This window comes from Megalops cyprinoides, chromosome 1 (assembly GCF_013368585.1).
Source record: "Megalops cyprinoides isolate fMegCyp1 chromosome 1, fMegCyp1.pri, whole genome shotgun sequence".
NCBI classification, from domain to species: Eukaryota; Metazoa; Chordata; class Actinopteri; order Elopiformes; family Megalopidae; genus Megalops; species Megalops cyprinoides.
In genome coordinates, this window is record NC_050583.1 from 23900719 (window position 1) to 24044897 (window position 144179).

Consider the following 144179-nt stretch of genomic DNA (forward strand, 5'->3'; position numbering starts at 1 on the left):
TTATAGTTATAGTGGAATGGTTGTGGGGGATAGCTGCGTCTACAGAACAGACCAACACATTGATAGAATCTTATTCAAGTAGGCCTAAGAACACCAGAATACCAAAAGTTATAAGGGTAACGAAGCCGTTGGTTAGCTACCGAAACTGCAGAGTTTTGAACCTTTATAACAGCCCTAAGAGTTCTCTTGACAACGTACTTCTTACAACTCTCAAGTCCCCTCTGATTCTCGATTGGTGTTTACCGGTAATTTGCTTCCGCGCAGGGCGGGCCAGCGAACGGGCAAGCAATGGGCGGACTCTTGTCATGACAACCTCCAAATGCCTACAGCCATCTCGTATGTAACAACGGGGGAGATAAATCTGTAACGTAACACGGCAGGCACAAAGAGGAGGAGTGGAAGCGGAGTAGAACTCTGCTTTTTGGGAGAAATTGTTAATTCGCGGAGTCTGTATATGTACGTACTGTATGTGTGCGTGTGTTCTTTGTACGTGCAAGGGCGAAAGAAGAACGAGATAACTCGTACGACCAGGGAGAAGTGAAGCATCGAGGCGAAGCGCAATGGAGCACTTTTGCGGACCAAATCGCTCTCGTTTCTGGGTGAGACTGATGATAACAATCTTTCACTGGTGTATGCTCCAGACTTTCACCACAACGATTTGAATCGGGAACAGTGATGTGGGAAACACTGTAAAATCATCAACCATCTTACTTTTAGGCTGTTTTAAAACTGCACGATGTTTATACCGGGGGTGTTTAATTAGCTATGTCTTATGTGCACGTAGACTAAGGATTATTATCTGTGTGTGTGTGTGTGTGTGTGTGTGTGTGTGTGTGTGTGTGTGTTAGCACAGCTTCGAGCTAGGTGTCTACATGAAAGAAATAATTCGAAATATCACATGTAGCCTTTGTGGGGATAAAGGGATTCTAAAATGTAAAAATGCAGAAGTTAGCGGTTATTCGAATGGCATGGGTATTTGTAGGCTACCATAACATTTAAAGTCGTTACGTCGACTCCGCTATACATTGCTCGGTTTTATTGTTGTAAAAGCACTTATCCTTCCACGTGTTGCTTTTATGTGTGGCTGTAGTGGAATAGACTGTGCGTAGGCCCATTTATAATTGTCTTGATATGAACGATGAAAAGCAGTAATAGCGAGGTTTGATCGCGAAAGTCGTGTAGAGAGACAGAAGGTGTCTTATAAGGTGATGGCACCTTGTTTTTTGGCGTAAGGATTTGGCTAGAAGTAGTTCCCCGTTGTGATTAATTCACTCCATTTGAAGTAGTTACAGTAATGCATCATACGGATAGACTAACATTTTTCCTAGTGTTCTATTGTCTGGTGTTATGACGCCAGGATACAAGCAATGTACAAGTGGCAGAATGCTTTACAGTTTCACCAACGTAGCTAAAGTCCATCAACTAAATCTTTTTTTAAAACGTCATAGCGAACTCTGTTAAGACTTTAAGCATCTTTCCCAGGTTCCCTGACATTTTTTTGCAGTTCAACACGATGGAAAGCATAGGTTAATGTCCGAGGAGCCTGTCGTATAGCTTTCTACTATTCAGCAGCATCTAGCTGCCCTAGTAAGACACTGCACCTGATACGTGCCTCGGTATGCTTACGCGAAGGTCTCTGTTGTTGACGAGGTTATTCGAGGTAACCATGGCACTCGGTGAGTGTTGCCCTTTTTCCCTTAAGAAGCCAGACGGTTAGATTTAAACCCTTTATTAAACTGCTTTGGGGGAAAATAAAACCTGAGACTTCTGGATGTGACATTCTCTCTCTCTCGTTCTCTTTATCCCATTGTGCCAATATCACCTGCGACACCAGCCATTAATATTATACATGAAATTGTGTAACAATTTTAAAAACCATTAAACAAACGTGTTAGAATTTCAGAAGCCAGCGTAATGTTTTAGATTTACAAATTTAATGCCTTTTGACTGTCACCTCCAATAATACATTACAGAATGTAATGCTGTATGTTAGAGCCTAATTATGATAATATATTTTTTCTTTATGCAATAAGCTACATTTCAGAAGCTTGTTTAATTGAAAGGCACTCCTGTTGTGACCACAGTGCATGTCTCTGAGTACCAAGTACCAAGTGTAGATCAGTCTCTAATGATTTTATGGTTTTTGTCTCTATACAGAACTAGTACTTACAACAATGCCTTAAGTGTTAATTGGGTCAGAGGGCACAGTTTATTCAAAAACAGTCATAGTGCGGTTAAGTGGGGAACATCTGTGAATTCAGTGATATACAGTGTAATAGAATTGAAATGAAATGCAGCACTGAGAGCCAAAAATCTCAATAGCTTCACAAAGAATGAGTGGATGCATGGACAGTCAGTACTTCATGCCAGCACACTTGCTTTTGTGTGTTGGGAGTTGTGTAGTTTATGGTCACATGATTTCTGTACAGCTTTCAGCTGGGCATGTGTTGTTTTTAAAGACTTCCCTCATCTTGCCTATATGGACAGTGTCAGAAGTAGGCATTTGAAACCCTTGCAGATTGGCAAGAGTTAGAATGTTATGATGTTATAGATGTATGAAGTGGTCTTCTTAACCCTATCTCTGTACAGGCCTCATTCCTGCCAGGGTCTGGCATGGAGGAATAAGGTGCCCCTTTTCACATGTACTCTGGCAGGTCTTTCAAGTGTGTCTCTTTAGATAATGTGCATGGTCATTACACGCTGCATGCGCTACATTTAATATGGAATAAATTGCACTGGTTTAATTTATTGAAATATTATGACAAAAATAGAGAATCTGAATATGAGTTTTTTGGGACGAAGCCTAGTTGGGAACACGCTGTTCTCAGTACTGTAATGAAAGGAGCGATTTCATCCCTCATACTGACCATACTTTAGAGCTGTGGTGTCCTTAACAACAAAGCATCCACATATTTTAAATTTCCATGGTGATAGAAAATGTGTCCATGGGCTGATGATGACAGCAGTCCAGTTGGAAGTGAAAGGGTTCATTTGATCATGTCTCCGCTAAGGCAGAGTTAAGCAGTGTGTGAGGTTATTTTATTAACCTCACTCATTTAGATCCCGACAGAAGTGTGGGTCAACCAAGGTGACTTCAAAATCTGTCCTAATCCCTGGTCTCAAGTCAGGAGTGCTGAGGATGTAAAAGTCGCTGTATTAGTGGCTCCGCATTGTGTTGCCTCAGTAATGGCTGCCTGAGTCTGGTGTCACTGGTGCTCTGTCAGTGCAGAATGGTAAAGCAAGTATTTTTTTTTCTCTTCGGCTCTGCAGTCTTTTCCCTGTCCTTAAATTACCCATGTTTTCTGATGGTGGAATTCAGCAAGGTATTTGCAGTGATCGTTGATTTTAAAAAGGAAGGCAAAACTGCTCCTGGAAATATAAAAAGCGTAGGTGGGCTTAAAGCAGTGAAGTGAGGTTTAATGTTTAATAATTCTGTGGTATGGAAATGATCCCTTGATTACTTTCCAGGGGATGATGCAGGTAAATTCAGGACATTTAATTGTGGATTGAAATTGCCTTGTTTTTCCACAGATTGTGCTTTTAATTCTCTTTTATAAAGGGCTTGCTTAGTAATATGTAGGCAAAAATGAAAGTGTATATTGTTATTGTTATGATTGCATTTTTTGTTAAATCATTTCTGATGTAAAGACATCATTGGTAGTTTTTGTTTCATGGTGAGACAAGCTGTTGCAGTCACAGCAGAATGGGTTTGTGCCCCTACAGTACTGTCCACATCTAAATGAAACTGGGATCACATAATAGCAAAAAAGTGACACGCTTTGTAAATCATCACAACCCATATGAACGCACAAATGAAAATATTAAAATCACAAATGTACTGAAGTATTCTCAGAAGAACATGCTCATTGCACAGTATTTATGTTCACTTCATATGATTTCAGCTCGTTATGCCACTTTCACCACAGCCACAGAGGTTGTCTGGCCTTAAGCGCAGTTGATGGTTTAATTAAAATTACACAGGTTCATTGTCCTTAGGTGGAGTTTTGTTTCAGATGTGCACCACAAGCACAGCACAGCACACACAGTCAGTCATCACTGAGTACCCTTTGGCAACACCAACTGTGGTCTCATGGAGAATTTAGTCAATCTTGCTGTAAATGAGTCTTATGCTTAATGTGCAGGTAGCAAGTTTATACAGTGTGTGTTACATTTATTCATTTTGTTATTCAGCATTGTGAGTACGATGGTTTCTGTGATTACTGTAAAATGTGTTAGAAATAAAGATGCCCAGAAAAACGCTTGCTTAAATATCTTTCATAAACTGCCGGACTAAACACAACACAGCTGAATCTGGGCCATGGTCACCTTCCACGACTCATTGCAGTTGCATCAGGTCTGTGCAGTTGTTTGCAGCTGCTTGTATGTTTCTCAATTGATGTAATTTCCCTTCCAACATCTCATTTTCATGTCGGCCAGTTTATTTCTTTTTACATTACTGGCAGTTAGCTGATGCTCTTATCCAGAATAACTTACATGGGTTACTTTTTTTTTATTACATGTTATCCATTTATACAGCTGGATATTTATTTAGGCAGCCCAAGGGTACAACAGCAGTGCCCCAGTGGGGAATTGAACCAGCAGCCTTTTGGTTATGAGTCCTGCTCCTTACCACTATGCTACACTGTTGCCCTTTCTTTCTTTTTTTTTTAAATTTTGTAGACTCATATACACCAATTTAACCCATTAAAATGACCACTAAAATTCTCTGAGTTGCCCCATAGGGAATGAGTCTAAGCAAATAACATGCTGCATCACTGAAGACAAGTACAAACAGCAGAAAGCTTTAGGCATTGCAAGTCCATACTTTTCACTAGCAGATTTTCATTTTTTCTGTTTTGGAAGCCAGTTGTTTAAACACAATGTAATCGTTTATGTTTTATTTCATGTCAGGCCATAATTCTGGAAGTGAAACGATTAGTGTCTAACCAGTGGTGTGAAATGGTAAAAATCTGAAGTTGTGTCTTTTGCTAAAACATTCTGAATTTGCGCAATGCAATTTGAATAGTTTGTACAGTTTCCTGTCATCTGTTATGAGTTGTGTAAGTTATTGTAAGTTTTAGACAGAATGCCTGGAAAGTGTCATGTTAAATGTAAAATAAGGCTATGATGTGGTATCATTTACCATATATAAAGGTATGCGTGTATGTATTGGTATATGCATATACGCCTGCCAGTTTTGATTAAAAAAAACAATCATATGCTCAAATTTTATATTTAAAGGGAAATAGCTTCAAAACTGTATTATTGTAATCACCTTTGTGTGACATCAGTTAGAATAAATTGGTCAAAAGGTGCTGTGTTGTCCCGGGTTTTCAGTTTAGGACGTGGTAGTGAAAGGATGAGAAACCTCCGTGACCGGAATGGGATCGGGTCAGCCGAATAACCTGCTTTCTCACTGCTAGGGATGAGTGTGTTCCGTCTCTCCAATGGGATCAGATGGAATTAGTTGTTGCCAGTGCCCTAATTTGTAATGAGTGCAAGGTGGCCTTAGGTACTTTATCTGAAAAGGATTAGAACTGTAATGCAACATGAAATGGACATTGAAACAACCAGCACTATAGCAGTTACTGGTGTTTACAAGTAGAGCATCTGTCAAGTGTATCTGAATAGATTATTTTGTTGTTTTTTTGAGGTTTTAACCATGTGTACTCCGTAAACAGATGTTATTGAGGGGGTAGAGAATGGAGAATGCATTGTTCATTACATACTCTGCACGATAAAGTTATACAACCTGTTATTAAAGTGCATGTTTCTCATAACTTGACAACTGTTTTTATAAAGGGAAGGTAGCTGAACACAATGAAAACAGTCAGTATTGAAAACAATATTGTCTCCTGGCATTCTCTCAATTTGTTTCCATAAGACATACAGAGGAAGCAAAAAATGTTTCATATGCTGGAACTGGGGAGTATAATATTGATAATGTTTGCTGTTAAATTATTCCAAACACAAATACCTTGGATGTTGATGCAAGACATCAAAATTGTGTGCAGATGTTATTCCTGGGAGACTTTCAAATATATCACAGTGGGTCTGTAGTCTTTAAGGTTCAGACCTGCGCCAGCCCACGTCTGTATGAAGGATTTACCTTTATTTATCTGTTTTGCTCTGTAAAAAAGATATTGCCATACTTTCAGTGTATTTAATCGAAAAGGATGATTACATAATATAAACACACTGTTTGGGACACGTTTCTGCCATTAGTTTTTGAAATTAAAGACAAGGTTAAAGACAAACTGTTTTGTTGTATTGTAGCCCTGTGTGCCAAAAAGCCCTTCATCATCTAAATGTATTGGTGTCCCAAACAAACAATACTTCTATCTGGGGCAACAGTTTCTGTGCCTTAGTTTCTGTGAAATGGTTTTCATGATGTTTAGATAAACTTGTTCTTGAAAATGTAAGGTATCACATAAAGAAAGTAGAATCTGCAAGGTTTTGCATGCATGTAATGCTCTTGAAAATGATATGGAGCCACCAGATGTAAAGTCCCCAGCGCTCTGTTGTCATTTGGCTTTTCCAGATACAATACATAAATTGTGCAGGTACATAAAGGCATTGTATTTGATAAGAGGAACCTAACCACATCCGAAGTAGTGTTGTTTGACCTTAGTGTAGATGCCTTGCTCATTTTGAATGAGGCCATTTGTCTTGGATGCAGACACAGTGGTTGGAAGTTGGACTCACATACTATTAGTTTCTTCTCCCAGTACAAAATTTTCAAATATGGATTTCTGTAAGTAAAAGTGTTTTTTTTTTTTTCATAAATCACCTGAAGACCTAGGATTCATAACATCTCACAAAACACAATGATGCATAGAACTATATCTGGAGAAGCAAACTATTTATGCAATCCTTGTCACTAATGTCTGACCCTGAAATCTGAGTATTACTGTGGCTTCATACTTCCTTTTACAATAGGCAAGATCAATGGCCATCTTCCGATGCAGTCGTCAGACTGCATTCTGGTTCCACCTCAATCACCACCCTCTAACACCTGCTACCTGTATTACTTGTGGTTTATTTAATGGTGTTGTGCTCACACTCACTGGTTTGGGAATGTTGTTAGCCTGTTCTGACTCATTCAACTTGAACGGATACATTTCTGTTCTTTTGTGCTGTAAGTCATGTAACGTAATGCACGAATCACACAGTTTGATTCCTTAATACAGCATTGTCTAAACTCCCTAGTGCGTCAGACAAAAGGCAAATCAGTCTTGCACAGAGAAATTATCAAACATCTTTTGTTAATATAGCTTAATTTTTAACCCACAGAACTAGACAAGGTTGTTGTCAATTAAACAACTTTCCTCATGCTTTTTGACCATGCAGTAAATACACAGAGAAGGGGAAGAGAGGCATGAAAGTTTTCAGCTGAACCACATAAAAAGAAGGTTAATGTAAGCAGTGACTTCTTATTTCAGTTTGGCCAGTGCTGCTGAAGAGAGTAGACATCTTACTGTTTTGTTTAGCAGAGGCTAAAGGCAATCAGAGAAGTCAAGGACTTTTCTTCCGGTTGTGACAAAGTTTTGTCAGTCTTATGATAACAGGGGTGGCAGTGTAGCATAGTGGTAAGTGCTGGTTCAGTTCCCTGCTTGGGCACTGTTCTTGTACCCTTGGGCAAGGTACTTAACCCAGAATTGCCTCAGTGGGTAACATGTAAAAAAAAGTAACTGATGTAAGTCGCTTTGGATAAGAGCATCTGCTAAATGCCAATAATGTAAAGTCATGTAATGTAACTGTTGTCTGTGGCAAATGCAGTGTTACATGCAGCAGGCCTGTGTGGGGTGCAGTTGCTCTGTATGGTGTTTGGTCTGCATTTTGGTGTGTAGAGAATAACAATGTAAATAACATTGTGTTGCATTACATCATTGTTCAGTCCCTCTTGTCCAGAGTGAATTGAGAGGTGTGAATACAAGATGCATCTTATGAAGTGGCTTGAAAAGTTGTACCAAGGACACTAGCAATATGTCACATATGTCAAAACCAAACACAGGACTGAGATCACAAGTGCATAACTGCTTCAGCGTGTAAGTGCAACATAATACACACAACAGAAGTATTGTACCATTCCAACACAGCGCTAACAGATGAAGTTAACCCCGAAGTAAAACATATAAAGTTATACAGAATGGGAATGAAAAATCAGGCTTGGTTAGTAGAATCTGAGGTTCAGCCTGAAGCAAGAGAAGGGTACAGCCAAGCATCCCAAGCTGAGTGCGGTGGCCTGGCCAGTGTGTAGGGTCTGACAGTTGATTGAAAATAAGGGGAGCCATTCCCCACACAGCTTAGTAGGCTGTCACCAGAATTTCTGAAACAATTATGAACCATCATGTGTACCCAGTGGAGGGAAATCAGAATGGATGAGACTCAGGCAGAATTTATAGTCACCATGGACCAACCAAGCAGTAGTAGCATGAATGAGCTACAGGGAATTGATTGCACATGCAGTAAGGGCAGCAAGGAGGGAGTTGCAGTAGTCTAGGCAGTAGAGACCCAGGGCCAGGAGTTGGGTCATATAGGAAGATCTGCAGATCCTTCTGATTGCCGCTGTGTGTGTCAGATCACTGTCAAGTGTCACAGCGAGTGTCTTGACAGTGCATAGTGAGTTCAAACTTGACAGTCATGGAAAAGAGAAAGCATGGATGAAATATAGAGAAGCTTGGTCTTGGCACCGCTGAGTTTCTGGCAGTGATTAGCCATCCCCAACGAGACATCAGCTATGCAAGCTGAGATGCATGACAAAACCTGGATAACAGATGGAGAAAATGACAAACAGTTGTGTGTCATGAGCACAACAGTGATATTATAGGTGTTGATCTGGCACCTCTCCAGGACACCTTAGCATGTAAATAATTATTTGTTTCACAGATAAGTGATAGTTTATTCCGTTGTGTTGCGTAAAAACATTACAAGTTGAGTTTACCACTTCACAAATAATTTATCTGAAAAATGATTCAGCCTATTTGGTCTTTGCAAATACAGAAATTTACCAAGTGCAAGACATTGAAAATAAGTATTGCAGCATTGTAAGCTACCCCTAAGAAAGGAAATAAGGAAGGCAACAGTTCCTGTTGACTTGGACCACTTCACAATACAAAGAACAAAGTAATAGACTCAGCTGTAACCTCTGCACCCTTTGAGGTTGTCTGGTCTCCATCTTGGCTTTCCCCTTTGTCTGACAAGTGCAGGCCTGTACAAGGAATCCCCTTCCCCTAAAGAACTAGCTAGTGCTGTGACCAGTCCTACCCATCAGATCAGTGAAGATAGCTAATTTGATGCAGTGAGTACTGTCTCATGGGAGGGAGATGAATTCACTGGCTGGCATATATGATTCCACAGACCTACTCTAAAAGACTGCCACTTGGTAAGCCACTAGTTACCAAGTGGTTGTGTTCTGTGTGTGCTGAAAGTTGCCCCTCCCCCCTTTCTGTCCCCCTCCTGTTCCCCTGGTTTATATCTAAATAGAAAACATCTGACCCCCTTATGGGAAACCTTGGTAAGTACTGTAACTGTTAGTGTTAATTTGGATTTTAGCTTGTGAAGCCTATAATGAAGCATTGCATTTTTTCTTACATGAGCATTAAAGTGTTACAAAGCCATTAATAAGTAAATGAATACCCTTTTACTCTTAAGCATCCTCTTCAGCAACCCTTATATGGGGCATTTTTGTTTGTGCTGGACTACTTAATATGGGACACACAGCAGTAACTCAGCTGCCAGACATTTCCAATGTTTAAAAGGTTCGATGGTTTGGGGCTCTTTGCAGTGCAATGTAAAGATAGGCTCATGTAAAGTTTTCTGCAGTTTGCTCTTGTCTGCAGTTTGTGTCATTAACATGGCCAAGTAGTATATATGCCATTATAAAGGTTTATGTCTTGCAACCCAACTGAAACATAGCGAAGGAGTCAGAATTAATGTCAGCTGCATAAACTAATCTTCATTTTTGCACATTCACATTTAAAAAAATTGTAGACAGCTGTCACATAATCACCCTGAAGCACAAAGCAACTTTCACTTCAGTTTAGGGAGCCTGCAGACGCTACCATTAAGTGGTATGTTAAGACCAAAAAACAGGAGGAGTAGCAGTCAGATAAAACTGATTACTGTGGACAAGGGTTATTTGATGAAGAAGATTTGAAAGGAACTGTGGGCACAGTGAAAGAAACTGAGGAACAGGAAGGGTTTGAATGAGGCTCAGAGGAAGATTAAGGAACAGCTTCCATGGTAGAGGAAGGACCTGAGGCTTTGAAAGAGATAACTGGAGGAAAAGCTGATAATGTTAACTTCACAGAGAGCTGAGATGATTGTGACCCAGGGAATGAGCAGAGCAGCCAAGGAGAAGTTTATCGTGGGGAAAAGGTCACATCCACAGCCAACGGAAGTGGTGGAACAAGGCCATTGCATATTGTGTGAAGGGGAGGAATACAGTGGCACATCAGATGTATTAGTCACATGCAGAGTGTGTGTGAATGCGCAAACTGTGCGTAACAGTGACACTGCATCATTTGTTCATTCTCCCTTTTATGAGGCTTTGGCTTTCCTGGTGCTTCACAAGAATGACCAACCACTGATAAAGGGATACGGCTCTATGAGTAATTGTTGTGCAGTACTTCTGTGCTGTGAGTCATAGTATGTTGCATTTCACTGTTTGACTAGTAGTGTAATTTGTTAGTTTAACTAATATCCTTGGTGGTCTGACTCATCACGAGTTGGTATTTTTACAGTTGCAGTCTTGATGCTGGCCGTATTTTATGCTTGTGTCTTAAGATTTATATTGCTCATTTTGAAACCTGAGCCTGATCGTGTTGTCATTTAGGCCATATTTGTTGTGCAAAATTCTCTCACACAAGCAGCTTCTATAATTGAAAAGTTTAAAGACAACTGAAACAAGTAATAAATTAAGACCCGGCATGAGTCCTGAGTCAGTGTTTCCACTGTGATGTTATTGTAACATGTCCTACTGTTTCCGCTGACCCATGCCATGGTTCCAACAGGATACATCATTCAAGTGCATACGAGTATTGACTTGATTTTGCAAAAGAGACACCGCAGAGATCATACTGCTGTGTTTTATTGATTGCGTGTCAAGGACTAGCACACATTTTCCACCACACGTTTCATAACTGTTTATTTGGAAATATTGTAGAACTCCACCTGTAACACAAGTTTATCTCGCAAATAACATCTGAATCACAGCCTCAAAGACTGTCTTACTTCCTGTTGTGTTGACAAAAAAGGAAATACAAAGTGCACACAATTACAGAGGAAGTGCTGCTATGTATCTTGGCTGTGTGTCGTGTATGTAGAACTCTGCTGGAGGCATGGAGTTAAGAAGGGGAACTAACTTGGCTCTCCTTGTTTCGAGAGGCTGCTATTCTGCATCAGAGTGGCAGTGAGACATGTTTTTTCCTTGGTAAATGTTTCTTCTCTTAATGTTATCACAAGACTAATAATTGTGTTTCTTCTCTGCACAGAATATGATATCTTGCAGCTTATTAAGAGGATGTCTGCATATGGTGTAATTTACACTTCCTGTTGTCATCTGTCCTGTGTTTTGATTACTCAAAAGAGGCTGTAAGCAGTCAGGCAGACCAGAGGTGATCTTCTGTGGAATTTTTAAATGGCATCCTGCCATTCATAGCATGCAGGGAAGAAAAAAACATTAAGTGACCACTCCTATGAGGTTTCATATTCTAAATTTCACTTGAACCAATGTGCAAATCAGACGTTTGACTTGTGAATGAGGCATGTGTAACTCTGAGCCTCATTTGTGTATGGGCAAGAATTAATTCTGTAAAATCACCAATATGAACAAGAGCCTGGGGGAAAATACTGTCAACACTGTTCTAAAATGAAATATTATTCTGAATATTGTTATTCTGTTGTGTTTTTTTTCTGGCAGGACGATTTGTGAAATTATGTCAGAAATCCATTAAACTGAAACTTGAACTAAGCTAAATGGAAAGTGAAAACAAAGTGGTTTGGTTGAAGGGCTTTGCTTTTGGGATCATTCTGTCCCTAAGGCTGTGATGCCTCTGTACATGTATTTTTTCTTACATCATAGCCCATTCACCACAAGGTAATAATGATATCAGAACTGTATTCTCATGTGATACATGTCTGCCACCCTCAACCAGGTGTACCTGTGGACAAAAGCACTCCTTCAATTCAAATAACAATAAACAGAACCACTATAGACAATGAGTAAATATGTACCTATTGCAAAACCACGATGATAAAATATCAAAGCTGTAATATAGGTTATATTTAGTGTTAATGTATTTTTGGTTGGGGATGATATTCTTGGGACAAACAAAAAGTGTGATGGAAAAATAGAATGAACAAGAATAACCAATTGACCAATTGTGGTTAAACTTAGTGAGCCTGTCAGGTCTGCTCTTATGATTAACATATCACTTTTGGTGAGCATGTTTCAGCTTTTTTATTTGGATTTTTTCTCACAAAAATCAGCTTCAAATAAATTCTGTGTTTAAACTTGGCAATGTCTTAATATTTGATTGCAAAATGTACAGGCAACCATCAAGTAAATACTAAATTGCAATATTGTTATGATATTCTGTCTGCCTGCTTTAGCCAGACTGAACATGGAAGGACTGTCATACTCTCTCTTTGTCACTTTTAGGTAAGCAAAAATTGAGAAAAATTGGGTATTTTAGTGTGGCTGCTATGTCTTATACAACTTGCCACTGCATATTCAAACATATATATTTGTAACTAATGCGTCTGCCTTGCTAGAGGCCCAAACATTTTGAATGTAGGTATGGCACTTCAGAACTCTAGGAAACTATATATGACATGCACTCTATGTGTCAATTGCTTATATCAAATACAAATGCCTACAGGAAGCTGTAAACTTGAAGTTCCTGGTTCACATTGTTTAGAAGATGTATTGCAAAAGACGTTTCAAAAGGAAGTTGTCTTCCCTTCGGACTTTTTGATTGCAGGACCTTTGACGTCAACCTGTAGATTTATAACAGTATTCACAATATACATATGTCTTACTTTTCCATGCAGATCTACACTTTAGCACACTTGGTGAAAATACTTGCAAACTGTACAGCCCTGTGCAGCCCTGTACCACTCTGAGCTAGATGGGAAGGAACAGTCCGAGGGAGATAGGTTTGTTTGATGGGCATGTTGCAATATTTATTGCTGGACATAAAATAAATGTTCCTCTGCAGCTTTATCTTGGGTGAGTTTTAGGGTGGGTCATTACTACAGCCACCTACTAGGACAGTATTGGTTGAATATGTTTTATTGGTACTTGAATGTTAGTGAGGTGTTGAGTGTTAGATTATCTTCAGGTGGGTGGGATTCTAATTGATCCACATCAGTCTGTGTGGTTGCCAGAAATGTTACAAGCTTGAGTGAAAGAGTGAAGGGTGGAGGAGCAGTTTGCTTCAGTGTGTTGAGGCTTGGCAGCTGTTACTCTGAGGGCTCCCACCAGCCTGCCTCACAGAGAGAACAGGAGTAGACAAGGTGGGCCGTGCTGTCTCAGTGAACCACCATGCTACTGCTATTATACTTATAAAACAAAGACATCCACAGATGAAACTCAGGCCTGACTGTGGGCGTATGAGCCCCATGTGCTGTAGCTTGAACTTTCTTTTCCTGTTCATTTATCACCTGCCCCACTGTGTCCACCTGGATAAAGTTATTCCTGCTCTCCGGTAATGAGCCCGTATTGTGACTCAGCAGCTCACTAGGCTGGTGGTGGAGAGTTTGAGCATGCTCAGAGCCAGAGCCAGAGCCAGAAGTTCCATAGGGTTTTTGAGGGAGGTGTTGTCAACCTATTAAATAAAAAAATAGAAGATGTACCTTCTCCTTGACCACATTTAATGTATTGCAGTGTGGTCCCTCTTGACATCAATACGAAGATAGCTCTGTTTATTTTTGCAACTTGTCATGTGTTTTTTTCCTTTTTTTCCTTTTTTCTAAAACCTGTACTCTCAAGAAAGGAAGGATAATCGTTGTAACATAATCTGTTAGATATGAGGCAGTGCATGAAAAGCACTGAGCGGTTTTCACTCTCTCCCCTCCCCCCTTCTCTCCTTACCGCATACCGCATGTGAAAAATGCGAAAAAAGAGCAGGATTTACGATTGTCTGAAGGGCCCGACTTCCTCATCCATCAACTATGATACATTAAAAGTTGCTGCTGAAGCTTTTTTCCCTTGAAAAAACACGGTTTAAACTTAAGGAATGAGGTGTGCTCATTGGACGAGTCAGCAGTAAAAAAGCAAAAAGCAGAAATGAAAGTTCCTGTGATATCTGTGTGGTAGAGCTACAAGTGAGGGCAGGCCTCCAGGAGAGTGCAAGCGAGGACAGATAGAGGCACATGGTATGTCTGCATAAGGCTGTGCTATTTGATGCTGTACATTGGGTACAGCTCTCCAGTATGATGAGATATGAATACCAATGATTGCCAATGAATGTCAATGATTTATTAGCTGCGCTCTCTGTCTCTGTCTCGGTTTTTCATGACACACTGTTGGCTAGAAATGCTCATGAACTGTGTCATTCTCTGTTGTATCTCTCAGTCTACAAACCCCTTTGGAAATACTGAGTTTTAAGTTGTGTTTCCTTTGTTTTAATTAGAGAATATCCTTTGAAATTGAGTAAATTTTAGTTGTCTTTTCATGGAGATTTGTGTGGATGATGTAATGAAAATTCCATTTTTTTCAGAGGTAAATAAACATTGCCATTCAGACCTAATGATGGGTATTACATTTTGCATCCCTGATATTTGATTGTATGTACTCATGTTAGAACCCTAAATTAAGTTAGCTGAAAAACGTCTGTGATGTATGTGTATGTTATTGAAAGACAATAGTTTTAAAAAAGTAATGTGATACCAGCCCCTCTCGCACGGTCCAATGACTGTGATTCCGACTCCATTTCCCACACCATTTCTTTCAAAAACTTACAGGCTACTGGATGTGTTCCAGTTTTTGTAATTCTGAATGGAAGAGGTATATAGGGTTTCATTCTGTAACTGACATAGCCCAGTATTAATGTACTTTCTTTTGAATCGCACTGATGTTGTAGTACAGGATAACTGCTGATCTTTTCCTCTCCTTTGCTCTGAAGTTCTCTTAACGTCAGTGCTCTGCAATCGACCAGATCATTCCTTAAATCTTACTTAGTCAGAGAAACCCCTCTCCTCAGAAAGAACACATCTCCTCCACACTGAGCTCCTGCATTAACACACTCAGCAGCACCCTACAGAGCCATTTGTGCTGCGAAGCCCAATGTCTCTGGTCCTCATTACTACAGAAAATCAGGAAACTGCCAATGCAGAGAGGACAAGCTGAGTTAATTACCTCAATCTCCTCCTTCCCCTATAGCAATACAACAGAATCCAGCGCACCTGGCTTATTCTTGACCATAAACTAAGTCAGCGCCTAAAAATCCTCAGGCCTCTGTCTTTATTTGGTCTTCTCCCCTTCTCACTTCCTCCTGCCAGTGACCGAGCTCCATCAGAAACGGAGACATTCCCAACTTCACCTAACCTTGCCTTCTATATTAGCATTACTCATCATTCTGAGCCCTGACCCAAAAAACTCTTCCAAAGGGGCAGGCATGTTTACCACTGCATGTCCAGGTGGACTCAATTTACGGTGTGGATCACTGACAAAGTCTTCTGTCCCCAGCTGAAAGGTCTGGCTTCCTGCACCGTAATTGTTTGTGGCTCAGGAAAGCCGCAGCCCTGCATTAACCTGGGATGGCTCGTTTTTGTTTGAATTTCACATTTCTTTAAAAGGACACAGCGGTTTAGACCGAATACCAGCCTTAGACGCTTTTCCAACAGAACAGCTTCCTTTGCAAAACTGTTATCAAGTTGTGAAGGTCAAGCAAGGTTATCGAAGGCTCTTAATAAAGTAAAGAAGTAGCACCTGTCAGGAATATATGGAGGAAAGGAGAATTTGAGTAGTTCGGTATGTACTATGTATAAAGGTTGCATTCCTCTGCAATGACTCACGTGTGTGGGTGGAAGTAAGGAGAGAAGTTTCATATTAAAAATGTACCATGACTGTTGGGAATTGAAGTGCAAGACTGAACTAAAACTAGAAATGTCATTTTTGTTCACAGCTGTTGTTTATAGTTGTTGGGCGCCGTTTAATTTTAAAAAGTGGAGGCATAATGGGGACGAGAAAGCACATACAATTTGCAGTTATTCCTGCAAATTCCTCAGTTATTAGTGCAGTTATACAAATGATTATGTTGAAAATTTTTGTAATTGATTCTCAGCGTGAAGCTTTTATTATTTTTTTATTTTTATTTGACAGATATCCTTGAACTGGGTATGTTACAGACCAGCAAAATACAGTGCAGAATACAAATGGAAAGTAAGACAGAACAGTATATCCACCACACAACAGAAAAAAAGCAAAATGGAACTATTTTCCCAGTTAAGCCAACATCATAATCACGATGGTAGCTTTCATCATTCTTTACATAATTAGTGGGTCAACATAAAAAGCGTTAAGATACTAGTGCCACGGTTTTGTTTGCTGAAGCCAGCCAATATTTGTTCCTGCCATTTTTCTGGCTGTCACTTCAAGGCTTTTCAAACAATACATCTGCAGAATCATACTGATCGCTGCTGTTTGAAATCCCCCTGAGTAAATATTCATAAAATGTTTTCTAGGGAGGGCTGTCAAAGGACACACAGGCATGTTTTCACACCTAGACACTTTCATTGTCAATGCTCCAAAAAGAATAAACATTGGCTTCTCTGCCCCACTCTGTTGCCTGGACCTTGCTGAAAAAGATGGAGTTATCAGTCACGCTCACACTTCCTTCTCTCCTGATAAGCAGAGGTGTGGCTGTGTCGCAGTAAGAGAACGAGGAGGAGTTGTCACGTTTTCTCAGAATGGAATACAACCAGTTTTAATATTCTGCTGGAAGGTGATGAAACACTGAGCGACTGGAGTAAGAATTAGAGAACATTTTAAATTAGAATCAAGAGACCTCAACAGACCTCAGTGTTTTTCAAGGTGCATACGAATTATGCTTTTTTCTTGGTATGCCAAAAACCTTTTTGGATGATGGTTTATCTACCATCTTTTTCCCTATTGATAATGGCCTGGTCTTCAACTGAAAAGTAAATACTGTCATTTGATTGGAGCTGCCTAGTGAATTGTGGGAGTGGCATGATTTTGAAAGTAATCAAGTTATATTCCAAAATGTCAGTATTTGTTGCAAAATTACTCAGCACATGCTTCTGCAATACATGCTTACTTGCCTTTTCCATTCATAGCAGCAGTGTATATTGTTTCTTGATACTGTGGAAAACTAGTGATGTGACCCTGGATTGCCCTGGACACTAGGTTGATAGGTGTCATATCAAACTAATTAAGAGTGAGTGAGAAGGTCTCAATCTGCTTTACAGTATTAGTTCATGGCAAGTACATGTACTTTGCATGTGTTAAATATGTACCCAGCAGTAGTTAATCAACTATGTGTTCATAGTCTGATTCTTCAGAAGAATCCCATCTGCCTGGCTTCTCGTTCCTCTTTATATTTTACCTTTTATTCATTGATCTAAAATGATGTGTAATATTCACAGGATAGCATTAAAGAGCTGGGATTTGGATTGGTGCTTTTAAAAAGGGATTTTTGTTTGACAGTGTAGCGTTTTGACTACGGTGTGTCTCTGAAGCTTGGTGGAAGCAGGGGTCATATTTTAGTCAGACTGTACACTTTTAAGGTTAACTCATCACAATATTTACATGCCGTGCAGACATAAGTTTCACTAATGTAGTCACTTGGCAAGACTCAGCCAAATACTGCATATTTTAGTGAAGATTGTTGCAAACATCTGTTGAGTAAATAGCAGTAACAACTTTACAGTCTTTTGCCCCAGACCTATAATCAACATAAGTGCTGGTGTGGAAGCAACAGGCTAATGTGATTGCATTGACCATGTTTGGGTAGTCTGTTGCATATTATTTAGTGCAAAGTGATGACAAAAAGCAAAACAAAGGAAGGTTTGCCACCATATATACAGAGTGGGTGTGGAGGAAGGAAAAGAGAGGGGTGAGTCATGGGTAGCTCTGTTTATTTTATGATATATGATTTGATGATATTTTATGATATGGTCACATTTATAAGACCTTGTAAGAGGGCAGGCAAATTAGGAGATCAGAAAATAGGATAGAAAACCACAAATAATGTTACTTCAAGAACTTAGCTGTAGCATGGCAGGAACCAAAACAAACTATCTTTGCCAACCCTGCCCACTCCGTCCAACAGTTCTGCTTCATCCACTGGTACCTTCAGAGACATACTCTGGGGACTCTAATGTTGTTTGATTTCTTTCTGTTTTCATTTGTTTTATACAATCAACCGTGCCCACTGCATAGTTGGTCTATGGAACTACTCCCATGTGCTTCTGGGATTGTAGCATGCAGAGTTTTCACCAACAAAAATGCCTCAGATGGTAACAAAAAAGGTTGATCCAGGTTCATCCCCTTAGTATTGCTATACTTCACGTATTGGCCTGGTCTCCATGAAAAACCCAGGTGATAAAAGAGTGAAGAGTTCCCTGAGTCATGTGTGCTAAATACTTGGACTTCATATTAAGAACATATTTTAACAAATAGGGTACTGCATTTAACAATGTTTTCTAATCCTGTGTCAGTGTCTGGTTGCAAGTAGACCAGAATGGTATTAAAAAAAAAATTAAAAATCTCCTCAAAGGCTTTCAGATGTAGGAAGGGTTCCAGTTCACATTTAATAGCCCTAAATACCTGTACCTTTACACTTTCCGTATGTAAGTACTGCTGTGTACCTATGTAGTAACTACTGTGTACATACATATTTTAGTCTCTATAGTATGGTTATGTAAGTCACAAAGAGGCTTAACAGTATGTAGCACTGTGTAAAATGTGTATGTACACAGTTGTTACACTGTACCTAAGTAAGCTTAAATACAGCAGTATTAGGACCACTTTTTGTAAAGCTCGAGGACAGACATATGCAAAATTATCTGCACCCCACACTGTACATTTCCTCTAGGGCCCAACTGATAATCAGACTAGTCAGATAAACTGCTTATCAAAATTGATATTCATGTGGTTAGTAATTGCTGATGCTGTTTTCCTGTTGCATGCTGTTTTCTGTATTAAATACTCTACGATAAGGAAGAGTTTGCTGATGCAAATCTTAGTTTAGTTAAATTTTTAAGTTACAGATGTTATTTAGTTTGTGTGCCTTACTTTTGCCAGTATGCACTCTTCAAACATACCCTCATCTGTCAGTTCATGACATTTGTTCTTTTAACCGAAATAGATTTATTACTCATTTGAGAACTGTAGTTTTGTTTTTACTTTTTCAGTCAAATTATTAAATGTCAGTGTGGCAACTATCAGTTTCTGCTGTCTAAAAAATTGCTGATATTATCGCTTCTGAAATATGCTTTTCAGTCAAATTTCAATTTTCAGTGCTAACTCTGAATAACATTTCACTTAGCCGACTCTTTTCCAGAATGACTTATATATCTTGCAATTTTTACATGTTGTCCATTTGGACAGCTGGACATCTACTGAGGCCATTTGGGTTAAACACCTTACCCAAGGGTGCAACAGCAGGTCTCCACCTGGAAATTGAACCTTTGCCAAGCTTTGGGTTATGAACCTGCTTCTTATCATGACACTGCACTGCTGCAGCACTGCTAGCTCTTGTTTTCAGTGTTGTGATTCTGAATGTTTTCTTTGCGTGTGGCAGAAATTCAGTGTTTTGCTATCATTTCCTTGAAACTTTGATCTTATGTAACAGCTCAACAAAAGTCATTGTTGATATATTTTTCCATTCACCTTTTTTTTTTCTTGGCAAGTCTCAAGAAAACCTACTCAAACCTGTGATTCATGAGGCCCATTAGCTTTTGCTGATTGCAAATCACTGAGAAAACAAGGCCATGTTGAAATCAGTATTTAAGTGTTGTGAGAATCATGGTCATGTTAAGAGCCATTTATAACAGTTAAATTGCTCTTTTGTGGTTATATAGACTAAGCACTTTAGACAGAACCATACATTCATTGATATTCTACTAGGATTATAGGACTATAATCTGCAACTCTTTGTAACTTTAATAAAGTTTGTGCTGGAAAGCAAAAATTGTATGTGAGTAATTCAAGATTCTCTTGATTATTGGGCCTCAGGTGGCTCAGTCTGCAAAGTGGTTATCTTAAGTGTAGGCTGAGCCCCATGGCTTGGATTCGAAGCCAGCTGTGTCATCTGCCAATAGTAATGCTCACAGAGGCCCACCGGAGTATATGTGGGTAGGTCGACCAGTGTTCCCTTGTCACACAGCTGCTCAGCACCCTGGGAGTCGTTGGATGCTTACAGGTTTTCTCGGATGACACTCGTGGAGTAGCTCCTATCCTCCAATGGTCACCCATCTCACTGTGGTGCACTGTGGGACTTACAGTGTGAAAATAACTTGACAGCCTGTGAGTGTATCAGGGGATTACATTTGTCTTATTCCAGGTGCTCTTGCACAAATGTAGAGGTTGTTGTGGTGAGACAGTTGGTGATTCCAAAAAGAGTTGCATAAAGGGGAAAAACCAAAAAAAATATTTTCTTGATTACTATCATGTGTTGTGTTTGCCTCATGCCTTTCCTGGCCATTTGGATCACTTCAGAGCCACAGAATAACACAGGGCCTCATTTCGCTGCATACACACAAATTCACACAAATTTAATCTGTAACTTTGCATAAGTTCATTTCTATGCAGAGTATGCAATTTACCAAAAAAGTGGGGGTTTTTTTTGAGAATGTTCCTAAGTTTTTCCAAATTTCAGACTGCATAGAAACATGTTCTTGTTGCTGAAAGGAGATAATGTAGCATAAAAGTGTCAGAAAAGTGTATAAAAGGTCTAATCCTTTTGATAGGTTTCTGGATCTTAGCTCACTGATGTTATAGTGTAAATGTTTTAAGGATGGGAGAATAAGCAGGGAAAAGTCCTTAAAATGAAATTACATGTTAACTTGGCAATAATAATTCTGACACATGAATATAGCAAAAAATCCAAAATGCAGCTCATTTATGTGTCACTGCTGAGCTGCAATGAAGTGCTTCAATTATCAACATTAAAGGAAAATTGTACTAAAAATGAAAAAGTAATCTGTGTGCACCCTATTAAAAACACTCTTCTATGCATACGGCCAGTTGGACCAATGTAGTTATGAGTGAAGTGAAAATTGTGCTCTCAGAAGAGCTGCCTGATGTGCCATTTCTCTGAGGGATTTTTCAAAGAACATTTTGATTTCTTTGCTGTGAGAGCGTGGAACGGCTAATAAGCCACTGCTGATTACCAGGAGCAATTTATTTAAATGCGTGCTATTACTAAATCAGCTCCTTAGGTAGCACCATACATTCACTGAAATTCTAGGAAGGCCGGAATCTGCAGCTCTGGAATTTGTGCTCTGAAGGAGGCAGCCATCCAAAGGCGTGAGATTATAAAGTACCTGTGAAAGCTTATAGGTATAATTTCACTTCAGTAAATAACATATCTTTCTGTTATTATTTTACAATATAAATGTACGCTACTATTGAAGTGTGTGGTTCGTATTTCAGGACATGACATTCATTTTGACCAAGGCTGTGCAAGTCCACAAAGCTAAGTTATCATGTAGCATGTAGCTGCTACATTCACAGAATTGGTAAGCAGCATTTTTACAATTTTTTGACACACCAAACAAAATTATACTCTCTCAGCATCAGGTATTAGAATATTACAGGGTTATGCAAAATTAATCGCATGTCCACATACAAGGGAGTGCTGGGATTTGTCAAGAATATAACCTGCATGTGTTTATCCTTTGCATCCATGATTGGTATGTCAGGTATAGGAACCTTCTACATTTTGTACATAAGAAGAAATTTTGTGGTAGTTCCATGCCTGTGTTGATAAATAGGCCCCCTAGTATTTAGAACAGACTGATTAGCAGTGGGAGTGTGCTAAGAGCTCTGGTAATGAGCTCCAATTAAATTTTCAGTCAGGGCTGTGGGCGGCCAAAGCACAGTGACAGCCTTCTCTAGCACTGGGAACTAAATGGTTTAGAGCAGCACATTAACACTTCTGTCATTTCACTGCTCTCCCTAATTGACCAGAGCAGTGGAGGGGAAAAGGCTGCAGCTGTGTGTTAAAGCGATACACAGGCCTGCCGAGCTCCATCCAGTTGCCAGACGTCACCCTGGCAGCGGTCGGCTGTTCATATTAACGCCATCCAAGCTCTGTTTCGTTTACCTACAGAAAAGGGTTCCCTGACCTGTGTGAGTATAATCCAAGGTGAAATAAATACAGAACATGGAGAGGGGTGGTTATAGGACAGTTTTATCAGATTTCTCCATAAAGCCTAGTATATGCCAATAATTACATTTTTGAAAATTGTAATGACTGTACTGTGAGTGGAACTCATTATACAGCACCCTGAATGCTTAATTATACCCTTACCAAAATGAAAAAAAGATTCAGTAGAAAGAATGGCTCTGCATTTTTGGCTCAGATTCATTGAGAAGAGGCTTATTTTTAATACTAACATCTCTGAATTTTTTTGATGTGTTATATTCCAAAGAATGGCTTGTTCAGAAATGCAGAGATCAAAATCATTAATACCCATAAGTATGTACACACAAAATCTTGCAAAATAATGCTGCTTCACTACTCCACTCCCTGGACATTCTTATGGAGCTTTGGGAACTCTGAAGCTTCCAACACCTATGTTAACACTGGGCATGAAAGGAAGTTAGTCACAGAAGCAATCCAGTAGTAGAACTTATCTTTGTGACTAAAGGTGGAGAGCTGTTTAGTAACTGGTGCCACACTGAAAATGTACACAAAGCAGTACAGTTATCAAAACATTAACTACTTTAAATGAATACAGCAGTACAATCTAACACTCCTAACCCGATATCTTTAAAAAAAAACATGATTTAAATGTTACAATTAGGTTTGATTTGCCTCAGTCAAGTCTAGTAACATTGGATGAATCGGTTGGTAATAGCAGAATTCCATGGAAGAAACCACTTCAGAGGTTACATCAACAAAAGAACATGCACAGATCAAACATGACTGACTGACATCACAATGATACTTTTGCCACCATGTTTTGAGGTTTCTTCCTTCCCAATGTGTACTAAAGATCTGAAAAGTATTCAGGTACTGAATTTGAACATGTGTATATATGTATACACATATACTGTATATGTACTGTGTTTTGTTAATGTGCATGTGTGTTTGCTTCTGCACTTGTGTACCCACCTACATATACTTTTTCACATGCCATGTGACACCTCAGTGTATTTCAGTCATTAAGTGCAGAAATTTGAAAAACAGTCACACATTGTTCTGACAAGTAGTGTGTTGTGTGGAGCCCAGAATCATGATATTGTATTACACCCAAGTGCAATGAACCGTGAAGGCTGTAATAATGAGGGTAGAGGCCTAGTCATTCCATTTTACACTTGAAATGACTATTTTTCTGAGAGCAGGAAAAGGGAGTAAAATTTCTTTAAAAACCATAAACCTAAAATAATCCCTGAAAGACCTTGGAGGAGGGTGCCTTCCCCTGGGATGATTTGTGTTAGCTCCTCAGCCTGTCTAGTTTTAAGGACAGCATCTGTAAGTCTTGTCTAAAAGGTGCTCCTTTGCTCTTATCTTGAACATTACTGGGATTACTGAAGCCTTACATATGCACCCCCAACCATGTTCCAAAACAGTAATACAATCATTCATACATACACTATATGGACAAAAGTATATGGCACACCTATTTTTCAGGGTTTGGGCTAGGCCCCTTATCTTCAGTGAAGGGCAATCTTAATGCTTCAGCATACCAAGACATTTTGGACAATGCTATGCTTCCAACTTTGTGGCAACAGTTTGGGGAAGGCCCTTTTCTATTCCAACATGACTGTGCCCCAGTGCACAAAGCAAGGACTATAAAGACATGGTTTGATGAGTTCGGTGTGGAAGAATGTGACTGGCCCACACAGAACCCTGACCTCAACCCCATTGAGCACCTTTGGGATGAACTGGAACGGAGATTGCGAGCCAGGGCTTCTCATCCAATATCAGTGCCTGACCTCATAAATGCTCTACAGAATGAATGGACACAAATTCCCACAGAAACACTCCAAAATCTTGTGGAAAGCCTTCCAAGAAGAGTGGAAGCTGTTATAGCTGCAAAAGGGGGACCAACTCCATATTAAAGTATATGTATTTGAATACAATGTCATTACAATGTAATGGTCAGGCGTCCAAATACTTTTGTCCATATAGTGTATTTACCACAAAGGCCTGGCTGAACAGGCGCACTTATACTTGAAAGAGGCAGCAGTGTCTGAATGACATATGTGCATAGGAAGTGAATTCTGCAGCTCGGGGGTAACAGAGCGAAACGCTCTATCTCCCATGTTGTAAAGCCTTGTTTGATGGATTGAAAAAATGCCAAACAAAGTTGCTGAGTCAGTGTACACACCTGCAGGAGGTCTCAGAGGCAAGCGGGTGCAAATCCAAGTAGTGCTTTACAGGCCGTTTGTAAGCTTTTGTAATTGATTCTGTATTTAATAGGGAGCCAGTGAAGACTTTGTAGAGTATGGTGTGGTTTGTTCCCATGAGAAAGTACTGGTGAGAACTCTGACATTTTAACTTTTTTATGTACTGGAGCTCATTAAGTTTTCTGAGAGGTTATCATTAATCATCAGTGGCTTAATTCCATGTAAACGTGTTTCTAGTGGAAAAGCGACATGAGGAAACAGTAGATGACGACAAAATATATTCATTGGGCTACTGCTATTTTTCAGTAAGTTCAAACAAAGCTTATCTTTAATGCAGTAATTTGCCATCAGCGCCTCATTGCTCAACATTTGAATGTTGAAAAGAACACGTTTAGAAGTGATAATAGCCCTTGGGGTTCCTGAGTGATTGCCAGCACTTCCTTAGATGTAATCAAGTAGCTCAGTGAACCAAAGTCAGTGCCACGTCCATTGATGATGATTCAGGTGTAACAGACAGTATACACACCATCAAGTGCACAGTATCTGTCCACCATCAAGGGCTTAAGATGCCCCATTAAATTTAAATCCATGGTGAGTGCATCTGGTTTACCATAATAAACCAAGCCACAGACCATAGGCACCATAGGCAGTAAAACACATGTTGTGTTATTTCAGTGCAAAAGTTAAGTTCAAAAGGAAGAGTGCCTGAAATCCACTGTCACTCCAGAAGAAGAGCTGCATATGCAGTTGTAATGCTTTTTTGTGATATATAGAATGTGTTCAAGAGTTCATTTTTCAGGGTGTTTGTGATGCAAAACATTGGTTGAAGTACTTCATCAAGAGGAGAAGGGAAGACAAAACAGTGTTTTGTTTTCTTTGATCACGCACTGATTTACAGCAAATGGCCTGTGCTACAGGCTTGTGAATAATATGATGCTGGCTTTTGATGGTTTGATTGTCATTCTGTGCTTTTTGAGAGCTCAAGCACTTGTCATTAATTGAACAATGGAAATGTGTTTTGAATAACAGTAACTGACATTATGGTACCTTATTTATTTGCTTGGTAGACATCGCTGTCAAGCACAATTTACAGAGCATGTGTTTGACATATTATCTACAGCTGGCCAATAAAGGACAGACACCTCCTCCTGCTGTAGTTTAGTGTGAGTTCCTGAATTTAATGTGATCTCCTGCACTATGTAATGATGGAGAGATTTCTGGAGGATTGTTCAGGGGTAAATAGATTGCTTTTTAACTGAATGTGTTGCCGTACTTCAAAGCCCAGACACTCTGCTGCAATAAGCATACCAACTCAGATTATATATGCGATCCTTATATTGGGTTATGCAATCTATCTGGATTTTAAAAGATTATATATTCAAGATTTTCCTTAATTTAAATATGGATAAAAGAATCAGCTGTCATTGGAAAAAAATATAACATATTTATGATGTTTATTTATGATCAATGAAAGTTCTTATCTAGTCAAGAAATTGAATGTGAAAATGAAAATTGTATTTTGGCTGATGGATCTATTGGTAATTGTTCTTGGTCCTCAAAACATACTAGTTTGAGAACACTTTCTCAACACAGTTCCTCTGTATTTCTCTTTAACTCTCCAGGAACATAATTATGTAATGGCTGTGTTGAAGGTTGGATCTGTTTCCTTTGAAGGTCCTCCGAGGAGATGTTGACTAAGGGAGATGTTGACCATGTTCTCTTGTCTCTCTGCAGGACCCTGATCTGATAGGGCACCCAGAGTCCCCTGACCTCACAGAATGCTTTCAGATGTCTGTGCTGTCCTGGATCCCCTGCATCTACCTATGGCTTGTCTTTCCTGTCTACTTCCTCTATCTGAAGAGAAACGACAAAGGATACATCATGATGTCACTGTTGAACAGAGTTAAAACGGTATGTTAAGCACAGCATGACTGAACATGTGTGGTTTTACAGTCTTTCTGCTTTGAGTATAGGTTAAAAGGTGGTAGGCACCATTTTAGGCACAGCTTTGCATCAGCAGGGCCATTTCAGTTGCCATCTTTTGTTAATTCCTTATTTACTCATTTTATGTGACTCTCTTATACAGAGCTATACCTGTTTTTTAGCCAGAGCAAGAATGATATGAGATACTATTGGTGCTTCACTGCTACCCCTTAACAGGTTACTAATTCAACCAAAATTATGATTGATTGTAACTCACTGTCTCTCTTTTCTGTGTGCGTTCCTTGTCTGTGTTTACCTTTATGTGCAGGTTTTTGGTCTGCTCTTATGGATTGTGTGTTGGACAGATCTCTTTGCCTCATTCCATGAGATACAGCAGGGTAACAACCTGCCACCCATATTCTTTGTCACTCCTCTTGTGGTGGGCATGACGGCGGTAGGTATCTGAGCGATTCTACCATTTTGAAGCAGAAAGCATGCGATGACGGAGGAGGAATGTTGTTATTATGCTGCCGTATCTCTAGGCACAAGTGCCCTCACGGTACAAAAAGATATGTTTGCGTGAATGCTGACTATTAAAGGTCCAGCGTCAGAAAAAAGAAAGATCGGCCCACATTTCACTTTGCTTCCTTTGATCTCGCCTCCATAGCTCATTCTGCCATAAGGCTTTGAACTTCTCCAGTGTCACCACCACTGACTAGATATTTGATAAGAAAATTTATATTGTGTTTGTATCAAATATTTATCTGTCTGAACTGTCAACATGATGTGTACCAGCAGCAAGGTGTTTTCTTGGAAGTGGCTTTAGCAGTGTTTTTAATATTGTTAGCTTTATCTCATGATAGTTCAGCTTGGTTACTCGGTGGAATCGTTGTCATGGTAACATTTCCACCGCGATCCAGAAATATACCTTTGTCAACTCTTACCATGACATGCTTCCTTGACACATGCTACCATTGTTAAGAAATAGGTTATGTTGGGGTGGAACAAAAAACTGATGACATTGCTCAATTTTGCTAATGTATTTCACATCAATGATAATGTTATCAGTGCTAATCAAAGGGTTATTAAACTAGGATCTTGAATAAGCATTCTTGCTCACAAGGAAAGTGCCCTTGGTAAGTGTGAGTTTAGTGTCATGGTTGCTGAAATTAATTAAAGTAAAGGGCTATTTATCTTAGCTTCCTGCTGTCATGCCCCCTATACAGTTATAACAAAAAAAATCAATGTGAATGCATTAGTGTTTAATTGTTGAAATTGAGCATGGGAGTAGAAGAAGAGCAGTTCTCATGAGTACTCTGGCATAAGGCCGGCTGTCTCAGTAATCTCATTGAGATTTGTATTAATGAAATCGAATATTTATGTTGAGATGCTAAAGACAAATTGCTTTTATTACAACTTTTTTTGGATAAACAAACAGGGATTTTTATTGGGGGGTTGCATTGTAATTGGATTGTGTGTTCTCTTGATCTCCTGAACTTCAAAGATAGTCCTTGTAAAGTATTATTCATTCTTGTCAAAGGAATCCATTTGTCAAACATGTTAGTATTTTAAGCTTGATATAGCCAGCTACAGGAGTTTTTCAAATAACCTGGTCTTTTACCTGGCCAACTGAACACTTCTTAGCTAATTAAACCCCCATGCCATTTATCATTCCTGTGTACAGTTTGTGTTGTCTGTAATCTCTCTGGCATTTGGTGCTCTGGGTTGACATACAGTATTGTATTTAATGCACCAATAGCCTTGAGATTTTTTGTTTGTGTCCAGTTAATGCCTGCTATGTATGTATCCAGCATTGCATGGAGTAGTGCAGGACTCCAGTGTGAAAATATCAGCTTTCACAGGCTAAATAACCTAAGCATTGAAACAATGATATGATTATGAGACAGTATGATTTTGCATTGTAGAGTATTGTGTGATGTGGCTGAGCTTAAGTTATGGGTGAGTGTCATCCCATCCTGAAATTTCTTGTTGGTCCTGTAGAGTATGGGCACAATCTCCTGTAAGTACAGGTGCTGGAAGGTACTTGTCCACACAAACTATTACTGATTTCTCAAGATTTAATATTTTTAATTGGAATTCTGTATCATAAGGATTAAAAAAATAATTGTCTGTAGTTTTTCCTTTGTTTTAGTTTTTAATGTAATCATTTCTTTAAAATTTGTGTGTGCAGTTTGCTGTTTTTGTTGTGATGCTGACTGACACTTGTCTCTCTCTCTCCCTCTGTCAGCTGCTGGCCACCTTTCTGATCCAATATGAGCGTCTGCGAGGGGTCCAGTCCTCTGGGGTTCTCTTTATACACTGGTTTATCTCTGTACTGTGTGCCATTGTGCCTTTCCGCTCGAAAATCATCCTGGCCACACAGGTGAACATTCAAAAGTGGCTCTCTGTCAGCTTTGTGCTCCATCTCACAATGTCTCCCATCTTCGTCCTTCTTGTGGCATCAATTCCCTTTCCCTGTCAAGACTTACTCCATCTCTCTGTCTCTTTCTGTCTCTCTGTCTCTCTCCCTCTCTTCTCTCTCTCTCTCTCTCTCTCTCTCTCTCTCTCTCTCCGTGTTTATCTATTTCCCTCTTTCTCCCCTCTGCCTCCCTCCCTCTTTTCCTCAGTAAAGAGCTTAGGTTGGGTAGAGTTCAGGCGAGGACACGGGTGTTTTGAAAGGGAATAGTAGTGCTGTTGTTCCTTAGACCTGCTCACAGCAAGCTTATCTAACTGAGAGGGTTTTATGGCTGCACGCTGACAAACCCGGTCAAGATATACTAGAGTGTGAGGTCCTGTGCCTGCTATTTTTAATCTAATTAATTGGGTAAATTGTAGCTATAAATACTTAAAAATGTATCAAAATTAACAAGAGACATGAGATGGAGTAGTAATAAAAAACAATGCTCTTTGTACTCCGAAATATCCTTAGTATTACTATAGTAATACCAATAATGGTATTGTAATGCATTTATTATGAGGCAAACCTGTCTACAAAAAGCCACTATTGATCAAATGGCTTGTTGCTGCAATGTGGTATAGTGCTTTCTAATTTACGCTAGTTGACTACAGGAGAATAATTGAGGAGAAACACTTGAAAGATGATGCGGTTCTGTTCTGTGCTTCATAACAGTGTGTTTGCTCCCCTTGTCCTTTCCTTCACAGGAGGGGATCGCAGACAAGCTGCGATTCACCACCTTCTACCTGTATTTTGCGCTGATTCTGGCGGAGCTAATCCTGTGCTGCTTCAATGAGCGCCCTCCACTCTTTTCCACTGTCGTCATTGACCCTGTGAGTGTGAACTCCACCCCGAAATACGCTTCTTTCCTTGAATGTGATTTGGAAAACATTTGTAGCATCACCACAATGGTGCGCCAATGGGGAATCAAACCAGCAACCTTGCGGTCACAAGTCATGCTCCTTAACCACTATGCTATACTGCTGCCCCAAACCACAAGCGATCTCATTCAGAACTATGCTGTGTTCATAAAACAGTCTGTAGTAAATAGCTATTTTTTACCAAAAAATAAGCATATTAAAAGGTGTATGTTATGTTTAAATTTTGAATTAATCCATTCCCAAACTCTCTTTAAGTTTATGCGGCATAAAAAGAGGTTTAATCTGATACTCCATGTGAAGATGATGCATTATATGTAGATAAAATGTCTTCAAGGAAGCCTGAGCAGACAAAATGGCAAATGTAGCTACTTGAACTGAACATATCTGAATAATTGTTTAAGACAGAAAAGCTTTAAATGTTGTCAGTGACCTGAATTTATTCTTCTAATGCTTTATTATTTTAAGATGAGTTTTTAAACGCTAATTTAAAAAAGTGATTCTATGTTTTTGATAACTGTATGCACTTGATTGTTATATCAGTATTCATTATACAGAATTTTACTGTGTTAATAAACTGTTGCTTAAGAATTAGCCCATTAAAATGATCCAGTCCTCACAATAATAAACTTATAATAAATTTGAGTAGCTTTTTCAAGGATTATACAGTGTAGCTTAGTGTTTGTACCTCCATAATGTGTATTTTCCTGTTAATCCTGTTTTCTGTTGAAAAATTATACAGTAGTGAGTCTTTGAACATTTGAAATTTGAGTGTTTGAACAACAAAAAGGCAAGCAAATATTAATAATAATCAAAGATTATTTCTTCATTTATATCTTCCTGCTTTTGTTGTCACTTCTTTGATTCTCTACTATTTATTTGTCAGAACCCATGTCCAGAGTCCACTGCTGGCTTCCTGTCAACCATGACCTTCTGGTGGTTCACAAGGTAAGTTTCTTATCAAGTTGCATTGAGATTAAAGTGTATATTAAGTGTTGGTGAATGTATTCATAACCTTGGACATCTCGGTTGTTGGTCTATAAAGGGCATTCAAAGGTGCTTTTACACAAAAAGGTACTCCTGGAATCCATTCTGCCTCTAATGCTGGTACAGTTATGAGACTGTTACTGTATATCATGGAATGTAGCTTAAAAGACAAACCCAAAGCTAGTAACATGTGGCTCTGAACTGTAAACTCAAAAATAATCTTCAGCTTATTCTCGGGGGACAGGGGTTCTCATTCATGATCAGACTCACTGGGTCTCTGGAAGAATGTGGAGTCTTTTGTTTAAAAAACTTTGTCGTGAGGTTAACAATAAATCATGAAAAAATGTGATTGTTTACTTTACCCTGAAAGAATTATTGTGAAGTAGAAAAAACGTTTATGTTTACATTTTACTTTCTTTGTTTCCCCTGTGTAGTATGGCTATCAAGGGCTACAAAAAACCTTTGGAACACAAAGACCTGTGGTCCCTGAACGAACAGGATAGCTCCGAAGTTGTTGTGCCAAAGCTGCTCATGAAATGGGAAGAGGAAAAAGCTAAAGTTCAAAGGTATGAATCGAGGTTCAATGTCAAGGATTTTAAGAACTTGTTCTCTCTGTGTCACTCTCTCTCTCTCTCTCTCTCTCTCCCCATCCGTTTTCATTTATATAAAAAATGCCGTAAAAGTAAACAAGTCTTTTGTATTTCATTTTAATTGATACACTTTAATCTTAAAGTTCACAAATAATGAATCTTAAACCAGAAAACATAAGGGTTGTATTTATTCACACCTTTAAGTAGTCTTTACATTTACATTTTATTCATTTGGCAGACGCTTTTATCCAAAGCGACTTACATAGGTTACAGTTCTTTACAATGTTATCCATTTATACAGCCAGATATTTACTGAGGCAACTGTGGGTTAAGTACCTTGCCCAAGGGTACAGCAGCAGTGTCCCAGCGGGGATCGAACCAGCAACCTTTCGGTTACGATTCCTGCTCCTTAACCACTATGCTACACTGCCGCCCCGTCTTTAAAATATAACCTTTAAATAAAACATGACAAACCTGTCCACGTTCACATTCAGTGTATCATATGTTTAGTCTTCTAGAACTGCCTTTAAGAGGCATCCAAAGGCTTCCTGCTTCTCGATGGTAGAAATGGTTAAAGGAGTGAACACAAGAGTTTCAACAGTAACATGCATTATCATGGCTAAGGTCAGAGAGCTGTCTCTGAACACTGCAGGTCATTGACATCCACAAGTTGAAGATGGCTGTAAAGAAACTCACAAAAAGTCAAATCTGCCACCCTCCACTCTTTAAAGTTGCATGCCTGAATGTTGCATTTATGGCTGGGCTGCAAGTAAGAAGCCTCTCTTGAAGGCAAGCCACAAGAAGTAGCATTAATTTGCCAAACTATGTAGGAAATGAAAATCAAGCTTTTTGACATCAGCTTAATGTTTGGAACAAAGGCACAACTAGAGCTGAGAAAAACCACATGTCCACTGGGAAGTATGGTCAGAGATGTATTGTTATTTTGCATGCGTTGGTCCTGGAGCCCTAAGATAGAGGGAGTTACGAAATCCAACTTATACCAGGGCATTGTGGCTAAAAGCCTGGTTCCTTCTGCCAAGAAGTTCAAATGGGGTTGAAAATGAGCATTCCAATATGACAATGATCCAAAGTACAAATGAACAAAGTAGTGGTTAAATGAACACAAATTGAATGTTCTCAACTCATCATCCCTATCTCCAGACCTCAGTCCAATTGAAAATTTCTGGGTTTAACTCAAGAATGTGATTCACAAACAAATCTCTCCTCTGCTGAAGGGCCGGGACCTCATAGAATTCTGCACATAGTATCTTGTAAGTTTATCCATGACAGAGGAGGATGTACAAAGCAGTAACTACAGGGGTGTGAATAGGTGTGATCCTCATGTTATGTGGAAAAAATATGTATATTTTGGGAACAAAATGTGCAGTGATGTTAAGATTAAAATATTTGCTGCTCATTTTATGTTTTTGAGTTTTCTGAGTAGAAAACATCCAATATGAACACTTTTTGTTTTCTATAGCATGTTTTTTTATTCCTATTTATTGAGGGGGCAGTTTTGTGTTTGTTTCTACTTGCATGAGTATCTGTGCACAAAATTATCTGGAAATGAAGAGTGGAAATATATACATTAATGATGATAATAACCTTGGACATCTGACAACCAGAAAAGATGTATGCACCAAGCTAGATGTTTTTTTGCTGTGGATGTGGTGATGATTAAAACTGCAGATGTGACTGAGGTTGTCACAATGGGGTGACATGATGTTGTGGCAACTTTGCATTTCCATTGCTTGGCAATGTTAAATCACAGTAATGGCACAATGTGTCACCAAAATCTGTATTTTCTTTGGAAAGAATTATTGAACATGATTTTGCCCACATAAATCCAGTATGCGATTGATAAATTTGATTTCCTCCCTATTTCATTTCATTTTAATGTAAGTAATGTTAATCTTATCTAATCATTGATTAAATGCCACCTTGGGCACTTTGCAAGCATGCATGGACACAGAGGTAAAACAGAAGTAAACATTTAGGCATAATTTGTTTTACCTGATGTTAAAAAAATAGTTTTCAAATTGGAAAGTGAAACAAAATGAACCATTGCATGTGTCAGTTTGCATATGTTTGCAGAGGAGCTGTAATCCATGCTTCAGCAAGTCCACCAAGTGTGAAAATGACATTATCAACACAGCTTTTACCACTATATTAGATAAGGTTTCAAGCAGGAAATTCCTATTGCGGCTTTAAATGGGAAAATGTAGCACAGGCCAAGCTACTTACTTGAAACTCTCACATGTTTTTACATGAAAAAATCTCATGCCAATTAGTTTTCTTAGCGGTTTCAGTAGCCTACATAGTAAGGACGAGCCCACAAGTACATTATAGATATTATGTTATTATTGTGGACTCCTTATGTGGCTTTTTGCCTGTTTTGGACTCTGCCTCACTTGTAAGTCACTTTAGATAAAAGCGTCTGCCAAATTAAAAAATGTAAAATATAAATGTAAGTAGATGGATCTGATTTAGCCTCTGAATTTTTTTGTGAAACAAAAAAATCAGGTCATACCAGAATAAGATTGGTTGCTGCTTTCACCATTCTTTCTTTCCTCCAAACAGGACATTAGCGATGTACTGTAGGAAGTCGTTGTTTTAGCAGCACAGGGTCTGTGTGGAAGTTACAGAGAGCGAAGGGTGTGGGCTTTGGGCCTCCTGCCTCAGTGGTGTCTGTACAGTCTGTGCTCAGTGTGATTCCTGGCAGTTAACTCACTTCAGTGAACCTGTGGGGGACTGTTCCACAAACACAGCACCTCACAATGACCTCTCTCTCAGCCCACCTTTGTGTAAACATGCTCTCTTCTATACATTCACTGTTCTACACACTTGGCATAACTGTGAGGGTGTTCCAAGCACTTTGTCCCACATCATTGTTTGCATTCTTCTCTGCCTCTCTTTGTGTTTCACCTCTTAACTGCCATGCCCTGTCAGAGCTACCTTCGACAGCGATGTCTTGTGAGATAATAGAAACCCTGTACGAATACGAATAATAAGGCAACCTAAACCGGTAAAGCGAGTGCCTGGTGTCAAAGCCTGTGTGAAGGGATTAAGCACCTCAGAGGAGCTTGGTGTGTTCAATGTCAGTCATTTCCATTTACCGCTGATCATTTTTTGATTCACCCAAATTCACAAGACATTGCGTGCAGGTTTTTTGGCATGTGTATGTTTGAAGTAGGAGTATAAAGTATAAGTTTGACTTTGAATTGTGCCTAACGAGATAAATAAATTGAATTGTGTTGTATACATATGTACTGTACAATAGTTGAACCTGATTTGCTTGTTTTTGCTTTTTGGAGTAGTGACCGTGACAAGGACACACACGCTAAGTACTCCAAATCCCCATCAGCTGCTGAGGCCAACCATGTAGGAGGAGATGTAGAGGAGGCGGAGGTGCTGCTTTCAGGACAGCAGGAATCCAGGCAGCCCTCATTCCTCCGTTCCCTACTCAAGGCCTTTGGGCCCTACTTCCTAATAGGCTCTGCCTTCAAGCTGCTGCAGGATCTTATCACCTTTGTCAATCCTCAGCTCCTCAGGTGAGAGCCAGGAGGGTGGTGGAATTATTCCCTAAAAGGGCCTTTAATAATACGTGTATGTGCGGAATCACCTGTCTTGCGTATATATAATATACCGTATATAGCTCATTCAGCTATATGGCAATAAAATGCAAAGTAGCTCAGAGTTAGCACAGGAGTCTGAGAGATCTATATCCCACAAATGCCCCCTGTAATGTATATATAGTGAGATGCAAAGATAACATTTATAGAGCAAAATGTTAATGTAGACCTTCAATAATGCTCTGTTTGGCTATTTTACATGGACTGCAGTAAAGGAAAGGGGACATGATATAGTTTTGCATTTTGTTTGGTCCACATCTCAGATGTTTCTCTGAAAAAGGCATATTTGTATGCAATGCAAAGCATAAATGTAAAATCACAAAGCTGTGAACAGTGCCTGTGTGTGTGCAAGCCTGAAAAAGGGTATAGTCATTTGAATGATGGATGTACTTCAGGGTAGATGTAACAACTGTGTGGCTTTTAGGATTTCCATATGATATGAGAGAACACCGTTTGTTTTCTTACAAACTGTATGCTGTGACCCAAATCTATTTGGTTTTATTAGCTGTCTAATGGACTTCCACAGAATCAGTGAGTGACTGAAACTCTACTGTCATTGATTTTTTTTTTGCAGAATGCTGATTTCCTTCATAAAGCAGAAGGACGTCCCGAATCGGTGGGGCTTTTCTCTGGCTTTCCTGATGTTTGCCTGTGCCTTGCTGCAGACCCTTATCCTGCATCAGCACTTCCAGTACTGTTTTGTCACAGGAATGAGGCTCCGCAGTGCCATCACCGGTGCCATCTACAGGAAGGTAGGCCGAGGGCATGGGATAAGTGGAGCTAAAGGCCCAGTCCACTCTCACGGAAGCCTGGTCAAGCATCAAACAATTGTCAGACATACCAACACAACACATGACAAACAGGATAAAAAAAAATCCATCAGCATAGGAATCCTGCAAAGCCTGCGTAGAGAATGGGCACACAGATGCACGCATAACTGTAGGATATGTTTTACTTTTGTTCTCATGTACCATGTGAGAATCATATGAGAAAAGAAGAATCATCTTAGAGTAATTTATGTCAATAAAATTCTTTATATGGAGGCGTTACTACAAGAACAACATTATATCAGGACACGGTAACCTTGAGAAAGAACTGCAGATATTCCATTGTACCACTGCAGTCATTGCTAGAGGTGGACTTGTATTTAACATGGGTGACTTTGCCCCGCCCCAGTCTCTGGTCATCACGAATGCAGCAAAGCGTTCCTCCACTGTGGGTGAGATCGTCAACCTGATGTCAGTGGATGCGCAGCGCTTCATGGATCTCACCACCTTCCTCAACATGCTGTGGTCGGCCCCGCTGCAGATCATTCTAGCACTTTACTTCCTGTGGCAGGTGAGCTGGTTCTCTCTCTGTCTGCTGTTGCGTACAGCACCTGTTCCTGTGGAACTGCAGACACACAGGCAGCGTCTGTTATTGGATCACTTTCAGTTATTGAAAATTACTATTACTACAATCACTAAAATGCTTAGAGGAGAGCATTACATATAATTACAGCGAAGCAGAAAAGTAGATGATTAATATCAAGGCAGGAGCAAATAATGGCTTTGAGAAACCTCTCTCTATGGAGGTGACCACACATGCTTCTTTGAAAATGCAGCATTTTGATAAGAATGCACTGTACTCTCTACTGTCCATGTAAAACAAAGCACACACATCACACTGCTGCTTAGTTTATGTAAAAGTAGCATAGACTGTGGATGTGAGCTGAAATAATTTAATTATTTTAAAAAATGACCCAGCTGACTACTCTCCCCTAAAGTGCTTTATTCAGCAACTGCAGATATATTAGAAATGTGATACTTAAAACAACCATTTATTTCCGCTTTAGCCCTTGTAACCACTGATGCAACTGTAGTACAAAACTGCAGCAATTTCAAAGCCAAGAGCCAGCAAACAAGTCCCTTGCATGTATAAATGTGCTGCAGAAGATATACTATGGCTGTGCTCGGATTCAGGTTTCCATATTGTGTTTTCATGCTGTTTCTTTGATGATTGGGAATGCCACCACTGCCATAGGGTTGATGTTGATGTTGATGCTCTTGTATGGTGTAGAATTTGGGCCCTTCAGTCCTGGCTGGGGTAGCTGTGATGATCCTGCTGATCCCACTCAATGCAGTCATCGCCATGAAGACTAGGACATACCAGGTCTTTAATTTATTTCTTTTTATTTCTCTTCCCTTGTTTGAGCTTATATCTTACTGCAACAGTATGTCGCAAATGAGCATTTCTGTCTTTAACTATGCATTTCAGTTTATCTAATGACTTATAATTGATTTACTTGAGGGTACAATAAAGCAATTTAGATAAAGCTATCAGCTGTGGAGGCTGCAGGTTAGCCACCTAAGAAATGTCTTCATGAGATAGAAACACAGAATTGTTGTCATGTTCTTGCCATTGGTGTTGACCGTCTGAAAGAATAAATCATGAAAATGACAAAGTACTAGTAGTATTAAGCTTTATCAGTGAATAATACCTTGCTAACATACTGCTACAAGCTGTTGCCAAGGTGAAGAGAAGCCTTGAGAAAATGAATTATTGCGGATGTTCATGCTTCAGGTGGAGCAGATGCGGTATAAAGATGCTCGTATCAAGCTGATGAATGAGATCCTTAATGGCATCAAGGTGCTGAAGCTGTACGCGTGGGAGAACTCTTTCAAGGAGAAAGTCCTGCAGATTCGCCAGAATGAGCTGAACATTCTGCGCAAGACAGCATACCTTGGTGCTGTGTCCACTGTGGCCTGGACCAGCGCTCCCTTCATGGTACTGTCCAGCTGTTCCCAGTTCTGCCTGTCCTCTGTCCATCCTCTGTGAAGACAGATTATGTGCATAAAGGCTCTTTATGTATAAAATCTATCAAGGTCAAAAACAAGGCCTTTTCTATAGAGGCCTGTGTGGTTAGTCAGTCAAGTCATGTGGGTCACCATAACCATGCACAATCTGCCATCTAAAGCTTCTTATCACTGCACTCACAGCGGCTTGTGCAAGGGATGTGCTGAGTCAGTGGGGATGTTATGATATTATCAACATCCTATACAAAATCCTGTCAAAATAATCTCACTGGGTCTCAAGAAAAAAATTGCAAGGACATAATATTTCAATTAGAGTAACTGAAGGGGAAGCAGATGATCTCAACATTTAGGATGCAATACAACCATGAAGTGAAATAAGATGCAGTTCAGTAATTACCTATGTTATATTGTCTGCATATGCAGGTATGTCAAGGTAATTTAATGGGCTTGGTCAATGTTCAAAATCCTGCATTAAACCTGCTGTAGGATTCAGTGTCATTTTTCTGCTCGATGGCGTTTTTGTTTGTTCAATTTCCATGAGGCTGATTTGCATAATCCTACCAATTATCGAAGAGCTCTGGATGTCTGTATCTCTGTATCTTTGCATACATCTCATTATTCATCCCTCTCCACGAACGCGTTTACATAAGACCAACACATTTGCCTTATATTTTATCCTCTTTTATCTAATGGAATGATCACTGCAGCAGAAATCTGCAGCATTTAATGTGACAGAAGAGAGAAGCTTATGTTCCTGTAAGCAGCAGCCACGGCATTCTGTTTATATGCAGGGAGTAAGGAGGCAGCCCTCAAAGTTTTCTATTCTTAAGAATGTGTTTCTCCTTGTAAGAACAAAGACTGAACATTTTTGTAAGGTGAATATCTTTCATATTAGAAAATAAAGTTTCCTTTACAGTGAATAATTGTTGTCTCTGTGGTTGTTTATCTAAGGTTTAATATTACTGTAGTACTGCTGAAATGCAAAGGTTTCTCGGTCATTAGACTTATCGTCACCACTAACCTCGGTTAAATTCATGTATCTAAACTGACTTCCTCTGCTTTATGGTTGCTGTTTTAGGTTGCCTTGACGACGTTTGCTGTTTATGTGACAGTGGATGAAAATAACGTTTTAGATGCTGAGAAGGCCTTTGTGTCCTTGTCGTTGTTCAATATTCTGAGATTCCCCCTCAACATGCTGCCCCAGGTCATCAGCAGTGTTGTGCAGGTAAAAATTCTTTCCAATTCTGTCCATGCTATTTCAGTGCTTTCCTTCAGTTCTTAGACAGCTGAACTTAACTGAAGGGATATATATATATATATATATATATATATATATATATACTTAATTGACTAGATGGTAAACATACAATAAGTACTTATGTGTACAGGATAACTGTGTCCAGTTGAAACATACTTGTATTTCTGTTTTTTGTTCTGTAACATAAAGGCTTTTGTCCTAATGGAATGACTGGAATGTACAGGTTATATTGGATGTACATTTTATGATTTTGTACTTGTGATTCTTTCATATCTTGTGTAGGCCAGTGTATCTCTGAAGCGCATTCAGGATTTCCTGAGTCATGATGAGCTGGACCCTGATTCCGTTGATAGAAAAAACACAGCCTCAGGTAAACAAGTCACTTAAGCACTTCACATTCTTCTAAGAGGTAACCTTTTCAATTGCATTCAGCTCCCAGACAGCCAGAGTTGGTATGGATTGTCTGTGTCTGCCGAGTCACCATGCAGTTCAAGTTCAAGTGTATCATTTAGAAGACCTGCACATTTTTGTTGCTCTGTTCCAACAATCCAGGCTATCCTATCTAAGCAAATTGTTTATATTATTTTCATTAGTTCAGGTTCATTTGATTCTACTGGCCTGTAACTGCCTCTGTGTGTTTTTTGATTTGCTTCAGTATTCCGTTTAGTTTCTGTTATGCATAGATAGATAATTAGATGTAACATTAGATAATTAGATGCAACTTCCGCACGTGTCATGTATCAGCTATTCACATATGCACTGTATTGGTCCAAATATGACAGTTTTCCAATAGGTTATGGCTCTCTAGTGGTGCACTGTTGATAATGTGTAAAATATCCATTGATTCTGTGCACGTATAGTGTTGCACTATACGTGGAGTGGCACAATGACTTTAATGCTCAGCTCAAAAAAAGTGTCACATCAGCTAAATGCCCACTCTGCCCTTTGGTGTTGCTTAGGCCAGTGGCACCACACTTAACATTAGCAGTTTTGACTTGTCTGCAAATATGGGGCATGTTACTAGGTTTAAATGTATGTTTTTAGGAAAAATGTCATATTTGGGCCCATACGGTAATATGTGGAATGTAGCGCAATCTGCAAACTTTAGCAAGGTAGTCAGTATTATGTGTGTTGCTGTTTCACATCATTGTGTGTAAGCACAAGGAGACAGTACCATAGCTTGCTAATCCTACACAGAATCTCTGTATGTTTGTGTCATAATACCAGTGTCTTCATATTTTCTGATACAGGAAACACATAATTAGACGAAACCACATAACATAAAAACTAGTGGCTCTATGCTATCTCCCATCCTAACTTGCTGTCCAAATAATTACGAAAATTGACCTCAGCATTTCTGTCTGCACGACACTGCAGTTTCACGGATAATAAATGCTAAAATTGTCTCTGAATAATCTCAAAATATAAACCCTCAATGTGTATCTGCATCTGAGTACAGACTGCTTTTCATGTTCTTTTTATGTGTAAGAGTTTTTTTTTTGCAATGTTGATATCTGATGTATGCTCACCTCAGTCTTAAACACAGGATTTCAAATGAATATTACCTTTTAGATCTTTCCTGTGGAGAGTGCCATTAGGTTTTATGTGTCATTTCCTGACATTTGTGTGTAAGAACTTAATAAATGATGGAAAAATGAAGACAATGGTGAAAATGTATAGCTTGATATGAAAATTAAGGTGAACGCTTATAATAGCGTGGGTCTATTTTGGCATAGGAGAGGATGGAAGTGCTTATTTACAGCAGAAAAAACTGGAGCCACTAATGACAGTATCTACTTTCAGATTATGCAGTGACTGTTGTAAATGGGAAATTCACATGGGCTAAGAAAGAACCAGCAGCAATTCACAAGTAAGTACCGTGGCAGTGTGGTGTGGTGGCTAAGGAGTTGGGCTGGTAACCCAAAGGTCCCTGGGCCATTTCTAGAGACCACTGTTGCAGCCCTGAGCAAGGTGCTTAGCCTGAATTGTTTTGTATGCACTTTTATAACTTGTTCTGGGTAAGAGCATCTGGTAAATAGCTAAATGTAAGTGTACATGGTTAGGGAAGAACAAAGACATTTTACTGAACAATTATGGAAATAATGCACTGACTGTGGTAGGTACATCTTATCCATTACTGTACTGTACATGCAGTATGCCTCCAGTGCCTGCAGCAGTTATATTATGCTCATTGTCACACATCTCTCTTTGCATATCATTTCTTTACTGAAGAAATTACATCAGTGTATGAATCTCTTTCTTGCCAGCATCAATCTGATGGTGCCCAAGGGTTCCCTTTTGGCTGTGGTGGGACACGTGGGCTGTGGGAAGTCTTCTCTGGTGTCAGCTCTGCTGGGGGAGATGGAGAAGCTGGAAGGGGAGATTTCTATACGGGTTTGTTACCTTTGAATGAAGCAGTTTGGTAGTATTATTCAGCTGTCAGGCTATGGCTGAGCAATTACTCTTCATGGATGTAATGCCTTCAGCAGAACACATAAAACAAGTAGCAAGTATGTAAATTGAACTGGATCAAACACTTGATGTAGGTTACATAACCTTGAAAGTATTTCAAATGAGCTGATGGCTGAATGAATTGATTTATGGTGAAGTTGTCCATTAAGCTTCACGTAGCCTTGGATGCCTTGGGTGTTATTTGAATTTAAATGGACACTTTTAATTCAGTATTTATTTTATTCTCATTGCTAGGGTTCAGTGGCCTATGTGCCCCAGCAGGCTTGGATACAGAATGCCACACTGAGAGATAATATCCTGTTTGGCAATGCTTATGATGAGCAGAAGTATCGCTGTGTCCTGGAGGCTTGTGCCCTCACTCCTGACCTAGAGGTCCTTCCTGGGGGTGATCAGACTGAGATTGGGGAGAAGGTAAGGACCATTGCTGGGACTGGAATCTTGTGAGGGTTGGACCAGCAAAACTATTGCCTTAATTTCGGAGTGTTTTTTGTATGTATGTTTTGTATTTTTTAACTATTCATAGATTTTATCTGATTTTATCTGATTTATTAAGATTTTATCTTAATTCATGGCAATTACATATACAGCAATGCCAATTAATTTACAGACTGATAAAGAAAAGTATGAAACATTAAATATTAAACAACAGATAAACTGAGAAAGAATTTATGTTTGAAAAATGCCAAAGAGTATCAGCAACATACAATAAATTAAATGGTATATGGCAAATAAATGTTTCCAAAAACATCTGTAAGATTGGGTTACGCACATCACTTTTTGAATGACCTTTTTTTGGAATTGCCAAATGCATATTAGGCTTGTCTCTAGCTGTTTCAGCTACACGACTAACAGTTTACCTGCAAACTAGCTAGTTAGATGCTGTAGCTAGCTAGTTAGTTCATGTTAGATAGCTAGATAATGCATAGTCAGCTACAAGACTGAAAAACTTGTGTGCCTAACTAAACGATCATGAGCCTGAAAAGGAAATACCAAGATAAAGCTGGATCATGGCTTGTCTTCCAAAGTCAAATCATATTTTTGACACACATTGACACATTACCTCAGTGTTGGACAACATTGTTAACCAGCTATGAATTCATACCCTTATTATTGTAACTGTACAGCATTGCCATGGGTAGCAGTTCTCTCAATCTAGTGTTTTGACCTTCTAATATGGCACATGTATCATGTGATTGAAATCTGTGAATACTGTAAATTGGTTGTAGGATTTCAGGCTGTCTTATTTTTCAGGGCATTAACCTGTCTGGAGGACAGAGACAGCGTGTCAGTTTGGCCCGTGCTCTGTACAGCGAAGCAGACGTCTACCTTCTGGATGACCCCCTGTCGGCAGTGGATGCCCATGTGGCCAAGCACATTTTCGACAAGGTCATCGGGCCAGAGGGTGCTCTCCATGCAAAAGTAGGTTTGAGTGAAAAGAAATTAAACATACTCTCAGTTCCCTTACAAGTGAACTAGTTTTTGCTTTTACTTTCCTTGGAGCAAATTGGCTCCACTTCAGTGGTTATATTGTTTACGCTTTATGAGCTTTATTTATTAATCGTGATGAGCTGTTGTTTATAATGCTTGCCAATGTTTGCTTCCCATAATTACAAAAGTATGTTATGCACACGCATGGTTCTGATACCATTGAAATATTGAAATTTGTCAGACCAAATCAAAGTGTGACCTGCTTCAAGATATTGTAGCTTATACAATTTCTTTTTTTCAAAGCATGCATACTGTCAGTTACTCACCCGAGTTACTCAAACCCTGTCTGTATTAATACAAAACAAAATACAACTGGACTCCAGCCCTTTACAAGCATGTCAAGATGTTTATTTTTACATTTTAGGATGGAATTTAGCATTATTTTTTCCAGAATATTTGCACTATGCATTTGAGTTTGCTTTGTAGTTATAATGGAAGGACACGTTGTCTCTTATCCAGTGTGGTTTACAAATACACATATCTAATGGAATAATGATACAGATGTAGATTGACTTAATTTTGATAATAACAAATGATGAGCAAAGACCGATCTGGTTTGGGAAGTCTCCCTTTGTTTTGCTCTCCGCCGGTGCACATTTATGTCGTGCTGTGGCATGTAACAGGAAGCCTCACCCCCGCCTCTAAATCCTCTGTAGCCAGGGTTGTGCTGTTTATATTCAACTTTGGTTTGGCTTTGGGACATTGAACCAGAGGCTTTCAAATGGTATGGGAGGTAATGCCATGCTAAGAAATGTTCAAACTGGAGAGCCAGAATAAGCTAGCAGCATGTGGTGCAGACCTAGGTGTGGTGTGGATGCAGCATCCCTAAGGGGGGTCCCTTGGTGTTAAGGACATTGATTATATTATATTATAACAAAAACATTCTTAAGCTGATAAACACAGGTCATGTCACCAGATTAACTTCCATGCAAAGGCCGTGTCTTCTCCTTATCCTGCTCTGCATTGTGTCTGGCAGACCCGCATCCTGGTCACGCACGGCATCAGCTTCTTGCCCCAGGTGGATAACATCGTGGTGATGGTGGAGGGTAGGGTGTCAGAGATGGGCTCCTACCAGGATCTCCTCAAGCAAAACGGAGCCTTCGCAGAATTCCTCAGGAACTATGCAATGGAAGACATCACTGAGGAGGAGGAAGCTACAGGTACCTCTCAGCTATTCTTTTTTTGTACCGCCTTAAAAAAATATGCATACTTCTTTATAGACACTCTAGTCTGCAATAAGATGTTGTATTACAGGTTTTTAAAACAGGTATTTTATTTGAAGGGTATTTACAAAATAGGTCTGTTTATACTACAGTTCTGTGTGCAAATCCTACAGATCTGACAGCTTCATTTGGGTGTAATGTTTAATAATTACACAAAACTTAACAACATCAACCATACCACCATAAAAATATCTTCCAGTCCAATGGTTGGGCCCTCTGTACTTCTTTGTAGCCATTGCTTTTCACTCCAGCCAGTGGTCCTGCAGTTAAAGTATTAATTTCTCCACACCTGCTGAGTAATGTGAACATTGAATCTGATTTGCTTTAGTGGCAATGATCGAGGAGGAGGGAGATTTCCCTGATGATGCTCTGAGTAACCACACTGACATGGTGGACAATGAGCCCGTCGTCAATGAGACGCGGAGGCAGTTCATTAGGTAATGTGAATTTTCATTTTCATACAATGTCATACAATGTTCATGCAATTTCTCAAGTTTAGCATTGTTGTATTGATGCTACAGTTGCCAACTACAAGAATATATATATTTTTTCCAATGGATAGGTATTATAATACAGGACATCCTTACAATACAGTACATATACATATATACTTGCAATCCATCTATTCAGTAAGTGTATGAAGCTGTACATTACACATAGTAGAATCACCCCTATTATTAAGTAGTCATCAAGGACTGTTCTTGAATAATCATTTGTTGTTTGGCTTACCTTTATAATGTGATGAGTGTATATAATTGAAACATGTTTTAATTAAGTATTTTTAATTAAGTCTTTTAGAAATCGATAAATATTTTAAAAGCAATCCCAGGGAAAGTAAGGATCAATCTCTATGCTCCAAGTCCACTAATCTTAATCCACTTTCCATTGGTTTGTTTTCTCATATAGTCAGTGCTGATGGCATTGGGTTTTACATGCAATAAAGGTGTGCTGACCCACTTTCCTTGCAATAAAGGCATACTGATTGATTTTCCTTGCAATAAAGGCGTACTGATAGATGTTCCTCCCAGCTCACTGTTTGTTCTCCCTTCTGATCTCTGCCAGGCAAATCAGTGTCATCTCCGCAGACGGAGAGAACCCCAAGAAGATGTCTGTCCGCATGCGGCGCTGCAGTGAGAGGAAGCATGTGGAGCCACAGCCAGAGAAGAAGCAGCCCCAGGTGGATAAATTAATCCAGGCAGAGACCGCGGAGACGGGAAGGGTGAGTGTCATATCTCTGGCCTCTGCTGGCCTTCTGGTATCTTAAAAACAAACTAATTTGGGTTGATAGAGACCCTGAGCTATGATACCGCAACTGTGTCCCAGTTTCTTAGTCCCAATGCAGTGAGCTAGCACAAACACAGATCAGAGTGCCCATGTCGAAACAATCCAAACAAGATGCATTCAGCGGCTTCCATGCTGCACTGCTCCAAACACCGAGAAGATGCTGTAAAAAATTTGGAATGGCATGGGTAATGAGGGTGTGAGCCCACCCTATCTAAACAGACACATCAGAAATCCAGAAATCCAGAAGGATTCTCCAATTAAAACCAGCAATCACATTGGCATGGCAAGAAGAAAGAGAGGGAATACTTGTTGTGAGCATTGATCAAAACATAGCTGTCATAGAGTTTGTAATAATTATGATAATCACACTAAATAAAATTATCATAATGTGAAACATATGGCTATCTGCATTTCAATATTTTCATTTCCCGATGGTTGCAATGTCCTAATTCAGATTAAAAACAGATGTTCATAGATGTTCACTTCATATAGTGTATGTGGGCTTGAGTAAATATAAACCGGTTTTTCATTATTTCTTTCCTCTGAAGTGCAGCAGATGAAGGGATTTTTGTAAAGGGTAGATTATGTGTCATTGTCTCCCCTCATGGGCCTCTGCTGTTCTTTTGTTGCTGTGCTTTGCAGGTGAAGTTAAAGGTGTTCTGGGAGTACGCCAGAGCAGTGGGGCCCCTGCTGTCTCTATTCATCTGCTTCCTGTACGGCTGCCAGAACGCAGCGGCCATAGGAGCCAACATCTGGCTGAGCGAGTGGACCAACGACGCCCTGGACAACCGGACGGAGCATAACATTCACAAGAGGGTGGGGGTGTACGCAGCACTGGGCATCTCACAAGGTAATGGTCCTTTTATGGCAAGCGTGCAAGTACTGTCAACCGAACATAAGAACATACCGAAATTCTGTCAGTAGTGAAATAAACCAATACTTGCATGTCAGGAAAAGTATGGTTATCATTGGTAGATCAGAAGTAATTTCTTAAGCAGCAGTCTGTATGTGGCATTTCATTTTGCCTCATAATCCTGTATGATTATATTATGTAAAATAGTATTTTCTCAACTGTACTTTAGTGCACAGTGGTAATGGTTCTCTGTTGGGAAAAGAAAATGTGTCCTGCTGTGGGGGCTTGTGTTTTGTTATTGTGTCTTGTTCCCCCCTCCCGCCAGGCCCTCGGCATGATGCAGCATTCTCACGACTGTTTCCCTTGTTGTTGTGGTCTCTCTAACACAGGCATCCTGGTCATGATTTCCTCCTTTACTCTGGCCTTGGGCAACATCGGTGCGGCCCGAAAGCTGCACTCTGCCCTGCTAGAGAACAAATTTCATACACCCCAGTCTTTTTTTGACACCACCCCCATAGGCCGCATTATCAATCGCTTCTCCAAGGACATTTACGTCATTGATGAAGTGCTACCTTCCACCATCCTCATGTTCCTGGGCACCTTGTTTGCCTCCATATCCACCATGATTGTAATCATTTCCAGCACTCCTATCTTTGCTGTGGTCATATTCCCCCTGGCTTTGATATACTTCTTTGTGCAGGTATTAAGTTCAACATTTCATGCAGCGTTCCAAACGTGATGAATAATCTTGTTTTCACTTACAGCTGACCCGCTTTGGATTAGTAAGCCAAATTTGTGCCTTACGAGGTTGAGCACTTTGTTGCGCTGGCTTTTGTGTGTCTGTGTCCTGTTGATCTCTTTCTCCTCCCTAATTGCGCATTTATTTTCCTTCACTCAGCAGCCTGAATACTTCCCGCTCTCTGCACCTTGTTTATAGTCATATCTGTAGATCGGCATAACCTAAACGCTGATGACACACTATGCTAAAGCAATGTGTCCAACCTGGAGGGAATTTTTTTTTTTTTTTTGCATATTTTCTTTTCAACTCATTTGTTTATGCGTAAGGATACAGTCTACCCGGGACTGTTAGCATACAACAGTAGAACATCTTTCTTAGTTATTCGATATCTATTATTAGATATCTATTGTAAAATAGTTAAAAAATTCAGTGGATCTACTTATATTCTTTTATTCTTTTTTTATCCATTAAAAAATCCCCAAATCTACCCGATTATGCATTATTTAATATATCATTAAGTAGTCTAATTCTGAAGAGTACAGAATTGATCCAATCCAGAATTGATTGTTACAGGCTTGGAGTGATAGCGTGAGCATTTACAGAATCCTCGTGTCTCTCATGAGAAGAATGTGGTTTTATAACCATTTTGCTGCCCTCTGTAGGTGAACTGATGGCTCAACAACTAACTGCCCAATTAGTAAAGTTTCGTCAGCCTTTTGATTTGTATGAATGTAAGCAGGAATGGCTGTTTTCAGGAGGAGGAAATAGCAGGAAATAGAATGGTTTAGTGTAGCTTCACTCATTTTGCCTGCAGTATTCATTCTGTTGGATCATCTTACTTTTAAAATTATTTTTTTATCTTACAATGTCTGTGTAGTATTGAATAGTGTATTGTGTATCATCCTCCAAGCCAAGTGGTGCTCTTTTACGGTTTACTAGTGTATGGTCTGGTGCTAGCATGTCTTTGCTATTTTAAATTTTCTATTCTCTGAAGGGGAAGGGTATTTTACCTTACATCTTTTCAAATTCCGGTAGCTTTGAATGCCTATAGCAATAAATTTACTCCTGATCTAAACTCTAGTGTGCACTTAACACAGTATATAGATAGAATCTAGAGTGTTCTTGTAACAGCATGCATAAATGTGGGTAAAAGAGGATAGTGGAAATTTGTCTTCATCTGTTCATTTTCAAATTGTTGTGGTGATACTACTTTTCCCTTATTTACTTTACACAGTACATGGTTAGCTGAATCTGAAATATACTCACCACATACATGAAGTGCCACCACAGAAACAACCTTTCTGTTGCAGTAGTCATTGCAGAATGCGACACAGAACGGTGGATCCTGAACCTTATCATCTCACATCTAATTTGTGAATAGTTTGGAGAGTGTAATTGCTGTTTTTGCAACTGATAAGAGACTGTGACGAAGTGTTTCCCTGAAGGTGCAGAGCCCATTAGGAGTCCATGCTCTTCTTTGCAGATGATATGGGGTGTTTTTGTGCTTTCAGTATGGTGAAAAAGGGAAGAGCAGACTGAAAAAAAGTGCATCAAAGCATCACCATGTGCCTTGTCAATCAATTTATCAAAACACTGTGTGGTACAGCACCCTCGACAATGCAGAGATGAAAAACGCTGCCTGCACCGAGGTGTCGATTTTTGGTAGTGACATGCCTATTCTTAAATCAAGAGCTGATGTTGCCTGGGAACAGCCTGTACTCTTGGAGTATGAATGTTAGTGTGCGTATTAGTCAAAAGGTCATTTCTGAGATGTGCGGCAGCGAGTGATTTCGGTAACTTAATGACTGAATAGATGAATTAATTACCCCATTTTGTTGTCATTGTGCCGCCACGCAGGTGTTCTGCTTCTGGGCATCTGTTTACTGTGCCGGGCTTACAGCATGCTGAAGGCGGCCCGCTCCATCCACCACAACATGCTCCACGCCATCCTGAGAGCCCCACAGGCCTTTTTCCAAGCCACTCCCTCAGGGAGAGTTTTGAACCGCTTCAGCAAAGATGTGGACACAATAGACTCTCACATTCCAGAAAATATTGATATTTGGATGCGCACTTTCTGGTACACAGTAAATGTGCTGCTCATATGCTCTGCCCTCACCCCTATCTTCCTCATAGTCATAGTGCCGTTAATGATGTTCTATTGGTGGGTCCAGGTAAATAGGAACAAGTCGGCTAACTCATTAATACAGCATGCAACGTGTTGTGTTGTTGTAGTTTTATTACAACTGTCCTAGTGTTGTAGTTAGCATGTGGTTTGGTCGTTCATTAGCCAGGGGGCCGAGTCTCAGTCAACACTGAGGCTTGACTCTTTGCTTATTTGCAGCTGTTCTTTAACAAAATACCACCTGGGCTAGAGGCATCTCAGACAGGGCTTTTCTGTCTTATGGCACACCATTGCGAAAACATGTAGTGACAAGACAACTCAGTTAACCGAATGAACAGTTTGCTTACTGAATGTCATGCATTCCAAACACTTCATTACTGGTTTACGAGCAAGCTCTTAAAGCACAGCAAATGGTTGGTATTACGTCTGGATATCAAGGGCTTTACTTTAAATACTCAACAGTTTGTGTTTGCACTGTGGATGTGTTCCTAACGATGCTTGGAATTGAGTATAAAAAATAAAGAAACTAACAGGTGGATGATAAAGAACAGCAACTCATAGTCCTAGTGAGTAGTGTTTGTGGGAATGGGGGCTGTCAGAGTGTCATGGTAGCTCTACATCAGTTTGTTCATCTGAAGACAATTAGTCTTATTAGTCAAAGACTAATCTTGGCAACATTACCACCCATTTGTCCTGAGTAACAGTTTATCGCCTGTTGTATCTACTAATATATCTACTATACATTTCTTGCTCTGTTTCTACATCATTTAGTGGAATTCATCATGTCAGCTTGTTGCTTTTCATGCACCCTATTTACTTGGCTAACTAGAAATACATAGTATATTGGCTGAGAGAAAAAAGGCAACCAAAATTTGTTTTTAAGTTATGCTAAGTTGCCTTCTAAAATGTGATCCACATAGCATTTCAGTCACTCAGAATGGACTCATTACCTGCACTGTCAGTATGTTTAGACATTTGCCATTTTACTATAATCACTATTAATCTGATGAACTCAGTAGGAGTACGGAGTCCCTTGATTGTGGATTTCCTGTAGTAGTGAATAGCAAACCCCTTAAGAAGTGGCTGCTATTGCCAGACTCACGCTCACCATAATGCAGCAAGGTAATGCAGAACTCCTGCAGGTAACAGATTGTAAGTTACTTTTATGTTTAAGTATGGAGCTAAACACACACTTCATGTAAAAGGAAGTCCCAGAATTTTTAATTTAAATTTGCAGCATCCTAAAATGCTTTCACCTCAAAGATTTGATCAGGATTAATGGTAATGCGCAGGCAATTTTGCATTTTTGCATTCCTTAGTTTATTCATCTGTTTGGAACACCGCAGTGTGATGGAAAACTGGCACAGCTCTTGTGACTGTTCTGAGGGTATCATAGAACTGTATGAAATTTCACATCATCCTGGAATGTGTCTTTGGGGTTAAAGTATGTTTTTTATTACAAATGTAACCTTTTACATTTCCTTGGGGCTGATAAATCAATACATTTGTTCTTTAAGTCGAAAAAATAAAAGGAAACGGAGTAAAGGCTGGCAAAGGCAATCGCACATCTGAGGATGTCTAATGATAAGTCGGGAGTGACAGACACTATAAATGATATTCCTTTGCAAATCTACTAATAATTAGTACCTTAGATTTTATACTTATGGTTGATTTGTATTTCTGGTGACATGGGTTCATGAGGTTGGACAATTGATGCAGAATTGGTTCTGTGCTGAGCTGTGATCCTTAGCAAGTGGAGTAGGAGGGCTGTTTTCTCCCCATGTGCCTCTGTCCTGAAATGACTTTGGCAGCCTATTCCTAGCACAGATGACAACACTGAAATAGCATCAATTTACTTTTCATTCCTTTTTTGCTTTTTTTCTCCTCAATTTCTTCCTGGTTTTGTGATGGCTTCTTCTTGGCATGATTGCTCACAACTATTAACTGTGATTTGTCAGCTGTTTCCTGTTTGCTGTGGAAAAGGGCTATATTCTGATCAGTGCTTTAAGTGTCAAATGCATGCTTTTTAAAATGCTGGAATGTTTAGATTCAGCAACTCAATTCATGCTAAAATAGTACAAATGGCACCCTCACATTATGAAGAAAAGTCTTTGCTATTTAAATATTCACAAAGCCAAACCATACACTACAACATTATGATAGCATTTTAAATACTCATAATTATTGAAATGTTTTTGAATGTGAATCATATAATGTTTTATTCCAGTGTGTATAATGTGATTATTCAATTGAAATGCAGTAGGATCAGATACAAAAGGCATCTGCAAAGCTTTGGTACTCAAATTTGGCATGATGAAAGGGGACTTTTATCTGCAATTGAGGAACTGTCCATAATAATCCACAGCATAACAATTTATTCAAAATTCATCCAGATTCATTCATTTTATGTTCTAGAATGTTCTAAAAATTTAACTTTTACAAACATAAAATTGACAATTGAAAAACAATTGAAATATCTAGTCTGAGCATGAGCATCGAATCATCTCAATCAAAAATCTCTGCAGGTGTTTTTTGAATCTCTACATTTATGTTTGTTGCCGTTTTGTTGCTACTACAGCTGTTAATTATATTTATTTTTCTTCTGTAGAGATTTTACGTGGCCACTTCTCGTCAGCTAAAGAGACTGGAGTCTGTCAGTAGGTCTCCTATATACTCTCACTTTTCTGAAACCATCACAGGCACGAGTGTGATCCGTGCGTACAGGAGGCAAGATGCCTTCGTTCTCATAAGTGATATGAAAGTGGATGAGAACCAAAAGAGTTACTACCCTGGTATTGTTTCCAACAGGTAGGTGCAGTATTTTACTCCCATCACAAAACTGCATTTCATATTTAATCTCCCCATGTATCAGTATTTTAATGTCAACACAATTTCTCTCTAAAATGTGTTGGGCTCAATATTAGTTCATATTAGTCATTTGTAAAAATGCAATTAGCTGATATTAAGACAGCCTTGTTTCCAAAGGTCTTACTTTTTTCAATCATTTATCAAGTATTTTTTTTAGGAGGGGTACATATAAATATGTGAATGTAATGATATATATATTTTCTGAGAGAGAGAAATGACATCAGTTTCCTGGTTGCATTTAGATGCAGTTTTACATGTAAGAATAACGGTAACGTACAGTGTAAGGAGATATGTTGTGTCAATGCGGACAGGTGGCTGGGGGTCCGTATTGAATTCATTGGAAACTGCATCGTACTCTTTGCTGCGCTGTTTGCTGTGATCAGCAAGGACAGCCTAAGTCCAGGGCTTGTGGGACTCTCTGTGTCATATGCATTGCAGGTGGGTGCGATCCATTGTCTTTCTAGACCTCACTGTACTCCTTTTCATATGTTTATGGATATGAAATCACTGCATGTGATCAGGAACATTCGGTGTAAATCCAAACAAAGCAAAAGGCATAGGCTTTCCCTTGCAAAATGAGAATCCAGTGGAAGCATTTCAGAATGACTACATTATGAAACATGTCAAATAATAGGTCACCATGTCCCTGAACTGGATGGTGAGAATGACCTCTGACTTGGAGAGCAACATTGTGGCTGTGGAAAGAGTGAAGGAGTACTCAGAGACACAGACAGAGGTAGGCCTCACACACATTACCTTAAACGTATGGTTTATGAGGAATGGTTGCTCTTACTTGCTTAGTACAGAAAGCATTACACTAATGCACTGAAGCATTGAGGCAACCTTATGTTACACTGTGCATGTTGGGTTGAAGGTTCAGGGTGAAGGTTTATAGAGTGGGAGGCAGAAATGAGGTAATTTTAACCATAGGTTTACGAGTGTATTACCGCTTTGGGGCAGACATTTGCAAATACTTTTAGTGAATGTTTCCCATGGTGTAGTTGAGTTCATCCTGTCTGACTTGGTCTGGCATCCTGTGAGATTGTGGGAAATAAAAGGTGTTTTTGTGAGTGGAGAAAATATGGCTTCCCGCATCAGTCTGTGCATGTGTGCCTGTACATTTTATAGGCCCCCTGGGAGATAGAAGACAAGAAGCCACCGCCACAGTGGCCAGCCCAGGGGAAAGTGGAGTTTCATGACTACAGTGTGAGGTACCGGGAGGGGCTGGACTTGGTACTGAAGAACCTCACACTCACTGTAAAGGGTGGCGAGAAGGTGAGAGAACCATTGACCCTGGCCATGCATCTCAGCCAGCTGTAGAGTGGCCAGTCTAAATTCTAAATTCCTTACATTAGTTAGTACATACACTGGTGACAAATGAAGCTTTTCTATTTGACACAAGGCTGGACAGAATGCTTTGGAATTCTTTTTAATATTATACTGCAAATGGATGGATTATGTGGTAAATCTGTCAAATGTAGTATTTAGTCCTGAACCATAGTTTTGCACATACAGCAGCCAGTTCTCACCATTACCTAATCTGTCCCTTGCTGCTTAGCTTTTGACCCCGAAACTTAAAATAAGATGTAATTAACACCAAAGCTAACTCACTATGTATGTGCCCATGCTGCAGACCGATACATTGTATTCTTTGGAAATTACTGTTAACTCTGCTGTTATCCCTGCAGATTGGCATTGTAGGAAGGACAGGGGCAGGAAAGTCCTCCATGACCCTGTGCCTGTTCCGCTTGTTAGAGGCAGCTGGTGGGGAGATCTCCATTGATGGTGTGAAAATCGCTGAGATTGGTCTTCACGACCTCAGGTCCAAGCTAACCATCATTCCTCAGGTAGGCCTATGCCTTCCCGCAAACCAAATTAACCTTTGTGTTTTTATGCCTCTTTAACCTCAGAGTGATCAACTGCTTTATTTAAGTATCTGGACAAAAAAGTTAGTTTCAATAAGCCATGCAAAGATGAGCATTTTGTTTGATTCTGATTTTTTTTTTTTTTAATTTTCCTTTTGTCATTAATTCAATGCATTGCATTTGCATTTCCCAGCTGATGAATGCACAAATTTCTCAAGAGTTTTATCTTGAAGTTGATTTATTCATTTATTTGTTTAATTGTAAATACTCATACTTTATATTATAATACTCCTACATATTACATATTACATATATTAGGCTTATGGTACATATGAAATGAAACCTTCCCAATGTAATTCCATAATTTCTGATCATGTTTACCTCCCTTTGTGAAAACTACACTGCACTATATTAAATTACACATTTAATGTAAATGATACGTATTTGTATATGTAAACTAAAAAAAGTATCCAAGTTTGGCAGAATTATTTTTTTAGCACTCCTGTCTTTAACATTGTTCACAGTACATTTTGAAAAGTAACACAAGCTTTTTAAATTTGTTTTTAAGTCCTCACAAGACCTCAAAAGACCTGTGATCCACACAGGTCTTAAATGGTTAAATTCATTTTTTTCTTCAGTTGATGCCTGACAGTTGCCATTAAAATTGTAAATCTGATTTTTAAATATTGAAGTAGCACTGGTATTCACAAAAGCCATAGGTAAGGTGAAGGTAAGAAGTGATTGCAATGAATTTGTTGCAGGAGCCTGTTCTTTTCTCTGGAACGCTGCGGATGAACCTGGACCCCTTTGAAACATACAGTGACCAGGAGGTCTGGAAAGCTCTGGAGCTGTCACATCTGAATAAGTTCGTTAGCAACCAGCCCTCTAAACTCAACCTTGAATGTTCAGAAGGTGGAGAAAACCTAAGGCAAGTCCAAAATAATATGCCTTGCAGTCACAAATATTATATACTATATGACAGATTGCCATGTTGTGTGTTACTGTACCACAAATTTCCAGTGTCAATATTTAATGGTAATTCCCATGCTTCCACATGCCCCTTTGTGTTGAGTCCCGTTCTAAAGCCGTATTTAGGCACATTACAAAATCAGGAAATTTTCCTGTGACCAGAATCATGGCACCATGACTGCATCATGACAGTTAATGATTGTACAGCTTTCATGTATGTATAAGATGACTGTTGATCAGATCTGGCAAATTAGCCACACTACAGTTTGAGCTGGAGACTAGTTAAAGATGAGTGCAGCTCACAAATGTCATCAGGTATCAAGAGTATCAGATTAGCTTTGTATGAAATGGTGTAACATTACCTGGGTGAACCTGGCTGTTTTTCACAGTGTGGGCCAGAGACAGCTGGTGTGTTTGGCCCGAGCCCTTCTCAGAAAAACCAGGATACTGATCCTGGATGAGGCCACAGCCGCCATCGATCTGGAGACTGATGACTTGATCCAGTCTACCATCCGCACACAGTTTGAGGACTGCACTGTCTTCACCATTGCTCACAGACTCAACACCATCATGGACTACACAAGGTAGATCTTCTTCCCCCATCTACAGTAACTTGACAGATGTACATTAAGAATGTCACCATTTTTTCCCCTCACGATAGTTATATTCTGCATAAACATCGCACACAACCACAATTGTGTGAATGGAACTGAAAGCCATTAACACATACATTGGAAGTGTTATGATGTGGTATATTTTGTATCAGTAGCAAAGTAGTGTGTGCTGTTGACATGAAGTAATTCAGCTTCTTTTCACTGAATGCAGTTTATTCATTGTTTTGTGTAAAATGGGGAGAAATATTGTTGGGGTAACAGTTATCTGCTGTGCAGCCTCAAGGGAGGCATAGGGTTTCAAATAGGATGTTCTGCACCATCTGACTCTAAAAGGGAAAATTCCTTAGTGCTGCTAGAATGCACATTCTGACAGACCCAACATTTTTGTTGGAATGATAGTCATTTGCAGTGCGGATAATTTTCGTCAGTTTCATGCATGGTTTCTAGTCAAATTCCTTGCTAACAGTTCATCTTGTCTTTCCTCAGAGTCCTCGTGTTGGACAAGGGACAAATAGCTGAATTTGACACACCAGCAAATCTTATAGCAAAGAAAGGAATATTTTATGGTATGGCCAAAGATGCAGGACTGGCATAATACCACATTCTACTTTGTACAATCCCAGAAGTGCCTTCCCATAACCTAGAAAGCCAGTGAATGTATCCTTTTATACGGAGCAGTATGCTGCAATCTGGATCTTTTTTTTTTTTTAATATTTTTCTAAGAACTATGCCACTGTAATTTCAATGAGCACCAAGTTCATGATGAGCTAAACTTATTTTTGTACTGTATTATTTAAGTTCCTTTTTAAACTTTTTCTTTAGGGAAAATTCTGTTCAAATACAATATGTGTGATTAATTTGTGAAACAGATCTGTACAAACTTGAATTCTACTACCAAAATTTGAGTATGAAGTTGGTCAAGTTTAAGTCTTTATTAAAAAAAGTTTCAATGCATGATCTGTCCTCATCTATAACTTGTCAGGTAGTTGAACAACTGCAAAAGCAACAATTTCGAACAGTACGACAGCACCAGTTTTGTACCTTTTATTTGCAATGTAACACAAAATATACACATTTTTTCGATCTGATCAAAACAAAACTTAAAGCTAGAGGTGATCCTTACATCCTTCAAGATACCTTACACAAAGGGGCAGAAATCTGAATGTCAAATTTTATTGGGGAAACTAGTTGATGTTTTTAGTCAAAACACTGTACAAATGCTTCCACAAACTGATACACCAGGGAGAATGAAGAAAAAACTGAACTTGCAAAACAAACAAGCCACATGTACAGCATCTGTATTTTTTGTTACTAAATATTAGCAGAAATTACACAACTGAATACCAGATTTCATGTACTCTGTGGTTGCATATGTTATGAATTATGCACAAAATATGTTAAAGGTTGGGCAGTCCTGAAAATAAGAGGAAAGGGGCTATATCTATTTTACATTAGCTTTTTTGGTCATTACATCTCTGGTTCACCTTGTTTTAAGCAGCAGAGTAGCAGGTTCTGGACAGGCAATCTTCAGGTCTTCCTTCTCATGACGTACCCTAATGAGTACAAATGTTCAAAAAATACCCCGTTAGTACAGCAGACTCCACACTTTCTGTAGCAGCAGATAAAAGCACAAAAATAAAGGCACTGTAAGTGCATCAGCCCTTCACCAGTTTCACACCTTAAATGAAATATTTTGTTTTCATTTGGACATTACACTAATCACCATGTGCAAATATATATACTGCTGCCCCCCCCCCCCCCCCCCCAAAAAAAAAACATCCCAACCACTTTTTTAGTTAGAATTTAGGATATATATAATTGGTTCATTCATAGTGCTCTGTATTTCTCCAACACCATTTATTCTCCAGATAGTGCTGGAGATGATTTGTATATTGGATGGCCAGTCATTAGTTCTAAAACGTAAGGCACAGATTAAGGTTTTAACTCATATGGTAGCTGTTCTAACAGGTTTCTGATACGGTCTTGATATTCTAACCGGTACTGCGGATTCGCTGCTCATTGTTTGTGCAAACATATGGTGATAATGAATTTACAAGTAAGGGGGCGATTCACTCAAAGGGCAAGGGGGTTCATCTGACCTCTCAGATCAACAAGGAAATTAAGGCACTGTAGCTTTTTGTCACAATACCCATTTGTTTTATTTCAAGATGAAATAAAGGACAAATGCTTTGTAACGAAAAATACCGCCTAAAATTTTGCGAAAACCACTTTGCTGTCTGACTGAATCGCCAGTTAAGTACACAGAAAAAAAGGAAAATGTAATAAAGCTCTTTAAATCTATCAAACAAAATACAAATACAAAAATACAACAGCAAGCTTTAAAAAAGGTTTACAGGCAACAGCATTCAAACATTGATGTTGGTAGAGAAAGGAGTACCTGGGGTGAGTACCTGCACAGTTTGACAGTTTCCTTGATTTTTAATTTGGCTTTTCATGGGTCGCTCACAACACCAACGCTGTGTGAGGTATGGAAGTCAGCTGCAATAATTCATTAACCCTACACTTCCACCATCCCAATGCTATTGGCTCTCGACTTTCAGAGCAAACTGCATTAGAATGCAAGGCAATGAAGCACAAAACTGCAAACATCCTTGTCATTGGAAAAAAATACTATCAGACTGCATTCACAAACAAATTAAAAACAGATCCATTGGCCTGCCTCAATCACTATAGAAAGGGAGAGGTTAAATGAGAGATCTAGAAAAAAAAATGCTTTGTTAAAGATAAATGACTTGAGCTATATATGTAGAATGGAGACAAATATGTAGCACTAAGTATTTCAGTCACAAAAGATGTGCTTTAATAAACATTTGCGTTTCACCTATAGTACACCTATAGTATAGTACAGAGGCACAATCTGAACTCCTGTCGGTTCTGGATTATTATTTGTTCTCCAAGTAACTTAAATGCACATATGGCTCATACAAAACGAAGTACCTCCAACATGTTTTGCAGGACTACACTGGTATTTCCTCTCGGTTTGTGTTTGTTTCTATTTTCTTCTCATTCATCTGTCTAGTTCCATCTTCTTCCGTGCATACTTACACTGCACTGTGAAAAACGGGAAAAATCAAAAACACAGCTAAAAAAAAAAAAAAAAGTAGAAAGGAAAGGGAGGGGACCCAAGCCAGGCAGGAGATTACACTTACCTGGGCCTGATCTGAGGTCCTATCAGATCAGTTTTAATTGGACTGAGTGTCACCTTCAGAATGTACGTCTTCACTGGTGCCATTCAGCTCAGCCTTGGGGGCCCCCGTTTCCGTTGGCTCAGCTTTGGGGACCTCGCTGGGCTTTTCTTCGCCACCCGTTTTCTTGCTGCTTTTCTCATCCGCATCCTTTCGGTCTAGGGGAGACATTGCACCACCAAGATTACAATTACAGCACACTTCTTATAAGCAGGATTGTGGCTGCAAATGGAAGGATTAAGAACTAAAGACTGCCTGACAAGAGTCTTAGCTCTTTGTGTCTCAATTCTTAGTCTCATGCACAGCAGCATGAGATAGAGTGAGAGCAAACAAACTGTTTTTACGCCATTCAAAAGTCAGTTTAAGAGCCAACTGTGTGAGAGTCCTTCATACAGCCCTTCTCAGAAGGTCTCTCACCTCTGTCTCTGGACCTCCTGTCCCGGTCTCTGCTGCGGCTCCTGCGCTTGTGGGACTTGCGCTCCGTGCTGCGGGACCTCCGCCTCTCCCGGCTGCGTGATCGGTGCCTCCTCTCTGCACGGTCCCGGCTACGCCGCCTCTCTCTGTCCCGGCTCCTAATATACACCATCCCCCACCCCCCATTAGCTTGCACGAGGACAAGACATCTGACTGCAATTTTTACTGGATACAGTATAATCACTCCTACAGAGCAGACCACAAAAAAATCTTACAATAGCAGTCAAACTAAATGGAATTTGAAAGTGACTACTTCATTATTAACATAATTACACGATGGGTAGTTCCCAGGCAGACTGGATATTCAGATCAGTGACTCAGAAGCCTAAAAAAGGCTGTTGTATGTGCTGGGGAGTTGTACCTGCTGCGTTTCCTCTCCCTGTCCTTGCTCCTGGACCTCCGGCGCTCCCTGGACCGGCTCCTCCTGCGTTCCGCTGCTCTGCTGGAGTGGCGGCTGTGAGAGTGGCTGCGTCTGCTACGCCTCTCACGCTCTCTCTCCCTCTCCCGGTCTCGCTCCTTTTCCCTCTCGCGCTCTCTCTCCCTCTCCCTCTCCCTCTCCCGTTCCTTTTCCCTCTCCTTCTCCTTCTCTTCCTCTTCCTTCCGCCTCTTTTTCTCCCTCTCCTCCCTCTCTCGCTCCCTCTCCTCTCTCTCCTTCCTCCCTCGGTCGTCTCTCTCTGGGTCATCTGGCCGCCGGTGTAGCTTCTCCTGGTGAGCAAAGATAGGCACAGCAGGCATGTCAGCATTATAAGCCACTCATAATCCTCACTGGGTTATTCATTGGCTGCTGATGACTACAGCTTCTGCCTTTCCCTCTGGTACAAAAAAATCATTAACACCACCACCTGTGGCTCAAATAGTCTTTGATGCTATTTTACAACACCCTGTTAAAAAAAATGCAACAGTCACAGCTGAATGATGCTTACTTTGAGCTCTTCTACAGTAGACTTGATCTTGGCATATCCCATGTGCTGCTTGCCCATCAGGTGGTCATCCACTCTGGACTGGGCATCGCCCACGATGAGGAAGGCCCCACACACTTCACAAACCTCCATCTGCTTCTCTTGGGCCGCAAAGTTTTCAATTGTCTAAAATAAATTTGGAAAACCTTTCACCAAATGATAGTCCCTCAAAAGATAGAAAAAATGTTCCCCATACAAAAAAGTAATGTATTGAGAATATATTTTAGGGAATTAATTTTTTTAGCGCAATCAATGTATTGAAAACGTGTATCGATATTGGTATATCGCAATATAATTTCAGCATTGCATTTAAGTTTTTATGTGTTTGCAGTCATTCTTGGTCAATATATTAATATATATTACAATATGTTTCATTTCCATATGGGCATCCACAGCACCTGCAGCCATCAAGCAGAAGAACTGAACAAAAACCCACTCAAGAATCAGCAAGTTCTTGTACGTGAACGGCTATGTAGTAGCTTATAAGAGCTCCAGCAAGAGGGGCAACTCACAGAAGTGGTGGAGCTTAGCAGCTCTCTCTCATCCTTCAGCTGCTCGACAAGCTTCATCATGCCCTGGGCCTCTTCGACCCTGCCCTCAGAGCCCAGCTCCTCAATCTGCACACAAAACCCAAAAGCGAACAGGCTGAGAAATACATTTTCCCCTCTGAGCACTACTGTCTATCACACACTGTTGCTCAGCTGAGGGGACTCCAGCAACATTGGAACCATTCTCATTGACACTATACCTGAAGCACAAGCTCCTCGATTTTCTCTGTAAGCACCTGGATCTTCTCTTCATTCTTTCCCGAGGGTCCTGGTCCCTGTTATACAAATTAGATTAACACATATTTTGAAGGCACAACTTCTTATTGAGACTGAAAGGAATAATTACAAGGGCATCCTACTGTAAAGAAGCCATTTGTGCATAACCATTTCATAAGGGATCCTTACAATCACTGATGTATATAGTTGACTTAATACTTTTCTGTATTTAAAAGTAAGGTCTACGCCTACTGAGGACTGAGAATGGCACCCACTCCAGAGTTTTGCTGGGCCTGTGACAGAGCCAGTCTGGCGTGGCCCCTACGGATCCTTCGCTCCACTTCCGCAAGCAAACTCTGCAGGTACCGCAGGAAGTCCCTCTCATACCCTTCCTTCATAAAACGAGAGCTCTTCTCATACCTGCAACAACACCATAGTAGCATTCACAATTACAACAGCTTACTGATATCGTATCAGAATCAGAGCAAAAGCGATAGCTACTCACTGTTTTCTCAAGTTTTCATCATGGATTTTTTCACACGGCCCTGAAAAGGGAAGAATATTCCAAACTTCAATATGCGGGCTAATGCAGAAGATATGCAGGCGGGTAAAAACAAAGAGGTTCTACAGTGCCATATTCAAACATTACCAATGTTTTGCTCAGTATTGCTGAGTTCACTAGACAGCCAGATGAAATAATGTAATGTAATGTAATGTAATGAACCCTAACTGAAAACAAATATTCACTTACCCAAGTCAGATCGGGTATTTGTAAATAATTCTGCAGGACAAAATCCACACAGATAATACTTGCAAACCTGCCAAAAAAGATAAAATGAAAATCAAACAGAAGATATAAACAATCAACCCCTTGCATGTATAATATTGGTGGGCTAGAAACTGAAATAAATCAAGATGCTGTACCTAGATACACTTATCAACACCACTTTTTGACATTTCCATGACTAACAAGAGTAATCAAGTTGGAGAGTCTTACAATGCAGCCTCCATTACATTATAACACTGTACATTTCATTACTTATCATAACACTTTCATTTTACAGGCGGGAGCTTAGACTATCAGAGTTTAACTATCCTGAAAACAATATTAGACAAATTTTGTTTTCTATAGTAGACTAGCTTTTCATTCATGTGCATACAAGTTATACAAAACTGAAATACATCAAGATGATGGTCTTCAACTGGCGCAATTCTAGAGAGCATTAGCTATAGTTTTTCTACCAAATGGCCTCTTCTGGGTTGAGATGAAGACGGTAAATGCTTCCACAAATGGTGATAGAATGGAAATGGTGCTAAAGTTATTGTGCTGTCGACTATTCAGCCTGTTAGTTTCAGTTAGCACATATAAGTAAGTAATATATGAGCTACTGAACCACTTACTAGGGAAACCAGGCCACAACAACTTTTTTCTTGCCTACACACCTGCATAGAGCAAACTATCATTTTTGCCCACCACAAGTCACACAGTGCACGAAGACTGTGCGGCGCTTGTGGCAAACGTTTTATTGGGAGCAACGCTCATTGAGATGTGGAGGATTTCTGTCAACAGTGTGATGCCCGTGTTGCTCAGAAGGCCTGCCTGATCAATCAAGGGTGCCTCTGCAGCTGTAGAGAGTGGGAGACCCCATGGACAGAGTAGCGGTGGATTTCCTGGACCCATATCCCCGCTAAACCAGGGGAAATCGATTTGTTTTACTTGCCTTGGACTACTTTACCAAGTGTCAAGAAGCCTATGCCTTCCCCGATCAGCAGGCCCCGATGGTTTGTGAAGCACTAGTAGAGGGTCTCTTCAGCAGGGTTTGGGGACCCCGCTAAGCTGCATTCTGACCAGGATTGAAATTCTGAATCAAAAGTGTTCCATGAGCTGTGGAATTGGGCATCCATAAAACACGCGCTACACCCCTCCACCCACAGAGTGATGGACTCATTGCACATTACGCACCCAGCTCAGCCTGGCAGTAGCATAAGATGAGAAAGACTGGGATGTGTGAAGCTTCCCATGGGACTGATAGCCTTCCAGACTGCAGTATAAGAGACCATCAAATGTACCCCTGTGCAGCTGATGCTCAGTCATGAGCTTAGGACACTGCTGGAGCTCCTTACGGTGGCCCGCCTAATGCACCTCAGGCTCCTGCTGGCCCCAAGTAAGCCCAACAGTTGCAAGACCGACTGGATAGAGTTCACAAATTCGCCTGGAGCCAGACATAAGTGCCTGTATGACCAATACACCAAAAGGGCAGGAGTTCAACTGTGGGGAGCTGGTGTGGGTGTATGGGCCCAAGAGTGTGAGAGAACGGTGCATACACCTTGACCCCAAGTGGGTAGGATCCTGCTGTGTGATGGAACAGATAAGTGCAGTTACATACTGTCTGAGATGAGCACCCCACGGCTGAGCAGTGGTGGTCATTCCTCTCATACTGCCAGCGCCTCATTGTGTATGAGAACAGGTCTGCTTTGCCAGAGCTATTTTCTTTTGTTCCAATAAGTTGCATCGGGCGTTACAAGAAGGCATCTCTTGTTTTCAGCGACCCACACAACCCACAGTTAGCCTGTAACAGGGAATAAATGTTCTCCAATGGCAGTCCCCTGTCCCCAACTGTCGCCCAACCCCCCCCCCCCTGTCTGGGCTGAAAGTCAAGTTTTACATCCAACTTAATACATGGACCGATAACACAATACGAACAATCTCACAAAGGGACACGAAACCTTTCACTTCAGTAAACTGCTAAATCCTGGCTCCAACTCTGAATCAGACTGTCCAGCCCTGATATGTAGTTAGCATGCTGGACAGCCAGGATTCACTGTGGTTAATCTAGCTACAGTAGCATTTGAATTGAGAGGTATGGACTGAACCTGGTCAAAACCAGGGGGCTAGATACAACCTCCTATCATTCGACCTTCTGTAACTAACGGTACATGAACTCAAAACCAAGCCATGCCAGTTTGGGTAGCAACTGTTATCCAACTGGCACCAGACTGCCTGATCAGTCTTAATTCCAGTCAACTTCCCTTCTACATGGAGAGTGTAGTTTCGCTATACTATGCTGGCTACGTAGCTGACTGTCCTTAAGTTTAACAGGTTCAGCCGTCTTGAGTCGCTAGCTTTTTAGCGGATTACCGCGGTTTCCCTTAGCTAGCGCGATAACTAGCTGCTGTATCCACAGTTACCTTAGCATATCTCGCTGGGTAACCAGACACATTTCCCGCTCGTTCATCCTGCGTTTGACAACAGTCGTTGACGTTAGACAACTTGCACTTTAACTTACGCAAGCTAAATAACTTCGCTACAAAGTGGGGAACACCGCTGACCAGAAAGGTAAATAGCTCATCAGTCAATTTTTATCTAAGGCCCGGCTGGAACACAATGTGGTGTAACGTTGAGCTTGCACCAATACAGTGCAACGGGCAGTTTATTAGCAAGATAGGAGGAAGAGCTAAAAGATAGAGTTCCATGGTTAAAAAAAAAATCTGCTGGACATCACAACAAGTGAGTTAAATCGCAAATATTATCGTCACTGATAAACAACGTTCAGGCCTGCTCGAAATCTGGGCATTTGCACACATTGTAGGCTGCCCCACACACCCCTTGCTAGCTATGAGCTGCCAAAAAATAATAATAACTTACGGTCTCGTGATCCCATCGAACATTACTTCGTTTCTCGTCCGGGGCCAAGTTTCTATCTCGACCCATTAACTCGTCGAGCAATTGGGCGGCGGAAATCATGTTTGCGAGCTACCCCACTACCTCACGAGTGAAACGTACTTCTTTTAGCGGTTTCGCCTTGAAAGCTGATCTGATTTTACCTACAAAATGGCGGACAGTACACGATGTATGCAGCCCTGAATCATGGGTAAGGAAAGACCTATGAACGCGCGTTTTAATTGGTTGTCAAGCAGAGATCTCTGCAGTTTCCGTGTTCCTGTGGACAAACCCATTAATCCGTTTCACACTGACAAAGCTTCCAGTAAAATGCAGATATTCGACGATGCACTGTCAACACTTCCATTTGAATAGCAGCTAAATGTAATGCGGAGATTCGATTTTAATTTTTTTCCCCATACACCCTCCATGAGGCTGCTGCTGTATGTACTCATTGAGAAGGTGGCATAAAATGCTTGTTTTGGCTATTTGCTGACCATGGTAATTATCAGTTGGAAGTCGATTTGTACAGAATGAAAAAATAAAGTATATACCAATGTGTGTGGGCTGATTTAAAGTTATCCTTTAAAAACTTTCCTTAGCCAATTGATGTAGCTAGCTAAATAATGTCAGCCTATACTTCTAAACTCTTGGCTATTCACAACTGACTGTTTGCTGAATCAGGTTTATAAATTTTGTAGGTAAATAAATATGATCCTGTTCTGAAAAAGATAGTGGGTGAATTTTTGGAAGTGACAGCTGATGTTGAGGTGGTAACAGTCGAGATGACGTCTGAACAGTGAGCTAGCTAACCTGTTATTTTTAATGATGCTCGTGTCAATGCTGATGATTTTTTTGATGACAACTGACTGGGGTGCAGCTAGCGCTTCTCAAATAACAACTGCATGTATGAACATGTATGTATGAACATGTATGAAGTTTCCTCCACTGTTATTAACTTTTAGGATTAGGATTTTCGGGATGTATACCTGTAGAAACACTGCATTAGGTCAGTCAGAAGGCAGCAGCAATACGGTCAATTTAAACAAATAATTTTTGTTTTTAGAGTGTCAATCAATAAGTATGTAAAGTACTACCTAGTTAGCCCAATTACAAATGGAAATTGCGACAGAAAAAAAATGAATGAAGACATAATCTTTAAGAAATCAACCATTACTGGAATATTGACTATTCTTACAGATTACCAGTAAGGTTGCATACAATATTGCAGAGGAGAATAATATTATACAAGATTTAATAACAGAATTTAGGTATAGAAACCACAGCTAATTTCCAACTATCTTTTAAGAATAAACTAAAGAATCGCAAAGATTACATTTCTGTCAAAGAACATATTATAACTCAACATTAATATTTTTGTTAAATCCACACGATTTTTGAGGGAAACAACCATCGAAATGGGAAACCCAACAACCCTGGTAGGAACTAAATTAAACCGTTCGCCGTTGTTACATTTAAACCTCCCCCTTATGGGAGGGACCTTGGTCGAGAGATCAGACGGTAACGTCTGATGTTGACGCCTGAAGTCGCCATCTCTAAAGGCTCACGAACACCGCTAACTCTCTTCAAAATTTACGTACGGAAGCTTAGTAATTTATTCAACGTTAGCGAACTGTAAGGAACATGTATTCGTTTCACACCATCCTTGCCAGTACTAGTAAGAACTGCTCACTGTTTAACGATGCTGAGGCCCAACTGTTTTGGTTTGGCCCAGAGAGCATACTGCGCATCTGCTCTGAACCTCGACGAGGCTTCAGCGCCGCAAATGTAGCTGGCTGGGTAGCCTAAATCAGTGGGGAGGAGTACCTAGCTAACCTCAGTTGAATCACCGCAGAAGGAACACAGCTAGTTAATGAGCTAGTCGGGGAAAGCTGTAATACAATATCCAGATGGTCAGCATTTCGAAAGTTTGGAATTCGGTGATCTTGCTAGCTAGAGTATTAGAAACCGGTGGTTACTCCAGTGTGATTTGTTTTAAGTAGATAGTTAACTTTAAAGGTGTTTGCACTGAGCCACTGGATGGCTAGCTAGCTAACTCTGCTTCGGTCGCTGTGTGTAGTTAGCAAGATAGCCAGCTAACAAACTTGCTGGCTAGAAGCTGTCATCATCGTTAACTGAAAGTGGTGTAGTTTGTCTTAATTATATAGCTAGAGAAAAACATTGTGAAATAGTTGACAATTGTCGCTTATGAAGCCATATATTGACAAAAATGTCAGTGTTGTCAGTGGACAAAGAATTGCAGGAGCGGTTGAGGGAGGCATCTGCAATCGGAGACATTGACGAAGTGCGGGTCTTAGTGGAGAGCGGAGTTAATGTCAACTCGCAAAACGAAATTAATGGATGGTACGTGACATGTCAAGCTTTTCGTTCTCTGTGTCAGATAATACACAGCAGTTTAACGAGCTAAACTGTTTACTTACTCAACGTTAAGCAGCCAAGCAAGCGAACACACTTCCCTTGCTAGCTTGCTATTGGTTATCCAATTAGATAGCTAGCTATAAATAAAGCATGATATCTGATCTGACAGTGAGCCGATAACCTAGCTGGACGAAGGGAACAACAAATACGTAAGCAGGTTTATCACTACTCTTACATCAGCGTGTTGGTGCCTAGCCAGTTTATAAAGTTATTTTGAGGCACTGTGCCCTGTATGGTTTGCTAGAAACTTAAGTTTATGATCAAAATATGACCAAATAACCGCAAACTATTTGTCTGGTTTGTAATGGTAGTTAACTGATCAAGGGGTGATGTTAGTCATCAGAATCGCTTTATTCGCCAAATGTACAATGTTCACAGGAGTTTGACTTGGTGATACAAAAGATATCAGAATAAGAAGAGCACACTAGGATTCAGTAAGTGAGAGTGAAAAGGAGAAACTTAATAAAATAAATAACCGTAAATAAGAATATATATACAAATTAAGTAAAGAATATTTGTACAGATAATACAAAAGAGTAATAATGTATGCTACATTATGGAACTAGTATAAATGTATGCTACATGTGATACTGACTTGTGGAAGCGAACTAATTGGCGAGTTCTCCAACACCAGCAAAGAGCCAAGCGGGTGTTTTCGCGGCCTGAGTATTATGGCAAGTAAAAAAGATAATACGGACGAAAACAAATCAACAGCCAATAAAACGCTCTTTCTTTTGTATTGCGTTCATAGCACAGATATGGGCCATTTTAGCTGGTTAACATTTAATCTTATTTTTTCCCCCGATATAATCGGTTCACTTGATACCACTCTGTTTGGTCCTCATGGAGCTTGTGTACTTTCTGTCAAGTCATTTCTTAATACAAACAGTGCTAGCGATTATTTTGTTTTTGATGCCGAGCATACTTGAATTTTGAGTTATATTTTAGGGATAATTGTTTTATGTAACTTGGGTCTACTTAATTGCAGACTTATTGGTAGATACGTATTTTTCTTAAATAGGACTTGTCTGCACTGGGCATGTAAGAGAAACCATGGACCAGTTGTGGCCTACCTTCTGAATTCTGGAGCTGACAAAGAAATTCTCACTTCCAAAGGAGAGTTAGCAGTCCAGCTGACCTCGAAGCCTGAAATCAGAAGACTGCTAGGAGGTTTGCCAAAATTGTTTTTTTTTTTTTTTTATTCTGTGTCCTGCTCATATCAAATACTTCTGGACATTTGAGTCTTTTAGAAATATGCTATTTTTTATTTGGTGAAGTGTGTCTCTTCATATGTTTCAATTGTGATACAGTGTACACACTCCTTTGTAGTATCTAGCTTTATTTTATCATTGAAAATTGTTATGGATCAACTTTCAGAAGCATTATCCCATTCTAGTGACAGATTGACCCCTTCAAGCCTCCAAAACATCAAGCGAGTGTCACGAAGCCTAAAAAAGCAAACCTTTACATAAATGGCAGGCAATAAATTTGGAGGGTTAGCTAAGTACAGATTTTTTATCATTCCAGTGGAAGAAGAAGTTGTTCCAGAGGTGAAAGAGCCAGAGTTGCCGATTATCCCCAATTATCTGTCAAACCCGCCGTTCCCGTATGGCAAGACTGACACAGAAGACCTGATCCTGGAGTCTCACATTTCCAGCAATGGTGTAGTGGACCAGGAGCCTGTCTGTGGGGAAGCCACCTCCCCGGTCCACTCACTGCCTAATAAGCAGGAGCCGAGCTCATTCCCTAATACAGAGGAGCAGAGACAGGCTGCCCACGTCCCGGTGCCAGAGCAGAATGGGTGTCCTCAGAGTGCCTTGAGAAGACCAGTCTCCGAGATCCACCAGCCCAATCACAGAGAGCATGCCCAAACGGTAGCACAGACTGGGCCAGCGTGTCCATCACTTCCCTCTTCCAATGGGAGTGCCAGCTCCCAGGTAGACAACTCCACTGTCAACAGACAGCAGCCTGTTCCTCCGCAGCTGAACTGCAGTCAGGCCGGCATGTCTGTGCCTGCCTTCCAGCCCTTCTTCTTCGCTAGCACATTCCCAGTTAATGTGCAAGGTAAGACGCAACATCAGCTACACCCACATGTATAGCAAACTTTTATTTTATGCAATATATTCTGCCCTAGTGGTAGTTCTGGTGGTCACCTAGACCAGTCGTTATGATTTCTTCTAAGGGGGGGGGTTTAAATCATGAAGAGACCAGTGATTCAAATAAAATTTTGTGTTATGGTAAGTAAAATGTCAGAAGGAATATTAATATAAGCATTTGTAAAAAGGGAAACATTTTTATTTACAAGGCACTCTTGTGATAAAAGTTATTTAAGTGTTGTAATCAAAGTATTTCCCACAATTTTTATTTGAGCTGAAATATCCACACACCACCCCATCTTTACATTTTGTCAGTAGTTCAGGATATTTACAGACTAGGCATGGCTTACTTTGTTATACACGTCTGGATGCAGAAAGAGTCCCAGCCACTCATTTCTGCCTGTAGTAAGTCATTTCCTGACCTTGCGAACAAGATGTAGGGTCAGGTCTTTATTTTCTACCCCTACATTCCTTACATAGAACATACAGTAGTGCTAATTCTAAGCTCTGTAAACATGTAACACATGACAGTTCAGTGTAAGCATTCATAGAGCTTGAGCATATTTGTGACTGACCTATTTTATTTGAAATGAGATGTAAAGTGCTTGCTCAACTTAACGCTCCATTACTGTCTAATTTCACCCTCTAGTGACACCAGGAGCCATCCCATAAGAAAGTAGAAACTTAATCACATTTGAAACAGATACCAATAATTGCTGATGGCCTGAATTCAGATTGCATCTGAGATTATTCTGAAGGCAAGGCTTCCGTAAGGCCTTCACAATCGTTGAAAGTTTGTGAATTTTAGGAGAATAAAATAAGGCCTTAAAAGTTTTTGAAAATGGATGTGGTTCATAATAATGGTAATTGAAAGTGCTTGAATTCATAGTTAGGTATTTTGTGTAAGAGAGAATTGGAGAGAGGAGAAATTGAAGTTACTGGCTTTTGGTTCACTTGTATAGTTAGTTGTAAAACCATTTGCATGTGAACTCCGGTACTTTCACTTATTTCACGTACTACCTGCCTACTAGCCAGAGCAAGATACAGCTGTGTGAGTGAGTTATGTCAAGATCAGATACGGTATTCCTCAAACAGTCATGGTCTCATTTGTCCAAGAGTTTATGCACCTCACCAGTGCCAAATAGCACATTGACAAATTCCATTAAGGCCTTTTGCCCAAGTCGTCTCTTCTACAGTACATTACAGCTAATTTCGAAACGCAAAAATACATGATAGCAAAGATAACAAGACAAAGATTACTAAAATTCCCCCCCGAGTATACTGGAATAAAAGATTGATTCATCTGTATTGGCTACCAGACTATAGTGATTGCAGTAACTACATTTTGAGCTTAATTTTTATTGGAAACTTGAAGTGAAATACATTGAATTGTTGTACTTGAGCTTCTGTAAAGCCTGCTAGATCTTATTTAGAAGTTCCCTACCACTGTAGTGGTAATCAAATTTGGTTTGTGTCACAAACTGTGCCTTGCTGGGTACTTGAATTTGAGGGAGAAAAGTCCTTGAATTTGGTGTTTAAGAAGGCATGGGAACCCTGGAAGAAGTAATATCTGGTCATCTTTATGAGGGGGTAATAAGTATGTTAAATTTGTACTGAATGTTGTGTGTTCAGTGATAATTGTTAGCTGTGTTCTTGTGTTTTTTCCTCCCAGAGTTAATGAGGTATCTTCTCAAGTGAACTTTTAAGTTACTGGAATTCCTTGCTTAGAATACAGTGAGGTTTTAGTGTTTCTGCTTCAAATGGTTTAGTTGTATGTATAGAATCCTTTGTCTTCACATCACACCTTCCACCTCAGTTCTTTTAGAGAATAGAATTCTTGAAATTTTTGCAAGGTCATAACATGTTAAAAAACATAGTTGGCCGTCCCATTTCTTTAAGTTGGTTAACTGAATGTTAGCCTAATAGACTGTTTCTACAAGCTGTTTTTCACTTTGCAACCAGGCAGCTGAGCAGTTCCTCCATTCTTTCTTTGTGCAGTCATGGCATGACACAGCACTAATGTCAGACCTGCTCCTGCCACAGCCCAATGAGTTTCTCCTCAATGGACTGTGCTTGGGTACTGCAAGTCACCGCCACTTTCCCCCCTGCCATTTTAGTGTCACTTGTGCTCAGTTCCTTTTGGTTGTTGGGAATGTTCACGAGTGCATCTTGAGCACCCCTCACACATTGCAGATATATGTGGCATCTAGAACTAAACTTCTGACTAGATTTCTAGAAAAATCAGGAGCCCGCTAAAGTGGTAGTGTAGCGTAGTGGTTAACGAGCAGGACTCGTAACCAAAAGGTTGCTGGTTCAATCCCCGCTGGGACACTGCTGCTGTACCCTTGGGCAAGGTACTTAACCCACAATTGCCTCAGTAAATATCCAGCTGTATAAATGGATAACATTGTAAAGAACTGTAACCTATGTAAATTGCTTTGGATAAAAGCGTCTGCCAAATGAAGAAATGTAAATGCGTCTGCCAGATGAATAAATAATGTAAAGCAATTTTCGTAATGTTGTCAGCTTGCTCAAGCTAACCAGCTATTCCAGTCTTGATTTGTCCAAATGTCAGTGAATAGCTCTTCTTCTGAAGTGTACCTTTTCTTGTCTTTTCCAGAGCTGGTACTGAAGGTTCGGATCCAGAACCCTAATGCCAGGGAAAATGACTTCATTGAAGTGGAGCTGGACCGGCAGGAGCTGACTTATCGTTCACTGCTCAGGGTGTGCTGTCGAGAGCTGGGCATTAGCTCGGACCATGTTGAGAAGATCCGCAAGCTGCCAAATACAATGCTGAGGAAGGTGAGCATCCTGCCACGGCTTTCTTGCTTTCCACATACTAGCAGGGCTTTTTGCTGTAACGTCCTTCCACTGGTATTAATCCCAGTCCCCAGAATCCCATCCCTCCATTAAGACCCAGTCCCCAGAAAGAAATCCTGGAGATGCCTGTTCATGTTTCCCACTTCATTATTTCCTGCGAAATGGCGCCTTGTTTTTTTAACTCTTTATTTAACCTAATGTCTGCCACCATCTTATATTTGTAGCAAGTCATGCCAAAGAGACCATGACACATGAAAAATCGAGTGAGGTGGTGTTCTATTCAAGTGCGTTTCAGGTTTAGTTTCAGTTCACTGTGGCCCTCCAAAGGATAATAGAGTTATTGAAAGCAGACAGCATAGTCTAGTTTGCCTGTAGTGTGACTCCACATACAAATGATCATTTTTTAAAGGCAGTGGGCTGTGGGCCTGGTGTTGGGTAGGAAACAATATATATGGGCTCTGGTCTTATGCAGCGGTATAGTTAAATGTGTGTGCTGACAATGGCAGATATTTTTTAATGGTTGTGTTCAGCTTGCATGAATACAAAACATGTTCCAGGGGAGATCATCAGAAACAACATTTTGGGGTGTTATATCTAGGAAAATACTTTTTTTCTGTTCGTTTGAAATCTGAATGGAACCATTTGGTTGACAACTTTTAATCTGGCGCATAGTGTCAATGAGTGCATGATTTTTCATTGCTTGTTCAGTTTTCTTGTTAATGTTATTGTTGTGTTTTAGATTTTCAGTTTATTTATGTTCACTTTTTGATGATCCTCAGGACAAAGACGTTGCCAGGCTACAGGACTTTCAAGAACTGGAGGTTGTTCTGGAAAGAGCAGAGAGCCTGTCTTTGCTGTCAGCTGGAGGACAGGGCAGTCTGACTGATAAACCATGCTACAACTTGAAGGCCTCCAAGCTCACCTATTAAACTGAAGTGGAGCTCACTCACACTAAGAGGCTGGTCTGCTGTGCATCTGGGTAAAGGGTTCATCTGGCTAAAAATCTTTTGAAATTCATTTACTTCCTTCACTATACATCCTGCTGTCTCACAAGCTCTCCAACTCAGAGGTATGCTGCCTATAAGTACAAGAGATAATTCCTGTTACACTTGGAACATACAGGAATATGCCATTTATTTATAAACCGCTTTCAAAAGTTGTCAGACTGCCATTTGTGTAGGAGATTCTTGAGCAATTCATTTAACAAAATGTTTTGCTTACATTTTCCTTTGACATTGAAGCATTCATCAGACTTCCTCCTGTTACAGCATTCATGAAGAAGTCTCCACAAATAGGTTTTTAGAGAAGTTGATCACAGGTCCCTGTTGCTGTTTCAAGCACTCATAGACCTATAATCTGTCTTGTTGAGGGGGAGATTAATAAAGTGGCCAATGGAACTTTTCCCATTTTGAAGATTTCATTAAACCAGTGCCTGAAGTACCCAGCAACAAAATATTGTAAAAGTATTGTGTGCATTTTCAGGTGTAGACATCACATAGCGCTAATAATCAGTTTTACATCATTACACTGTGGTACTGAAAATTCGTATCCATATGTCAGTGCTCTACAGTAGCTTTTTTTCATTTGCTCAACTTGAAGTGCAGGTTTTCCCACTGCTGACTTACGTAAATGTAGTGATCATGCTAGTGTATGCATATGGGTATAGTGTGTGTGTGTGTGGGAACATACCCATTATTATGGATACATCACTTATGGTTAGTGCTAGGCAGTAATCTGTGTAATTTCTTCGAATTAATACAGCCACAATTTCAGTAAATTAGGTTGTCTGCTTCTGCCAATAATATTAAATGCTGAGCAGGGCAAAGAAAATGCAAATAAAATGTGTGAAATGTTCTTTGTTTGAACCCCTTTTGCAGACAGACATCTTTCATGTTGACTTTACTTAACACCCTTCAAAAACATACATACTGGTTACACAAAGACGCGCAAAGAAAGATTGTTGCAGGTATTTACATAATTGATCATGTGATTGCTACTGATCAGTGTTTCCCATTGAAAGTTGTTTTTGTTTTTGCCTTCTTTTTAAGGGGTTTTGTAAAGAGAGGCCTTGTACCCTTAAAACTGTCACAAGGCATGGTTTTATGGTGAGATCCCTTTCACAAAGAGAATGGAAATGAATTATCCAAGCAGGAAATTAATTGTTTATTTAAAGTGAGGACACTTTGCCATATTTCTGGAACTTCCTTGAAAATATTTTAAAATGTATTGGACATTAAGGGGGTGTTATGAAGCACAAGTGATTTATGGAATTATGGAAAAAAAAATCATTGTTACCTATTGGTTCTCAGATTCGATAAGCATATTTGTGGAGTCTAGAGTACTTATTTTTGTGGTTATTGTGACTTAATATTTTTATTTGCTCATTTGTTTATACATATACCATAACAAAAAATAAACTATCTAGGAAGGAATGGAAACATAACAATTGGAGAAAAAAAGGTAAAGTAAGGGGATGCAGTTAGGCCTGTATGTGGACAGAAGACAGTTCATTTTTTGTTTATATAAAATTAATTGTCTCTTGCTTAATTACTGTACTGTGTTTGAGAACTTGCTTCCACATGTCTCGGTTTCCTCACAGTGCCCATTTGTGTTGGTTGGCGTGTTAATGTGCCTGCCAGGAATATTTTGACCTGGAATATCATAAAAAGGCATGTTTTCACCCAAGCTGTATGTTAATGGGGTTTTGTCTGCAGTCTGTTGAAGTGAAATCATCATTTACCGATAGAAATGCGTTCCTGGCAAGTCTAGAGACAATGTAAAGCATTTACTACCACATTTATGTTTTTACCTTAATGATTACAGTTGATTTGCAGTACATGTGTTAGAACAAGTAGGCCAAATGTTAAAAATGCACAGCTTACAATTTTGAAATGAACACAGCACATTTGAAGTCAGCATAGGAGGCAGTGACATAGTGGAAGCACTGACTGGATAAATTGTTCATAAATCAGGTTTTTTTTTAAATGTAAGATGTCTTCCTTTAACATACCCAAGGAGGAAATAATGGAGTGGAAGCACACCCAGTGAGATGATATTAGCTCTATGAGTGGATTAATAAAAAAGCAAAATGTTGGAATGCAGCAAATTGTATGAGGAGTGTTTCACAGAAGAGGTTGTGTGAATGCTTATGGCGGGGTTCAGGTGCGTGTCTGGCTCCACTTAAGAGTCTAGAAAAAAGTCCAAACCTGTCAGTGTTGCATGCTACTGTAAGGACACACACCAGTGTCTCCAGTCTGAGATATCCAGAGGTAATGGCTAACAATGTACTTACTAACTGTTAGCATTCTTAAAGGAGTATGGATCAACTTAACCTATGCATTCAGAGTCTGATATTTTTATATGTCTTATGTAATTTGATAACTTCTTAGGCACTTTTTAACTTGTGTTAATACCGAAGACTTGTAGCTGTTCTTTAATAAAGCATGGGGAATAACGAAATTTCTGAGCGCCTTTGTCTGATTTTCTACCTGCATTGTTCGTAGTGGTCATTTTCAGTTTTGTAATGGATAAAATGCTGCTGACTGCGTTCATTGTTATAGCTTCACACCACAAGAGGGGGTATTTTAGTCACAGTACATTTAGGCTTCCTTGTTCCATTAAATTTTTAAACTTTCCATTCATGGAAAGTGCTGACATTTTGTACCCCCAATGCTTTAATTAATGAATGCTGTCATGTTTGATCGGTGCTTCATTTTTCATGCCTGGTTTTTGATGTTTTAATTGTGAAGTCAGAACTGAAGAATAGTCTCATGCATATTCTGAGGGCGTAGGGCCAGCTGGTTTAAGGATAGAATGAAATATGTAAAGGGAAATAAAGGTGTAACAGCAATGTTCTGCAATTATTGTAACCATTAATTTAAAATGTCCTGCATGGCATGAACTAAGTTGCACAACACAGTGCCATCACCGCAAATATTAAATTGATCTCTGATTAGACATTGTGGCTATTTTTATTCTTTATCAACAGCAATCAGCTTAGTCATGACAGGTTTGCTTGAACCAGGTTTTGATAAATGGACAGATCTGAAAGATTCCCTGCCATGCGGTTCCCAGAGAGTGACAAACATTGGCAGCACTGCAAACTTCCTGATGGGAGACAAGTTTATTCTGAAACACCTCACAGCAAGATGCTTCATGCTCTGCGGTAGGATTTCGGGGACAGCATGTTGTCGGCCTTTTTAGCGTTGTTTTCCTATCATGGCTGTGTGTTGTTCTTTCATTTAGCTGAGAGCTGCAGCCCCCCCACCACTCCTGACAGGTGACGGCCCAGTAGAGGATGGATGAGTCCAGGGTGCCAGGATGCTAAGTAATGTTTCTCCCTGTAGGCAAGCCACATGAAATATGGCTGGGTTTGGCTTCCTCCCTCCCTGATCATTTGATGCTGCAGGTGGGGAATCTGAGGGAGGAAAAAAACAACTCATATATTCCAAGTGGTGACAAAGCAAGAAGTTCCGATTTATTAAAACAAAGCCAACACTGTTATTCTATTGCTTGTCTTTTTTTTCTGCTGTTACTACCTTTCACTATGGGATAACTGGTAATACATCTGAAATGTTTCTTTCAGAAGTTTTAATATGGTTTCTGGCACATTGTTTTTAGGGTTTCCAATCAAACAACCTGCTCCCTCTGGTAAATTGCCTCTGGTCAGTGGTGTACTGTAGCAGAGAGGCCCGTGACACATGACAAATTGTTTTTATGGAGAACGATATGGAGGACATAACTGCCTACCAGTGCTCTTGGCAGGCTGTGAGTCAGATGTACAGGAGACATACAGCCCATCATTTTTATAAACATATTTTCATGATTTTGTTATTTTCTTTTGCATGAATATTAGGTATGCCAAATTGTTATAAGGATCCACCATTAGCATTCAGGTCTTCTTTTTTGGATTGCATCTAATGTGGTGCACTTGACAATCTGCAGTCTTTATCATAAACAAAATTATTTAATTACTTGATTTCTTTGTTTTAACTAGGATTATTTTGATGTGAACTGCACAAAAGTAAAGCTAATATAAAAAAAATGTCCACACTTTCTTCTTTGTGGTCCACCGTGGCTATTTATATTCTCACACAGTGGGTAGGGATTACTTTAAATTAATAACCATTATGTGATAGCATATAAAGATATAAAGAGGTACATGAAGTGGTAATTTGCCCATATTTATGCTTATTATTGGGTTAGGAGATTTGCCTTCTAGCACATTACATGATGATGGCATACTGCTCATACCTGTAAAGTGCCTAGATTTAAGCCCTCTATGGGGTTTTCTATAAGAAATGATCAAATGACCCAGAAACTTGAATTCCTACAAATGTTAATTTTGTAATAACTAGGATCATTTAAATGCATAATGCAGACTTCAGAGGGCTACATAAAAATGCCCAGGCATGGACCTTTGTAACATTTTTTGGGTGATATTTGTATTTATCTTCTTTTTTCCTTCTTCTTTTCCTCCTCCTCTTCCTTTGTCTTAATTTTCCTGCACATTACATGCACATTACATTTTTTCAGATCCTCCAGCACCTTTTTAACATCTCTCACCACAGGTCTTAGGTCTGCATAACTTAGTGTTTATTGGCCGGTTGCAACATCTGCTTAGTGTAACCAAAAGCAAGACAAAAGAATGTTTGCACGTAGACGCTATTGGCACAGCATACCCCACACTAATACAGCACTGAGAGTTAGACCCTTTTTAAGATGTCCAACAGAAATAACCACAATGACCCTGAGGTCTACGTCCTTCATTTAGTTCTGTAACATCTAACCTGAATCCAAGCACACAGAATTCAAGCTTCACATGCCCCATAAGGAAAGACCAAACCTTGACCTTTTACGCTTTCTGTTTTGCCTAATACTACTTCTGCTCCATCTTAATTCTGCTTCTGTTGTAAATCATCACAAACCTCTACTACCCCAGTAACACCTCTCACTATTGGTCTCTCATGTATTCACTCAATAGCATGATCTGTTCATTATGGGCATTACCACCAATAAAGATACATAAAGGTACATATGATGCTATTTCAAGCAATGAGACAATTAAAAAATAGACAGCCACAATCTTTGTTGTGCATGAATGCAGGCAAAGCAATCCTTTGAGCTGGCCAGCAATCTAATCTGGTAGGTAGTTATCAAATTGAATTTGGAATGGTTTGCTTTGCTCACTAGCTAATGTTTTTACTGATGTACAGAGAGTAATCTGGCATTTTGCATGCTGAAAACTGTCTTCATGAACAATGACCTGTCCTCGTTAGTTAAGTATATATCTAGCTATGTAATGCACATATTTTTTAAGCGAAGTCACAACTCCAGTTATGTTAGCTAGCAACATATTTAAAATCATTTGAATTAATGACATTATTTCACAATATTGATTAGGTACAGGATTACACAGACTACATTCTTGATATTCTGTTGCAGATTAAAAACTAGTTTACATCCTAACAAGTTTAAAGAAAAATCAAATGAAAATGCAACAACTCTCTCCTTCACCTCATAGTAAGTAATCGAAATCTGCTTTGCCTTGGTGGACTTAGTCTATGTATTGTATAATTATTATAATGTGAGAATTAAAATGTAAAATGTAAAATGTTAAATTATATCTGTGTGTCCAAAATGCCTATGTGAAAAATATTACTTTGTAGTTTCTTATACTTTCCAAATATGCAAGTTCACATGATCTGCCTTTGTGAGTGTGTGTGTGTGTGTGTGTGTGTGTGTGTGTGTGTGTGTGTATGTGTGTGCGTGTATGCGTGTGTTTGTGTGTGTGTATACATACTGTAAATACATTAGAACTTACCGTGAAAAACAGCATTTTATCCTCAATGATCTACTGAGAAGAAATCTGTTCCCTAAATTGATAGTGAAATTATCTTTCACCATTATCTTTCAGATTAATTTTCTCCACTTCAGTTCTGCAACAGGATGATCCTGTTTTGACTTAATTTCCCATTGTCTCTTAGCAATATCATAGTATTAAACATTTCCCTTTCCTTTTCATAATTTCTGACCTTCATTCTCCCTTGCTGACAGTGGGATTTTGTTCTCATTTTTCCCAAAACACTGACACATGGTTTAAAAAGGAATATGTCACCCCTGGTAGGAGTGATGCACCTTTTTGACTTGGTAAGTAGGTTATGTGTGTGTTACGTGTGCACATTTGTTTTATATTCAGGGTTAGATTCTGTTTTTGAAGTAAAATGCTAAATAATGAAACCTTCAACAGTGTTCCAATACTGTGTCCTATGTATGCTCCCAAGTGACCTGAAAGAGAGGGACCTGGAGGTGTCTTACATATATTTGTTGGAGAAAGCATTGTATTAGGTCATAGGTCATGCCTTCAAGGTAATTTTTAGCATCCATCAGGTTTTGTAGTTTACAATGGAACTGAGATGTGAAGGATAGGGTTGGGAGCTGGGAAGATCCAGAATATCTTTTCTTAATATGTCTTTAGTTATAAATGACTGCATCATTTAAAGACTTTTCATAATGATAGATGTGCACAGATTTCTTTAGAAAACCATTTTTGGGTGGTGGGGGGGTTTACTTTCTAATTTATTCAATGAGATGTCTTGAAAACTGCATAGCAAAGAATCACAAACTATCTTCAGTGAATTCTGTCGCACTAATCATATTTATAGCCATGATCTGGTGCTAATCATGCATATTTTAAACAGAGTCAACAGCGGAAGCCAAATAACCTTCAGGGACCAGAATAGAAAACTACTAGCTAATAGTCTTCAGTTATTTAAAACATGCTGTTCAATTTAAAGCTTGGAAGTGTTTCCTGTGCTTAAAAATAATCAGTCTTTTATTGTCTGCCCTTTCATAGCCGCAAGTCTTGTCTATCATCACTTTAATGTATTTGACAAGAGTTTATTCATTTCTGCTCCAAATCAAACATTTAATCCAGCAAAGGCATATCATGTATTGTCTTTATTAGGGGCAAGTGAGGTAAGTCGTCTCCAGTCCGACAGACATAAAGAATGCATTATGTTGTAGCTGCTCCTTCAACTATCAATCATAAGGGGAGATGTGTTGGGTTCTCTACGTGCCAGCACTTTGAAATGGTCTCTATGCCTAAAAAATGTCAAATGGGCTCAATGAGTGCTGCAGGCCTTCATGTCCTGAACTTGAACCTCCACTCATATGTAGGTGGGTCCATAACAATAATTATCTGAGCAATTACTATCAATCTAGAACGATCTAAGAGGGTGGTGGTGCAACCCATATACTGTGATTTGGATGTAAAAGTCATGAATGTTTAAGGTCATTCCAGTACTTGTGATGTTGCTGTTTGATTCTAATGTTTATTTCCATCGGCATTTCTACCATTTTCCTATGAATTTTTAAACCTCTGTATATTCAGATTCAGATTCACAGTGTGCATGGTCATAATTAGTCAGACTATTTAATTTTAGGGGGGATTTTTTTTTAGTTATTACCTCCCAATTTATTTTCCTTATATAAATAACACTGTAATTGTGTATATCATCAGAAAGCACTTGACAATATTCGTTTGAAGATTGGTGTCTTGATAATTAAGCTCTTGTTCTGTATGTATTACATTTCATTCCCTTGAGCTTGAGCTTGCAGTGAGTATTAGAATCTGCACATCAGAATAAAACATTAAAGGCATTGGGAAGGTGTCTTCAAATACTGTCCTTGTCTTTAAATCTGTGATTTACTGTGGCATTCCCAGCCGGAGATTCTCTTTTCCCTGTAAGTTAAAACAGAAGGAAAACAGACAGGTGTCAGTTTAAAAGCAACAGTGATGTAATTCCTCCTTCAGAGGATACACTGTATCTACAGACAAGAAATATTAGGGTGGTCCCTCTGCCCAACAGCACTCAATAACTAATGTGAATATATGATATGCACTTTATTATACTGTAATTCATGTGGATACCCCTCCTTACATGGTCCCACATCTTCAACAACCACCTCTGGCATTTTACCCTAGGATGTACTATGACATCTCAGTGAACAAATTGTCTGAAAGAAATAATGATGAAAGATGTTGTTACATTTTTAAGACTGGAAACAGACGCCTCTTAGTGATTTACTCTAACCCGAAGTCTGTAAAGTCATCCTGATAGAAGTTAATTGTCATCATGGTCCTCCATCCATCCTGGGGATTGTTGAGCCCTGTGCTGGACCTAATTAAAGTATATGCTCACAGGTGTCATTTCTCACCAAGTCACTCAAGCGCAGAACTGCTATTCTTAAATAATCTGTGCAGTAGGATCAAGGGAGTCATATATAAATGTTAGTAAGCATTATTTTACACCATTTCTTATTCTTACTATTTCTTTCTAAAGTAACGGACATATCCAGGACACTTGTTATTATTGTGTAGGATTGGGGCTCCCACATGGATCACCGAGCAAGGCACTTGTCTTGAGTGCACACTGAGCCTGGATTTGAAGCCCTTTTTCACTGCCCCTCCTCTCCTGCCTCTGTGCTGTTCATTCATGTCATTCTTACCATCCACCAATCATTGTTCTCTGTTTGTTTCCTGTCGCTGCTCCGGGCTCCTGCCTGGAGCTGTAGTCCAAGCATCACACCCCGATCTCCAGTCCTGCTACTTCGCTGCCCTGCCTATCAAGCCAACTGCGTGCCAAGAACCGGACATTCTCTGGGATACACTGTATGATTACTCTGTTATTTACTGCTGTCTATCAAAACTCAAATGTCTTAAAGTACATTGTACAACTTTAAGTATTCTATATAATTCTATCTGCCCAGTACTGGCCAGAAGCAGATGGGCTCCCCCTCTGAGCCGGGTTCTGCTCAAGGTTTCTTCCTGTAAATTAGGGAGTTTTTCCTTGCCACTGTTGCCTTAGGCTTGCTCTCAGGAGATCTCAGGCCTGGGAACAATGTAAAGCTGCTTTGTGACAACTTGTGTTGTAAACAGCGCCATACAAATAAAAATGAAATTGAAATTGAAATTGAAACCAGTCATGCCATCTGCCAACAATTCAGCAGGCACCTACCAATTACTGGGATGATGTGGAGTTCTTGTCCTCAAATGGCCATCCACTTCTCGCTGTGATGCAGCCTGTGAATTGTACAGTGAAAAAGAGTCAATGGCTGTGTGTGAGTGTATTGGAGGATTGCAATTGGCAGTTCTAAAGGATAGAAAAAGAATTTTAAAATTTGTTGAGACAAAAAAAAAATCAAGCAAGAATTTTGAGCAATGTAAGACTATCTTATATTTACATCTCACATGTGGTAGTAGTCCTACATCCACAAAAATCAAATATAAATCCAATATAGTCATACTCTAAACACAATTATGTCAAAGAGAATATTCCCTTCATTTTCCTCCATAAACGTTGCTATGTACTTCTAAACCAAATAATCGAGGTATATGTTTGTAGTAATGGTCACTGAAGGGATGTTTCAGTACTGCATATTAAACAGAGCACCACCCATTTGTCTTCACACACAGTGTCATGTCACAATGAAGAGGAAAACAATGTGCAGATGCACTTCTGCGTAGCCTTGCTGTCACGACCCCTGCACACCGTACAGAGTGGCAGTCTGTTCCAGCTCTCTGTGAGAGAGATCAGATAAAGAAACTAAATGATGCTGTTGTGGCTCAAGCCTCCTGTGGCTGGGTTTTTGTCTGGTTTTACTTTTCCTGGGTCTGACACCCAGATTAACCAGGCTCCCTGGCTGCATGAGCACCTCTCCTTTGTTCCAAAGTCAGACAGAGTAATAAGCTTAAAGTGAATAATAACACCCTCATTGTTGTTGTTGTATTTTTTTCCACAGTCAACCTGGCAAGGATGACCTTTCATTTTTGCAAAGAGCATTTGAGGACAAAAACTTTCCAGGAACCTCTCATGAGGATAAATGGTGTTGTGTACAGTTCTTAATCTGTTGCACAATTGTAAACTATGTGGGCTGGGTGGTGCGGGGAGGGTTTGGGTAGAGCATTACACATCAGGTGTCACGTACCATCCTCTCGCACCAGCTGCATACATTTAAACTACACCTTTTATGGACTTTTTTAGTTATGTGTGTGGTTTGCTGATTTTCAGGCCAACTGCTCTTTGGTTCATACAGCCGCTATAACCTTTATAGGTAATGGTATACATTTTGTGAAAGAAAGGCAATTGTCCAGAACTAATAGCTGCATGCACTAGAATGGTGTGTAAATTATGTGTTCAAAGAGTGATTAGTATTTTTCTAACATGTTAAATTTTTCTGTCAGTTGTGTCAAATTTCTTAAAGCTGTTTCTAGACCTGTTTTTCAGTTAAAGGAATGCTTTTAATTATTATCTTTAAGACCCATATCAGGCAACACAATAACAAATTGATATTCACATTCAGACCAGCTTAGGGGAAAGAGGGGTTTAGAGTGGGCCAAGTCATAACCCAACTGTTCAGTTTTTTTGTTTTGTTTTTTACATTGAATTTGCACAAGGGGGGTTGGACTCCAGCCCAGATGACAGTGAGTGGCACTTTTGCAGCAGGGTTGTAAACAAGGGTACATGCCTTTTTTATGTTCTGTAATACAGGGTGTTATAATGATTCTTAGAAAAATGCACAAACAAATAGAATAGCCAAAATGTGTTTTCATTCAGTACTCTTTTTATGTAGATCTCTTGTCAATGCTTTATGTATTTGTGTTCTACTCCTTTGATAGTCCTTTTTTGCCCCTGCAAAACATGATTTCTTTTTGGCTCTCATTTAGAGAAATCTTACTGCAAACAATAAATATTTTGAACAATCCAAACTATGTTAACATTCACATAATATTACTATAACCTGCCTATCCATTTAAGGCTAACTTTACAGTACAACTGATTCACCTTGTATGAGTAGCAGTTAATAATTGCTACTCATACATGTATGTTGTTTTGTCAGAAGTAACAGGTAGAACTTCGGGAACCCATGTAACCACATATTTCAGTTTAACACTTACTTTTCTTTACTGAAGATCCCTCTAAGCTCAACAGAGCAAAGCACAAAGCCATCTCTTGTAGAGATGCTTTAAATTTCTATCTACCACGCTGTAATCAAATTGCTGCTGATAAAATACTGTTCAAAAACAGTTGAATGCAAATTGACTGTGCCCCACACCAAAAGTAAGACCATGATTTTCCAAAAGCATTCCATCTCTGGCAGTGGTGTTTAAAGTAGGCTAATGTGTAGCATGCCCCATGATGGAAAAAGGATGGTCGAGTTGAATGAAATTTTCAGAAAAGCATTTACAGTACACACCCCAACAAGCCTCTCATTTCAACTGCAATTATGCAAACCAAATTTATAAGCCCAATGCCAGTAAGATCATTAAAATTGATGAAACAATGAATGCTCTGACTACGAAAATCATCATATGTTGTTGCCTCAGACAAAAAGTGATATAAAATCATACAAAAATGCAGAACACGAAAAGGGCAAAGGGAAAAGCTAGAGAATAATGTACAGTTGTAAAATGGGATGTCAATATATTAAGCTGCGTACATATCAGAGTCAGGGTCAATTCCATTTCACTTCAGTCAATCCATTCAGTGACTTGAAAAATCTTCATAGAAAATGATGGACAATTTGCAGGTCATTCAGTGAATTTCATGGAAATGGAAAGTGTTCAGCTAGTCTGGGGAAAATATTGTCCCTTCAGAACAATTCCCAGGATATAGTCAAGAAAAAAGTGTTTTTTCTGTCAAGGCAGATTCTAGTCCAGCCCTCTCAGAAACATGGTAAGATAGTGAAGGTTTGTATGGATCTACACCTCTGTTAGCTTTAACTTACAGTGCTTAACAAGCCTTCTGACATTGATTATGGATCACATTAGACTTCTGTCCCCTGCACTAACACTTCCTAATCTCAGGAAGTATCTCGAGGACACATGTGTAACAGGCAGGAAGAAGGAACATGGAAACTAATTGCAGTACAAGAAGTGACCAAACTTAACTCTACAGCACAAATTGTGTCAGAATAATCCATTGTGAAACATTTTGCATTCTATCACACAGCTAATTACAGATTTGGAAAATGCTTTTAGATATTAAAGAAATGTATATGGTTTCTGAGGTTGAAACTGCACATGAGGAGTGTTTCCTTAGTATTTCCCAAATTAGCTGATGAACATTAGCTGCTTAGTTCATGTTTCCAGACTAAGTATAATATTCCTTCATTCTCCACTATTCTCCATTCCCAAAAACTTTGGAGCTAAGCGCAGTACAGAAAATGATAGTTCAAAAATCCAATATTAAATTCATATTAAATTAATATTAAAGTCCAATATTAAAAAAAAAAAACGATATTAAGGAACCACGCTTTTCATTTGTTTTCATTTTCTTATTGCATTTTTTCATTAATGGTGTGATTTGATACGTTTAAACAATAGTTTCAAAAGCAAACAGTGTATTTTGTCGGAGAAAAGGACCAGAGTTACACCCTTTTGTTTTGGATGAAGGATCGACACATTAAACCAGAAGACGAATTGAACGTTTTGCCAAGATATACAAAGAGTACACAGAAGTCATTCTCTATAAAGAGTGGATTTTACTATTAAATAATTGCACGTTTTAAAAAATTATTTTGTTTGATCATCCCACCATACTGTGAAACAAAAACACATTAAAGAATCCAAAAAATAAATTACCACAACAACAGACTTTTTTGTTGTTGCTGTTTTCTGGCGCAAGTTCAAAAAGACTGCAAGTGATCAAAGAGGGTCAAAGTCAAGGTCTGTTTGCGGACAATACGTGTGTTAAAGTCAGGCTAGCTGTCAGCATGCACAGCGGGGGTTCTGCACAGATCTGTTATTTGATTTCTGCCATACACTCACTCCAACATGTTCACGCTATGCAGAGAATGTGAGGTCTTAGCTACCCGGTGGTGAGGGGGGAATGCTGGGGCCCTTGTAAACTGAAACGAAGTAGCTAACAGGATGTGGAAGTCCCTGGAAGAAGGCAATTTAATGTTTTCAGGATAATAAGGCACAGCCTTGTTAATTATCAGGACGCCATGCTGTGTGCATGTGATCTCTGATTGTGGAGTCTGGCAGCTGGACGAGACAGGAGAACACATAGAACAGTACTGGGACAGACAAATGAGACAGGAGAACACGCAGAACACCAATGGAACAAGGGGGAATAACTGGAAAACACACAGAACAGGACTTGGACAAATGTTTATAGTAACCAGACCATGACAGTCTGGTCATAACAGAGCCATCAGACATATACAATGTTGGGGTAAATGTAGTGCTGTGTTTCTCCAGACACATTGTATGTACCTCTACTCCCTTTTAAAGAGATGAATTTCATTTTTTACGTCTTTCTAACTCTCTGATAAGGAGCTGCAAGTATAGGCATTTTCAACTGTCCTCAGTAGAACTTTGTATGTATGCCCTAATTTTGAATCAAGCTAAGACATTTTTAAGGATACAAATATTAGAGGAGGCCCTCAACATTAAGTCCAAGCCACAACAGAAAAAAGAGGGGGGTTGTTTTTCATCTGGAGACGGCTTTATAAACATTTCTCTGTGGCTGGGCACCCACAAGCTACACACAGCAGCCCATCTCGTGTTAATGCAAGTCCCTGACAGACACTGTTAGTACTGTTAGCACAATGTCCCCCAGGTCTGTGCTCTTGGGTTTGGAAAGACATGTCTGTCATGAGCAGTCAGGTTTTTGTTCATAAGTGAGTCTTTCCCGTCAGGATGTTGTTTCAGGGCCTTTCTGGATGTGATAAATGACAAGAGATAATTAATTTAACACATTCCTTTAGGGAGTCTGCTTTTTCCTTCTTTCTTCTGCCCTTTTCTCTATTGCCTATTTTTGTCAGAATGTGTGAAAGCAGGAACTTCAGTTTTAATATTGGAATGCATTACTGGTACATTTTTATCATTCAAGGCATTTTACAAAGTTCAGCTATTCAGTTACACACTTCGCAGACATGTTCCCATTATATCTCACATTTTGAGATCTGAGCAACATTAAAGCCAACAACATTTAAACTTTTCTTTGAATTTAAACTATAGAAAAAGACACAAACAGATTAACTACAGAAAAAAACGAAACCCTTCAGCCCTTGATATGCTTTCATATGACCCTCACTTAAGTGGTGTGAAATCAATAAATTTATACTAAAAAAGAAATTATATGCAGTAATTCATTAATAATGCAGCACCCTAATAATTTCACCACGGCTGTTTCGCATCATATATACACTCTATTCCAGATGGTTGAATTTGCATACTCAAACAGAACACCTTTAGAAACACCTCATTTTATAGGATTAAGATATTTCTATCACTAGACTACATGCTGTTTATGGACACAGGCAAACGCAAAAATATCTTTTCAGTTTTCAGCTTTAGCGTTAACAATAATCCCCGCTGCTCTCCGCGGTGGCTGGGTGCAACCCACCCTCTTTATTGTATCTATAATTCAGAGGCATTCTCCGTGCACGGAGTTAGTAATGCAGGCATTGTTATTACATTAAAGTGTTGCTTTTGTCTTTAGCGGTTTTGCCTCTAATCCAGTACAATTTGTAATGTGCAGTTTGTATTTATAAATAGCACAGAGGCAGTTAATAATGACATAAATTCAAGTAAATTCTGTAAGTTACACCTACATCGCTATACCTTGTTTTAAATTTAAATTCATATACATGCATATCTCGCAAAATAGCTACTTTGCGGGAACAGTACGAGAAAGTCTGTTTTTTAAGTGTGTTCTTTACTCTTAAAAGTGGCTGGGCAGTGCACTATAGCCAGCTGACTGGGTTTTTACACGAAATGGACTCACTTAAAAGCCACCAATAGGTGATTCAGTCACACCTGTTCGGAGAGTGCAATAACACGGCTGGCGTAACGGAGCCTGCTGCATGGTGCTGCGTTCCAAGCGCAAGAATGGTTAACAAACTAAATAAAACATAAAGGAATAGTCCAAAATGATGCGGTATGCTTTAATTGAACTGTGGCGTCCGATTTCTCTGGTCAGTAGACTGTACGCACGAGATTACGCGCACGAAGGGTTAAAAGGGGGGGTTACAGCGATTCCGAAACAAGCAGGTGTCCTGCCAGTCCCAACCCAATTTTACGACTGATGTTTTTAAGTCTCAAATCCTTTCAAGTACTCAGAGGCAATTCATAACTGTCACTTACGCGTAAGGGCGAGTTTTGTGGTCGGGGGAATAGCCTGTGTAGTTGTGAACTAGAAGTTTAAAGGAAAGTAATGGGGTATAAATACCGCTACCTAACCTCACAAGACTTGAACTAGAACTACATCCAACGGAAGGCGCACCGCAGAACCTAACATTGACAAGAGGTCGAGCTGTTTCATTTAATTAATTTAACGATAACCTACTTCAATCAGAACACTACTGCTACTAATAGCAATAATAAAACTCAGAATACATAGTATAGGTTCCGAAAGGTTTGTCCGTTGTAATTTTTTACCCTCAACGCTCTGAAATCAGTAAACACTGGCAATGTGGTGGATGCTGTTTCCACGCTGGATCTGGTTCTTTGTTGGACAGTGGCTTGTCCTCACGGACAGCCGCGTGAGGGCTATGTCTCTGCCAAGAGTAGTGTATTCTCACGCCGGGATTTGTCCAAATGAGATGAACCCTAATTTGTGGGTGGATGCCATGAGTACCTGCATGCGGGAGTGCGAATCCGATCAGGTAAGTTGGCTTGCCATCACTCTTCTCTGTCTTATAGTAAGAAGAGTTATCGACACGTTTAATGACAATGCGATGTAAATATTAAATTGTCCGTATAATAATATAATAATATAAAATGTATCCACCTCTTATTCAACAAAAATGATAATGATAGTAACACCAGTATTTAATTTAAACCGCTTGCAGAATATGCGACTGTTCCAATATTAAGTATTATTTTGAGTAATAATTAAATGCTAAATTAAGATGGAAATTAAAATAATATATTTTAATATAAGAACAACAATAACAATTGTGATGTCATTTATTGTATGTAATTTCTTTGAAATGTCTTTTAAATTTCTTTGAAATTTATTAAGATGTGTATTTATGTAGTTACGATACACTTACTATTAATTGCTGTAAAATGGAATATCATCACTGAGAAACAAAGTATTGTTGTTTCCAGTAACATATTAAAGTTCATTTCAATATAAATTTAATGACAGTAATGGGCAATTGAAGTATACTAAAGTCAATAACACAGTGAATAACTATGTGACAATTGGCTTATAGTAGGGACATGCATAAAACTAAAGCTTTGCTCTTCCATCCAGGAATGTGAGACTTTTGAGAAGTGTTGTCCCAATGTTTGTGGCAACAGGAGCTGTGTGGCAGCCCGCTACATGGATGTCAAAGGGAAAAAGGGTCCCATGGGAATGCCCAAGGAAGCAACATGTGACAAGTTTATGTGCACTCAGCAAGGCTCAGAGTGTGACATCTGGGACGGGCAGCCAGTGTGCAAGTGCAAAGACCGCTGTGAGCGGGAGCCCAACTTCACCTGCGCCTCAGACGGCATGACCTACTACAACAAATGCTACATGGATGCCGAAGCCTGCTCCAAGGGCATCTCTCTGTCTGTGGTGACCTGTAGGTACCACCTCACCTGGCCCAACACCAGTCCCCTGCCTGTGGAGACCACTGTCCGTCCAACCACAGCTCTTCTGGAGACCACACCCATGGATGTGCAGCTGCCCGTCATGACGAACAACCCAGCCCACCAGTCCGTGTTCGTGGGCGAGACAGCCAGCTTCCTGTGTGAGGTGACGGGAAGACCCAAGCCAGAGATCACATGGGAAAAACAAGTGGAAGGGAAAGAGAACATTGTCATGAGGCCTAATCATGTCCGCGGGAACGTGGTGGTCACCAACATCGCCCAGCTGGTCATCTATAATGCCCAGATCCAGGACACTGGCATCTACACCTGTACAGCCAAGAATGCAGCAGGTTCCATACATGCACACTTCCCCCTTTCTGTGATCCAGAGGGACCCTGTCAAGAAGGAAGAACACAAAAACTCCACTCTCTTTCCGGTGGAGGAGTGTCTGAAGGTGCCAGACAGTGGGGACTGTGGAGAGGAGAGAATGAGCTGGTACTATGAGGCCAAGAAGAACAACTGCTTCACTTTCACCTATGGTAACTGCAACAATAATATGAACCACTTTGATACGTATGACTCCTGCATGCACTCCTGTGGGGGAGAGCTGGCCAGCCCCTGTGGTCTTCCAAGTTTGCAGGGTCCCTGCAAAGCCTACGAGCCCCGCTGGGCATACAGCAGCTTGACGAAGCAATGCCAGTCCTTCATCTATGGGGGCTGCGGAGGCAATGAGAACAACTTTGAGAGCAAAGAAGCTTGCGAGGACGCTTGCCCCTTCCCCAAGAACCAAAACTGCAAGATGTGCAAGCCGCGGCAGAAAATGGTGACCAGCTTCTGCAAGAGTGATTTTGTGATCCTGGGTCACATGACAGAGCTGACGGAAGATCAAGACTCGGGCCATGCCCTCATCACAGTGGAAGAGATCCTAAAAGATGAAAAGATGGGGCTCAAGTTTTTTGGCAAGGAACCCCTGGAGGTCACACTGCTGAACATGGACTGGACTTGCCCCTGCCCCAACATCACCAACACCGACAGCCAGGTTATCATCATGGGGGATGTGCACAACGGCATGGCTATCCTGCAACCCGACAGCTTTGTGGGCATATCCAGCGCCCGCCGTGTACGCAAGCTGCGAGAAGTCATCCACAAGAAGACCTGTGACATTTTGAAAGAGTTTCCCAGTATTCAGTAGACAGCATCTTCGGGTTCTGTGACAACATGCTGTACATACTATGACTGTACTGACCTTCTCAAAGATTTAAAAGACAGCATGATTATAAAGGTAAATTGGTATAGCTCCTGAAGGGGTATGGGTTAAAATCTTCAACTGAAATCAATTTAAACAAACAATGGTAGTACTTTTTGTCATTTTTTTTACTTGCCATTTCACTTGCCTACCTTTTCTCTACTTGACATGCTTTCATTATCTGTCATTCACTTTATTTATTTTATATGCACAGCTGCTTGTTTATACAGTATTTGCTTGGCAAATTGCTTGTTAGATGGTTCAACACTTGCAATTCTATGAAACCCTGTCCAGATTGATAGGTTAAACTCACTTAACACATCTAAAATACAGCACTTTATTAGTCAGGAAATGTGCAATGAAATCGGAGTACATCAGCTTGAACAAATTATTCAAGTTGTCACAGTAATATGTAAGAGTCTCTCTTGTGTTGCTCTGATGTCATGGTTTGTGGAGCTGTATTTGCTTTGAAGGGGGTAACAGCTTGGTCAAAGAGGTTGAAAAACAAGCCTTTGTTTTGGTTTGTTTTTCAAAATCTCTATACTCCTCCTGCTTGTCTTTTTATGCTTGGAAGGAATTTCACTTATAACTTTAAGCTACAGAACTGGCTCGTCTTAAGCACTTATAATGTTCTACACATTTATCTGATATGATTATCAGAGCTTTGCCTTAATTTCATTTTTCTTCATGATTTAAATTACATAATGCCTTTCAGGCAGTAGCTCAAATCCACTTTTGCGCCTTAAAGTTCAAGTTTTCAATGTTATGAGTAGTTAAAGGCTTTTAATGTTATGAGTAGTTAATGGTTAGTTATGGTCATCTGGGAGGACATGCTGTAAACCTTTTGTAATATATTCTGAATCATATTCGCTCAAAGCACTTGAACAAGTTGTAATATATTTCCTCTAAGGTCAATTACTACAGACTCCAGGAATCAGAGTGTTTATATTTTCAAATGTAGCACCTTGTAATTCTGCTAGAATATGAATGTACATTTTTTGTGCCTGATTTGCATTTTCTATTTATTTTGTGCTCCTCTCTTCTATCGCTTACGTGAGTTGAATAAAGCAGCGCTTTCATACAATTTATCCTCCTTAAGCACTTAATAAAATTTCTTGTCAAAATAATAGTAGTGACACAGCTGTATTTTATTTCAAGGTATTTTTTTTTCTGCTGATGCATTTTGCATTTTCTTACACATAACACTATTACATTCCTGACAGAAACAAATAATAAAAACATTATGAAACCAAACTCTTGAGTGGGTCATTTTATTTCAAAGTGTTTTAATCTGTAATTCATTATTTCATATTTTTATGACATTTGCATTATTTTCAGACATGCATATTAGGCTCTTTTCATGATCTGATTTTAACTGAATTTGTTTGCATGACTACTTCAGACTGGTTGGTGTGTAACAACAGGGGGATATTTTATGATGGCATTGCCCTCCCCCCCCCCCCCTTGTAGCCCTCACATTAATTATCAAGCAGGTCACATTCTTGCTCTGGTCTGGAGAAGTAGTGGGCCTTGGGGGATAGGGTCCAGTCAGACAGTGAGTTCAGTTGGAGTCTGGTCTTTGACATTCCACTCCTTGCTGATCTTTCATGCATGTGGAGCTGGGAGACCTCACTCCTGAGCCCTGTGGAGGAATGACCCCCCTTCCTCATCACAACAGGCCAACTTCAGCCAAATACTGACCCCTTCACAGTAGGCCAGGCTGGAGAGAGGAGTCTTGCTGATAGACGAAACAGTATTTTAATACAAGATTTGAACTTTTGACTTTCAACAACCAAAGATGTAGACAACTTCCTTCAAACAAGGTCTGACACATGGGGCCTGGGGCCTGACACATGGCCTCCCAGCTTTCCAGGGTGGGCTTCAGACGTCTGTTACCTCAGGCCAAGCACAGAGAAAACTCTTGACCTTATAAGCTAGGAGTGAAAAAAGAGGACTAAGAGAAAGAAAGTTTTTCATTCAAAGGCTGCCAAATGTTAAGTGCAGTCATCAGATTCATTTGCATCTGAGAGCTGGAACAACCCAGGGGATTGCAATGTCCTGACCCTCTGCAACTCTAGCTGTAACACTTGGGAAACGATTGATGAAACCATATCTTTGTGCTGGGGGGAATACTTTCAAAGCATGTGTCAAAGTTTCTGAAATTAGTATTAGGGAAGTAGGTGAACAGAAATTGATCTACTAATTACACATAGCCCAGGATGGACAAAAATATAATGTGTTTTTGCGTGTGTGTGTGTGTGTGTTTTTGTGAGAAAGAGAGAGAGAGAGTGTGAATGTGTGTTTTCTTGCTGTACACCTTTACCTCCGCTATGTAATAGCGAGTCTGGTATGAGAGAACAGACCACAAAACCAACATCAGTCTTAACCCCCACACAAGTTGAGTGAGCGTGAGGCGATGACAGTCTTTGGATCTGCGCTTTGAATGGCTGACCTGTCGAGAATGATGAAGGAGAACTGGGAATGGTTTTCCAGGCTGCCCTTGAATCCCCCTCAGGTCTGCACATGGCCTTGACTCTCACTCTGAAAAAGCTTTCCTCTCCCAAAGACTTGTAATGGCCCATTATATCTACTGCCCCTTGTGGCATCGTAAAAGTTTATTCTTTTGTATTGCTGCTCTCCAAAGTCTGGGTAACAGAGGAAAGGTTTGCACAGGAAACCTCCAGTGTTTCTGCATAGGGTCTGCTTCTTTCATCATTTGCCAAGGCCCTTTTCAGGCTTGTGCTGTGCTTGTGAGTCTGGGGGGCCGAAGACAGATTTTGGGAAGGTGGGAGTCCAGTCCCTTTGTAGTGGGCTGTTATTTCCATCTGGCTTTGAGAGGAACCAATAGCAAACCAATGAAATCATTTTGTATTGGGTCGCTGTAAGGAATAAAATGTCTGTGTTAATTGTATGCTTCTAATGAGGCTTTCAAAACTGATGTGTTCTAGTAACTATTAACTATTATAATAGAAAATGAAGTTTTAGAGGTCTTAGATACCATTAATATCTAATTAATTCTATTTATTAAATTAATTAATTATTCTATTAATTCTGCCACTATTTGCTCCCACCCAACTCTCAAAATAATGTTCTGCCTGTTAAGATTTTAGTAATATTTATCAGATAAAAGTATTACTAAAGACTGCTGTAAGACTTTTCTAGAGTGAGCGTTTCACAGGTGCTAATATAAAAGGTTTCCGTTTTCAGCACTGCAGAGTCTGGGCTGTTTAGAACACAAAACTGACAGCACTTTCCTAAATCTGAGGGGGTCTATCATCATTACCACAGGTCACATGCTCACTGCACAAACTGGCCAGGTTCCAGGAAACAACAAGCAGCACTGAGGAGCTGTGCAAAGCTGAAAATTATGACAGTCTTTTTCTTGATGATGGCAAAAAAAAGTGTTTAGTTTGTTTACCCTATGATTATATAACTACTGAGCAAACTGTAAACAAAGAATAATTGAAAAGGAATGTAAAGATCACAAAGGTGTCCGTAAATACCTGATATTTTTTTCCTGGCATAACACTGATTACATTATTACATCACAAGACAATCAAGAATGAACTTTAAATCTTCAATCTGCGTGATGCATAGCAGACACTTTTGGGGCCAGAATGTTTGCCACACATACACCACACATCAGACATAATTATCAATTGGCCAGATAGAAAGCATAATTTAGCGATACACCAGGGAAACCCCCTACTCTTTGCCATAACTGACATTATTTGATCTTTAATGACCAAAGTTAACCAGGACCTCAGTTTAACATCTCATGTGAAAGACGGCATCTTCCACAGCACAGTGTCTCTGTGACTGTACTTGGGTGTTGGTCATCTCTTAGGTCCAGACAGAACACTGCCTCAACAGAACTTCTAAAAGCAGCATGGTTTGCCCACCAGGACTCCCATTCAAGAATTAACAAGGCCCAGTTCGGTTTAGTTTCAGCTATCAGAATGTTGCAGGAAGCTGTGACTGCTAGCCAAAATTTACAGGCACAAATAAACTCACCTGTCCAAAGAAATTACCTGTTCAAACCACACAATCACAATGTTATGAGCTGAAAACGCATCAATGTTTTGCTGCCTACATTTAAGAACAATAAAGTCTTGTCACTCACATTAACCCCTTACCTGTCATACTGTTAATTGACCCGGAAGGTGAGTAAACAGTTATTGATTGTGATTGTCCATTTTTGGATGTGTTCAACGGATGAATTCAGGCTGCATTGTGGTTCTCTGGCTAAATGTTTTTCGCTACCACAGTGATATATCAGCTGAATGGAATGTATGATGGTTTGTCATGAGGGAAATAGACTTAGCCCAGTAGCCTAGTTAGGTTACATTATGTTGCTGTGGCTCTGAGACACTGTAGACAGGGTGTCAGACTGTGGAGTAAGTTTTTAGAATCATACAGTATATGTGTGTATGGCATGTGTGTATGTGCATGCATGTATGTTATAAAAGTTCAAGTAAGACAGTAACATACAGTAGTTGCATTAACAACAAGAGCAAAGTGTCCTCCTCTGTTTCATGGGGAGGAACTGAGTCGTATAAGGAAGGAAGTAGTTGTATAGGCAAGACGCCACAATTTAGAGGAGCGGTATTTCAGAATCATGTTACACGCGAAACTGCTTGGCTTCTCAAATCCTTTATTACCTTGGTTCTGAAAAATTTTTGAATCACGTAATAAAGCTATTTGTAAAATCTGGATTTATAAAAGGAAAGAATAAATCTAGATCAACATCTACTTCGTGTGTTCCTCTCAAGTAATGCACGTAATGTTTGTGGTGCAGACAATGTGCCGTGAGAACAAGACTAGTTAGATAATAGAATTTGTTTTATTAGGTGGGCCCAGACAGGATCATAAGTATCCATTTCTGGTCTGTGAAGTGCACTTGACCTCACCTCAGTATCCCCACCAGTTCAACTCGGTTTCAACTGATCCATCTGATCTCACTTCTTGTTTATTGGTGTAAATATCTCCCTGAAGCAAGTATCTCACAGTTTCAAGTAGGACAGAAACAGTGGGGTTTGCAGGAATGGCAGTGATCTGTGTAGGAATGCCAGCAGGTTTCTTGGCACACATGCTATTATATGAGCCTGAGTCCAAAGTGTTTGTGTTTGGAGCACAGAGAGTATAATAAGTTCAAAGGCTGTACACTCTAGACAGGTTACATGTTAAAGACCCATAGGTGGAATTGTTTTCGCAGCTGTAAAGTATCTCCAGTTTCAATGCAAGAACATACCAACCTCTGAGAGATTTATCTGACCACCACAGTTTTATGAAGCTTGGGCTGGCTGTCTCTGTCTGTGAAAGTCAGAATCTTTATCAAGAGAATTACTTCTGCTTTAATTACTACAAAACTACAAAACTACAACAAAAATATCATAAGGATTAAATCCTATGTTGCAAGTGTCCCAAGCAAAAAGGTGAGTGCCTCATTATGAAATGTGGCAGTTCAGTGCAAACACATGCAATCAAAGCCTTGCAGATTACAGTGCAATAAACCTGGATATTGAATTTAATAGCATGAATAAAGAATAGTAAAAATACTCACTCTTCAATATTTCCATAAAAAGGAGAAATAGGTCAGTGCTGCAAAGAATCTGAGTGTACATGTGCTCTCTAAAACCAGCTTATTTTCAATTAAAATAGTACATATGTAAAACATGTGTGCAAGATCTTAAATTTTATGGCTCTGAATTTCAACGTCAGCATTAAAGCTGGCATCTTTTTTATTTTCCCACAGTAGCTTTATACAACAGCTTGATTTTTTTTTTTGTTATTGGGAGCAAATGTCTCATTTAAACTTTGCTAAATCAGCATCAGCAACTTTAAGGCATAGTCTCCATCTGGCCTCATTGTAACAACCAGCCAGTTTTTTTCTTGTCTTCTGCAGTTAACGATGGAAAAAGATTCCTTTGTCTTGAATACACAGATGTCAAAATGCATCAGCATTGGCCACTCACCCCACAGCACACAAAGTCCCACTGGAATAAAGGTTGATTTATGATGAACACCATATACCACTGCATTATAAAGCAGCCCTTGCTATCAACACTTTCAGCTGGCTGTGCTGGCTAAGGACAATAACTGTCAGGCAATTTGTGTATTGTAGTTGGAACAAGTGACAGGTCATTTAAACATATGTATTGCGTCTGAGATTTTTTTTTTTTACCTTAGTATGCTTATATATGTTCAGTGTAATAGACTCGGTCCTGTAATTACTGAGAACAACTTCCAGAACCATAACAAAATCTAGGTTTGGATTGAATGCAAAAAAATTTAAAGTAGAAAAACAAAATAGTTAAGTGTGGCAGCATAATAGTGTTTTAATATTTTTAACTTTGATTTATATTCTCCCAGTTATTAATATTTTCACAGTCTCATTTTTCAGGCTGTCACTGTTTTTTTCTTCTTGCCTGTGATCTTTCAGTCTCCTTATTTTATTTTTTTCAATCACATTTTTTGACAGGGGGGTGCATCTTTGTCTGTACCATCAGCACACTTGAGGTAACCACATCCTTTGGAGATGTTCAAAACCATGGAAAACAAAGGAAGGTGGCACAATTTTTATTTTGCACTCAGGGAAAATTGGAACTACAAGAGAAAAAAATTGCTCATGACATACTGCCACTGTGTAAATCCAAATCAAGCAAGATTTTTTTACCATAGTGTTTGTGAAGGTAAAACTAAACCTCTTCCCATTTGGTCTTCTTAACCTGGATAGTAAGATACACTGCCATTATTTCACCAGCACGTTGCATGGTTTATGTTAGTTAAAGTGAATGGTGGGGCACACTAGGCAGCTAGCTGTGTTTTATAAAGTAAATCTGAAAGGTAAAGTTATTGAAACACAGAGAATATCTTTCAGAGCTGGCTAGCTTTATGACAGAAGCATGTAAGCTAATGCAAGACAATTAGCTTAGCAAGCTCACTAAGTGGCCTGATTGTTAGCTTTTAGGTCTGGCTGACCCCTATGACTTGAGTTCCAAATTGGCCATGTCATTTGCCAACAATGACCAGGATACCACAACAGAGGAGCAAATTGGCTTTGTTCTGCCGGTGATATGGGTGGGTAAGTTGGGTCGAGGGTTGGTAGGTTGGCCAGGTCTTCCTTGTGTCACTGCTCTCAGATACGTTGGAATTCATCACATGCTGCAGAGCTGCTCGGATGACATCAAGAGTAGTCGCTTTCATTACATGACTGTCCACTCCACTTCATGCACTGAACCTTACCTCAGAAGCTCCTCAGTATGACTGCAAAACTAGGTTTCACAGGTCTAATTATACAGAGCAGACTTTGAAGATTACCAGTGGTATGTTAATCATGTACCAGTCTTGATGCACATGGATATGTAGGGATTTTTCTCAGTTAGGGCACACTCACATTTGGTTGGCTTGGGTGCCCCATGCAAGCTCTCTAAGCTGTCATGTGTTATGAAACTAACCACTTGTTGTAAACAAATTATTTCACAGAAAAAGTTTCAGTCCTGAATGGCTTAGTTGGTTTAAGGTGCTTGTTCTGAGTGCAGGCCAAGCCCCATAGCCCAAACTTGGCTTTGTCATTTGCCAACAATTATTTCAAGTGAGTGGTGGCATGGGGTGGGGTGGATTTAATTGTCCCCTTGTTCCCCATGGCCTGGGTCCTCTTTTTATGCACCTTGTGAGTCATGCAGATGATGTCAGTGTAGACATATCTACCCTGCCCAGTGTACATTTGGCTGCTTGCTCTGCTGTGATGAGGTGACTACAACTGAGGTGACTACAAACTGCTGGCATGTCAGGTCAACTTGCTCATTAACCTTTCGTTCATCAGCTGAATGGGTCATTCACACCATTTATATATGCCATATAACAACATGGTTAATTTGTCAACATTTAGACAAGCACTGAGACCTTGAAACAGCACTTTTACAAGAACTGCAATGTACTATGTCACTCTGTGAATTAGCTATGATCACGTAAAACCACCACCAAGGTGTTGCACCCACCTGGGTGGTGCACACCAACCAGAACTCTTATCAAACATGAGCTGAGGAGGAAAATTATTTAGCCAGTTAAACTGGGGGAACATTAAGTGCCTAAACTGAAAGAACATACTTTGGCCCGTACACCAGGGAACCCTCCTACTTTCATTAATACCAGTGGATATTGAATGATGACAGTGAAACACTTTAACACCTTTAACACCTTGTACAAAAGACAGCATCTCCAGTAACATAGTGACTTATCATTGTAGTAGGCTATTGGTCTCCCTTTTGGTTCAACGGGAAAATCGTACCCTATTGGCTCACCAACATCACCTCTAGCAGTAACCTGGCTTTCCTGGCAGGTGTCCCATCCAAGCATTAACATTAGCCATATCAACATTAGCCCAGCCCCACATAGCTTCAGGCACCAGACATGAGAAAGTTACATGGTGGCACAGCTCCTGGCTATGTAATTAGGGAGAACATTCATCCATTCATCCTTTTTCAGATAGCTTTTACTGGTGAGGGCAGCCATAAGCAGGAAGGACCAGACTACCTTTTTCCCCTGTGCAACAGATTCCAGCTCCTCCTAGGGGATCACCAAACATTTCCAAGCTATCCTAGAGATGTTATCCTTCCAGTTCGTTCTGGGTTGACCCTGGGGGTCTCCAGCCAGTGGGGCATGCCTAGTAGAACTCCCTACCAGATGCCTGAACCCCCTCAACTGACACCTCTTGGAGGAGTAATGACTGCCCTCTGAGCCTCTCCTGGATCTCCAACCTCTTTGCCCTATTGCTGAAACTAAGCCTTGTGAGCCTGCTGCTTGTAACATTAATCTCTTCTTCTATAATCATAGATGAGGATGCAAGCATATATCCTCATGTAGACCAGTTGCTTTGTTTGAAACTTCAGGTCCTTCTTTATCATCTGAGATTAGTACAGAATCTGAAACGTTGCCACTGTCATATCAATCTGACAATTAGCCTCAGGTTCTAACATGCCATTACTCACAAGCATGATCTTAAGGTTCTTAATCACCTCGACTAAGGAGGAGCTCCACAGCTACTACCCCTCTGACCTTGGACGTCATTCATCAACCATGTTTGCACATACATTTCATTTTAATCTACATATGTGCACTGTCACAAACTCTGCCATTTATCAGAGTGGAAATTTGCATGGAAACAGTCTTACACATATGCACCATATGGATGAACATTTCCTTGTGGGTGAATACAAAAAGCGTAACTCCAGTGCATCTTGATAGTAACTCCATAACTGTCATGTTGGGCCATTTTGGATTTTTAATAGAATATTACATCAAGGGCATCTTACATAAAGTTCAATTTTGAGCGCCAGGAACAGAAAATACAGACACATTGTTTGCAGATCATTTGCAGTAATACATAGATTAAAAGCAAAAGAGATTGGCATTGGCCATTGAGAAAGGCATTGCACACTTTCTTTAATGGTATTGTACTGTATGTATTTACTGTATTGTTTTGTATGGTATAGTTCTGTTTGCATTTATGTTGTTAAAATTGACACCTGCACAAGAGAAATTCTTTGTACATTAGAACCTGGAGAATAAAGTTCTGATTCTGACTCTGAAATGAAATCTACATTGCTGTAAGATTAATGACACATGAACACAACTTTTTACAGGGGGGGATTTTTTATTTTACTTTTTCACCCAACTTTAGTAGTAGACGAGTAGGAGTGTGAGGTGAAGTGCATGACTATTTTTCACACTACAAGTCCCAAATGACGTCAGATGATAGGTGCATCGTCATAATACTATAGTTATTGGCACTCAGATGAGTTCCAGGGTGTAGAGAAGAGGACCTTGGTTGTCCTACCTACCCAAATCAGCTCCTGGTCATTGTTGGCAAATGACACAGCCAGTTTCAGACCCGGGCCATAGGGCTCAGCCTGCTTTGAGCGAAGCACTTATTCTGTCTGAGCCACTTGAGAATCTCAAACATAACTAAGTTTAGAAGTTTATTTATCTATATCTGTTATGACATAACAGAATCTGTAAAGAGCATGTTCCAGTTTGCGGTTCAGATTGGAAAATGAGTCTATTGTTAACTGTGGAACACCAGCGACAAAACTGCAGGACTCTCTGTGTTTGAGAGAGGTAGAGCAGGGTATCAGTGTCATGCTGAGAGATAATGATTCCCTTTTGCCCAGTCTTGTGTGCAATGTTAGGTTTCCTGCTTGCAACTTCGGATCAACCCATTTCTATAAGTCTCTGGCACTTTGATGAAGCTGAAATAAAAGCAAGTGTAATTTTCTTCCAAGCAGTAGTTTAATTTTTTTGCTCGCAGAACCACTGCCAAGACCATCAAACAAAACATTTTTTCAGCCTTACAATCTTGACACTATTATTTCTGACTCAGATTCAGAGAAATTCCTTTCCTTTTTGTTCTCACTGCCGGAGATATCCAAGTCCTCACCCAGGATATCAGATGTGTTCGTCCTGAGGGGGGGGCGTTGAACTCCTGCCACAATGAATTCTCAACCAGACATTCCCAGACGACCCATACTGACATATTGGGCCTCCCATGTCTGTCTGGGGTGTTGGACCCTGCTCAGCCCACATGGTGATCAGATGACAACTCTGCCCTTGCCTTTACATGGGTGTCCAGAACATGCGGCCTGACAGTAAACATGCAGTCTGACAGTAAAATTACAGGTACTAACTCGATCAATGGCCTTTGGCTCTGCAATTAGGCATGTCTCTGATCAACCTTTTGTTTGATCATAATGTTTTTTATGCCTAATCCATGGCTGGCACAGAAGCCCAATAACAATCAAGAGTCAGAATTGGTGATGCCCTACAGGCATATCCATCACTGTCTGTGTGAGTGTTGAAAGTTGGATGTTGGGATACATCACAAAGAGTGTGGATTATCAAGCCTTATATTTATGTTATAGAATCACTTTGGCTGGCAACTTTTCGAACATTGTGTCTGGTTCTTTGCACCACACATTGAAGCTTTCAAAAAACTACAGATAATATCAACAATGTACTTTCTGAAGATTTTTGATACACAAAAGTATTATTCTTCAGGCATCAGGTGTTAAAGTCATGAAGACACAGTGTACTGTAGACAATATAATGTGCTTTTCTCCTTGTTAAACTTTGCAGTTACAGAGAAGCCAAACTTTAGATGCAAAATCTGCGGGTAAATCATGGCTATAAAAAAGACACAGAGGTGGAATAAGCTTGAATGACTAATGATGCACTGTAATTGCTTCATATGCTGGGGATGGACACGCCAGCCCAGCTTTATTTGTGGTACACAAATGCTGACACCTGCTGGCAATAGAGCAGAGTGTGTTATTCTCAAAGTAGAGGATTCACTCTACCCAAAAAGACCTGTTTTGGACCTGATTTTTACCTAATCGTGGAAGTTGTGCACATCAGCATCTGCCTTCAATGAGTAACTATGGGCTCTTTGGTGTCTCACGAGCATCAAATCAGTTTGGTCAGTGGTTCCAATCAATATGGTTGAGTTTGTAAGTGATCAACACATTGCTCTTCCCTACCTACAGGAGAATGGAACAATGTTCTGGTAAACCATTTTTATAATTTGAAGTCTAAATTTGACAATCTTAAAATTTTCATTTTGGGGGTGTGATTAGCATAATGTGGTGACCTGCATTCTGCTGTTTTCATACATTTTTAGTAATAGAATACTTTTTCTATTTTAGCAATATATGTACCATATTTAAGTCATTATTTTGTTATTATCCAGAAGTAGACTTTTAATTGTATTATTCATTGTTTAATTTCAGTTTTCTCTTTTTTGTTTGCTTGTTTGCCATGTAATGCTTCTTGCAGTGTTCTTTGCCTATATATGTAATATTCATGAAGCTTTTATAAAATAAAACATTCACTGATGCAAGAGGCTGAAACCCCTTCTCTGGGCTTTTTTTAAAGTTCACCTTCCATGTATTCATATATACATATCTTAGTGTTTTCATATGTGGTGTTTTAAATAAACTGTTTTATAAACCGCAGTTGTCATAAATTTGTCTCTGTGACTTGAATTAAAACTTTGTTTCTCCTTTTTAATTGTGTTTTTTGATTGCAACCTGAAATTAGAGGTCACTACAAACCCAAAATACCAATATGGTAACTGTGAAGAAGAACCTTCAGCTATTCTCCTAACCATTTAATTGTTAAATGTTTAAATGTTTTGCCTGTCAATGTTCAAGCTTGTCAGTAATTTAGCTCATTTTACATCAAATACATCTAACCAGTTAATTGTTTCATGGTTACTTGTCAATTTCGAATTGTCTTTGTGTAAGCTAGCCTTTGGTTGATTAGCCTCACCTGCCAATTAAGACCTTTCAAATACAGGTGTGTAGCTGCAGAGTAGGGAGGCTGTTTGAGCTGGGTTTTCACTGTGTGCTCAAAGCAGGTTCCTTTTTCTTTGTGGATTTTTAAAGTATGTTATTGTTGTTTGTAAGTTTTGTATTGCCTTTTTTGTGAGCATTGTAATTGAAGTCTGTTGTTAAAGATTTTCTTGGTAACATGATGTCCTGAATCATAAAATGCCCCAATATCCACCTTAACTAATGAGTATTTAAAAATTTAATGGACACCCTGATTTCTGATGGCACAGTCCTATGGCTAATATAGTAAGCATTCTTAAAAGCTTTTCTTTGACCTATAATGCCTTGTAAGAACCTACTGTATATATCACTTCAAAATATACTTGGTTCCAGATTTCTGAAAAAAAAAAAAATTGAAGTCCATCTTTGAAAAGTGGAAGTGGAAATTTGGAAGTGTATTTTGGATACACCAAATCACGCATGCAGAGAAGAATGAGACAAAGAATTTTCAGAAAGCTTCAAAAAAGTGATGTAAGTGCTTTCAGTAAGGATATCCTTTCTTCAAGGGTGTCAAATTCCAAGAGCTAAGATGAAATGTGACCTTTAAATAATTCAGTTATCCACCATACTAACCATGTTGGCACTGATTGTGTGAACAACAGCCAGCAGTACTCCAATCATCTGCGTGACAAATCTTGTTTGGAACATTGAAACAATTAATATAAGCAAGGTAAGCAATGAGCAGATTCCTATTTTTATACCCCAGCAAAGAAAATTCAGCCTGACTGAATGTCTCCACTTTCAAAAAATGCAATGGAGTAAAAGAAAATCCTACAGTCTCAAGGCCTGATTTGCAAAGGTATTGCCTGTTCACTGCTCATTAAAGAAGATGCTGTGTAGGCTTTAGTAATTAGTTGTAATGGAAGCAATAAACAATTAAAAATAATATAGGAAGCCGGACACCATGGGTGTTTCAGTGCAATATTTTCTTTCTATTTTTTTATTTTCTGATGTTGATGATGATGATGACAATTACAAAAATAGATACAACTTTTACAATTGGTTTGTTGTAAGAAATAATACATGAGACTTTGTACACTTCTAAAGGGCAGCAAGAGTGAGAGTTATCTGCAAATTTTGACATATTGTCCCACTGAGCACTTTGTAGTGTAGAATTCTGCCTTCTGAACTGTCTGCTATATTGGATTTGACAGGTGACAAATTAAAGGAAAACCCTGAATAAATGAGTGGAGAAACATAATGAATGCAGATGCTTCCACACAGGTGTACAGCATGGTACAATTAAGCAATTAACATCCAATCAAGCTCTGTGGCATGTATAAAAATGCTGAGCAGGCCCACTTGGTTATGATTTTGGATCAAGATGGCAAGATGAAAAGATCTAAGTGACTTTGAAAGAGGGTTCATTGTTGGGGCACGGATGGCAGGAGCTTCAGTCACAAAGACTGCTCAACTGGCTAGTGTTTCAGTAGGAACAGTGACTAAAGTGACATCTGCATTTAGATCTATGGGGAAGACATCAGTAAATAGGGTTGGAAATTGTGGTCGACAGCACACATTCGATGACCGTGATGCTCGAGCATTAGTGCGATATGTAAGGAAAAACAGAAGAGCAGCTCTTCCTCAGGTGACTGAGAATGTCAATGCAGGACGTGATCAGACTGTATCAGCACGAACAGTCCGTCAACAATTACATAGAGAGGGATATTATAGTAGGGCTGCAGTGCATAAATCCCTCATTACAAAGATGAATGCACATTTGAGAGTTCAGTGGTGCAAAACCCATAGGCACTGGTCTACAGAGATGTGGGGAAAAAAGTGATATGGTCAGATGAGTCATACTTCACCATGTTCTCGACAAGTGGGTGAGTGCATGTGTGGTGTACACCAAGAGAACGGTACAGGCCCGAATACTTGACCCCTACAGTGAGGGGGTCCGGTGGCTCTGTTATGCTGTGGGGGGCATTTTGCTGTCATGGTTTGGGTCCACTTGTCCCCTTAGAGGGAAGGGTCACTGCAAATCAGTACAAAGTTGTTCTGAGTGATCACTTTTATCCCATGATGAAACATTTCTATCCTGATGGGAGTGGTCTCTTCCAAGATGATAATGCCCCCATCCATAGGGCAAGAGGGGGTCACTGAATGGTTTGATGAGTATGAAAAGGATGTGAATCATATGCTATGGCCTTCGCAGTCACCAGATCTCAACCCAATATGGCAGATTTTGGGACGACATGTTAGACAGCGCTCTCCACCGCCATCATCAAAACACCAAATGAGGGAATATCTTTCTGAAGAATGCTGTTCCATCCCTCCAGTAGAGTTCCAGAGACAAAGTTGCCAGACTAAACAATTTACACATAATTGCTTTGATGGTCACTATTTGTTGAAGGGTAAAAACTTTTATCCAGAAGATGAGCAGTCTGCTAACCTATGCTATTTTATGCTCTTCATAAAATCTCAGTTGTTACATAGACAGGCAGCCAGGTCCTTCTGAACTGATTAGTCTTTTGGCATCAGTCCATGTGATTCTTATGAGGTTATCTTAATTGTGAAACAATTTGCTACCATCAAAAAAAGTTTTTTATGTCTGTTTTTGTAACAGACATAATTTTCAAATGACTTGTCAAAGGACATAGAAAGTTTCCTCAACCATCTGTAGGTCACCGTAGATTTCACGGCAACGTTTCAAAGTGCACTTTTTCCAAAGGAATAACCTGTAAAGACTTGACATCTCATGAATACTCCTCCTCAGAAATGTTTATGAAAACAAGAAATGGTGAAATACATTCCATGATTTTTTTTTGCATTCAGCATTCCATAATTCCTCTTGTTCTGGTGATACATCTTCATTTCTCAGTTTGTTTGGAAGTAATCATTCCAAATTAACTACATATTGGGATAACATGTTCAACAAACATGAAAGGCTCAAAAGAATGCATAGAAGTCAACCCTTACAAGGGCTTTTATCACACAATCAAATATCACCATAAACAAAAGAATAAACACAACAGATAAAGGCACAAAACTGAAGGAAGTTCCTGCACAGTCTATATGCTTTGTTTTTGTGTTATTTCCCATTTCATTTGGTCAGCTGAAGGGGCCTCCTATTTATGCATGTTTCTACTTCCCTCTTACCAGTACCTAATACATTCCTTACATTGCAATAGGCAGCAATTTTATACTCTCCCTTTTCCCATTCAAGCTCTCATCATTTATAATTCTGTTCATTACTGCAATTTGCAAATATTGATCTTTCATACTCTAGCACAGACTTGGCAGTGAATTTTGGCAGTGATACTGCTCTTATAGTTGGTTATCATCAGGATCTTCCTCCAAAGATCTTTCAAATTCCCAACATTTGGGACAAAATCTCTCATTCTGGCACCCATGCTGTAGTAGGTAACAGCAAAATGGCCCAGCAGTCTCCACAATGCAAGAGCACCCTCTGCCACTAGGAGTCAGTATGGCACTTCAATACATTTTTTGTGTTGCCATTGCATAACAAGTTGCTGCAGCCTTTTTGTTGTTATTATCAGCCAACAGGTTTGCTTTTAATATCTTCAGATAGTTTTTTTAGATAGTTTGTTTTTGTTTGTTGTTTTTTGCAGGCTATATGAATTTCATATCATATAACTCACATGTGCTCCATTGCCATGCACAATAAAAAGGTATGATTATTTCTTTCACTGTCTTGTAAATGTATGAGGTATATAGTTAGGGCAGAATATGCATTTGTAAATATGGATTTTAAAAATAGATTTCTCATTACCTATTAAGTTGACTTACGTAGGATATTATTTTAACAGCTAAGACTAAGAATTTGAGAGTGGAGGTAAAAGAAAAACATTTTGAAATTTGGGACTTTTTAACAGCGTAAGATCTTTTGAAACCAGTCTAAGACTAACATGATTTGAGTCTCTTTTTAAATGCTCTGTTACCTTCTGTAGCCAGCATTCTTCACTGACAGATTTACTCATTAAAACAATTAATGAGACGAGGGTCCATTTGGGCTCATTACGGTTCGCCTCCGAGTAATCTGCTGGCAAGGCCTCTACACAAGCTGTCCCCCATCTTCTAATGAAGGACTCGCAATTTTCTTCATGCTGACTTTGTCTAAAATAAGACCTAGACATGCAAAACAAGCTGGGCTCTGGGCCTGTGGGAAACATAACAGGGTTCTGAAAAAGAGTGAGTGACAAACTCTTTGGACTGTTTTTTGGATTGTTTTAATGACTGATATACTAGAAAAGTATGAAGTGGCAAGTTTGTAACCTAATTTTGTTACCTAATTTTCTTGTTTTTCAAATTAAATACTTTATTTATATTCTTAATACCTGCGGGTGGTCTTAAACCTCTTCACACTAATGTGTTTCTACAACCATGCAATAGCCAGGTCAACATTTTAGTATGTAGACTATAACCAGTTAATTCTATTGTAATCGATACATTTCCTGGGTAGGGTTTCACTAACCCCAACTTTTCATGTTGATATAACATGCTTATTTTCTTGGTGACCTGACCTTAATGTCATGTCCCATCCAAATTTCACTGTTGTGGAATATGTAACATATGGACATTTTGGCAGGTACTAACTGGATACCCCACTGCTCTGTTTTAAACATGATTGTACATGCCTATTTATGTAAATGATCTGAAAATTTGAAGAAATGTAAGTGTAACAGTTATCTGAAATGGAAGTGAGAAAGCTAAACCTCTACATTTCAGTTGGTATAAAATTTAAATTTGCTCTTTTCCGTTACATCTGATGTATATGATAAATAAAATGTGGAAAATGGAGATAAATACATCACTTGCACTAGCAGGCCACTGTCTATGATTTCTCTGTTTTGGACCATGATACTGACTACTGGCATCACAATGTAATTGTTATGACATACCCAACTTTAAGGATAAATTAACTTTTAATTAACTATTAACTTACTTATGATAGTACCAATGCCTGGGTGAAATAAAAGCTACACATTTAGTAGCTGTCCAACTGACTTAGCCAAAACTATAAACACATGTACCTCTATTATGACACAAATATATCAAACTATGTTCTTTATGTTCCATTTAAATCTGTTTTGTTTGTGTTTCCCGGGGTTTGTGGCTTAGTCTTTAGCATTCCCTTTAAACGCTCTTTGCGTTTTTATAGATTGCATCAGTAGGACACAGGTACAGCACAGATTAGCAGGATTTCAGGGTTTGATCTCTTGCTTCAGAGCATTAGGAATGTCATACACGACAGAGGTTATTGTTCACACAGCAGGCTCCCCTGTGTGGCCTCCAGTGTGTGGAGCTGCAGACCTGCATGTGTGAAACACAACCCCTGCAGCTGCTACCTCTCACAAGGGAACAGGCTTTACCTTGACGTCAACAATTGCTGTGTATTTACTTCTTTGTTGCCGTTATTTTGAGCAGTGCACTGGGTGGTTAGAAATAGAGTGCGGTCGAGCTCTGCGGGGCAGCTTGTGTAACACCGGACCGGCCAGGTCTCCAGGCAGGACAGGGTTAATCTTTTCCTCTCCCCAGAGCCGGAACCCGTCCATATGAAATTCTTCTGAGTGTCTCGTCTAATCACTCACACAGGCTCCCTGCTACACGACCTGAATTCATCTCTGCGTGGGACTTATGTAATTCCTCCATCAGAGAAATGCAGCAACAGAAAGCTGCTCTAAATATCCACTGCCCCGGTTCCATGAATTATGCAATCAGCTTTGAAGTTCGCACAGGGTGGTGACATATACGACAAAGAGAGAGAGAGAGAGAGAGAGAGAGAGAGAGAGAGAGAGAGAGGATCAATAAATGACAATAAATAGGACTCTAGCTGGTCTCATTTCACTTCATTTGGAAATGACAGCTTGTGTTTGTGCAAAGATGAAAAATGTCCCAGTTATTCTTGTACTGTTTTTTCATTTTGCACGAGCTCTTACACCATAGAAGGCCTTTCAGCCCGCATCACTTTCCTCATTTCTCTTTTGTCCAACAAAAAAGAAACATGAAAAAATAATGAAATGTAAATGCATGGATGTAAAATAAAGCATGTATTCATTCTAACATGTACCCTACATTGTTAAGTAATACTCTTCAAAAACAATTACTTGTGCAATAACATTCATGTAAGTACTGCACATGGTGTCTTGCTAATGCCAAATTGCTTTTCTTTGCACCACCAGCAACAATGTAGATTGTGATTATGATAGAATAGAATAAAATACTGAAGATAAACAGCAGAAGAAAGTTTAGGTATCATGTTAGATGTGCCCACAGTCAAATAGTTTGTGAAATGCAGTAATAAACCCAACAGCAAGAATTTTTCCACTGTAGAATCAGGGGCTGAATCTTTTCAATAAGACAGACAGCTGAGTTACTCAGACCTTGTGTAGTCCACTTAAAGACCTCCCCTTCTACGAGTGCAAGCAAGAGAAGCATTAGCCATACATGCACCTGTTCTTATAGGTGCCCATCAATCATAGAGCACAGTAATATCCTAATAAGGTGGTGTTCATCATATTAACATATTTTCTTTACAGGTTTTGGACACAGAGTACACAATTAGTGTAACATTATCTAAGTTAACCTCCTTTCACTAACAAACTTGTTGCAGCTGGTGTTCAATCCAAAAAGCCTGACCCTGGGAATGCTTCACACCTTTTATTTCTGAATCTTCATCTTCACCTATTATCCTGTAGGAGCCCCTAGTTCCACCTCCTCTTTCCATCTCTCTGTCCCACTCCTCCACTGACCCACAGTTAAGGCCTGACAGGGGTCATTTTCATCCCTAGTGCCTGAACAGGGTAATTAATTAGCAGCTCACTTCTACTAGAGAGGATGGACCCTTATCACCTTCCACTAGCTCCTGAAGATTACATGCTTTCAAACTGGGTCTCCCTGGCACTAGCCTGTCCTGACGTCATATGGTGAATATCATTCCAATCTGTGCACATAAAAACACATAAGCAATAGGGAAAATGGTGTATACTGAATATGAGTGCTTTCAATCCTCGCTCATAAAGTCCACAACATTTACATATAGCCTTTCATATAAGGCATTTTTGTCTGATAGCCAACAGCAAAATTGAGCACCTTAACCATTCAACTGAGAATTAAGTATTATAAATCTTGCACCAGATGTACTTTGATATTGGTTCAGTGTCAGTTCAGTTTTCTCTGTAATGGTAAAAAATTAAATCAACAGCATAAGGAACGTATTCAAAATATATGTCAAATAATGCAGGACATAAATGATTACTTCATACATAAACAAAATTTTGTGTATAGACCAGATTTTAAAACATATTGTATGATAAATGCTTAAAAAGTCTTATACAGAATGAAAGAGATTATAACTGATACACTGAAGAAAACAATCATCTTATCCCTCAGTGCTGGTAACTCAACAACCATCTTAGCACTTACTCTGTGGAGGAACAAAAGCCAGCTTGTTCCTCTGTCTGGCCAGTCCAGTTTCACAATGAACAAAAACCAGCATATCAGCTATGTAGACTGCTGTGGAGATGAGGGAGAAAACATCAGTTCAGAAGTATGCCTTTGACACAGATATTGGAGAAAATGGCAAAGCAATCACTATTGCTCATACATCTTGAAATGGAAATAATTATAAAAGTGACTCTGTTATGATGATAACACCAAAATATAATTGAACCAATATGGCTTTCAAAGACTAATTTACAGCTATGAAAATGCCCCCCCCCCCCCCAGAACAATGAGGCATTACCTAGGAAATATAATATATCTTTGCTGAGCTCTTAATTTGCACTGCGTTATAATTTGGAGATTACTACAAAGCTTTTAAACCTTGATTTCCCCTGCTCATTCGCAGGCACTCTATTCCGAGCCTCCAGCTCACTCCTCTGGGGATGGGAAGCAGCTGTGAGACATACAGGAGGGATGATCATTTCGGTGAGGAACTTTGAAGTTTGCATTACATAAGAACAAATTTACCAGGTGATCAGCTTTGCTCTTTGAAATCATATTAGGGGGCAGTCGGCTTTGAAGAAGCCAGGAACAGGAGGCAGGGACAATGTGTCCAAGAGGTCCTTCGTGAGACAGTGTTCTAAGGGTGGATTCACACACCCATCAACTGGATTTAACTGTAGGAATAAAGCCTGCAGTTGCTCCTGCTGTGTACTTTTACACACAGACTTTTACAGCTACAGAGAGGGCATTACGTGCCCAAAGGCACTGCCTCACTTTAACCACAGTATGAAAGATCACAAGGCTTACATGAATTTACTAACGCCCACTTAATGCATACAGACAAGTGTTCATCAGCAAAGGTGAAGACAAGATTCCCTACACATTTAATGAAAAACCAGGGGAAGCACCACTTTTTTTTGTAGCATGGCTAAATTCACAGGTGGGGTTTTTTAATGTGACACCTCAGTGTCAACACAATGAGAGGAGATGAAACCTACACATGTGAAAAGGTTTGTATATGCATGAATTACTTTCCAGGTGAACAAAACACACAAATAAGATGTCTGGCATTGGTGAAGAAGAAAGTTCTCATCTCCCTATGGCTACAGGGACTACACAGTGGGATCTTCAAGGTGGTAGTCAGATCCAGAATTCAGGGGTCACTGCTGTGTGTTTGGACAGAGCTGGACTGCTTGTATGTGCATCGCCTAAGAAGGGTGCTTTTGCAGCTTTATTCATTGAAGGGGAATTTAAAGGAAGCTGTCTCCTTTTTAAGTATGTCTGGACAGAGTCATCACTAGATACAAAAAAATCTGTGTGCCCCCATCTCCCACCAGTTAGTGTGTCACAGTGAACACTAGAAACACGTAACTCTGAGTCATTTCTGCTTGATGAGGATCCACCCACAGATCATGGCCCTCTAGTATATAATATAGAATGTTAATAGCTTTGTGATGTAATAGATTCTGCGTGAGCACCACCGCCGTGGATGTAATAAGGGAAAATACATTTTTTGATCAATTATGGGTGAATACGACTGCATCCGGAACATTGTCTTCTCCACCTCACAGCAATCTGTCTAATACTTTGCAAGTGCTTATGGGAAAAAGAGAATAAAACTCTAGTTCAACTTCAATATGATATCATCCAGAGATTAATAGCTAAAGCTGATGTGGTCTATAGTCCCTATTTTTTTCCTTGTTTACCTTATTTTCTTTATGGCTCATCATTTTCAGTTTTCTGTGTCAGCATCTCCTGTAAGGCTAACATTCGATAAGATGTTTTTTTTTTTCATGCGCACAGTTAAATTATATTACCTTAGATTCATTTAGGAAACAATGTTATCCAGTGTGGATATCCAGTGAGTGACTTCTGAAGTGACTTCTGTTATCCAGTGTGGATATCCAGTGAGTGACTTCTGAAGTGACTTCTGTTATCCAGTGTGGATATCCAAGTGAGTGACTTCTGAAGAGAACAGAAGCATATCCATTGATGTTAAATGAGCAACAGTAACACAAATAGGACTAATAAAAAATAATATAATCTGAGATATAAGATACTATTTTGTGTGTGCAACATATGATTGAACAAAAACAAAAATTTTAAATGCATGCCTTTACATATGAATGTCAAACTTCTGGACAGATAGGTGTGCACAGCCTTCAATGTACACTATCTGGGGGATACAAAGTGGGAGGAAGACTTCTCACATAACAATGGTCACTATTTTGGATCACAATGTCTGCGAACTCTTCGTGAATTAAACAACATGTTTCTCAGTTTTTTTTTTTTAAAACATAGTCATAGGTCGGCTTAAGCTCATTGTGCCGTTTGAAGTTGTTGAAGTTTGCCGTTTGAAAGTGTATCGTATTAGTTGCCCTATAGGCTGTAATTGTACAAATCTGATAGTACTGCGTCCTCAAACAGACCTCACTCTCAGCTGAGAACTGTCTCATTGTGGAACTGTACACATCCTGTCCCCGTACTGTCGCTGTACTTACTGTATGCACTTTTGTAAGTCGCTTTGGATAAAAGCGTCTGCTAAATAAATAAATGTAATGTAAACATGTTTCTCAGTTTTTTTTTTTAAAACATAGTCATAGGTCGGCTTAAGTGGATTATTCTGCAACACTGCTCTGTTTTACGCAAGGCATGTTGTCAGTAGCAGGGAACAATTATAAAGACAGTGTGGGCTTCTTTTTAGAAAAAAACACATTCCTCAAACACTGTGTCTGCTGAGACAGATATAAAAAAGCAGACCTGCCATGTGGTCCCATTGCACTGGTGTTCCCAGTGCTAATGCTTGTGCCAGACCCCTGTTTGCAGTGTGAGATATCGAGAACACCTGCAGTGACACGTGTAGTGAGGGGGCTGGCAAGAGGTGGATGAAGCCCTGATTTGTTCAGTACCCCATGGAGTGTCCCCGCCCCCGCATGAGGGTGTGTACCTGCAGATGAGAGCTCCTGATCACTTCCTCCACTGTGCCCTGGCCTGATGCCTGCTAGGAATGGATGCCAGATTAGTGAACCAGGTGCCAATCTGAGGGGTCACATTGACCAGCACGCCTCTCCTGCAGGAATTACTCATCTTATGAGTCAGGTCCACAGCACTGTTTTCGCAGAATGATCATTCAGTGTTATCTTCTCCACCAACACTAGTTTGGGAAACAATGTGGGAGTGGTTTCAAGTCTATACAATACGCTTGTATGTAAATGTCTATGGGAAGACAAAACTATGGTGGTAGTCACATATTAATTACTTTTTTAAATTGAACTTTCCACCCTGGTGGACAATAATGAAAGATATATTCTTTCAGTGACTGGTGGACAATAAAGAAAGATATATTCTTTCCGTGACTCTGCATTGACTGAGCATTGAGAGAAAAATTGGTCCAGCTATGTAAAATGTCAGTCCACCTCTGTCTCTCATCTGTACTCTCTGATCAAAAAGCAGAAAAACTGTAATTATGATTTATAAGAACAGCAAACAGTAACAAAGAGAAACATGAATTATAAGATAAGAATACAAAGTTTATTGATTTTCCGTGTGATTTTGTGCTGCTCACTGTGCCCCAGGCTGTGCCAGGTGCTAGGAGGACAGTGCTGCTGCCTTCCTCTGTTAATACCCCAAGGATGAAGAGCAATTTATCTATGTGCTTCAGAGCAAGGGATTGTGGAGTAATGTGTGTCTCCCACTTCCCCATACTATCTACTGATTTTCTAATGAGTAACAGCGCTGGTGTGAACTAAATATGTGTTATACAGTACATGAGAGAGTTACCCTCCCTGCCAATTGCAGGGCCTTTTAAATGCACATATACTGTATTTTTGCAGTATGTTTCCACACAATGCTTAAAGCAGTGTTGCACTCATCCAATAAATGTAGCCTTGCTGCAGACTGCTTGTGCTAAAAGACACTGATGAATTTAAAATGACTTGACTGTAATTCTTTATAAATTTCATGAAGTCCACTTGACCCCTGTGCAAGCATTCTTTACTCTTATTAATTAACACACAGCCATGTCACAGCTTGCTGATGCTACCCATACAAAATGATATATTGAGAATATATTTTAAAAAATATATTCTAGCAAAATTCATATATTTAAAACATGCTACAGCTATGTTTTGTAGAGTAAATGATAAGTTTTTTATACAGCTAGGTTTCTGCATGGATCACTGATTCGGTTTATTTAATGATTAGTGCCAGGGCCCAGATTCTGATAGAACAACAGTTGTGGCCTTTGGTCTGGGAGCAGACATTTGGCTTCAGCGTTTGTAATAAGGCTTGATCTGTTAGGCTATTCCAGCAACACTGCTTTATGTAAATATTGAAAACACTGCAACCCTTCATCACGTCACTCCATGTGTGAAAAACTGTCTGCTGTCAAGACTTATTACATGTATTTATTCAGCCATAGGTTTGACTGGATTTGAGTATAACATATATTTCAGCATCTTCTTCATCCCTTTGATAATTTTTGTTGGACCTTGTGGAAGACTAACAATTCAGTTTAAGTCAGTACAACTTGTATTGTTTAGTCAGTGAGTGTTTATCAAGGATGTAAACATAGTAGAACTATATCAGAAATTGTTTAAAGTTTGAAATGAGAGCTTTCAAGTGGATATGACAGATCCAAGGTTTCAGAATGAAGGAGAGGTCTGAACAGTCAGCATCAAAAAACATTCCAGCGTCAGAATGTATTTTCAATCAGCATCAGAAAATGATGAGTGATTTTGCATTTTTTGGCCACTGAGGGGCCAATGAGGAAAATGCAAGTTGAGGATGTATAACCACCAAGGGTGGAGACAGCTAGATGACTAGAGGTTGCTGAGCGGATAATTCGTGCAAGGTCTAATGGCTGGAAATTTTACAGGGAGAACAGAGGGGGGGCAAGGACCGATCCTTGGGGAATTGTTCCTGTTGAGAGAATATGAGAACCTGAGAAGGTGACTAGGTAAGAATGATCTGAGAAAAAGGGGGAAAACCTACTTTGGGCACTGTCTGATATTTACATCCATGCCAGGGTAGCCAGGTGGTTTACCTTCTCCAATGCTGCAGAGGTCCAGAGGGATCACCATGGATGAAAGGGAGGTTGAACTTGCAAAGTGGAAGGCTCAGTATACTGAAAGAAAAGCAGTCTGTGTAGAGTGTCCAGCCCTAAACCAATATTGGTTAGGATCAAAGGGGTTGTTCTGAAAAGCAGAACTGAGCATTTGTTTGAATAAAGAACATTCGAATGCTGGTTTTGTGGTAGGTAATGTCACTTGATATCTCTGCTATATAATAAACACGTACTAATGTCTAGTGTCTTATGGAGATTAACAATCTTGTTGCTCCATTATTAGAAAATAATCAACAACATTAGAATATAATCAACACCATCAGTATCTCTGCTTTAAGCCTGGTTTGTCATTTTTGTATTGGATTGAAACAATATTAAAACCTCTCGAAAATGTTAGGAAGAATTGGTGAAGATTTATTTGAAATACTGACTTTGATCAATTTCTCTGAACCTGTTTGGAAACCAACAGCAGGAACACAGTGGCTTGATAATGGTTTAGAACTGGAGTTGCTACCTCATGATTTGAATGACTTGGGATATGAGTGGTCCATTCACGTGGCCCAAGGGCTACAGAAGGAGTGAACTGACCTAGAGGGTACTGTGTGACAACATTAATGATCTAAGGATCCCTGTTTTTCTGCTACACTGCCCTTTCAGTAACCTTATGGCAGTGTGATGGAGATCCTGTGTGGAGAACGGCCTCTCCTGTGCCAAGGAGGCAGGCTGTTTACTATGGCACCAAGACAATGCTCCAAGCATTTCCATTCTGCAAGGCTCTGCACAGGAACATGCCAGCTTAACTGATCAGTAACAAATGGGCAAAATATTTTTATTTTCCCTGGCTGATTTTGGCCAGACTCTATGTTCTATTGCTTACACAAAGCAATTAAAGAGCTTATGTCTTCCTCTCATTTTCTCTACTAAACGCAAGGTGCTTCCTTATCAAAGCTATTTTTTTTCCATCTTTAGCTTTCTTCTCTACCCCCTTTGCTCCATCTAACATTGTCCGCCCAGTTTTAGTGTCCCTCTGCTCAAGTGCTATTTTAATAGCTTCATATAGTACTGTACTGAAATATGGATGACTCTAATCCTCTTTGTACTGTGTATAGGCCCATTCAGTGGCTTTTCTTGTCAATCCAGTGGCCCTTTCTGAGTTGTTAGTGTGTGTCTTATTTTTGCTTCTTTGTTATCAAACAGTAAATGAAAGGCATTGAATTGTTGGGTCCTTTATGGTCTTGTTACTCATTATTTTCATTGTCTCCATCGCTAATCTAATGAGCCAGACTGCACACCAGTGCCAAATACCAGATGACAATGGAACAAGTTTAGAAATACACAAATAGAATTCTGGCAGCTTGCAATAGGCAACAAACCATAAACACCTTAATTGGACGTAGTGAGCTGGGAAGAGAATGAAAGCATAGGTGTCTCAGCGCATTGCCGCAAGTAGACTCCCAAACTGAGCCAGGAAAAATGTGCCTCAGTACATATTGTACAATCCGGCCGCTCCAACACAAAGAGCAGGGTGCTCAGCTGTCAGGTGTGTGGGACAGTCTGGAATACTCCCAGACAATCCTGCAAGAGCTGAGAGCCAATCCCCAGCCATCGGGATCCCTGATGAAAAGAGATGATTCACTGTCCCCTGAAAAAGGAACTCTCTGATGAAAGAGTTCAGCTGGAAAACTCCACAATTAAGTACAGTGACACGGCAGCAGAACAAAGTACCTGACTAAATCTATTTCCATGTAAGCGTTTAAAAAATTATGCAATATACAAAGTATCTTACTAAATCTATGTCTACTTCAATTGTGAAAAAGTCATGGAACAAATAAAGCACCTGGCTGAAGTGACATCCACTTAAGTGCTATAAAAGTTATGGAACATACAAAGTATCTGACTAAATTTTTGTCCACTTCAATTCTGAAAATGTTATGGAACATACAATGTACCTGACTAAAGCTATGTTCAATTTGGTGCTCAAAACGTTATGGAACAGCCTAAGTCAACTTCAATGCTGAGAATTAATTGTACATGCATTGTATCTGATAAAATCTACATCCATTTATCCATCCATTTCAGTTGTGAAAAAGTTATTTTTCATGCAGAGTATCTGACACAGGCTGAACTTGCTTCAGTGCTGCAAAGGTTATATTAGGAATGCAGTGAACGTACTTGATAAACTGAGTGTTCTTTGCGGATGATGCCAGTACAGATATACATCATGCTGGATATTCTGCAGATTGTACTTATAGATTGTGCTCAGCATGTGCCAGTACTGTTCTTCTTTTGAGAGCATGAGGTGCTAATCTCATAAAAGTTCAAGACCAAAGTTCATTTGTTGCAACATGTGTTTTACATTGTGAAAAAATAAATACACTGATCACATGATGGAGGAGGTGAATCTTCTTAACTTCGCCCCCCTACATCCCCAGCTCTTTAATGTTGTGCTTGTCACATGATTCTTCTGTCGCTATGCAGATTACAAAACCCTCTGTGTTGACACAGTGAAGCAGCAAAGACAATATCAGGGCTGACATGTGAAGGCCAGGCGGACAGGATATTACATGGTGGAGTAAATCAATACAGCACAAAGAACCCGCAGCTCAGCCAAATGCATGACACACTTTCACCTCAGCCTTTTAGCACAATGGAAACAGTGGAGAGGCGTAGGCTGCAGGACAAATGGCAGAAGGTACAAACTATTGTGTGTAAAAAGTGACTAGCCCTAGTGAATAATCAGTCATTTCTGCCTACAATTAAACAGCAGACAGTGTAACAATAAAGGAGGGATGGTGCTCGAAACTGATGGGTGAATGGACAAACAACTCTTAAGTTAGCACTCTGCATTCAAGAGTGGTCAGCAGCACCTTGTGTCAGCCAGGCAGGGCTCCCTCCACCAGCAATGAATTTCTACACCTGGTAAATGGCAGGTAGCAATACCATAGGAGAGATGGAAAATATGGAACATGTGGCAAAGAATGAAGTGTCCAGAACAAAGCAAAGCAAAGCAACTCCATGATTGACTTGTCAATTAAATCTTGTTGTTTTGAGCGCTGTCATGCATTCATTGTCATGATTTACAACAAATAAACAATAAACAGATAACAATAAACAGACAGAAATGATTATGATCACCAAGATTGTTTGATTGCATTGTGAGAATTCAAACATTCCAGCACTACTATGTGTGACTACAGTAAACTAAAAGATAGACGTTTTCATAAAAGAAGACATTTTCATAAACTGGCTGAATCAAAAAAATTCAGGCTGTCTTAGCAACCAGTCAGGTTTCTGTGGAAGTGGACCTTGATTCTCACAAGCAGAAACATCACATGAGCTGCACAGAGAAAACACATCTTCAGTAAATTTACACTCAGAAGCAAGACATGAATTACTTATTAACACCCTATTAATATCGTTTGTATTTCCCTCAAAATTCTTACATACATACTTATTGCATACACCTTAACTGCAACTGAGTTTATATATTGGGTAGATAGTTATTTCTCTTTGAGGATGATAAAAATTTGATTTTTATCCTGTTCTATTTCAAGGCAGCCTGTCCTCTTAAGGACTTTATATTAGAAACATTGCAGCAACATCAAAAATATATAAATATATAGATTGCAACAACAAAATATTGCATCAGATATGCATTCTGAATTCTGAATGCAAATATAATTCTGAATCAGACTGTTTGATGACTGTACCACAGTCACAGCTAATATAAGGATTGTTCTTCAAATTGTGTTTTTGGAAACAAACAAATGTCTACAGGTATGTGAGTGAGCCTGTCTATATGCGTGCATTTGTGTGTGTGTGTGTATATGTTTGTGTGTGTGTGTGTGTGTGTGTGTGTGTGTGTGTGTGTGTGTGTGTGTGTGGGATGAATGCAAATGCATTAGAACTAACATGCTTGCAGGAATCAGCAGCTGATAGAGATGAGTCATTCAGCTCCTGAGCTTCTATTTTTGGAATTATCTCTGGGCCCTCTATAATACGTTACAAAAGAGGCAAATATTCAAGCCAGGAGTCATTACGGTGCTAATGTGTATTTAGGATTGCAAAAGAAAAAGAGACATGTTTACAGAAAGAACCAAATCCTGGATGCCAGAAAGAGGAGGCATGCTTTAAAAATATTGAACAAGTTGAAGATACTATAACAATTACATTTGAAAGCATTTCAGGCAAACACACAATTTTTGAAGGATACATTTAAAGGTTTTGGTAATTATTTTTAATGAATATTTTCATAAGTAACAGTATGTAATGGTAGACCTTAAGGATGTAAAACGTGCTATCCAGACACAGATCAGCATGCAAATAGCTTTGCTGATGAGACGTGTTCAGATGTGTATGTAGACCTACTGTGCAAGTACAGGAGCTTGCAATCGGTGAAGGCAGACACAACACAATGCACCAAAAGGTCCCAGGTGAAATATGGAGTTGGAGGTATGCTGTCCCAGAACTGTAGCTGTACTGTACGTGGGGGACAGTGGCGGCTGAACAGCATCTGATGTCGAAATATCAAATATCCTGGTTCTTTTGAATTCTGTACACAACGCAGTCTCATTTAGAGACAAGAACGGGTCCTGTATTTCGGCTAAATGGGTCTGCCTACGCGCAACATTTCCCATCCATCTTCTCTTTCCCCTTTTCATCCTAATTTTTTTCTCTTCTATGTATCGGAGATTAATAAAAATGTAGGCCCGCTGTGGCGGCTTGAAAGCCCTCAAAAGCCGTCTGGCCATGAAGAACAACAGACTTTCTGCAGCCCACAATGCCTCTGCTGCCTCGTCCTCTCGAAAGAACACAGTGATCTGCGGTCACGCCAAGCTGCACGCTCCCACATTGTCCTTGAGCAATGCCTGGCAATCGCTGCAGAGCACCTGTGTTACATATATTTCTGCACTGCTGCCATCAGTCCACGAGCCGCTATGCGAGTAGAAATTCCATCTGCTGATGATCTGGCAGCAGTGAAATTCCACTGTCACTGTCTGCGCCATTACAGCAAAAAGAAAATAAAAACATCACAGGCACTAAATTATCGTCCAGTCATATTTGCTTGCATTTTCCCACACCTATACATACACTCTTTGTTTTTTTCAGTTTTGCTTTTGTTTGTTTTTCCTCAATATATATCAGTCTATTAGAACTCAGTAACAGCTAAGTACAAATATTAAGCAACTCTAGGTCAGTGCTTAATGTACAGCACAAGGAATGCATGTCTTGCCATCTCAGTACTTTTACACTGCAGCATGATATCTCAAGTGCATTTGCAAGGAAAAAAAAACTATGGCAGTGCAATTATTCCACCTTGAAGAATTATAACCGCTCCAGGGGGAAAGAGGTAGTGCTGATGTGATTATTCAGTATTTACTGCATTCTGCTTAATGGAGGGAGATGTGCATTTTTGCAGGTGAGGCAGTTCTTGTAAGCTGCGTTTTCCATTTTCTGATCGAAGTCGGATACATACCACTTGACCGAAGGGGAATCTTGTGTAGAAAAATATCCTTTGCAAAAGAAGAGAGATTCTGAGGGATATAATCCCAATGAATGGGGGGTTTAAAGTTGCGTTATTCTCGTGTTGTGCTTGAATCGGCATCTGTTGTTTCAGCATGTCCTGTCAGGACTGATGTTGAAGCAGTCTACAACCTGCACACTATGTAGGTGACCTGTGACTGTGCAGAGGTCCAAAGGGAAAATATTGCTGGTGAACATTTGTTCTTGAATAAACATGGAGCAAATGGATATGCACTTTGTGTTCCCTAGAATCCCTCTCACTAATACCAGCTGCTGATAAGGAACTACTCGGCAAGATAGTAGGTTCGCATGTACTTGTTTGGCAATTTCAGTGGGGTGATCTGTGATAACGCGAGTGACCGCTCAATAGACTGGGAGAAGTGAGATAGCATATCACAAAGTTCCATTTCCAGCATGTACTATGGCTTCTTTACATAACCCTGTATCAGACCCTGTATCACTTCACATTACGGGCACAGACGGCCATACTATCTGCATTCAGATAGGCTCTCCAGGAGCAGAGGTAGTTCAAGTAACTATCCCATCTTAGATTTCATATTTGTCTGGGTCATTGCTGTAATGTATGTGATTGCATAGTGTGTACAAAGGTGCCTTTGACTCTATATCCGGCTGTTTGGGTCCTCCACTGCATGTGTAACATGGACTGTGTGTTGGTGTTTATTCTTGTGAAAAGGACAAAGCAGCAGGGCTTGGAGCTCCAGTTTTCCCTCTGCCCTTCTCAAACACCAAGAGCCTCTTATTCTTCCAGTCTCAGGCTTACGTGCAGTTATAGCATGTAGCAGGTACAGCAGGAGGAAGGGGATGGGGGATAGTTAGTGTCACTACTAGAGGTAGCGTGTACCGGCAGGTTTTAAATGCACTCTCTCTTCCTATCACAACAACACAACACATGCACACGCCCACACAAACACACACACACATGCATACACGCTCACACTCACATGCTCGCTCACGTGTGCATGTACAGGCTTACTCGCACACAGACATACACCCAGGTTACCAAAGTGTAAAACTCTATGATCCTCTCTAAATCAGTGACCAGTGATCCACACAGACAGAGTGAGCATCCAAACTAAGAAAAACAAACATACATTTTTTTTAAACACTTAAGAGACTAGAGAGCATATTAATGTATAAATACACTGGATTGCATGGGCTCCACATTGTACTGCGCATTTTCCAAGCAGAACACAGCCTGAGCTTTACACTATCCCTCTGAAGTCATTGTTGCCCATTACATCACGCTGTCCCCCTCTGCCCTTGAGAGCGCTCCCTCAAAGAGAGGTGGCCCACGATCAGTTCTGGCCCCGTGGGCAGCGTGTCCCCATTTGGCTGCAGTGCCTCAGTGCTGTGATAGCAAGGGGGGTGGGGGGGGGGGGAGGCAAGTCGCCGACGATGAGAGGCATCATCACTGCGACAGCCTCGGCATCCGTCGAAGCCCTCGCGTGCGTCTGTGCCCACCGAGAGCTTCATGCTCTGATGCCTTTCCGACCACCGTCAGTGAACAATGAAGCCATCCTGAGCCGAGCAGCAGCTTCAGCCAGACGGGGCTGAGCTGAGCTGATAAGCTCCAAAAATTATTCATCTCACCTACAGCCGCCCTGTCGCAGGGCTTTATCTCAGCTCTGCCACTGATGTTCACAGTAACGCGCGGGCTTCCTCGGTGTCCCGCGACCCGTGCATGAACGGCGGCTCAGGGTGAACCCAGCCTGCCGTCAGCATGACACGTCAGCATGTATGACACGCCAGTAACACTGCCAATTCACGACCCCCCAACTTCCCAGTGAATAAAGGTGTTATTTCCCCGGGAGAGCAGCTCACGGCCTTTACTCCATTGCTTTGCACACACATGAGTTCTAACTTACTCAAAGGTGTTTCAGCTGATCTGACAGAAGATGTCCAGCAAAGATTCAATGATCTCTCATTCCTTCAAGAATACAGCACATGTAGCAAAAGTAGACTGTCAGTCTCCACAAGAAAATGTGATGGCTGTCAATTTGATGATGACAATATGTCATAATGACATAATGGATGGTTATAGTGTGTCTCATAAAGGCAAGGTTAGTACAGACTGCATGTCCCACTGAAGTGTGGCATATGCAGACAAAGTATGGGAGTATAGGAGCAACTCGCTACTTGGGCTGTGTGCAGCAAGCCTCCCTGGATTAGAGTGGTGTGTGTTCCCTGCAGGGTCAAAATGCATGCCAGCTGATGCACGTGCTCATAGTGGCTTACGATTTAAAGCAATTAGCTAATAGTCTTTCTAGAGAAGGGGGATTCTGTTCTGACCCAGGGTAAATGGCTTTTTTTGACCCAACCAAGCAGAATGGAGCTGAGCTCAGCACTCAGGATGTGGTCCTTGTACACCTATTGCACAACTAACGTTGGGCAAATGCCAGCATTTTTGCGGATGGGCATGCCCAAACAACTTGTTTTTCACTGAAATGATGTTACTAGAAACACTGCTAGAACATTAGTTGCTTCCCTGCAGCATTTCATGTATTTGTAAGATAGGCTGCCCACGGGAAACACGTCACTCATAATGCACTCACTCCTACTAGAATCAGAAGAGAGAAAACAACTCAGACAGCAGAATTCTGGGCTTGCTCTAAAGGACAAACGTATGAGGTGGAAATATAAAATACAAAATGTTAAGGAAGTGATGAGTAAATTATAAAGGGCATATGGGGGAACATATGTGTGTGTGTGTGTTTGTGTGTGTGTGTGTGTGTGTGTGTGTGTGTGTGTGTGTGAAGAGTGCATGAAAAGTGCCAGAGCATGACTGCCCTCAAGGGCAGCTCACCCAGCTCTGATCTGGCTATTCCTAATCCTCTCCTACTTTAAATGCCACCAAACTAGAGGTGTGACATTGAAAGTTAACAGGGATGACAACAGCTCAGGGAACTCCACTGGATGTCTAACAGGACAACTGAAGTTAAGTGTGTGTATGTATGTGCAGTTGGAAATTGGATGCCAATGACCGCAGGGTTTTCAGTCTCTATTTCACTTGTCAGACCATTATAGGTATTATAGGTATACGCAAAGCCTCTCCCTTCTACTGCTCCTCCTAAACTGCTGTTAAAGTGTTCCCTGTCTCTTCAAAAACACACATTCTGTTCTATTCACCATTTAAAGCCCACAGGGCTGAATGTGGCATACATGGCAGACATAGATAGTTTGCATAGGTGTGAATCCAGCTAGTTATGCGCAATTGCTCAAGATGTGGTACTACCAAATAAAAACAATAAAAAAATGACAATGCACAATTAGAATGATTAATTTTCTAATTCAGTCATGACTGTAAATATTCAGCTTTTCTTACAGTCTCACAACAACCTCGACACTCAAAACTTTCCCCGAGGATGGAGCAGGAAAAATTCACCACAACTTATTACATATGACCAGTTTAATAAATGCAATATTAAATGGCTTCATTAAAGGGACATTGTAATTGTTATGAATCTTTTGGAAGAGAAACAAAGTGCTGGGTCCCTGATGTCATTAAGATCATTCATGGAAAGGGTATGGGTGTTAACCCCAATGTCCTGGCTATACTCCCAGTCTGTCTCTCTCAAACTGGTTACCTCCCCATCTCCTACAGATGAACTTTATGGTCCCTAGCATCCCTTTCCGTCCTTATTTTCCCAGGTCTTCATGCATTAACAGTTGTCCTTCCTGTTAAAATGAGTTTTAATAACTTTTAAATGTATCATAGAAAGCTAACTGAACTAATATTTCATTTAATTTGTATTGTATTTGATTATAGTGCTGCTTTCAGTTGCAAATAATGTATCGCTTGGTTGCTGTGGGGTGAGTAACTTGCAGGTTACATTTTTTGTTTTATAAATAAGCTTTCAGAACACTGCAACTTCGAGAATAAGAAGCACATTTAAATGTGACTGAAATGCTTGACTGGGTCTTCCTGATTAGTGACTGGAGCATGACGATTCAAGGGAATCTGTGGCTTGTCATGAGGGCTCTTTACCTGAACAGCCCCCAAAAGCAGGCCTTGCCAGAGGCGAACAACAGTTTTGCTGGAGCTGCAAGAATACAAATAGGAAGGAATGCTGATATATCTCTCAGAATATGGGATAAATGTAAGGATGGTTAAGTGTAGACAATTTCGAAATCCTCCGTTGTTACCAGAAAGTGTTTGATTCTAGGAGATTGCATTCACATTAGAGAGCAATGCAAGGTGTGTATGCAATTATTGTCCTTACATACAGTAAGACATTTCATTCATTGCTTGGTAGTCCCTATGTTTTATTTTTGCCTTGAAGGATTCTTGTGCACAAAACACAGCTGAGGTTTAATTTTATCGTGTCCAGTATCCATGAGGTGTCTTACTTAAACATCCTTTATGCCAGTTATTACTTATGTAGTTCATAAAACTCAGCAAAGCAGAATCCAGAGGGTAAACAGGAAGACAGTCAAGAGTGAACAATGTCTGTCTACCATCTATTTATTGTTTAGTTAATGCTTGATACAGCACGTCATACAGCCCAACATGATGTGCTACAAGCTGTCATTGTTCAGGGCTACCACTGTCTTCATACATGATACTCCAATATGACTTCAGGAGGGCTGAGGTAGTTCACTATGCTGCTGAGCTGCAATAAGACTAAAGGTAGAGAATAAGGAACAAACAACTGTTATGCATCCATAGTCAAACACAATATCCTGTATACAGTGCAAGGCTGGATGAGGGTTGCAGTATACCGTTTAATCTTAATTTAAACATCTGATAGATGGAACACTGGGGTTGAGGGAAGGGCACTGATGTCTGATGGGACAGAGAGTACAGACCAGAATATCCACCCTCCAAACCCAGCTCATGGAGAGAATTCACAAGGATGCAGAGATACATTTCAATTCCAGCAGAGTTTTACTTTAGCTGTGAGTCACTGGCCCACACTCTGCCAACAGCCCTCTTCAGGAGAGCTGTTACTATTGCATGGCAAACATGGGAATGCAGTATTCTCTTTCAGGGGTGGGCACTTTATGCTTTTATGGTTTCTTTGCACACACTCCGCACCCACCTGCAGTGATCTTACAAAATCTTAAAGGATGTACTCCCACTCCTGCATGTTAAGTTTTTACATCTAAAACCAATCTAATCATCTGCTAGTAATTTGTAATTTAGAATAAAGGAGTACATTTATCCAAATGTTAGCAATGTCCCTATTGCACAGTGTGCTGAACACAGCACTTCTCAGTCCCTGTGAATTTTCCCAGCTCATCCCATCATTAAGTCATTTCGAAGTGCTGTGTATTCACCAGACTCCAGGGCCTAATGGGGCCTCCAGGATGACACTGTTGTGGGAGTAGGAGTCATTGTCACTTAACATTCAAGCATGTCCTATTATGCACCATTGTGTAGTTGATCAAAATTTTGATTTTTTTCTTTTTTTCACTTAACCCTCTTCTATGGTGCTGCACAATTTATGAAAATTGTAAGCAAGTACACTGCAAGTGTACCTGCTACACTATACAAGTTGGCTACTGAAGAAGAGCACACAGGGCACACCCTCCAGAAGATCTGAAATCACTATCTCCTGGTGCAGCTATGATTATTGGTCTACTGCAGGCAAGCACATTTTTTTTTCTTGCATGTTTTTTTTTGAAGAACAGAACACAGCTTGCTTTGGGTCATACAAAGTCATTGACATTTGTGACCAAGTCACTTTCCTCCTCACTTCTTACTTCCATTTTTGTCCTGGTCGCATGGTCTCTGTGGATGGGTTGTAAAAATACTCTTCCTCTAAGCAAAGCTCAATAAAATCCTCATCTTCTGCTGCTGTCGAGTGTATGCTTTTGTGCTGATGCCAGCATCATTGTGTCATTTCTCTTCCGCTGCTCTTGCAAGAAGCGGCCGCTGGAAAATTGGGCTTCTTCATTTGGATCAATATTGTACAGATTCACTGATCTTTAAATCATCTGTATGGTGCGTACTATTCACCGAACCTCCTATGTCAAACAATCCACATACTATTAAAATTAGTGTGCAGTGTCAGTGTCTAGCATTGATCCAAAAAAAAGTCCATTATGTTGTTGAATGGGCTTGTTTCATAGTTTGTTATCAGCCTTTCTCGTTGACTTGTAAGTCTGAAAGTTTGAATGCTATGACCATCACCTTTGAGCAGGGTACATAAGGGTACATGTCTGCATTAAAAAAAAAGTAAGCTGTGAGTCATCCTGGGCAAGAAATTTAACAACATCAATAAAACAATTAAATTATTTATTATAATGGAAGGCTCTCTGCATTTCTGTGGTCTCACTCTCCCGTTTGGCTTCACAATGCTATGATGAGGAACATGAAAAGTCGTCTAATTTGAGGACCAGACTGCAGTGAACCATTGCAAATTGTCATAAGTGGCATGACGTAGGCTGTACAAAATGGAGCTGAGAGTCTAAGATGTTATTAAAAGCATTGTCATTCAAACATTAAGCAAGCTTACTGCATGCTATAAGAGTACATGCTGACGAAGTACTGCATTCTCTGAGGAAAATACCAACCTTCAAATGCAATCATCCAGATAGAGCGTTAAATTGTACCAGGTCACTTTGCCGCACTGCTCCATTGAATCAATGTTCCAGAACCACATTTGTTCTTACACCCAAATAACAAAGGAATTACTTAACATACTGGTATTAATAAAATGCGATGGGCAAAGCTGATGGTGTGGTTTTTGTGTGTGCAGGTCCTGGTGAATGTGAACATCTCCTTTATTGAGAGAGTGTGTTTATCTTCTTTGTTTTGTCTGTAAGCAAGTTAGCACTGTCTGCCTATTTGTGAGGCTGTCTGTGCGCCTCTGTAAGTATCCAAAATTCTGAAAAGGTCCTCTGGCTGCTGCCAATTGTGTCAGATGTAGTAGGAGAGAGAGACAGAAAGAGGGGAAGCTCCTTCCCTTTTTCTACTGGTACTATGTGTTAGCGGGGAACGCTGATACGGTGGCTTTCAATGTCACAGCTCAGCTTTGCTGGGAACAGCCAGCCCTCCAGATTGGCTGACAATGTGCACATATATTTCGCAGCCACTAATATTGCAGAGGGGGGTGGGGGGTGTAGTGATTAATAGCCGGTTTTGCATTTAGATTGAATTCCAGCTGAACCCACACTGTGGAGACATTTCATGTCAGAATGGTCCATTACAACCCATGCTTTCAGGACTTTATCTTCCAGTGCACAGATATTACATAAGGCAATCCTGGTAATGCATCCCAGGTCAGGATTTATGAGTTAGGGGAAAGGGCGGTACTGTTCAAAGAGGTAGGGGTGGGGGGTGGGGGCTTGGGGGTGGTGTTGCTTGACATTCACTTGCAGTGCAGCAGCTTCACATAGTGTAGAGTTGGGGAAATGGTGGGCAATGCTGGGGGGGGGGGGGGGGGGGGGTGCGCAATGATGGAATCATAAACAAAGGATTCTGCAGAAAGGCTTCCACGCTGTGACTCCTTGAGGCAGAAACACTCCATACAGGTCACAATGCTACTGAGTGCAGGGCTTCTGTGTTTTCACTCACACAAACGAATTTCTCTCATGATGAGAGGTCATGAAATTGCACTATATTCACCACCAAACCTGTACACACAAATCTGCAGTGTGTTTTTTTTTTCCCCTGAGTGGGCTAAATAATTTCATACTTTTGCTTATGGATACACCACAAAGTTCCATTCTACAATTATATTACTACAACATTAATTCTCAAAACTGCTTTGTCTGACATTTTCTACATCCTATCATGTCCACTATGACAGCAAAACAAAGAGCTCCACAGAGATTTTTTTTTTTAGTTTTGTGCTGATATCACAGAGTTGGATACAGAAGCACAAGTATGAAAAAAATAAATCTCATGGCATTACTGCCGCAATCTCCCTCTCAGGGCAATGCATTCAAATGGCTAATTTTAAAAGAATACACTGAGGCTCTATACAATTGATGAATGCACCACTACAGCTGGAGAGCTATCTTTCCATTAAAATGTATCAGAGGAAGAAAATGCATTTTGTTTAACATGTCAACCATTCTTGTGCAATCAAGCGCAGCAGCAAAATATATTTGTGATTCATGCAACCCAACAGTTTGTCCTTCTCTTCTGTATGTGGGGGGAGGGGGGGTGTACACTATATGGCCAAAAGTATGTGGACACCCTTCCTAATTATTGAGTTCAGGTGTTTCAGCAGCACCGATTGTTAACAGGTGCATAAAATACAGCACATAGCCATGCAATCTCCATAGACAAACCTTGGAAGTAGAATGGGTCGTACTGGAGAGCTCGGTGACTTTAAACGTGGCACTGTCATAAGATGCCATCTTTGCCACAAGTCAGTTTGCAAAATTTGTGCCCTGCTAGATCTGCTCCGGTCAACTGTAAGTGCTATTATTGTCAAGTGGTAGCGTCTAGGAGAAACAACAGTTCAGCCACGAAGTGGTTGACCACGCAAACTTACAGAGCGGGGCTGCCGAGTGCTGAAACGCATAGCACATAAAAACCGCCTATCCTCTGTTGAATCACTCTCTACAGAGTTCCAAACTGTCTCTGGCTGCAACATCAGCACAAGAACTGTGCGTCAGGAGCTTCATGAAATGGGTTTCCATGGCCGAGCAGCTGCACACAAGCCCAACATCACTATGTGCAATGCCAAGTGACGGCTGAAGTGGTGCAAATCACGCTGCCACTGGACTCTGGAGCAGTGGAAACGCCTTCTCTAGAGTGATGAATCACGCTTCACTATCTGGCAGTCTGATGGATGAATCTGGGTTTGGCAGATGCCAGGAGAGCGCTACCTACTAGAATGCACAGTGCCTACTCTAAAGTTTGGTGGAGGAGGGAAAATGGTCTGGGGTTGTTTTTCAGGGTTTGGACTAGGCCCCTTAGTTCCAGTGAAGGGTAACATTAATGCTACAGCATACAAAGACATTTTAGACAATTGTATGCTTCCAACTTTGTGGCAACAGTTTGGGGAAGGCCCTTTCCCTTTCATGACTGTGCCCCTGTGCACAAAGCAACGTCCATAAAGACATGGTTTGACAAGTTTGGTGTGGAGGAACTCCAGTGGCCTGCACAGAGCCCTGACCTCAACCCCATTGAACAGCTTTGGGATGAATTAGAACGCCAGAATGGGGGGGGGGGGGGGGGGGACTCCATATTAATGCCCGTGGTTTTGGAATGGGATGTCCAATAAGCTCATATAGGTGTGATGGTCAGGTGTCCACATACTTTTGACCATATAGCGTATTTGCAGGAGGAAGGATGCTGCTGTAATACCCGAGAACAGCCAGTAAATACAGAGAGACAATAAATAAATGCGAGTTTCACTTAAAATGTTTTCCCCGAAGCTCTTCCGAAACAACACCCCCCTCTAAGACAGTAAAGATTGAAATGCAGAGCCAAATTGCCTAGCAGCAATATAAAATACATAAAAGCTTGTGACTTTCATGCCAAAGGATACAGGGCATTTTAATATCCAGACAAATCATACAAGCAGTAGAAGCAATGATAAAAAAGAGATTTTAACTCTATATAAAGAACAACATCCCCTCAAAGGCACCAAAAACACATAGACTTATGGTGTATGTAGTTAGTTATGCTTAATTTTCAAAAAAAACTCCACAGATTTTGCACCCAATCTCTGGTAATAAATCTTTTTGATATCATTTAGAGTGGATCATGTCAGCACATCATTACTTGGACTAGAATGTTTCTAATTATTTCATAAAAAGGAGACTGTGCTTGTGCTGCATTATGAGCCGCCCGCTGACGTCAGTTCTCTGCCAAACCATTATCAGAGAATCGGGACAGTAAACAGCCCTATCTTGAAGGATAACAGCAGCGTATTGCCACTGCTATATATAGGAGTTGGAGCAAGGGAGAAATTTACATTTAAATTGGTCTTCACATTTTTTTGGCCTGCTCATGCAATGAGTGACTTTGTACTTCTGTCATCTTTGCCTGCCACTGAAGCTGTAATTAGCATTGTTAGAACCAAGCCTGGATACATGATACGGACAGATTTGATCCTGCTTCTGTGTAGTGTATCACATTCTGTTGCAGGATACATTTATCCTCGCCTTTTTCTTTATGGTCCACTGACAGATAATCACACAGGAAAAGCTGAATGTGAACATTTTTTCTTCTCCTTTCATATATTCTTATATCATCAGTTCTGTTTTCTCTTGTCCCTGAATATTTGGTGACGTATGGGATCCTGTGGAAGCAGTCTCTGCTATAAATAGGCCCGCTGTTTGTGATGTAGCTCTTTCCATGTTTGGTGCCCGAGGGCCAGGTTTTAAAAAGCCAGGTCTGGAACAGTCAGCCACAGCCAGCTGGGATTGGGAATGGGAGACAAGGGTTGGGGGGAGGGGTCATTTAAATTCCTTGAACTGTTAAGGCTATACATCTCTGGATGACACAAACTAAACTTCGCAGTTTGCAAATCAATACAAGCACGGGGCTACCAAACTGTTTAAAACTCCTGACAAGTATCATGACAGACAACACAAGAGATTTAATTTATTTTGAAAACTTGAAGGTCAACAAGCATTGAAATGGTTCTTCATTTTACGGCAATGAAATGTACTCATGGAGGCATGTACTGTTACTAATTTATTATGATTTATATTCAATCATTCAACAAGCTTCTCACATCATTTCTTATTTGCTCTCAGTAACAGGTTCATATTCTGAGTGATGTATTTTGTTAAACATTTTCAAACTTATTTATTAAACTTCTTAGACTTCAGATTTCATTTTCAAACCCTGGCGAAATTTGAGACAGGCAAAATATTTTGCATTTCTGAACAAAATGCAGCATCTCATCAAAGGATCTATTAATGATTTAGCATAAGCTAAGAATAAACATGCCATTGTTATTTAGTGGGTCGCAAGTCCTCTGACAGCAGCAACAGCAGCAGAAAAAGACAATGAGAAATTTCCACAACAAAGCTGTTCTGAGCATGGATTTACTGGACATGTTTTTCCTCATAATTAAAAATCAGAGGAGATGCCTTAGGACAGCGGACAAGAGCAAGCATCAGAACTTATTTTGAGGTGAGAGGGCATTATATTTTGTAGATACTGCCTCTTAAACAATGCTCAGATCACAACCATTGTAAACAACAGTCACTTTCTATTTCTGTATCCACCATCCCTCGTGCATGTAAGGACACGCTCTCAAATGCACAAGCACACCCAGTGGCTGCAGTGTGGTCACAGCAAAAGCGTTTCTCAGCAGTACAGCCTATTATCAAAGTGCTGCAGGTGCAGCCAAATGGCCCTGTTCCCTGCAAGATGGTATCTGTCCTGTCATAGACTGGAAATGGTGAGACACAAATCATCTGTTTTGCCACTCCAACAAATTCAATTTACACCTATATTATCCTCCTTGCATAAATGCCAAGCCCTCTCAAGGCATTCTAAACTCCAGCACTAATTAGCTTAATATGGAAAACAGCACTAATTAAGATGATACTGTATTTATCACCTCTATGTGCCAGACTGATCGGCTGAGATTAAGCAAATATTAATCATTAAAATGATCATCTTGAAAATATTCACAATATACGCACTGGCGCACACACAAAACACATGCAAACGCACACACACAAGACAAAAACACTAACTCAATATACAGTACACATTTCAAACACTAGTGGGCACTGTGCACTATGAGAGGAAATCCTCAATGCCAATGCATGGATCTGATGCCCTGATCTCATTTTGGCATTAGGTTGACTCCCACAAACATGTGGAACAACATGTGAGCTTGTGCAGGAGGGAGCCTGAGTGTGCATGCTGGAAAAGGGGGTACCAGAAGTGTTAAGGTGATCGCTGGCTTGAAAGAAATACTGCGTTCCCCAAACCTGCACCATCGTTCCCAAAAGTGCTGCATAGCTCTATCGTTGAAAAGCAAACCTAATTCTTTAGAAATAAGGCAAACAGTATCCTTGTTAAGTGCATTTTCCTCTCAGACAATGAAAAAAAACTCCCAGGGTGCAGTAGTTTTCAGTAGAATCCATACCCCATTAAATTCAGTGTCTATTCAGTGATCTGTCTCTAAACTCAGGAACATGAGTCACAGTGGCCCGGGTCTCAGGCAATGGCACAGAGCACAGCTTCCAATGGGGCACCCCGTCGGACAAAACACACTGGAAGCAGCTCTGCAGCGAGGAGAATAAAGGCCTTTGTTTGTTCATGCCAGGTGCACAGAGCCAGTGTCCAGAACAATGCTCTGAGGGCCGGGCACAGCCAGATGAAGGCAGAGGCGTCTCTTTGTGTGGCTTGGGGACAGGCTGGGAAGGGTGAGGACTCTGTGCTGTACCGTAAGGAGTCTCGCACCCAGCAGAGATAAAGGAGTCTCTGAGTGCTAACAGCACACAGGTGTAATGAGAGTTTGAGCATAGCTAACAATGGGTTGTTGTCATTAAAGACTAGAGGGGGGAGACTATATCACAAATAGTCATCACTGCTTTGTAAACAAGTTTCTAGGTTCAGGCATCTACTTTAAATGTACTGTGTAGTCACAATCAGCAGGGATTCTGATACCTACACAAAGAGAAATCCTACATCTATTTATTTCCTAAGCAGTGCCATTAAATTAATTACAGCTCTGTGAACATTACTGCTAAAATTAAAATCAGCGAGAAGCTTCAGCTGCTGCAAACACTGCCCAGAATGAGAGTGCGTGCAACAGAGAGAGAGAGAGAGAGAGAGAGAGGCAGACAGAGACAGAGAGAGAGAGTGCGTGTGTTTTGATGATAACTTAATTAATCAAATAATAACTGACAAACATTGCCCCACTTTATAATACTATGCGAAATACTGACTAATTTGACAGCTATGCAGATATCTCAGAGTAAAAAGTAAACACCGTATGAATGTGTGTCTGTATAAGAGAGGGAGGGAGGGAAGGAGGGAGAGAGAGAAAGGAGGGACAGAAGAAAAGCTGGGACAGAGCAGGAGAGGGAAAAATGGAGGGACGCAGACAGCAGCTCACTATGACACCGCAGCCCATGCCTCTCCACTGAAAAGAAGAGGGCATCGAGCAGCGCCAGAGGAACAAATCTATTTTTGGGTGCCTGCAAAAGTACACAGGGACGAGTGAAGGACTTTCATGTGACGTGCTCCCATCACCCACCCCATGGCTGTCCCCAGCCGTCCCCTCTGGGTCCGTTCAAATTCACACACACACACAAACACACACACACACACGCACGCACGCACGCGCACGCGCGCGCACACACACACACACACACACACACACACAAAACGAGAAAGAGAGAGAGAGAGAGAGAGAGAAAGAGCCCTACAGTATGCATTGCCTGCCCAAGCCCTTCACCCCTATGTCCTCTCAAGATGTATTACTCTAATAATAAGGAGAATTAGAGACAGAGCTTTCACCTTGAGGCCCAGTGTACTGATGTCTGCTACTACTGAGCAAGCATGTTCAAGCAAGTATGCCTGTATCTGTGTGCATGTATATGTGTTTGGGTGTGTGATTTTGTGTCTGTGTGTGTGTGTGTGTGTGTGTGTGTGCTCATGTGTAAAAGCAAAACACTATTCAGCCCTCACCCACATCTAACCATCTCCGGGATAATTAACAACTAAAATTAACACTCCACTGCCCCTCAGACTGCAACCTGGATGTGAAATATTTCTCTGACATGACAAATAATCATTCTAAATACCATGTCACAAGTTCAGACATTGTTCTTTTCTCCCCATCACGGGTGCTGTAAACATTACGTAAAAGCACAACATACAACTTCAAATGAATAGATAAACCATTCGAAAGTAACCTTAACAGATTCATATCTGCTTTCCTAAACCATGGTGTCATGTCCTCAGTTCAGAGATGAGATTGGAAGGGGGCGTAGTTGCCCAAAATTTGTCAGAGTTGGCACATGCCACTGCAACCATCTGTTGAAGAGCACTGAAGCAGACTTCCTCACAACATCACCTCGTAATGAAGTAGGCGCTGCCTCACCACAACACTACCTCACAATCAGGTTTTCCATTTCAAATTTCAATTATTAAAGTGCCTTGTGCTAATAGGGCATGAGCTGGACTGTCACATGTATGTTTTCTACTTGTTCTTGTCATTTAAACAATAAATACAAATACTTGCTGGGACTGGCATCTATGACAAAATTACACAGATGCCTGGATTTTAAAATAATGAAATACTGAAATAGAAACTTAAGCTACATTTCACATTTAATCATTTTTAATTGAATCAAGATTAAATTAGTTAATAAATAAACTGATTACCAGAGGAAGACCGCATAAAATGTCAACAGTCACAGATAAGCCTTTCAGTTCTTTTTTCCACTGTCACAGCGGTGTTAATACCTCACAACAACTGCTCTGTGGTGAGGTGCACAAACTGATTTATTATATCAGACGCAAATGGATTTGCGTAGCTAGTGGAATCACAGAGCCTGCTAAATACAAGAAATGTCATGAGTTCAGAGAGAGAGAGCGAAGGAGAGGGAAGAGGGAGAGGAGGGGCAGCGGGGAAGACAAGATAGATAACAATGTGTGTGTGTGTGGTTGTGTGTGTGTGTGAGAGAGAGAGAGACAGAGAGTGTGTGTGTGGATAAATATTGTTCTTGATGTGATCTAATCCCTTGCTCTAACAGTTTTTTTTTTGGTACAGCTTGGAGATAAACAAACTCTTCAAGCATATACACATACTTTATGTATGTATGTACGCATGTATATTTACTTCAGGTTATTTGAAAACAGGTCCACACCTTGTTCTCAGTGACACTGTATAAAGCTGCTGCAAATCACATAGTCATGCATACTGCAGCAGATCTATATGTGATCACATTTCACAGTGTCTTCAAAAGTGATAATCCTAGTGAAGGGTTAGAAATGTACGAGGTAGATGCATATGGCAGTGGGCTGGGCAGGGAGGACTTGTCACAGTTATATGTACCTCCACAAAAGGTTTTCAGCAAGCAAAAACACCAAATTACTCACATGTGCTTATCACTTTTTTAATAAATGCTTCCAAGAATAAGTTTGCCATTTAAAATTAATATATCAAAATAATACAGTTATAAGTTAATAAGTTACTCTAAACAATTTGGGAAACATTAGAACACATAGTAAGCATTACTCTACAGCAAACCTTCACAATGCTTACTAAATTCTATTACCTAACTTGGTCCTCATTTTCCAATGATACCATTTTACCATTGCATGTGTTCTGAAGTTTGCCTCTAAGATACAATACTATCTAACTCATACCTTCTTACTTTTAATCAATCAATACAGCAAGTTTAGAATGTCACTGTATGAGGTACTTATCTAATTTGAAGGTGGTAATAATACATTTGTCTCATAGTGAGGAAAAAGTTGTAAACTAATGGCTATTGTTTGTATGAAGTCAGTAATTACAGCGACCACTCATCTTACATCCTAATAGAATAGAGTAGAATTACTTCCTATGTGAAGTTCAAAAACAGTCCTGCTGAACTCCAAACAAGCTGTTTCATGCCTTAGAGTTGTCTGTAATGCAAAGTATTTCTGCACGTGATTATCTAGCCCTGCGGAAAACTGGCTGAAAATTCAAATTTGGTAGTAGCTAGTGGTGTAGCTAGGTGGCTAGCAACTTAGCTGGGCAATGAAGGCACTGGCTGTGAATACCTAATCAAGAATCAGGATGCCTTTTAACCTTGATACCTGTTTTCAGTTCTCATTCCAGGGTATGCTGAATTGGAAATGAGAGTGAATGTATTTCAGAAATGTCTTGTGCTGTAGATTAGATTAGATTAGATTAGATTCAACTTTATTGTCATTACACATGTAACAAGTACAAGGCAACGAAATGCAGTTAGCATCTAACCAGAAGTGTAGTAAGCAGCAAGTGCAGAGGATATATTACAGTTATATGTATGTACAGTATAAGATGACTGCTATGGACATTTTTTGTACAGATGGATATATACAATGTGATATGTACATTATGAGGTCAGTAGTTATCAACTAAGATGCGCTATCAGAAGTTGTCTGTCAAACCACGGTACATAAATGTTATGTTCATTTTTTTTAAAAAAAGAAAAAAACTTTGCATACACAACCAAGATGCCTGTTATCTATTTTATTTATTTAGCTTCCTATTTATTTATCTTCCAATTAAGGGAAAACAGTTTCTTCCAATTAATACATGTGGCAGTTGGTAGAATATGAGGACAGACTAATGGTGAGATGCACAAATTAGGCTACTGGGACATTTTTAATGATGTAATATTCAAGTACATTAAGATGAGGGGAACAAGGGAGACAAGGGAAAAAAGAGGGACGATGAACAGAAGTTTAAAAGAGCCAAATGTGGATATTTACTGTGTTTGTTATGTTTACTGGCTGTATGAGATTGTATCCCAGTTCTGCGTGTTAAACGAGTTTAGATGGCACATAAAGTAATGTCTGAAATGAGTCAGACTTCAGGGTCATTGTGGTTATTTCTGCAGGAAACCCCAAACAGGGCCTGTAGTCCTAGAGTCCTATAGTAAAGGTGCTATATAGTCACGGGGTGTGCCCCACCAGCCCAACTTGGCAGATGGCATATGTACCATATCAATGTATATGACTCCTGCGGGAGAACAGGTTGTGTGACCCATGTATCACATTCACACCTCCTGTGGACTGTCAGAGACAGGCAGTTGCCCCAGGCCGTGAACAGACTGAAGCTAGAGGCACAACTCCCTCTGCGTTTCACAGAGGGGCGGGACAGAGGAAACTCTTACTGTTCATTGAGGCTAAATGAGAAGGCCCTCCCCCCATCCATGTAAGATAAAATATCATTTAATATCATACAAATAAATTAACGATGTACATATTTTCTGTATGTACTGTTTTGCAAGTAAAATGATTGTGGTAAGCACATTTTCTCTTTTCAGCTCTTTATTTTAGCTAGTAATATTGTTTATATGCACTGTCATGTGTTAATATTCAATTAATAATCTTTGTGGTAACAAACCAATGGAATTATTGCTGTGCTGTTTTACATGATGAGTATCAGAAACACACAATTTTCAAGAGTTCTTCTTAAAAAACATATCAAACAACAACAACAAAGCAGTTTTCAGTGTAGAAAGGTTTCTTTCACATAATGTGCTGCATCTTTATCTGAAAAAAAAAAAAAAACGTACAGTTAGCAACTCTAAATAACAGCTCCCACACCCACCCCCCATCCCCCCTGTTGAAAGCCATTCCCTCATAGGTGACAGTGGTAATCTGCATTTAAAGCTCAAATTAACCAATACAATAATGTTTGAGAGGCAACCTCCTCTGGACACAGGTCACATTACCTCCGCAGCTGAGGTCACACTACAGCAGAGCATAGATTTTCTTCAGGAAATACTTCTGCTTCTATCAAACAAAACACACATATTCATACACATGCACAGATGCACAGATGCACATGCATGCACACACACACACACACACACATACAGATTTGCCCCTATTTAGGACCATGACACGTTGTTCTGAGTCACGTTACTCCTCACATCTGGGCTGCTTGCAAGAAAATTCCACCGTTTTCCTTTCTGTTAAAACTCTCGGCTACCAAGGTGATGACACTGCCTGTGAATATCTGTGGGGAAATAATTTACTTTCAGATTGCATGCTGCAAACGGATTATACGGTCCTCTTTCATGGAACCATTAAAGCCAATGTCATTTGGTAGACTCGCGCCTCTTGAGGACCGTTTTTATCACTGGCACGATTTTAGGGATTAAACAGTAGCCCCACTCTGAAAAATAGGTGGAGCTTTTAAAAGAAAACATCAGGTGACCCAGACTGCTGCTGTGCGCTACCAGGTGCAATCTCAGTCTTACCAGGCTAAGGGCCGAGTGGAAAAACACACACGCTTTGCTCTCTTGACCTCCACTTCTTCTGTTACTTCCTGCTCATTGAGACGGAGCTGCTCACATGAGGCAGGAAACTGGACTCCAGTAACCGGAGTGCTCTGAAGTCACACGTTCCAGTGTTACCTTCCCTAAGAGAACATGCAGCAATCCAGCCAAGAGCTTAAACCTTACATCAATCAAATCCTTTGTTCGAGGGTTGTTTCTTGCAACCCTCAAAATAAGCCATTTTCATTTAACCTCCAAAAACTGTGTTGGGCTTCATTGATTTGACTTTCTACCCCTATTTACTCACCTGGTTGCTTTGGTATGAGGGCTTGTAGATTGAGGGTGGGTGTTTTGAGTATTCCTACCAACATGAGAAAAACAAAAGATAAGCATACGTTGAGTAAGGAATCATGTATATCTTGCTCTAAGCTATCTTGTGAGGAGTAAAGGAGTGGCTGAATCTTGATAAAGACACACTGATGCAGTCACGAGGAGATAAACACACCTGCTCTAAATATAGCCATCTAATTTTTCAAACTGATAAGAGAAACACAGAGGTTGAAAAGCTGAAAAAATGTTTCATTACATGTTCTGGATGGAAATGTGCCAGTTATATAAGTCTTACAAAACTGTTGTTAAATCTTAATGTGTTCAGTTATGGGCCAGATTATCTGGTTTTGAGCATTAACAGGCAGGAAACTGAAGTTGTTCAGAATGAGAAGAAGAATATTTCTTAATATGTTGTTAAAACTTTGATTTATGTAAAAAAAAATCACAATTTATTTATGAATTTACAAATTAACTATTGATTAAAGTTCCTCACAAACTGAACTGCTTAGGAACCCTTCACTTCACCTTTTCCTGTGTTAACCACTGTCTATTTACAGAGCTCACAGAAGTAAGAGGACAAACCAGCAAGCACAGTATGGTAACCACAGAGAAATCAACCCCATTCATTGCAGGAGAGGATGTGGTCTCCAGCCAACCACACTGTTTGTATTCACATTCCTCATGGTTTGAACACAAAGAGCCTGGGGTTTGTTATTAGTCAGAGTATTAGAACAACTAACAAACAGCTTGCCTGAATTATGTCGCAACACAAAATTACATCTGTTCTTACAGTGTGGCAGCTTTGTGTCTATGAACATGTGAGATTTGATTATATTAAACAAGTATGTAATAACAGTCCATAATTATTAATAAACTATGTTGCAGGGCACACACTGCTTGTTTCTCCATAGTGGGTTTCTAACACTTTGGCCTCTTTCATGCACCAGACAATCTCAGCCTTAAACAAGCATAATGCCGTACATTTGTTTCGTCTGAAGTAGCTTAAGTGCAAGGTCACCTCTCTCTTTCAGTGTTGGTCTTTTACCATTGCTGTTTAAGCTGTTAGGTGCAAAAAGAGAAGAGTAAAAGTAAAAAAAAAAGTGATTGGGGAAAGGGTAACAACAGCAGCTTTGTCCGCAATGGGACGTTCTCTCCACTGTGGATTAATAGACTGCACTCTGTGAGCAGTTTACAACTAGCTTTGGAGTGAGATTGGATTAAACTAAGGACCTCTCATTGTTTTTCCCTAATTGGGAACGACAAGCTCTGGTCAGTGAATTAAGGTGAGGCCGTAGGTCAGTGGCACATAAACCCCCACTGCTTCTCTCACAGGGCCAAGAGGCTCCACTAATCAAATAAATAATGAAGAAAGGACCCAGGATGAAACAGTAGATTTCAGGGGCATTTGGATCTCTGTGTACATTATAGTTTGTCAATTGGCCTTGTTAAGTAATAAAGACAATAGAGTTTACTGAGGTGGAAAGCGGCACTTTCCTAGTCAAAGCCAGCAAACAAGACAGCAAACTTTTATTTTACTGGTAACATCATAGTAAGACTTCATGCTGTCACTCTGTGCATAGTGTTCCAGAAATGTGTTTCTCCACACAACTCCTGCCTGTATAGCTATACTGATCAAATAGGAAGCAGAATATATCAGATCCTGTATGTTTAACAGAAATATATTTATTGTTCAAAAACAGTCCATACTATGTTTGAATAGTATCTTTCTATTTGGGGAGATAAGGCAGGGTACACTTCACAATCTTGGTATATGCTTCCTTTTGGTAGGTACACTGCATTAATTCCAGCAGCCTACATCCCTTTTGCTGACCTACATCATTAGGCAATTTCTCTCAAGAACTTTATTGACAATTTCCTATTCTTTGTTAACAGTGTCCCACTGCTTGACACAGGTGTTCTAATCACACCAAAGACAGGTGCCGTGATAACCAACAAACTACTGTTACCGTACAATTCCACTGTGGCCGCAATGTGCCACAAACATGCATGAACCTATTCATCCTGGCACATTTGGGGCCTTCGTGAACGGCAATAGATATGCAATAAATCTTTGATATTACAAAGTATACGAACGCTCAAGGGCGTCAGTTTGTTTTGAAAAGTGCTGGGGACAACAATGCTATAATGTTAACGGCTTTCAAAAAGTGGTGCAGACGAAATGGGCCACCACAAAAAGTAGTGGGGACATGTCCCCAGCGTCCCCAGTGTAAATGACGCCTATGAGAATGCTTATTAACAATATGGTGAAAAAGGTATTTGTTTGTGTCTCTTAACTTGTGCTGCCCTACATGCATCAGCTCTGAAGGAAGTCATTGAAACTGTGGCAGAAGTATTTTCCAGCCCAGTGTGCAAGTCATATTAACTAACTGCAAGTTGAGGTGCTTCTGCCAGAGCCCTATGATTGAAATCTTGCTGGAAAATATAAATTCATCTGTTACGCTCCTGTTGTTTGAGTTCTGAGCAGCCGCCACAGGTGTATGCCTCTCTCCTTTTCATTTTACAGCTCATAATGTGGAGAGTATGCTTTTTACTTTATCTTTTCCTCTACATCCTCATCACACACACACAGACACAGAAACAGACACACACACATACACACATTCCTTCGCACACATTCCTTCAAGTTATTACAAGGTTAGATGCTTCACATCTATAAATAAGACCCCTCCTCAACGGTCCTAACTCACAATGTCATTATACGCTGAGTTGGTCGGCTAAAGCCCAACTGAAAGTAGTGCTCAGAGAAGGTGCACAAAAGAGGGGAGATCACAGTGAAGAGAAGCGACAATGATTCCCTTTGAGCCCACAGCCTCACAATAAGATTCTGCTGTTCCTGCACTGGGCAGGAATGTATTAAAAACAACATATTCGCTTCCTTGGATCCACGGTGCTGTACAGAGACGTCCACACATTAACTTGACAAATCCTTATTGTTTTCCCCGAGACCTTGGGCACTATGCCTGCAGAGCAACTGTCCATGGATTCATCCATTATTCAGCCTCCACATTCTAAACACCCATAATGTATTCTCCCATTTTATAGAACGGTAATGCTCTCTTGTAAGTGGAAATTATCTCAACATAGTCATTAATCGCATGCTGCCTGTGAATAGGACCTGTAGCAAAGTCAGACCTGCCCAAAACTTTTTTCAGTGTGTTTAAGTGGATTCTGGATTCTATACTGTTGCAAGACTGAACCTGTCCATTAAGGAGTATCGCACATCTCTGCAATGCACCCAAAATGTGAAATATGGTTTTATCAAGAATTGCTCATCATGTCTATTTAACTGATGCACTTTCTAAGAGCTGGAGATGTTCTTACATTCTAAATTAAAAAAAGAAAAAAGAAACCTTGAATATCCCTTGAATATACCTTCATACTCAAGGAGAGAGGTTGTTGTTCCCAACAACCTCTTCCCACTGCAGCACCAGCAGTTGCAAGCCTAACAGGAATAAAGCAGTGGGTTGAATAACACAGCTTTGACTGTGAATTGCCCTGCTTGACTCATTGCCAGGTATTCAGCCTTCTTCTCCCACACTCCAGAGGGGGCGAGGGTAACACAACAGGGAACAAATACAGGACCCAGGAATTAATTATCCTTATTGGGCCGACGGGAGGAAGCGGCCCATCACAGGCACAAATGCAGATGCCTGTTTGTGTCCACCCCGAGGGTGAGGACATGTAATCAGAGTATGAGCACTCAGTTCTCCCTAGCTGCACAATGAGACAGACACAAAACCACACATATGCTTCCCCTCACGTGCTCGCTGACATGAACTGGCCACACATCGTACAGCTTATCCGTCCATTACACAGGAGCACATGTCCTGCTCCTGACCCCCCTACTCCTTCACTGCATATGCATGCACATGAGGCATGTATCCTTTGAGACAAAGCACCTTTTATGCACCTCTCGCGACACCAGTCCAAACACTTCAGGTTCATTGTTTATTAGCCTGTGCAAACAAACACCACAGAGTGGAGATAGGTCCACTCTAATTTTTCTCATACTAAGGAACAGTGAACTTTACTTTGGTAAAGTCCCATCATTCTCAAAGAGCTGCCTCTCTTTTTTGGTTGAACCATTTTTGTTCATGTAAATATCGCCAGTGCTACGTTCTAGTTTTAATTGTGTTTCTGAAATGCAGTTGGGTTACATATTAGGTGTAACTTAGTAGATCTAAACTGCATACATTGTAGTTTCATACCCTGAGATTAAATAATTTTATCCGCATCCTTCATCTAAAACTACTTATGATTAAATCATGATTATGCAGCTGACCCCATCCTGTTTCCATCAGACACAATCTGTCCACACCACAGCAAAGCATATTTGCACTTATCTCAGATATACATGACCATGGTGGCCCAGCTGCTAAGTATCCAAGTATTAGCCAAACCGTATCAGCTTATAAAAGCTGGACGTCCTCTGCATTGTCATGGCTGGATTTAGACGTATTTAAAATCATATGCTTCTTATTAATATATTCCTTATATATTCATTGCATAAAGTGCAATGTATACATAGCTGTCACAATGGCAACAATACAACCTTTCAGTACACAATTATTTATAAATCCATGGTATGAGACACATTTTCACCTCTGGAAAGGTCTATTCATTGCATTCGATGAAGAGCAAATTTACGTAGTTGGACCAGGGGCAGTTCATCCATATTTGCTTGAGAATTTCAGGTCCAGCCACAAGTTCAGAAAAGACAATGTCATCTTTAACTGTG

At 40.0% G+C, this 144179-nt stretch overlaps 4 protein-coding genes across 7 annotated transcripts; 3 read left to right on the plus strand and 1 right to left on the minus strand.

The window, feature by feature from the left end:
• The first annotated feature begins 319 nt into the window (after positions 1–319).
• abcc3 (ATP-binding cassette, sub-family C (CFTR/MRP), member 3) lies at positions 320–56326 on the plus strand. Of its 4 annotated transcripts, none has more exons than XM_036530337.1 (31): positions 320–599; positions 26285–26461; positions 26802–26927; positions 28722–28856; positions 29636–29761; positions 30693–30754; positions 31228–31359; positions 34698–34934; positions 35590–35767; positions 36192–36353; positions 37074–37166; positions 37578–37781; positions 38889–39035; positions 39351–39438; positions 40872–40938; positions 41336–41462; positions 41775–41951; positions 42792–42959; positions 44005–44188; positions 44580–44688; positions 45314–45470; positions 46178–46385; positions 46778–47088; positions 51858–52057; positions 52429–52555; positions 52752–52853; positions 53246–53392; positions 53806–53964; positions 54744–54910; positions 55341–55535; positions 56052–56326. In XM_036530337.1, exons 1-31 carry the CDS (start codon positions 561–563, stop codon positions 56158–56160), a joined length of 4620 nt encoding a protein of 1539 aa, XP_036386230.1. In that variant the 5' UTR covers positions 320–560; the 3' UTR covers positions 56161–56326. The 4 variants fall into 4 exon arrangements, with proteins under 4 accessions (XP_036386230.1, XP_036386238.1, XP_036386253.1 ...); XM_036530345.1 differs by having other exon boundaries at positions 34701–34934; XM_036530360.1 differs by lacking the exons at positions 46778–47088; positions 52429–52555; positions 52752–52853; ... (3 more) ...; positions 55341–55535; positions 56052–56326 and adding an exon at positions 48985–49204 and having other exon boundaries at positions 51858–51927.
• Positions 56327–56504: 178 nt separating this feature from the next.
• Positions 56505–64821, minus strand: LOC118778721 (luc7-like protein 3). Its single transcript, XM_036530373.1, has 11 exons — positions 64615–64821; positions 61720–61786; positions 61474–61513; positions 61244–61388; positions 60953–61027; positions 60717–60821; positions 60169–60330; positions 59607–59950; positions 59189–59343; positions 58736–58929; positions 56505–57118 (listed from the first exon to the last, which is right to left on the minus strand). The coding sequence occupies exons 1-10, from the start codon at positions 64711–64713 to the stop codon at positions 58769–58771; spliced, it is 1353 nt and encodes a 450-aa protein (XP_036386266.1). The 5' UTR covers positions 64714–64821; the 3' UTR covers positions 56505–57118; positions 58736–58768.
• A 1463-nt stretch (positions 64822–66284) lies between these two features.
• Positions 66285–73151, plus strand: LOC118793137 (ankyrin repeat domain-containing protein 40-like). Its single transcript, XM_036551574.1, has 5 exons — positions 66285–66993; positions 68090–68238; positions 68596–69132; positions 71785–71966; positions 72764–73151. The coding sequence occupies exons 1-5, from the start codon at positions 66860–66862 to the stop codon at positions 72911–72913; spliced, it is 1152 nt and encodes a 383-aa protein (XP_036407467.1). The 5' UTR covers positions 66285–66859; the 3' UTR covers positions 72914–73151.
• Positions 73152–89311: 16160 nt separating this feature from the next.
• On the plus strand, positions 89312–90769 carry wfikkn2b (WAP, follistatin/kazal, immunoglobulin, kunitz and netrin domain containing 2b). The gene has a single exon (XM_036549345.1). It carries the CDS (start codon positions 89327–89329, stop codon positions 90767–90769), a length of 1443 nt encoding a protein of 480 aa, XP_036405238.1. The 5' UTR covers positions 89312–89326.
• The last annotated feature ends 53410 nt before the right edge of the window (positions 90770–144179 follow it).

Coding starts and splice junctions, on each gene's coding strand:
- wfikkn2b (XM_036549345.1), top strand. CDS start 89,327: ATGGATGTCAAAGGGAAAAAGGGTCCCATGGGAATGCCCAAGGAAGCA.
- abcc3 (XM_036530337.1), top strand. CDS start 561: ATGGAGCACTTTTGCGGACCAAATCGCTCTCGTTTCTGG. Junction 26,462..26,801: donor TGTTGAACAGAGTTAAAACG/GTATGTTAAGCA, acceptor CTTTATGTGCAG/GTTTTTGGTCTGCTCTTATG. Junction 30,755..31,227: donor ACCTTCTGGTGGTTCACAAG/GTAAGTTTCTTA, acceptor TCCCCTGTGTAG/TATGGCTATCAAGGGCTACA.
- LOC118793137 (XM_036551574.1), top strand. CDS start 66,860: ATGTCAGTGTTGTCAGTGGACAAAGAATTGCAGGAGCGGTTGAGGGAG. Junction 68,239..68,595: donor AATCAGAAGACTGCTAGGAG/GTTTGCCAAAAT, acceptor TTATCATTCCAG/TGGAAGAAGAAGTTGTTCCA. Junction 71,967..72,763: donor CAAATACAATGCTGAGGAAG/GTGAGCATCCTG, acceptor GATGATCCTCAG/GACAAAGACGTTGCCAGGCT.
- LOC118778721 (XM_036530373.1), bottom strand. CDS start 64,713: ATGATTTCCGCCGCCCAATTGCTCGACGAGTTAATGGGTCGAGATAGA. Junction 61,514..61,719: donor AAATACCCGATCTGACTTGG/GTAAGTGAATAT, acceptor TTCCCTTTTCAG/GGCCGTGTGAAAAAATCCAT. Junction 61,028..61,243: donor AGGCCCAGCAAAACTCTGGA/GTGGGTGCCATT, acceptor TTTGTATAACAG/GGACCAGGACCCTCGGGAAA.